Below are 141,940 nucleotides of genomic sequence, written 5' to 3' on the forward strand. Positions count from 1 at the left end.
AGAATTATAGCCCATACCAAACTCTGAAATCTGTTCTACAACTAATTGTTGCAATGTGCTTTGAAATTTATTGCTTTTTTGTATATATGTTATTTTTCATATCGATTGTGATGATAAAAAAATACATATATTCCTTCTAGCCTCCTGTGTTCTGGAGCAGCTAGAAGGAAAAATCTGAGATGATGGAATGGTAGCCCATGACAAACTCTGGGATCTATCCTGTAACTACTTGTTAAAGAGTGCTTTGAAAATTATTGCTTTTTTTCTTTCTTTGCTTCGTATATATGTTATATTATACAAGTAAATTTTTTAAAAAACAAACAAAAAAGATCAGACCAACAATCCACATTATTTTATCAGAGAGAAAACCAAACTCCAGTTTTGTATGAATACACGATTTGACACAGAATCCCTTTTTAAAAAAAAATATTACAAAAGGGGTATCGAATTTTTGGTCAGCATTGACTATGACAGACAGAATCCAGTTTCAAAAACCTACAATTTTCCATATCCATTCAGGACTTGTCTTACATATTTAAAGTAGCCATTTTACTTTAGGACAAACCATACTCTTAGCAAGCTTAACAAATTTTAGTCAGCATTGACTACAACAAACAAAATTCACTTTAATTCGAAAACATTATCATCTTAGTATGGAGAATTATAAAATCACTATCCATGTACTAATATATATATAATTTATCTTTTTTTTTTTTTTTTTTTTTTTTTTTTTTTTTTTAAAGGAAAGACAGAGAGAAGGAAGGAAGGATAGAAGGAAGGAAGGAAGGAAGAAAGGGAAACATTTTTAAACATTTTCTTGTTTTATTGTATTCTGTTTCTCCGTTTTTGTTACATGGGCTGGGGCCGGGAATCGAACCGAGGTCCTCCGGCATAGCAGGCAAGCACTTTGCCCGCTGAGCCACCGCGGCCCGCCCTATAATTTATCTTTAAGCAATGAAAATAGAGCTGTTTAGGAATCTTTTGGTTAACTTGCTCTTCCCCTCCGGAGGTATAAAAATATACATTGAACAAGCAGAAAGTCACACAAGAAACAAAAACAAAAACAGAAATACATTTTTTTTTCCTTTTTCTCACAGAAATACTTCTGAGAGGGACAAATAAAGGATTCAATATACATAATCTCATCCCAGTTCTGCTCTTTTGCAGAACAATTCCAGCTGCAATCCAGGGTTCTTGTCTATGGAGCCGTTCTCAGGTCATTTCTCTTCTGATTCAAAATCATACTGAGGCCAGATTGTGGTATAGAAATAAACGGGTCATTTTTCTCATAGGCTATAACTAAGCTCCCAGTGCCATTGAGGTCTGCCCACCCCTCAGGCCCCCTGAAATCCCATCATCATCCGTTGACCCCTTGCCTCCTCCAGGGTTCAGGGAGGTGAGCAGAGTCCCTGCTGGGCGCTTTTAGAGGCAGAGGAAAGGGAGGGGGGCAGCTGGACTTAGGTGGTCAGATCAAGGAGCCTCGGGTCAGGTCCTCCTCGGAAGTCTAGCTCCTGCTGACCTGTCCAAAGTTTCGTAGACTTCTCAGTCACTAAAGTGGTCACTTTGGGATATGCAGAATGGCCAAGCCGAGGCTAGAAGGCAGAGTGCGCCTAGGGTAGAAGTGAGGATGGAAGAGGGCTTGTCTAGGGCTGGGCCAGGGGTTGAGGGGGTGAGGAAGAAGGGCAGGACAGGAGAACAGCAGGGCCAGGCACCGGGGTGGCATCTAAGTGTTGTGCAGGTTGAAATAAGAGCAAGGTTAGGTTGGCAAATACCAGTAGCCTGAGCAGTGATTCTAACTCTATCCCCAACCTCAGTAACCAAAGGTGAACCTAAATGTCATAACCCTAATCCTAACATCAGGCCTCCCCTGAACTTTAGCTCTGTCCCAGCTCATCCTTACCCCAGCTTTTCCTAATGTTAACTCTAACCCTCACCTCAGTTCTACTGATTATCCAGTATTTTCCAAAATTAGGTCATTCATGTCCACAGTCACAAGCTCTGCTATATCTGCATCCCTTCTGAATTTTTACTTACAATAATATTTGTCTTTATACTGATCTGCAAAGAATTGCACTTTTGCATCATTCTGTGCAACTATATCCCCCAAATCAGTTTTGATATGCTAGTGATATTTTTTCTAATAGGTGTTAAATGAAAAACTGTTACCATTTAAAAAAGTGTTTGTCCATGCATCACTTACCTCAAGTTGTCTCCCATATATTGGAAGCCTGCACCCCACTTCAGAAAAGATGGAACTTCCTAAACTCCTATCACTACTCCTTCCTGGTTTGCAGAGCAGCTGCCTCAACACCAGGCCCAGTGGAGCTGCCGCACCCTCTGCTGGCCGAGTCTAGGAGCAGCTCTAACTCAGCTCTTCTTCCCCCAGGGCAGCCCTCTCTGGACAGTTAATGCATCACAGCCTGGGTCCTGTGCCCACTAGCCATGGAATTCCCTTAATTGTGAGGGATGTAAGAAGGCGAGGGAGGATGCCCTTACTCTGGGTGTAGGGGCTGGAGGAAGAGATAGTTGGAAGAGAGGGGCAGGACTTGCAGAGAGGTGATGGGCAAAGGTAGAATGTAGAATGGTTAGTTAAGGCTACGAGTCAGAGTGAGACTAGGGTAGGAGTGAGGATGGAAGTGGGCAGCCTAGGGCTGGGCCAGTGGGGAAATAAGAAGGGCAGGACAGGAGTACAGCAGGGCCAGGCACCAGGGTAGCATCTAGGTGTTTGCAGGTTGAAACAAGAGTGAGGTTAGGGTTGGAGTTAAAGGGGAGTTTTGAGTGATCTTCCCTGGATTTTGAGTAAGTCCATGGGTCTTGAGGGAGGCACTCAGGCAGGGGAAGTCAGGGCTGGGCAGGGTTGGGCAGAGCTGGGCTGGTCAGGCCTGGGCTGGGCTGGGCAGGGCTGGGCAGGGCAGGGCAGGGCAGGGCAGGGCAAGGCAGGGCAAGGCAGGGCAGGACAGGGCAAGGCAAGGCAGGGGAGGGCAGAACAGGGCAAGGCAAGGCAAGGCAGGGCAGGGCAGGGCTGGGCTGGGCTGGGCAGGGCAGGGCAGGGGAGGGCAGGACAGAGCAAGGCAGGGGAGGGCAAGACAGGGCAAGGCAAGGCAGGGCAGGGCAGGGCAGGGCTAGCTGGCTAGGGCTGCCACGGAAAGGCAGCTCTCTGCTCCAGGTCTGTGTGACTGAAGTCTCCATCGGGACGTGCAGGGAACACAGAACTGCCTACTGCTTAGTAACTCGAAGGCGAACCCCCTGTTCTCTTTCTTGGTCCCCTCAGACCCCAGGACTCCCACCTGCTCTGCTCGCTCCAGGGATTTCTCCCAGTCTCCCAGTTCTTGTTCTTTATCCCCCCTCAAGGCATGCCCGTGTACCTTTTTTCCCTAAGATCTAATATCTGTTATTTTTCTATAATTTATAAAGCAATAACACTGTCATCTTGCTTGTGAAATAATCTCTTACATTCGCGTGGTTATCGATATAATAAAAAGGTATTTCATGAACATTTTCTCATTGGTTCCCACAAAGATCCTGTGAGGTAAGAACGCTCCCTCATTGCCTCATTCTGCAGAGGTGCCGGGGGTCAGCTGGGCTCACCAGCCAGCCCGAGTGAGGCTGAAACACAGGCGCCCTACGTTTCTCTAGCTCCTGGGTCACTGGCATATATAAACCTAAGATATAATTCAGAGATGAAGCACACATGCCATGGTTAGATTTCTTCTTTTTGGTCAAAGGGCTGAGCTGACCGTCTGGGATGGATAGATGGGGCCAAGGTGGCAGCACTGGTCGGATCACTTTGCAGGCTGCTCACCCAGGCCAGGGGAGGGCTGGTTATTACCCCACTCGTGCCACGGCAATCCCTGCAGGTACAAATGAGTCCCATCTGTGCAGACATGCCACCGGGTATCTGTGACATCCAGGACAGCGATGCATAAATTACATGCTGCTTGTTTCCTGCACCTCACTGCCCCCCGCCCCCCACCGCATAGGTTTACCACCTGTGACTCTAGAGACCCTGAGAGAGCAGGGGTGAAGTTCCTATAGACCCTGGGCTCTGGCTCCTGACTCCCTCGAGGAGGTAATTCTTTTATTTTTTTTTGAATTAAATTTATTTAAAATTTCCAAACTCCATATCCACCAAGCAACAACCTCCTTTGCTCCCCCATGCCCTGGTGACTTCTGGTCTCCCTTCTGTCTCCAAATAGGAGGAGTTCTTAAGATTGGGGCTGCCTTCCTTCCACGGGGCCCATGCTTTTGGAGAGGACTCCGACGTAGGCCCACCCTGGGTCTCCAGTTGGGAGTGGGGGCTCCACTCCCCAAGCACATCATCCTTGAGGTGCTGGGAACTAAACCATGAGGGGCTCTGCCAGGTCCCACAAGATCCCACAAGGAACAGCCTTGCTGGGCAATTAGCCCCTCACTCATGCCCAGGTGCAGAGAAGCTGCCTCCTGCTCAGCAGGCGAGGGCCTTCTCAGTGGCTCCTCTGGGTGAGCTGAACAGTTTGTGATAGGAGCATCAGGTTTTTAAGATTCACATTTTTATTAAATGCTGCGACAGTAGAGACAGGGCAGTTTTTTTTTTTTTTTTCTTTTTAACTGTAATGTACTTTATCTGAGAATATCAGGCATTGTGGGCAGTGGTTGGAGATAGATCAGTGGGGGCTGCCCAGCGCAGGGCTAGGATGAGTGAGGAGGGGCCCAGGGGCTGCCTGCCAGCACCTAGACGGTCCTAGCTATCTCTCCTCCCCTCACCTATCAGCCTGTTTCCAGAGGAGATTTAGAGCCAGGACATCTGGCGTCAGAACCCTATCTTCAATGCACTGTTCACTGTTAGGGTAGTAAGTGCCTACACAATTCCTTCAGGCAACCACTGGATGGGGTTTGGGGGTGGTTACTCAGATTTCACAGGCCTGGGCTGAGTCTGCAAAACATTCCAGTAGCAGGACGCCCCCAGTAACAGGGATTGGGGAGTGGGGTGGGAGTGGGAGTGAGAGAAGGGGGGCGGTGGTCCTATCCACTGCTCTGCTGCTGACCTCTGGTGTGGCGCAGGCCGGGGGTGGGGGTGGGGGGCGGCCAACAGCCTAGGGACGCGCGCTAGGGCTCAAGCACGTGAAAGCCTCTTGCCCGTGACGTCGGAGGCCTGCGTGCATTCCTGAAAACCCAGGACGGCAGAGCCAGATGGCACCTCTGAGGCCACGGGGCCAAGCAGCCCATTCTAGAGGCGGACACCGGGGTTCAGGGATGGGCCTCTTCCTGAGTCACACTCAGTGCGCATGGCCAGGGGCCGGGACTCTCTCGGCTGTCTCTGCTTGGAGGTCTCTTGGGGCTGAGAGTGCCTCCAAATCTGTTACAACACAGACTGCCGGGCCCATCCCTGAAGTTCCGAATCAGCAGGTCTGAGGCAGCCCCGCACCTGCAGTTCTCACCCGCTCTCAGGGGATGCCAGTCCTGCCGGTCCCTAGACTGCGCCCTGGGTGGCACTGCGTCGAAGGACATCTCCAGGAGGTCTGAGAGAAGGGGCAGTGCTGGGGGAGGGGCGGGCCATGAGGAGAGAAGCCTAGTGGCCTGGAGCAAAGGGCAAGGCCTTGGAAAAGGGGAGATGCTTGTTTAGCCCTGAGGAAGGAAGCAAGCTTTGAAGGGCCTGACCGGGGAAGCAGGGGCGTGTATTTGTGGCTTGGTACAACACAGGGGAGCGGCTTCTGTCTCTGTGGATGCAAGTCCCCACGGGGTGAAGATGCTCCAAAAGGGAGGCTGACACAGAACTGGGCCTCTGGACAGACAGAGGCCAGGAGAAGCCCATGCTCGTGGGGGTCTGTTGAGTGTGAAAGGCACTTTGGTATTGCTGGGGCCACTGGCATCAGAGGCAGCATTGTCCCAGACAGCTGTCCCTGGGAGCTGTCAGCAGGTCCCCTGGGGCAGTGGCCGGGCATCAGGGAGGAATTGCAAGGACACCCATGGAAGTGGCAGGGGGTGGGGGAGGCTGGGGCCAGGCAGAGGCGCCCAGAGTGATGCCTGTGCATAGGGCCTCCCTGCATCTGGCTCCAGTTGACAGCCTTGAGTGGTGGGGGGTCAGGTGAGCAAACCACTGGCAATCCTGGGACCCCCAGGGGGTCCTAGAGACCCCTGGGGAGCAGATGCATGGTCGTGGAACCTTCTCTGTGGGAGTTTCAGAGAAAGGGTGCTTGGTCCCAGAGAAGAGAAACTGGTTTTGGATCAAATGACAACTGAGTAAAGGGCCCAGGACATAAGAAGGCTGTGATGGGAGGGGCCTGGCTCAGGGACCCCATTCCCTTCATCCCCCAGAGGCCCCAAGCCAGCTATCCCCTCCTCTCAGCTCTGCTGGGCTGCCCTTTCTGCCAAGCTGTGGCCAGAGTGAGGGGCAGAGATGCCCTCTCCTTGTGCGGAGGCTGGCCTCTCCAACAGGCCCTGGAAGTAGATGCTCAGACCCCGCAGGTCTGGGGCAGGCTGGCTGGGGGGCGTGGGGGTGGCCTGCAGGCTCAGGTAGCGGCTGTACTTCTTCAGACCCCTCTGCGGGTCACGGCGGTAGGCGGTCAGCAGCTCCACGAAGCTCACGTTGTGCAGGGCGAGGAGGCGGGCCTCGGCCCAGGACAGGACAGCCGCCCGCACCAGGGGCTGCAGGGACGCGAAGCACTGCAGGCTGCTGAAGGGGTAGACGTGCTGCGCCAGCTGGGGGCCCGGGGACACCTCGAGCAGGCGGCACAGGTCACGCATGGCGAGCACGGCGGCCAGGGCACTGCGCTCGCTCATGTTCCTGGCCAGGTAGGTCTTAGCCAGGCTCTTGAGCTTGAAGCTGCTGGCGCTGGGCACGCGCTCCCGGATCAGGGGCAGGGCGGCCAGGAAGCCGGAGATGGCCTCCTGGAATTCCCAAAGCCTGTTCATGTCCTCCAGGGCCCGGAAGAAGTCAGAGAGGCCAGGCCCCCACAGCTTGTAGCAGGCCAGGATGGGACGGGGCATGGAGCGCAGAAAGCACAGGAAGTGACGCAGCCCCTCCTCCAGGGAGACCGCCTTGGTGTAGACGCTGAAGGCGGACTTGGGCTGGATGAGCACGCGGAACTTGCATTCCCGGTTCACAGCTGCCAGCTGGCTAATCTTCTGGGCTGGGCGGGAGAAAAGGGTAGGGTGAGGACCCCGGGGTACAGGAGGCACCGGGGTAGCCAACCTCAATGGACCCACCTTGGCAGGGACTGAAAACCAGCCTCCAAGTAGCCCTGACCCCGGGCTCCGAGGGGCCACAGGGGTCCAAAGGGAGGAAGGCAGACAGCCCCTATTCACCTGGGGATCCAGCTCCCACCACACCCCTGCATGCCCAGGAATTCACCAAACCTTCCTGTCTGCCAGCCTCTTCCCACTGATGTCCCCTGATGTTTCTCTGTAGTCCTCCCTCCCTGCCCCCCTCATTTCCAACCCCGGCTCAAGCTCCCAGCCCTTTTGAAACCCTGGGGTGCAGGTAGCAGGCCCACCAGTCTCCTCTATGCATGGCTGAGCCGGCAGCCTGCCCCTGGGGTCCACATATTTGCCCTGTGAAGACTCCTGCCACTCCTGCCCGGCTGGGTTAGCCCCATATTGAGTCTGAGCCACTGGACAGGGGCTGGGGCTTCTGGCTCGGGGCAGGGGTGGAGGGAGCATTGCAGGGGCAGGGCAAGCCCTGTAGGGGAGCTTCTGGGTGAAGGGGTCATATCTACGACTTTGGCTCTGCTGGCCCCCTCTGGAGCGATCTGTGGAATGGGCTCTGTACTCAGAAATGTGCAGTTACAGCCAAACGGCTTGCTTGGATTACTGGTCTCAGAGCAGTGAGTTCACACACGGTGTCTCTGTGTAGAAGTGTGTTCCCAAGGCTCCCTGAGAAGTACTGTCGGAAGTTAACTCATGGAGGCGTCGCCCCCTGAGGTGGGCACACTACCAGCCCTAGTTAAGGCAGATATCCCTTCTCAAACAACCAAGTGACACACCTGGGAGCCCCATGCAAGGCCGGGAGCTCTGCCTGCCCCTCTGGGCAGATAGCTTTGCCTTCCCTTATTGTGGGAACTCAGAGGCTAAGCTAGAAAGGGGGGGAGGGATGGCCACTGGAGAACCCACTTTCATTGTCAATCTTGAGGTCAAAGAAAACCAGGGGCCTGTCTTCGGCTTGGGGGTCAGCAAGGTTCTCGTCCAGGACCCTGAGGGAGCTGGGGCCCTCCAGCTGCAGGTCACTGGACTCACTGCTGCTGTCATCCAGCTCTCGGGAGGACTGCAACACAGAAGAAACCAACAGGTCAGGGATTCAGAGGGCAAGACTTATCAAATCAGCAATGGGAGCATGTACCCGTGAACAAGCGTGGGTAGTGTGTGTGAACACAAGCAAGTTAGTATGGCTGGGGACATTTGTGTACATGTGAGGGAGGATGTATTATTGGGAAAGGGAACGTGCATGTGCAAGTGAGTGTATGCACACAAGAGAATGTGTGCACACATGCATGAACGGATGGGGGAACATGCACCTGCATGTGTTAGGGTCGAGTATGTGAACTGGTGTGTCTGCATTAGTGAGTGGGTATGAGGATGTGATGAAACTAGCACACATGTGCATGAAAGCATGAGTGTGGAAATGAATGTGAGTGGTCAAATATGTGTATCTGTGTGCATAAAGGAGTATGGATATGTGAATCAGTGTTGACACAAGTGTGTAAAAGTGTGAGAGAATATGTGAGCATGCATGGGTGAGCAGGTTGGCTGCAGAGGCTCAGGGAAGGAGCCAGCTGCTATGATGGGTAGGCCTGAGGGTTCTGCTCCTTATTTAGCTCCCTGAGCAAACTCAAGAATCACCATGAACTTGGGACAGAACGAAGGAGCCTCATCTGGTACCCCAGATGCTTCTCTGGAAGGTGCCAGGAGCCTGGCTTTTCCTGTCCCCAAAGCCAGCAGAGAACAACATGGTCAACAAGGGGGAGGAAGAACACTGTTCAGTCTCCAGAATGTCACACCCCTGCAGCGAGGGAGAAGTGGAGCGAGAAACCTCCAAGCCTGGAGACTGCCCAGGCCCTCCCCTTATCCACCATCGAATGCCCAGTCTGCTCAGGATTCCCACAGTCTGGGGCACTAGAGGTTTTGTTCTCTCTAACACCAAGGATCTGGTAGAAACTCTGAAAGTTTTGGAGATGGGGGTGTGGGGAAGAGAAAAGTCTTCAGATCTGAGATCCTCCCACGGAGCTGGGGCTATGGAGGGAAGTAGAGCCTCTGATGTTAATACAGAGGTAACTTCTCAATATTTGAAAGCTGCCAAGTCCAGATGTTCAGTTTTGGGTGGCCACTCGGAACCATTCTGGGAATCCCACCTATGGACATTAGCCAGAGAGCAGAGAGAAAGGAGACATGGTCAATGTCAGAGGCCCAAATGGTGGCACTGCTGGGACAGAGCCCAGAGCAGGCCTCTGGTCTTTGCTCTTTATGGGTTGCCTCTGGCTTCTTGTTGATAGGGCTGGTATCGCATGGGGTATCTGAGGCCTCTGGCTAATGTCCTGGGCCTGGGAGATAATTAGCACATTCCCCATGGCACTTTTCCCGTCCAGGTGAAACATCTGTTTTCAATATGCCAAATGGAAAGTCATTACTGCCCACCAGTAAATTCAAGTGTGCTTGGGTTTTCCAAGGAGTGGCTGATTTTTATTTTATTTATATTTCATAACCCTGCCCAAGCCTCACCAACTGCCTCCCAGTCATTAATAGAAACCCTCACTATAAATCCATCTGCAGTTGGTTTTTGCTCTTTACACATAAGAGATCTTGTCAAAGGCCTTGTATCTACATATACCAGATTCAGCCACACTGCTAACAGTATGTGCTTGGCTCTGGATGATCCCACACTTCTGCTTACCATTGCCACTCCCTTTCCGCCTTAGAAGCTTCTACAAAGAATCATCATCAAAACTGCTGGCTGGTAGACTGTAGACTCTGTCTTCTTCTCCTTTGAAAGAATCATGTCCTGTTCTATCTCCAGGCTTCCAGTGCCTATTCTGTTCACAAAGCAGTGGTTCTCTCATACTTGGGCTGATGGAAGGAGCTGGTCTCCTCTTGCTAGATCCTCCCTGGGCCTGAGCATCCTCTTGCCAATGGCTGAAGAGAGGTTCCCTGAATGAGTCCTCTCTGCCAGCCACTGACATGGTGCACTGGGTCTTCTCTTCTTCGTTCTTCTTTTTGCTTCAAACACAATTGCAAACACCCCCTTGTGGCTTTGAGTCTTTCCGTTTGGAACTGGGGCTCTTCTGGCAATGTTCTTCAGGCCTTAGAGTCCAGCCTAGAGCCACAGTTTCCTCCCTTGCATATCTTCCCTTCCAGGGGTAGAGCTCCCCAGAGAGCTGAACCTTTAGGTTATCACCACGACCACCATCTTCAAACTAGTGTCATTTATGGTGGCTTTAGAATCTCATTTTTAGAGTATCCTTTTGTTCTGGGGCCATTCTCCCTTTTATAGTCATGGAAATGTCCTTTGTCCTGAAAGTACTGAAGCTGCCTTCTCTAAGAAAACCCTGCTGGCTCCCTTAATAAAATTTGATAAGAGAGATGAATATATACAAATCCAAGGATCTCAACAAACTCCAAACAGGATAAATTGAAAGAGATCCACACTGAAACACATTAACAGCTGATTTCTCATCTGAAATCATGGAGGCCAATAGGCAATGAGATGACATATTTAAAGACCTGAAAGAAAAAAAAACGGAACCAGGAACTCTATATTTGGGGAAACTGCCCTTCAAGAATGATGGAGAAATTAAGACTTTTCAGATTAAAAAAACTAAGGGAGTTTGTAGACCTGCCCTATAAGAAATGCGAAAAGTAGTTTACCAGGCTGAAATGAAAGCCATATGAAGAAATAAGGAACACTGATAAAGGTAACTACGCAGGTAAATATAAACCCCAGTATTATTACACTTTTGGTTTGTAACTACCCTTTTGTTCATGCATGTTTAAAAAGGTAAATACATAAAACAATAATTACAAATCTATATTAATTGTTAATGGACACGCAAGGTATAAGATGTAATCTGTGAAATAAAAATATAAAGAGAAAGGATGGAGATGTATAGGGGCAGAGTGTTAGCATATTATTGATACTAAGTTAGTATTCTTCAAACTTCATTGTTATAAGTTTAAGATGTCAATTGTAATCCCCAAGATAACCACTAAGAAAATAACTTAAAAATAGCAAGAGAAAAGAAAAAGAAAAAGGGAATCAAAATGGTACCCTGCAAAAAAAATCAGCTAAATACCCAAAAAGGCAGTAATTAAAGAATTGAGGAACAAAAATTTATGACATATAGAAAAACAATAGCAAAATAACAGAAATCCTTCATACCAGTAGTTACTTTAAAATAAATGGACTAAACCTATCAATTAAAAGTGACAGAATATGGTGGTGCAAGGGTTGCTCAGTGGCAGAATTCTTGCCCGCCATGCAGGAGACCCAGGTTTGATTCCCAGACCCTGCACTTCCCCCCCTCAAAAAAAAAAAAGTCAGAGAATAAAAACATATGTCATCTGTACGCTGCCTACAAGAGATTCACTTTAGATACAAAGACACAAAGGGATTGAAAGTAAAAGGACGGGAAAAATATTCCATGCAAATATAAACCAAAAGAGATTTAGATGGCTATATTATTATCAGGCAAACTAGACTTTAAGGAAAAAAAAATATATATATATATAAAGTCAAAAACGGACATTATACATATTGATAAAAGATTCAATCCACCAAGAAGATATGACAATTATAAACATATACACACCTAACAACAGAGCTGCAAAATATATGAAGCAAAAATTGATAGAACTGAAGAGAGAAATGGAAACCTCAAGAAGAGTTGCAGACTTCAACACCCCACCAGAAGATTAATAGAGTACTGAAACACTATAAACTAATCAGACCTAACAGACATATAAAGAACACTCCACACAACAATATCAGAATATACATTCTTCTCAGGTGCACATAGAACATTCTCTAGGATAGATCATGTGTTAGGCCAGAAAACCAATCTTACTAAATATATAAAGACTGCAATCATACAAAGTATTTTTTTCCAAATGCAATGGAAGGAAACTAGAAATCAACAGAAGGAAAAGTGAAAAATTCACCAATATGTGGAAATTAAACAATAGACTTTGAACAACCAATGGGTCAAAGAAGAAATCACAAGGGAAAACAGAAAATACCTTAAGACAAATGAAAATGAAAACACAACATACCAAAATGTATGGGATGCACAAAAGCAGTGACAGGAAAATTTATAGCTGTAAATGCCTACAATTGAAAAAGAAAGCTCTCAAGCCAATAACCTAATTATACACCTTAATGAACTAGGGAAAAAACAGCAAACTAAACCCAAAGTGAACAGAAAGAAGGGTATAATCAATATTACAGAAGAGGTACATGAAACAGAGACTAGAAAAACAATGAAACCAAAAGTTGGTTCTTTGGGAAGAGTAATAAAATTGAGAAAAGAAAAGAAGACTCAAATTACTAAAATCAGAAATGAAAGTGGGGACATTATTTATAGAAATAAAAAGGATTATAAGGTAACACTATGAAAAATTGTGCAGCAACAAACTGGATAACCTAGAGGATATGGACAAATTCTTAGAAACACACAAACTACTAAAACTGGCTCAAGAAGAAATAGAAAATCTGTTTCTCCCCCATATTTGTTACCATAAAAATAAGAAGTTTGAATCAGTAATCAAACATCTCCTAACAAAGAAAAGCCTAGGACCAAATGGCTTCCCTGGTGAATTCTACCAAACATTCAAAGAAGAATTAACATCAATCATTCTCAAACTCTTTCACACAATGGATGAGGAGGGAACATCTCTTAACTCATTCTATGAGGTCAGCATTATACTGCTATCAAACCAGAGACATCACAAGAAAAGTGATATGGGCCAATATCTCTTATGACTATAGATGTCAAAGTCCTCAGGAAAATACTAGCAGACCAGATTCAACAGCCTAATAAAAGGATTATACACCATGACCAAATGGGATTTATCCCAGGAATACAAGGATGGTTCAATAATTACTCACATAATCATCTCAATTAATGCAGAAAGAGCATTTGACAAAATCCAACACCCTTTCATGGTGAAAAAAACTCAATAAATTTGGAATAGAAGGTATTATAGGTCGAACTGTGTTCTCCAAAATGATATAAGTCCTAACCTTTAGTACCTCAGAATGTGACCTTATTTGGAAATAGGGTCAGTGCAGATGTAATTAGTTAAGGTGAGATCATAATGAGTAGAATGGGTCCTTTTTGGAGTCTAGGCATGTTTATGTTCCACCCTCTGGTCCTGTGGGTCCTGTGGGTGTGAAAATGTCATCAGTTACGGTGTGCCCAAATTGAATGAGGGTGGGTGTTAATCCAATATGGCTGAAGTCTTTGTAAACAAAGACACAGAAAGAGAAGCCATAGGAAAAGTAAGAAGATGGAAGTCAATGGAACACAGAAGAGAAAGGAGAAGATGCCACCATATGCACTGTCATGTGATGGAAAAGCCAAGGAACCCCGGAGATTGCCAGGCAGCCAAGAGATACAGATCCCAGGAGGAAGTAAGACCTCAAGCCTTTGAAATCATGAGCCAAGGAATTCCTGTTAAGCCAACCCATTGTATGGTATATTTTTAGCAGCTAGGAAATAAAAATATTCCCTAATCTAATAAGACTGGTGTCCTTATAAGAAGGCAAAAAGAGACACACATGTAAAGGCACATGGGGGAGAAGGCCTTGTGAGGATGGAGGAAGAGACTGGAGTTCTGCAGCGACAAGCCATGGAATGCCAAGGGTTGCTGGCCACTACCAGAAGCTAGGAAGATGCAAGGAAGGATTCTTCCCTACAACCACCAGAAAGCACAGCACACTAACACCTTGATTTCAGGCATCTAGACTCCAGAACTACAAGTGAATAAATCTCTGTTCCTCTAAGTCACCTGTTTGTGCTAATTTGTTATGGAAGCCCTAGGAAACTGTGCTCGTTTGAAACTGTTATGTACCTAGAAAAGCCATGTTCTATTAATCCTAATCCAATCTTGTGGGGGCAGACCGATTGTTTGGGTAGGACCTTTTGATTAGGTTGTGTCCATGCAGAGGCGACCCACCCAATTGTGGGTGGGACCTTTTGACAGATGGAGATGTGACCCTGTCCATTCAAGCTAGGTCTTAATTCATTTACTGGAGTTCTTGAAAGAGCAGATGGAGAGCACAGAGCAGGAGATGCTTGGAGAGCCGACAAAGAGAGCAGAGAGTTCAGATGCTTGGAAAAAGACAGAAGCTCAGACAGGAAGCCACTGGTACAAAGGCTGAAAGCAATGAAACCCAGGAGCAAAGGGCCAGCAGATATTGCCATATGCCTCCCCACGTGACAGAGAAACCCCAGAAGTGATTGGCCTTTCTTGAGTAAAGGTATCCTCTTGTTGGTGCCTTAATATGGACATTTTCATGTCTTAGAGCTGTAAACTTATAACTTAATAAATCTTCTTTGCAAAAGCTAATCCATTTCTGGAATATTGCATTTCGGCAGCTTTAGCAAACCAAAACAGAAACTAATACAGAAGAGAAATTCTTCAACATGATAATGGCCATATATGAAAAGCAACAACAACAAACACAGTTAACATTATTTTCAATGGTGAAAGCCTGAAAGCTTTTTTTCTAAAAAAAGAGCAAGATAAGGATACCCTCTTTCACCACTTCTATTCAACAAAGCACTAGAAATTCTAGCCAGGAAATTAGGCAAGAATACAAAATAAAAGGCATCCAAATTGGAAAGGAAGTAAAATTATCTCCATTCACAAATGCCATAGTCTTATATGTAGAAAACCAAAAGGGATCCACCAGAAGAATATTAGAGTTAATAAATGAATTTAGCAAAGGTACAGGACACAAAAATCAACATGCAAAAAACAGTTGTATTTCTATCACTAGCAATGAACAACCCAAGAAGGAAATTAAGAAAACAATTCCATTTACTATAGTGTCAAGAAGAATGAAATACTTAGGAATAAATATAACCATGGGGGCATAAGACTTTTACACTGAAAACTATAAAACAATGCTTAGAGAAATTAAGAAAACCTAAATAAATGGATTAGAAGACAATATTAAGATGACGATATTAGCCAAAGCAATCTAAAGAGTAAATGCAATCATCAAAATGTCAATGGTATTTTCTGCAAAAATAGAAAAACTCATCCTAGAATCTATATGGAATTCCAAGGGACCTAGAATAGCCAAAACATTCTTGAACAAGAACTTGAAGACTCACTTCCCAATTTCAAAATGTACCAAAAATCTATTTAAGCAGAATAATGTGGTACTGGCATAAGGATAGACATACAGATCAAAAGAACAGGATTGAATAAAGAAGTAAAGCCCCACATATAAGGTCAATTATTTTCAACAAGGGTTTCAAGACCATTCAATGGGGAAAGAACAGTCTCTTCAAGAAATAGTGTTGGGAAAACTTGATATACACTTACAAAAGAATGATGTTGGATACTTACCTTATACTATATACAAAAATTAACTCAAAATGGATTAAAGACCTAAATTTAAGAGCTAAAATTATAAAACTCTTAGAGGAAAATATAGGGAAAAACTACGTGCCTTTGGATTTTGCAATGTTTCTTAAATATGACACCAAAAGCACAGCAACAAAACAAAAAATAGATAAACAGGACTTCATAAAAATTTAAAACTTTTATGCATTGTGCATCAAAAAACACTATCAAAAGAGTGAAAAGACAATCTACCAGAGAAAATATTTGCAAATCACATATCTATAAAGGGTTTAATAGTCAAAATATACAAAGAACTCCTACAATTCAACATGATAATTCAATTTAAAACTTGGCAAAGGACTTGAATAGACATTTCTCCAAAGAAGATACATAAATGGCCAGTAAGTACATGAAAAGATGCGCAACATCATTAATCATTAGGGAAATGCAAATCAAAACCACCATGAGACACCACTTCCTACCTGTGAGGATGTCTATTATTAAAAAAAAACAAGTGTTGGCAAACATGGGGAAAAATTGGAACTATTGGGTGTTGCTGGTGGGAATGTGAAATGGTGCAGCTGCTATGGAAAATAGTTTGGCAGTTTCTCAAAAAGTTAAATATAGAGTTACCTTTGATCCAGCAATTCCACCTCTACACCGCAAAGAACTGAAAAGCAGGCACTTAAACAGATATTGTACATAATGTTCATAAGCAGCATTATTCACAGTAGCCAAAAGGTGGAAACAAAACAAGTGCTCATTAACTAACGAATGGATAAACAAAACGTGGTATATACATACAACAGAGTATTACTTAGGCATAAAAAGGGTTGAAGTTCTCATACATGTGACAGCATAAGCGAACCTTGAAGACATAATGCTAAGTGAAAGAAGTCAGACACAAAAGGACAAAATTGCATGATTACACTTATAAGAAATATCTAGAATAGGCAAATTCATACTAACAAAAAGCAGATTTAGAGGGTATCAGGACCGGAGGAGAGAGAATTAAGGTGGTACTGCTTAATGGGTAGAGAGTTTCTATTTGGGGTGATGAAAAAGTTCTGGAAATAATGGTGATAGTTAAAGAACACTGTGAATGTACGTAATGCCATTGAACTGTAAACTCAAAAAAGATTAAAACTGTAAATATTGTGTTAGGTATATTTTACCACAATAAAAAAATCCTAAAATCTATTGATATTGATAAATTAGATTATGTGCTTGGTTTTTACAGTATAGCAGGCTCAAAGATCAATTTACTCAATGATTTACTTGAGTAAATGAACTAACACAGAAGAAAAATGCTGCTGTAGGTTATGAATATTTAATATTTTTTGAAAGATGCCATTAAATACTGTATTTTCTTTACTATGTGATTAATGGACCATTTAAACAAACATGAAACTGTTCAGACTGGGCCAAATGGAAGCCAGGATTTTTTCTACATACGTATGCTGAAAGGATACATAGGCAATTTGGTTCGCAGGCTATATGTCACCTCAGCTGTATCCTCATATCAGCTCTTCTGGGCTCAGCAGTTCAACTGCATTCCAAGTCAACTCAGCAGTCTAGCAGTCCTACTAAGGACATCCATAGGAAGCAGCTGGGTTGACAGTTTAACCCCATTCTAGATAAACCCAGATAAACCAACATCTAAGGCTGATGGTAAGGTTTCTTCTCTCACGGGCTTTGTCAAATCCCAGTATGTAAATACCACCTCCACTCAAGGTTGATCTGCAGACAAACGAGCTGCAATCCTCCAACACATGTGCAATTGTTCTCTACTTCAGCTGTGCCATTAGCAGCTTTAAAAACTCTTGATGCCCAGGCTGGGCTGCATCCCAGACCAACTTAATTAGAATCTCTGCGGGTGTGACCTGGGAATCTGTAGGGTTACAACTCCCCAACTGATTCCAGGGTGCAGCCAGGGTTGAGAACCATAGTCCCAATTACAGATTCATTCCATGTTTGGTTATTAGCCAATTAGACTGAGCCAAATTCTTGGATACACAGTCACCTGAAAATACCCAGTATCTGACATCAACCCTTATCAAGAGCCCCCAAGCTCCTAAGGACCTTCCTTAGTCACCCAACCTTGGAATCAGTTTGGTAAGATACATGCGGTGCTGTTTTTGCAGACCCCAGCTCTTGCAAAGTCTGGAAGGCCTTGGACATACCCCATCTGGATCTGTGAACTGGGCCATCCTTTCAACCAGCTTGTGGCCCCTACTGCCCTTCTGTCTATCATCTGGCCCTTGGTAGATGGCTGAGGCCCCCCAGGACACATGGCTCCCACCTGCTCAGCTAAGCACCTCAGTTTCTTTTACTGATATGCACTCTCACCAGCCCCTTCCCGGGATCTGCTGCTCCCCAAGGGCCACCCTTATTCTGCTGGTCACCGCTGTCACTTCTCCCAGCTGCTGCCACCTCAGCTGGGCCCCCCTCGGCTTCCACTCGGTCCAGCTGCTGCCAAGGACAAAAGTGGTCATGCATGGTAAAAGTGGGTGAGAACCCCTATATTCTTCTGCTTTGGACCCTACAACTGGGGCGCATGGCGGAGGCATTATAGACCCACTCTAGCAGTTTTTATTCACGGTCCTAACCTAGCTACTCCACATTCGGGCCTGGGACTGGCCTCTCCACCCCAAGACAACAGCTCCACCTGAGGCCCACCCTTCAGCCCCACTATCTCTTCCAGGAAGGGTGACATCTCTTACAGAAAGCTCCTTCTCACACAAGCAGAATCTCCCACAGACCACACCCAGGGGCCGATGTCAGAGCCCCCAAATATGTCTACATTCCGCAGTGGACACAGCTGGAGCCCAAGCAGGGGTGGGGTGGGGTGAGGGTGGGGGGTGGCTGCGTGCCCTAACATACTTGCAAACCGTGATATTCTATGCAAGCCAGTATCTCACAACTTTGAATCACTGGAAGATTAGGCAAAAGTCATGCAGGGGGAGAGGGAGTGAGTCTGTGGGTGCCTGGAGGACCCCAAGAATATCGCCCTGCCCTTCTAAGCTGGGGAGTAGGAATTTGCAGTGGGGGTATTGCAGGTGTTCTAGGGCCCTAGGGATCTGGCAGGGGGTGGGCTGTGGAAGGTAGGTGAGAAATACATAAGCGAGAACCTAATTTGCTTTCTTTGTAAAGATTTGATTTTAAAAGTTTGAGACTCCTACAATGGTTAATTTTTTAAAAATGTGTATCTAAAGAACACATGCACAAGAGCAGTTGGTCTTCTTGCTCTCTCTCTTTATCTCCAGATCTGTTCTCCAAAGGTAAACAACTGCTTCTGATTTTTTAACCAAAATATGCTTATAGCCCCTTCCTTGAATAACTACAGACATCAACTATTGATTCCTTACTGGGAGCGGAGGATTAGAATGACCCCCCCCTCACCTCATCCACAACCTGCCCCTCCTCAAATACTGCTGGTTTCAGTTCCTCCATGAGACTCTCAGCATTCCAACCCCTTTCTCCATCTCTCCGTTCCCTGCTTCCACCCCTATCCAGGGTCAGTAGTAGTTTCAATTATCAAGATTATGGGCTGGAAAGAGCCCAGATTTTACAGCAATTTAGAAGAAAGAAAGACAAGACTCAAGAATGGCTTGATTATGCAGAATAACCATAAAAAGGAAGGTGTCCCTAAGGCAGACGGCGAGTCAGAGAGGAGAGGAAGAGGAAGGGAAAATGAGTGGGAGGTATCTACGGGGCTCCAAGGGGAAATGTTGGAAGGCCACTGGCCATGCTGGCCAGGCAGGCGGCCTGGGCAGGAAGTGACATCACAGGCATGGCTGGATCACCTCAGCCAAAGACCAGCCCCAAAGCCTACAGAGCACCAACATTTAATAGAGACACTGAAGGAGAGGGAGGAGTGTCCGGGCCTACAGGAGGAGAGCCTCAAAGGCAAGTGTGGTGTCTGAATCCCTGAGAGGCCAAGCCTTTTGAGAAAGAGGGAGAGGTCAACAGTGTCCAATGTTGGTCAAGAATATGGATGAAATGTGACTACTGGGCTCTGTGGCATGCAGGCCGAGGTGGCACTGCTGGGGAAGAGCAGGGCTGTGGGGAGAAGGAGCAACGAGGGGAGAGAGCTGATGTGCAAACAAGGGGAGGAGAGGCAGGCAGGGTGGAGTTTTCCATGCTGGGAAAGACTTTATTCAGGGGTTCGGTTGTGATTCAGAAATGGGAGCATATGAAGATGCAGGAGAGATAAGGATGAGCTGATGGAGCAAGGGTCCCAGGGAGACTAGGTCAGGACAGAGTTGCATCGTGTCCTAGAGAGAGCCGGACATCTCCACTACAAGAGAAGGGATAGAGGTAAGAATGCAAGGGATAGGGGTAAGGATGCAACAGAGGTAGGTAAATCTGTCATTAAGCAGGATTAACCATTCCCATCCAACCTGAGGGCTCCTGTCCTCTCTGAAGCAGGAGGTGTCATCACCTGCCTAGGGATGAGGGACCAGAGTGAGGGAAGTGGAAGTATGGACAAGGTACTGTGGCGAGCAGGCCAGCGTGCTGAGGCAGGAAACTGGAGATTGTATGGCAGCACCAAAGAGCCCTTAGAAGTCAGAGTCAATAATGTGACATTTTCTTAGCAACACGACTCCTTCAAGAGTTCAGCCTCCAGATGGCAGTGCAGAGGAGGTAAGCTACAGAATCGTTAGATGGTTGTTTTGCCCTGCAGGACCAACGAATGGGAAGGCCTGGGAGAGAGCCAAGATCCTCATGGAAGACTGTCAGAAAAGGTGGACTGTGCTGGCTAGAGAGAAGTACAGACAGGAGGAGCTTGGAGGGAGAGAGAAGGGAGGCTGGAGTATCCAAGACGGTCAATGAACCAAGGTCCTGATGGAGAGCTCAAGGATTAGGAGATCTGAGTGGGACATTTTAGAGGCAGTTTTCAGTGATGGTGAGATCCAGGGTTTGAACATGAAATTGGCCACTGACTTGGAATGGGGTGAAGAGCCCTGAGAGATCAAGGGGCTGAGAGACTGGGAGATGGATGCTGAATCATGCAGGAAAAAGTCAGGGCTTGGATGGGGAGAGGAAACCTAGGGGGCAGGAGCCCAAGTCTTCCCTAGATGAAGATGTCTGAGATGAAGTGGGTACAGTGTGGTACACACACTAGTGGAGCCTCAAGGGCACAGGGGGTCTCAATAGAATGGGGGGAAATGAGTCCATGAGGCAAGTCCATGAGGCAAGAGGGCCTTGGCCCCACCTCTCACCTCTGATGCTCACAGGGCATGGGAGAAAGAGGCTGCACAGCATCCTCAGGGGAGAATCAAGTTTCAGTGAGGGAGGGGACAAAAACAACCTGCAGGGATGTGATAAAGTCCATCAGGGTCTTTGATGGTCATGGAATAAGGGTTCGCAAGGGTGATCTTTCAACAAATATTTATTGAGCAGCCACATCTGCCAGGTCCTGGACTAGGCACAGTCCCTACGCTCATGGACTCAGCCTGGCAGCGGCCAACCAGAAAGGCTTCAGGGTTGGGGGCGGGGGGAGGTGTTGGGGGCAAAGGGAGGCTATACTATTGGGGCTCAGAATTCAGGGGGGTACAAAGGGTAAAAGAAGCATCCTTCTTGGGCAAAGAGACCCAGGAATGAGGGACAGTAGTCTGGGTCTCAGCCACACTCTTGGCCCCAGAGGGCCCAAGTCACCCCACCCAGAGGCGCATTCCTCAGTTCACACATGAAGCAGTTTATTGAATGACCACTACCTGCAGGACTTTTAGGTGACATGGGTGAAGCTTGGCAGACGGGATGAAGGAGATGCAGGGACCAGGGCAGGGGTGTCTGGCCACCAGGTGGACAAGAGGATGGCTTCTAGCAGCTTTAAAGGATGGAGGGCTCTCAGGGGGGCTTGTCTGAGGGTTCTCTAGGCTTGGGTGGGGCGCCTCTTGAGAGGGAACGGGCGGGACAGCCTTTGGAGAGACTTCCAGTGAGAATCAGACTTGGGGATCCTCCACAGGGGCTCTGCCAGAATCCCTGGAGGGAAGTACTACCCTAAGAGTCTGGGGCGCTTCTCCTGGCCCCTCAGCCCTTCTGGAAAAGGTGCCTATCTGGGAAGTTACTGAGGAAAGAGGGCGGGCCAAAAAGTTGTTGAGCCACTGGGATACTTGGGAGCCCCGGAGGGAGCTGCCACGGGAACGCACTGCCCCGCGCCTTTGGCGGGGTCGGAAGCTGGCTCTGTGGAAGAGGGCAGGCTGCTCCTGGGAACCGGCAGGGTGGTCGGGAGGCCCTGTGGTGGCAGGGGTAGTGGCTTGGGGTGCAGGGAGAGCATGAGTCCACTTGGGGGAAACAAAAACACCAAAGGGCAAGCAGAAGATTCGGTGAAGGCAGCTGGCTCTTGCTCCCCTGTGCGCCGGGAACCATCTTCCACGGTGGACGACGACATGCTCCTGGGGATCGGAGGGCTGGCTGGGACACCCGGCATCAGGGACGGCGGCTGGCTTGGCGGGATGGTGGGGAGGCCCGGCTGGGGGGCGGCATGTGGCAGGGGCCAGACGGAAGGCCCAACGGAGGTGGGAGGCTCCTCGTGCTCTCAGCAGGGGGTGGGCTGTCGAGGAGTGTGGCTCAGCGGTCTCCATGGGCTCCATGGGCTTTCCAATACAGAACCTCAGACTGAGGGCTGGAAGGGAGCCCAGGGGCCACCCAGTCCAACCTTTCACTCATTCCAGATCCTGCTTCCCCTGGACAGGTGAAAGCCCAGCCTAGTAACAAACCTCTGGGGACAGAAGGGTCAGTGCCACTAAGGCCACATGTTTCATTGAGGAATGGCTTTAAAGGTCACGTGCCACCAAAGCTTGTTTGGCCCTGCATAGTGCTACCCCGAGACCTCATGCCTCTACATGGCCCTCAGTGCCTGGGATCAACGAGGGAAGGGATTCTTGTCCCTTTAGCGCTTGCTAAAAACTGAGAGGACAGAAAATATGTAAGGAGGGTCCAGACAAAGGTATTGGATATTCCAGAAAAGAGACAGGGCTCTGGAAAGAAACACTCTACCAGCATTTCAGAAGAGTACCTACGGCTACTGAGGGCTCCACCCAGGTGTGGAGGAAGGGCTGGGGCGCTCCAGGTACCAGCTGGTGTCTGATTGTCCCCAGGACAACTCAAGACTCACTGCCTCGCTGGGAAAGTCCCCAGGCACAGGGTGAGTCTGAGGGTCACCCATTGTGGTTGTGCCCCTTGGGACCTGGAATGAGGGGAGGCAGGAGTCCTGGGTCAAACTGCTGGGCCACTCACCGAGTTTTCAGCATCTGAGTCTTCTGAGCTGCTGATCACCACGACGCGCTCCTCTGAAACAGGGCAGGGGAGACGCCGTCAGGCCCTGCCTGGGATGGGCACTGGGTGAGGCAGGTTATTCTCCCTCGGGCACCCCTGCAGGCAAGTGGGCCACAGGGGCCATGGGGGCCCAGCCAGGGGCAGTGTGAGCGCTGTGTGAGCGCGACTTTGTGTGTGCAGAGGGTTCTTCACCAATGGGTTGCCAGCATTTCTTGCTGTGCCTTGTCTGTAAATATTTAATTCAGCTATTGGTCCTGAGTGCAGAATTTGCTCCCTGTACAGGAGGCCTGACAAGTACCACCTAAAAAAAGGTATGGAACTTTTTGCAACTCTAAAGCAGCACAATGGTTTGTTCCAGTTCTTAGCACCATGAGCTGTGATGTCTCGAGTCAAAAGATGCTTCAACTAGTTCATCAAAACTCTTTGAGAATCGTATCATTACTGAGAAAGGAATATGGGTTGGGGCTCAGCGTGTGACCAGGATCGGGACTTAGCGTATAACCTCGGACTGGGCTTGGTGTGTAACCAGGGTCAAGGCTCAGGGGGTGTGATTCAGGTCAGGGCTCAGCACATGACCAGGGCGGGGACCAGGGCTGGGACCTACAATGAAGAACAAAGCTGACTCTGGGGTAAAGCAGATCCAGAAAGGACAACTCTCTTATTCCAGGGCTGTCTGGGGTGACCTCAACTCCTGCTCAAGGGCTGCCTGCTTGGTAGGGAAATGCAGAAAAATCTGGGGAGATGATGGTATAGACTTTACCCAAGCCTTCTCTGGGAGTGTGCTGGGTACCCACAAGCAAACATTTCTTGGGGAGACCCGTGATGTGCAGAGCACGGTCTAGACAATGGAAGAGTGTGTCAGGGGAAGGAATTATGAAACTATGGGCTTTAGACCCTCATGCTCCCCATACTTGAGTCGCAGAAAAGCAGAGTGAACTATATTGATTCTTACCCCCAGGCAAATCATATGCTATCCTGCCCTGTTTCTTGACAGCACACAGCAGGGTACACAGGGGCATCTGTTGGTTTGGGGTTTCCGGGGTAGGAGTAAGAAGGCAGAAGAGGAGCCCTACCCAGACCCTGAGGATAGCGTCCCTACCTGCCTTCCTACCTGCCTCCCCAGGTTCGTCGGCCACGTGGTTGCTGTTGGGTGGGAAGCCCTCATTTCCTACGACGGAGCTCCCAGGGCTGGGGGGCCCATCCTGGTGGGGTGGTGAGACTGCCTTGGACGTGCTAGGCCTGGGCTGCTCGGGGGAGCTCTGGGCCAACCTGGCTTCCTTCTCCTCTTCCGACTCCACCTTGATGTTCTTCCTGGGGCCCTCTGTCTGGCAGGACTTCCTCTTCCGTGATGTTGTCGTGATGGAGCCCTCCTGTGCAGTGGGGGAGTCACAGGGTTGGGTCAGGCAGAGGCAGTGGCATGGCCTGGGGTTGGTGGGGCAGAGACCATGACTGTGTTAGGGGCCAGTGGCTATTCCTTTGCTTCTGCTGTCGCCTCTGTCCAGCATGCCCTTTCCCTGCTCTCTGTCTATATGGATCATGTCTCTCATCAAACAGAAAGCCCTCTGAGGCTGCCACACATCTGGCTCTGGCTGTTTGCCACCATCCTCTGCTGCCCTGGGTGTCTGGGCTCCTGGGCTGGGCTGGAAGTGGCTCATGCTTAGATGTGAGCTTCTTAACATGCAGCCAAGAGCAAGGGAGAGCACATAGCAGGTGTCTGACCAACACCTCCTCACTGATAAGCTGATTAAGGCCTCAGGTCTCACCCCAGCTCCACCACTCACTGCCTTGGTGGGATCTAGGCCTTCTGGAAGGTGGCCAGGGGCTAGGCAGAATCTTACCTCTCCGCAGGAGTGGGCTTTGATGGAGAAGGCGTACACAGGCACAGGGTGAGCTCCAGGCACTGGCTGGACCACAGGCACGGACTGGACTTCATCCAGCCCTGGGGTCTGCACCTGAGCCCTCTGTGCCTCCTCTGGCTGCAAAGTTGGGAAACATGAGAGTGAGAAGTGACCAGGCAGCAGGCCTGGGGTTAGGGAGCCCAGGCCTGGTCAATCCCCAGGTGAATGACATCCCTAGGGCCTCTCCCAGCCACAGGTGCAGGCAACCTGGTCCAAAGCCAGGAGCTCACTGGGGATGAGGAGTCCTCCCCCAATCCCCTATGATTCCACCTCCTTCTGCCCCTGAGTTGCTGGCAGCCAGGCACCACTTCAATGCCTGTGGTGGAAGATGGAAGATGGCCTATCTCCTCCTATTCATACTCAGTTACTAGCTTCAGCTTACACAGCTCCAAGGACAAAGTGCTCACGACTGACGGAAGCAACTCCTCCTACAGCTGCAAAGTTCTAACATGAGGAAGTTCTTTCACTGAGCTGAAATTGGCTTCCCTGGGATTGCTCCTTGTCTTGAATTCTGCCTGGATCATAACAGGTGTTACACAAATTAGATAAATTCCTTAAAACTCACTGGGTCTCTGTGTCCATACGTACAATGGAAATAAAAATATCTACTGCATAGAAGCATGTGGATTAAATGTGTTAATATAAGTAAAATGCTTAGGACAGTACCTGGTACTTTGTGCCATATAATAATAATGTAATCACAATAGATTCTGCTTTCATTGCTACCTCTGCCAGGCACAGAGCTAAGTGCTTCAATTACCTATCTCACAACAAAACAGGCACCACACCATGATTATTGCCAACTTACAGAGAAGGAAACTGAGGCACGAGAGGTGAAGTAACTTCCTCAGTCTGTACCCCTAGTAAGGGCCTAGACCAGGGTTTTAACCCTGAGTCTCCTAAACAGAAGTTCCCTTCCTGCCCCTGTGTGCTCTCCATTTCCTTTAGTCACTGTCTCCCTTATGTCCCTCCCCATCATCTTTATGTGACACCAGAGCATACACTGGACAGTTTGCTGGAAACAAGTGAGTTGCCATCTCCAAAGGGGAGACCTAGATTTCAGGGACTTGGCTCCGGCAGCCCTGGCCAGCCACTCCGCCCTTCAATCCCAATTCCTGTGGGTCGCAGTGCCCTGAGCTCTGTGGGGGCCAAAGGGTGACCATCAATCAGGAGATGGAGGAAAAGGATTCCCACCCAGCCAGAGTGTGCTCTTCCCAAGCTGAGCTGACCCCAGAAAAACCAGGCACCCGACTGTAAGATTATGAGGACCACGCATACGCTTTTTCCAGGAATATGTTCCTGGGTGGTAGATGAAAGGGTCCAGTCCACTCCCCAGATTACCTGGCCATGCCCAGGCTGAGGTGAGGAGCTTGCAGCAGGGGTTGTCTGGCAAGTGAGTAAAGGCAGGGAAGGCCCCAGCACAGCAGCTGGCAGGGAAATGTGATGGGAACTGGGTGTCCATGGCTGGGTTCTCCCTCATATTTGATGGGAGAGGTGGGCTTCCATACCCTTTGCTGTAAGGAAGCCCCTCCCTCCTTCTCGGCCTTCCTTAGTTTCTTTTTCTCAACATCTTTACAAAACTAGGGGAAATGAGATTATACAAAGGTTCCATGCACTATGATTACTTTCCAGAAACCAACAACTTCCAGATGGGTTCCTAGGTCAGGTAAGTCCTGAAACCCAGAAGGGCCAGCTTCTCCAGAACATCAACTAGTTCCATCCCTCTATCCTATATTATCAACTGCCCCTTCCAACATGAAAAAGTTAGAATGGGAAGATCCAAATACCCCTAAAGAGTGGGAGAAAGATCAAAGGAGAAGGCAGAGTTATAACACAGAAGACAGGATTTAGCAAATGAGTATAACTGCTGATTTATTATATTGATATTTCTTTTAGTCTCCAGTGTCTTGGAGCAGCTAAAAGGAAAAACCAAAAATTGTGGCACTGTAACCCATACCAAACTCTGAAATCTGCTCTATAATTAATTGTTGCAATATGCTTTGAAATGTATTGCCTTTTTGTATACATGATATTTTTCACAATAAACAAACAAACAAAAAAAAACCCGGGGAACAAAACAAAACAGAACAGGAGAGGAGTTATTCCCCAAGAGCAGAGAGCACAAGTCTGTCTGAGGAAGAGGAGAGAACAGGGGCCTTCCCAGACTCCCAGGTCTCCACTGAGTTCTCTATGCCATTATTTTTCAAACTTCAACTACAGTTTGTGACCCAATAGATCATGAAAGTGATTTAGTGGGTCAGGATCAACATTTTAAAAACTAAAACAGAATAGCATAGAACAGAAAATACTGGCGTATATCTCATGTCATAATGATTGTTTTGTGAAACTTCTGTTTTTGCTCTCTGAGACAGTTTTTATTTCTGAACATGTGATTGTATTACTTATCCAAAAATGAAAAAAAAAGAAGTCCTCTTTAACTTTGAAGTCTCAGACTGCCTAAAACCCTCAGTCCTGCCCCCTCCAGGAAGCCTTCCTTGATTGCCTCAGCCAACAGCAATCTCTCTTTCCTATGGGTCATGTCTTGGCAAAGCAAGGGAAGCTCACTAGTCTCTCCTCTCCCACCACCAGAAGAGCACTTTCCATAGAGGACCGATCAGTTCTAGGCCCAGAGCAATGAGAGGCTGGCACACAGAAACCTAGATCACCAGAACAGGAAGGAGACCAGGGCCAGGTCCTGAAAAGAACTGAAGAAGTGTTATCCTGGTGGAGAGGAGCTGTGCTTACGAGTGCCAAAGACAGCAAGTCAAAGGGATGCCATTTCATCTCTGCCCAGGGAAGCACTAGTCAGAGAAGTCCAGAGACAGCAGCAGCTGCCTCAAGAATGAGTGAGTCTCCTGTCCCTAGAGGTGTGTACATGAAGGCTGGACACCACGGGTCAGGGCTGCCGCAGAGGGAACACCAACATTAGAGGGTGCATGGGTGCCTTCCAACCCTAACAAACTACGGTTATCAGATAATATGCTGGTTCTGGAATCACCAGGGTGGAAAGCAGGGTGCTGGGGTCAAGATCTGGCTCCTGGCCCCATTCTCCCTTCCTCTCCAAGAATGACATGTCTTGGGGAAGCGGAGGGGAAGGTCCACATACATTGGGCCCTGGAAAAGCCCTCATATTGGTGTGAGGCATAGTGAGGAGATAGGCCACCTGTCAGTGATCACCTACTTCATGTCACCCCTGGGTCTAGGCCACCCCTCCCAAACCTGGCTTATGTCCCACCAAGAAGTACTTTGGCATTTAGGAACCCAGAGCCAGCCAGTCAGCCAGCCCTTCCTTGCTATCTTCCTTTACTCCCCCCACCGGAAAGCTCCAATCATGCCACTTGCTATCCCTCTCTCAGACATGCTCCTCCCCTGTGCCCTGCAGGGACAGCAAGGACTCAGGTACCTTTCTGACACAAGGGAGCTCTCACCCCTCTGGGCCTGCTGGGCCATACCACCTCGCCTTCAGACCTCAAACTCATCTTACCAAGTCAACATCAAAAGGGTCGCTGGGAGTGCTGGGAGCCTCTGGGCCGGCTCTCTTGGATAGAGCTGCATCTGGAGAACACAGAGAAGGTCACAGGCAGGTCAGGGGCATCCTGGCCTGGGGCAATGACTGAGACTGATGTCCCTGTTGCTTTGCCCAGAGACCCATCCTCCAGGGTTTCATGCAGCACTGAGACAGCTCCATGGAGGGGCTGGCAGTTGGAAGGAAAGCTCTCTCGATGGTGATGGGCATGAGTCTAGTGTGAAGGGAGTGTAGGTAACATTAGAGAGTACTTGCCTTTAACTACACACCCTAAGGGTACCTTCTCCATCTCTGTACTACCAGCAAGACAGTGTGGGAAATCCTAGAGCCATTACTGCTCTGACTTCTCTGCATACAGTAAGAACTCCATGGTACCCTTCTGACCTACGGCCTGGTTTTTATTAGAGCTAATCCAAATCTCTCATGCTTCTGAACAAAACACTTCCTTGCTCTGCCACTGTCCAGTTACAACACCTAAGGCAAGTTGTTTCAGCTCTGCGGGGTCATTTCCTATACTGCCTGGGTGGAGAAGGCATAAGTGCCATGCCCACTTTAGGACTATACCTTTTGAGTCCCTGGCCCTCAGCTCCAGGAACAGTGAGCAATCCCTCCATCGCTGGCACCTGCCTAGAGACCTCGAGATTCTGGAGCCTTCTTCTCCTTTCCTAGTATGAGCATCCCCACACGAGCTGCCCAGAGCTCAGATTCCAGCTTAGAGATTTAGTCCTAGAGCCATTAAAGCTTTTTCACCCTGGAGGCCCTTTTGTGCTCCCATGCTTCTCTGAAAGCCTCCCGAAGTCTCCAGTTCAAAAGGTGCTGCTACCACTGCAGGATCTGCACGATGAACCAAGCACTGTCCCATTCTTCAGCTCTGTGATATTCCCTTGGCTTGTTACCCACTTAAACTGAACACCGCTTGACTCGCCACCCCACAATTGCCCAGTAACACACAGGGCCCAGATGGCAGGGGGGACATCATGGGGACAAAGGAGCTCCTCTACTGACCACTGTGTGGTTTGGGGAAAGCACCTAAGCACTCCAGATTTCCTGAGCCTCCTTCCACCCTAAACTTCATGTCCCAGATCAATTCTCGGTTCCCAAACTCAGGGAGCTAAGAGTATCTCCCAGAGCGTTTGGTCTCTGCGGAGCCAAAATTATACCAGCACTCCTCAACTTTGCAATTTCACAACTTCCACCTGTTCCCCAAGGGTCACAGCTAATCTAGGGCATCTTTGTATAAATTAGTAACAGGCACCCTCTCTGGGTGGCTACAACCCCACGTCAGAGCCTTCTCTCCCCCATATTCTGCACCCTAGAACCCAACACCAGACCAAGTCCGAGCTTGAATAAAAATCCAATTTCCTTTTCTGTCAAATGGAGATGATTTTTTCTATTCCGCCTTCCCCTAGAGAGCAGTGTGAGGTCCAAGCCCTTAAATGGTAAACAGACCGCCCATGGGGCATGGCTTGGGGTGCTTACCTGTCCTCTGGGTGATGCAAGAGACGAGGTCTTGCACGCGCACTTTGAACTCGTCAAAGCCTTCGGTGTTCACAGCTGCTTGCAAGCTCTGGGGCTCCTCCTGGCGCAGACGCTGGAGCGCCTCGCGAAGGAAGCAATGCATGTCCAGCACCTCCTGATCTGAGGCGTAGCTCTTCATCCTCTGCACCAGCGCGTCGCCCGTGCGGATGCGCTGCAGCACTGCGTCCAGGCGGCCCAGGCGGCTGGCCATCTCTTCGTAGTCGCGCTGGTACCGGGCATTCACCTCCTGGAGCAACTCGCGCTCCTGAGCCAGCACGTGCGCCACCAACTGGCGCACGCGGGAGCGAATGAACTCCTCAGTATCTGCGCGTGCGCGGCCCAGCTGCCCAATGGCTGAGCGCAACTGCGCTTGCGCGACGCCGAAAGCCCCTTCCTGCTCCTGCAGCGAAAGCGTCATGGCGTTCAGTTCCTCCTGCCTTTGCTGGATCTCAGCGCTGATGTCGCACTTGAGCTCGCTGTGGCCGCTGTCCAGGAGTGCGCACGTGCAGCAGAGCGGCTTGGAGCAGCCTCGGCAGTAGATGCTGTGGACACACGGGGCCAGCCTGGCTTAGGGCTCTCCCGCCTCCCACCCCCACCTCCTTAAATTCCTCTTCAAAAATTACAAAACTTTGAATCACGGTCGATTTCTAGGCTCGTGCTTTTCTCAAGTCAGTGTTTGTGGTTATTGGTAGTATCCAAACTACCAATAAAACAAAGTACCAAAAAAAGCTACTAAAGTAACAATAGCTAGTCTCCGATTTGTGAAACATTGCAGAAATGTACAAAGAGAAAGTTAACAATGTCTTTCCACCATCCCTGAATTTCCCTTCCCCATCTCTGAAGTAACCTGGGGATGTCCATCTCCACTCAAATTACCACACACAAATAACCTAGACTATCCGGACGCTTCCAGGATTCTAAGGACTGGACACATAAAACCGCACTTGATCCTCACAAGAACCTGTTAGGTAAGAATTTTTGTTGTTTCATTTTTTGGATGAAGAAACCAAGACTTACTGAGGGGTTAAATAATTGACCCAGATATCTGAAACATTTTCTGTGGGGATGGGGTGGGGAAAGAGGGTTGATTATTGTTCTTAAAAAAATGAGATCATGCGATACCATTTCTTTGTAACTTTCTTCTCTACTTTAACTTTCATCAGGGACATTCCTCCAGGTCTATAGATAAAGTTCTAATTTAGTCACTTTAATAGCTCCATTATTCCAGATGCAGATCACAGTTTATTCAGCCATTCTCCTATTGGTGAACATTCAGATGATTTCCTGTTCATGATTTTTTTTCCCCATTTGAACATGCTGTAATAATATCCATGCTGCATAGGCTAACCCATGTATGCTTTTGTTTCTACGAGCCAGATTACAAATAATAGGATTGCTAGACCAAAGTGTGTTATGCTTTTATTTTAGAATTTTTATTTAATATATTTTATTTAGAAGATACTTCTATAGCACTTACTTTGTGTTAGGCATTATGATAAGTACTTGACAGGTAGTAGCCCATTTAATCCTGCCAACAACCCTATGGAGTAGGTCCTATTATTAGTCTCATTTTCAGGATTGGGAAACTGAGGCAAGAGGTAAAATGAATTCCCTGAGGTAAAAAAACTAGGAAGTGGCAAAGTCCAAATGTAAACTGCAGTAGGCAGAGTAATGACTCCACCCCACAGATGCCCACATCCTAACACATCCTAATTCCTGGAATCTGTATATATGCTATCTTACATGGCAAAAGGGACTTTGCACATAGTTAAGGATCTTGAAATGGAAATATTACCTTGGATTATCTGGGTGGGCCCAAGTTAATAAAAAGGGTCCTTAAAAAGGAAAGAGGGAGAGGCAAGAATCAGAGAAAGGGATGTGATGATGGGTATAGAGGTCAGAGTGATGGAACTGCTGAAGATGCAGGGGACCACAAGTCAAGGAATGCAGGCAGCCTCTAGAACCTGAGAGGACAAGAAAATGGATTCTCTAGGAGAAAAGGACAACCTGATTTTAGTCCGATAAGACCCATTTTGAACTTCTGACCTCCAGAACTGCAAAATAACAGATTTGTGGTAGTTTGTTACAGCAGCAACAGGAAACTAATACAAAAACTCTGGCAATCTGGGTTTTACTCTTGCTGGTAAAGGTAATAATAAGTCAGTCCATCTGAAGCCAGGAGAAAGGGTCTCAGCCGAGGCCACTTTGGCCTTGATTACTGAGATCCAGTTGTCTGTTAGCTGTGACAGCCTGATTCTGATGACACGGCACCAGGCACCAGTCCTCAGCTTTGCCAGGGCTCAGTCAACCCAGGACAGCCAAGGTGGTGAGGCCTGATACCCCTGATCAAACATGGGAGACTTACTAAAAAGCCAGGTGCATGGGCAGACCATTTTGGAAGACCAAATCCAGGCCAGTAAAGTTTCTTCTTCTGTGAAAGAGATACAATAATTCCCACCCCACATGTGGTTCTGTAGAGAGACAAATGAGCAAAGTCCTAATCAACTGTTCTTAACAAAGACTACAGTTACTACCAGTGATTTCAATTGAATGCTCACTAATAAAACTGTTAATTAGAAATTCTAACCAATGATGAAAAGTACCAATAATTTTATGAAGGCAAATTGGTAATACCTACCAAAATTACAAGTCCATTTATCCTTTGACCCAGCAATCCCCCTTCTAGATATCTACCCTGCAGCTCTATCCCCACACATACAGAATGACGTCTGTACAATGTTCTTCAGGGCAGCACAGTCTATCATAGCAAAGAATCAGAAACAATCCAAGTGTTCATCACTAGGCAATTTGTTACATAAACCATGGTGCCCGCAACCATTGGAATGCTATGCAGCTGTAAAAAAGTTGAGGAGGTTCTTTATGTACTTATGTGGAAGAATCTCCAAGGTGAAATGGGGATCATAAAAGGAGTGTTGGGGGGAAGACGGGTCCAAGGGTAGTTCAGGGGTTGAACTCTCACCTACCATGCAGGAAATCTGGGTTCAATTCCCAGTCCATGCATTTCCCAAAAAACAAATGAACAAACAAAAATTCAACATAGTTCTGCAATAATGGGATACGTACATGGAAAAATAATGAAATGTGACCCTACCATACAGCATACAAAAAATAAATAAATAAATAAGGAGTGTTGGGAAGACTAAATGAGTTAGTATATGTAAAAAGGTTAGAATGGTATTATATAGTGAGTGTTCAATAAATGCTTGCCATTTTGTGTTATTATATTGTGTTATAATAATTATTATTATAAGCAGAAAAATCAAGGTGCAGAAGGGTGTGATAGGATGCTATCTGTTTGTATGAGAATGGAGAAAATAACATATTCATACTTTATATTTGAATAAAGAAATTTTAGAAGGACATACAAAATAGTAAAAGTGGTTAAGGGATTGGATAGGGCAGGGGTGATAGGAGACATTATGCTGAACACCTTTCAAAATTGCTTTTATGCTTGAACCTTGGGAATGTCTTATCTATTTTTTAATTTAAACATGGAATACTAATAAATATGTACACCCACATGGAGTCTAAAGGGAGGAAGAAAATGAGAGCTAGTTGTCATTTTCCCATTTTGGACTCATGGGCGAGAAGCTGAGTCTGATGATACTGGATCCGCTTCTTTACAAAGTGCTCCAGGCCTGGGAGGGATATACCATGGGCAGCCAGGCTGGATGGAAAGCAAAACCTTCTGGGATGACCACAAGCCTCTGCCTGGGTCCTATTTCCAAGCACCCACTGCCCTAAATGGGATCTCTCTCCAGAAACCGGTCACCGCTTCCCCTCTGGGTGGAAATGGACTCCTGGCAGCAGGTCTTTGTGAGTTGGTGGGCCTAAATTAGGTCCCTGATCCCAAAACCCCCAGCATCTGAAAAAGATAGAGGTGCAGGCCCTGAATTTGGGTGACCCATTGAGGGGCTATCACCCACGGCCAGGAATGACCCAAAGCTTTAGCCTAGTGTTCCTTCACTCTAGTTCAAGGTGTACTCATGAGCACCTACTGTGTAACTTGGTGCTTTGGGGGAGGCAAAGTGAGGGGGACACCTGTCCGTAAGGAGCTCAGCGATAAGAACCTAGACTTAATACAAACATAAAGAGGCATATTTCTTGAAAGGCATGTGCAAAATCATGGTTATTTGCTCCTAGACTACTCAAAAGAATGAACTAAAACACCATAGAACTAATAAGAAATTGCTCAGCAAAACAGTTGGATTCTATCAGATTTAAAAGAGAAGAAAATAGATTGATTCTTTCCCAGTGCAGTAGTTAGGTTCAGGTGTCAACTTGGCCACGTGATGGCCCAGTTTTGTTGCTGTGGCTTTGACTCATTAGCACTTGAAACTCATCTATGGTGGATCACATCGGCAGTCGGCTAAGGGGAGTGCCTTCTGCAATAGTAATGTTTAATTTAATTGCCAGAGGCTTAAAAGAGAGGTCAGAAGAGAACTCAAGGCAGCCTAAGCAGCTCAGCATACCTCATCTCAGCACACACAGCTCAGCCCAGATGTTTGGAGATGCAGAAAGGAATCACCCTGGGAAAAGCTGTTGGAACCCAGAAGCCAGGAGAGAAGGCCAGCAGAGATCACTCTGTGCCTTCTTGTGTAAGAGAGAACCTCAGATGAAAGTTAGCTGGCTTTCCTCTGAAGAACTATAAGTTTTCAACTAAATAAATCCTCTTTTATTAAAAGCCAATCCATCTCTGGTGTATTGCAATCTGGAAGCTTTAGCAGACTAAAACACCCAGCAAAGCACATGAATGAAAGATGGAAAAAATAAACGTCCAGGCTCCCATTCACAATGGCAATTTTGAAAATGCTAAAAAAATAAAAAAGTCTAAACATAATCTAACAAGAAATCTGTAGAACTTATATGAAGAAAATGATAAAACCCACTGCGAGAAAGAGAAGTTCTGAAAAATAAAAGTGCAGCAAGTTCCCAATAGGAGAGACTAAATATTATAAGAATATTAATTCTTCCTCGAGCTAGTACAAAGGCTTAAAGCAATTTTAGTCAAATTACAAATGGGGTTTTGAAATATGACCAAATGATTCTAAATTTCATATGAAAGAATAATAGCTAAAATTTTTTTGAAAAATCAGTGTAATGAGCAGGAATTTGCGCCACCAGATAATAACATTATAGAGCTACCACTGTATATATATATAAAAAAAAGAGTATGGTACTAGCCTAAGAGAAAGATCAGCAGTCCAGACCAGACAATCCTGAAATAGGCCCTGGCATCTGTAAGAATTTAATATTTTATGTAATAAAGAATGTGTCCCAAACTAATGAAGTAAAAGGAGTTTTCAACAATTAGTATTAGGAAAAAAACAAAGGTAGGGGGAGGGGGTGGGGCTCAAGCAGAGCCTTGCTTTACCCTCCACCAAAATACATTTCTGAGAGGTCACTGAGTCAAATGTGAAAAACACCACCACAAAGGAAAACGATAGCTGAGTACTTACTCTCTTGATGGTAAAGACCTTATAATCACTGAAGTAATGGAAGAAATCATACAATAGAAAAATGTGACTGCCTAAAAATTCAAAACTGCATTTATTTGGAAAGACATTCATGACTTTTGTGTTAAAGAAAAGCAAGTTATAGACTACCAAACAGTGTTCATTTTGTTTGAGATGATTACAGAGATAGTGAGAAGGAAAGGAAACAAAATTTATATCCATAGCAGTTACCTCTTTCTCCCCCTCTACCTTCTTCCCCTATTTAGATTTTCTAAAAGTTCCTATAACAAATTTTAAGCAAAGAGTATGGACTTTAAATAGGAGGTGACAAGAAACCCTCAAAGGAATATTCCATTTAGAAAATTACAACAAAGCTCTTTTTTTTCTTCCCTATGACATGTTATTTGCTTATCCTTTATGATAAAAATTCTGTTTCCTCCTATCACCCAGGAGGTGGTAGGAAACCTGATTAAATGCATTCATACTATTGTGTAAATGACAGATGAACACCTTAATTGCCATGTAGCTATGTGAAGTTCCAAAAGAGGCTGCTCCTTTACTACTTTACCGAAGTGGCCAGAGCAGCATGCCACTTCTGCTGTTCTGGGAAACAGGTGGCTCAGAAGTGGAGGAAGCTAAAGTGCTGTGACGATACAACTTGTGGAGGACTAGTGATTCCTGTTCAGTAAATTGAGTATGTTGATATTTTCATAGAAGCCCCAGCATGTTTCCTGGGTTCTCAGTTCTCTCCATCCTAAAGCTGCCTGTCTACACTGTCACACAGAGGCTGCATGACAGTGGAAAGGGTATGGATTCTGGAGGTAGACAGACCTGGATTTGAGTCCAAGTGTTACTAGTTCCTAGCTATGAGGTATCAGCAAATAATCACCTTCCCTCTCTGGATCTAATTTTTGTAAGATGAAGATAATAGTGCTTCTCTCGAAAACAAAGACAGAATGCTGTATGTGACACATCAAGCATGATGCCAGGCACACATGAAACTTTCTGAGATCTTGAAAGGAGAGAGCATTAAACTAACACATGGCAGGAAATAGCTCTGCTGATGGCAGGAGACCCTCTCAATCTCAGACAATGGTGAAAATCACCACTGGAGGTGATCTCTGGGCTGCCCCACTCCCAGTTTAGACAGGCTACCCCTGTCTAGCCACACTTCCTGCTGGGCTAGAGCAGCCTACCACTTCTGCTGTTCTTGGAAACAGTGGGCTCAGAAGTGGAGGATGCAAAAATGCTATGAAGTTTGAACTAGCGGAGGAGAGCTGACCCTGGAGCAGGGCCACAGGGCAGGGCTGGTCTTGCCTAAGTGACAAGCCCAAACCCCCCTCCTAACACCTCCACGATGCAATGTGGAGCTTACACTTTGGTAAAGTAGTAAAGGAGCAGCCTCTTTGGGAACTGCAAATGACTACATGGCAATTAAGATGTCCATCAGTCATTTACACTGTAGTATGAATGCATGTAATCAGACTGGTTTCCTGCCACCTCCTGGTGACACTGCTGAGGACCCAAGATATTTGAAGCCAAGAGAGGAGATAGGTAATTCCAGTGCCTGGGATACTTAGAGTGAAAGCATTATTCTTATTTACCTTCCCTCATCCAAATATTAATCAACTGAGAAGGTGGTGACAGAGAAGAGGAGAACCTGAGGTCACGGAGAAGAAGAGACCAGAAATTAGAGAAGAAGCAAGCAAAGAGGTGTGAAGAAGAAGTGTTGTCCTTTTCACATGATTGTCTTTTGCTCACCCCATACCCAAGAAAGAGGAAGAGACTCTGTGCTCTTTCACACCCACTTTCTTCCTGCATAGGTCCCTGCTTGCAGGACATCTGGCCGGCATATCCATGGTGGGCAGTGTTCTATTGGGCCCCATCACTCACTCAGTAGGTAGCAGGTGCATTACAGCAGGAGTTCCCTGCTCCTCCTGCCCTCTTAAAGAGGTGAATGGCACCACCTTTCATGGCACCCAAGCCAGAAACCAAGGGACATCCCTGATTCCTTCCCCTCCTCTATACTTTCAATAATAATTCCTCATTAAGTCTTGTCGATTCTTCTTTCATTTACTTAAAAAAATATTACTGAGTACCCACTATGTGTAAACAGAAGGCTTGGTACTTCTGATATAAAGATGACTAAGACAGCTTCCTGGCTCCTAAATATGTTATCTCAGCTTCCACAGCTATTGCTGTTGTTCTCACCCCAAGTATTGCTTATCTGTCCTTTGGCATATCCCCTCATAGGCCTCCCTGCCCCTAATCTCTCCACCTTCATTCAACCCACCCCCATATGGCCAACACGGTGTTTCAATTTTTGGAACAAAGTTAGATCATCTGGGGAAATATGAATTTTCTAATAATGAACTACAATGATATATAGCACTGAATATTGGTGACTATTAATATAATTTGGATTTAGATGCCAATGAATTTTGTAAGACAATACAAAAAAGTTTATCACAGAGATAGTATAGTGATTATCAAGTTATTTTATTTCTGTCCTATCAAATTTAAGCAAATGAAATGGCAAAAGAGATGGAAAAGACAAAAACAATCAGTTAATTAGAGCCATGAATAAGAAAAGCAATATTTAATGATTAAGGTGACAGTAGCATAACATTATAATAATTAAATAGCATATGGTATTCTATTTAATCATAGCTACCTTGATATATATCTTCAACTCTAATAGATTTGTCAGAATATATCCAAATTGTCAGATAGGCTAAAGCAGGGATTTGTTACAAAATTCAATAACTAAATGTTAACAGATTCTGGTGACATAGAAAACGGGCAGGAGCTCCTGATGTGACACAAACCATTGAGATATTCAACACTTTTATGAAAATATGTACAAAATGACTTTTAGATAGCTTTGAATGTATATCGTGGTTCTGTTTTTGGTTTTTCATTCAATAGTCCTAAAACAAACAAATTCCTCCCAAACTGTAGTAATACTATTAGATTACTAATCTGTAAAAACCCAAAAATAATAAATTAAAAATTGTAATACTAGTGGTAATAGAGAAAGAAGAGAAAAATAAGGAGGAAAAGAGGAAGGAAGAGGAGGAGGAATATTGTAAAAATATTTCATTGAAATGAATGGAGAGAATTTTTAGACTGAAGGAGTAGCCCAGGTTCCAGAATAATTTGGTACAGAATGTTCAACATCAAGACAGCTGGTGTAAATTAATAAACTTCAAGAATGAAAAATAGGGTAAGGGGTATGGTATATATGTGTTTTGCTTTTAATTTCCTTTACTGGAGTGATGCAAATGTTTTTAAAAATGATCATGGTGAGGAATACACAGCTATGTGATGATATTGTGAGCCATTGATTGTACACCATGTATGGAATGTTTGTATGCTAAGAATATTTGTGTTTGAATGTTGTTTTATCAATAAACATATTTTTTTTTAAAAAGGATGAACAATAGCCTTAGTCATCAAGGCAGAAAAGGTCAGTCACTTTGGTCTCAGGTCTCTCCTCATGAACATTCAATGCTGGAAAACAATGTGGCAGTGTCTATAAAGTTCTGAAGGAAAGAAAGCACAACACCCTGGAATATCAGACCCAGCCAAGATGTCATCAAGTACAAGAGCACCCAATAGGCATTCTCAACACCAAGAGACTCAAGGAATTCAGAATACAGAAGTCCTTAGAAAAAACTGCTTGTTGACAAAACCCATCCTATCAAAAGCCTAATCAAAATAGGGCCTTGGGAGTGGGCGATGTTGGCTCAGTGCAGAGTTCTTCTCACCTGCCCTGCCGGAGACCCAGGTTCGACTCCTGGAGCCTGCCCGCAACAACAACAAAATAGAGCACTGGGAACAGAATTGTGAAAATAAAGGGACCAGCGCTGAGGATAATGGTGATTCTGATAAGAAACCAAGTCTAGGAGGATGAGGATGGGCTGTCTTCACCTCAGAGGGATCTTTTAGGAAAATATTTTAGGATGACTGAAGTACATCTCTCTAATTTTACTTCAGCTTCTTTCTCTACTGTTAAAGGCAAAGAAAATTAAATGTTAACAGTGCTTACATGGCATGATTACTTTTAATAATATGATTATAAGGGAAAAGTCACTCTGAGTTCTAGGCAAACGACCTGCAGAAAGAACCCTTGTTGCAGCTCAGCCCAGCTGTTAGTTGAGAACTGCTTGAATGTAGTTCCAGCAGCTTCCAGGAAGGGCACCCAGTCCGCAGTAGGGAAACCCTGCATTCTATTCTGGCCTCAGCCCTGACAAGCTCTCCCAGTTGAGAGAGCTCCCATGAACTCTCTTGCCTCATTCGCACAACAGGGAATAGTTCTTTTTTTCCTCAATAGCAATGAAGGGAGATGTGGGGATTAAGATCGTGGCACAGGAAAACATCTTAAAAAGCAGAAAGTGCTTGTTAAAGTAGAAGTTTTAACAAGAGGTTGACTCAAGTCTGTTCCTTGATCATATTGGAGAATGGAAGGCCTCCTGGTGGAAAGGGCTACCCAGGTACTGAAGGGTCAGAGTGCTTCCTCGAGGCTGGCTGCAGCCTCCCTTCCACTCCAGCTCACACTCCTGCCATATTTTCTCTTGTTTGCTTTCACTTGGAGTAGTTGCTGGACATTTTTGAAGATGTATCAGGGGCACATTTTCTTCTTGTACCATTGAGGAACTGGGCTTTTCCTTTGAGGAGTCACACACTCCCTGTTCTCAGCCATGAGCAGTCCCTGGCCTAAGCAACCCTTTCATGGAGAGGAACCTGATCCATGTGAGCCTACGAGAGCGTCTCTCTCACTGCATGTGAGGCTGAGGGTGGATAACTCTGAAGTCACTGCAACTGCTTGGCCACCATGAGAGGGAAACCCTTCTGGGAAAAGAGCTGACTTGGAGGAAAGCTAGGGTAAAGGAAATACAGAGAAAGTAGGTCCTGATGACCCATCCTGAATATCTAAACAAGCCAGGTCAGAAGTCTAGGACCTATTCATTCACAGATGCCATTAATCCGTTTTTTTGGTTTAAGGCACTAATTTATACAATTTATTTCAGTTGAAATTCACACCACCAAACCTCGTCAAGGTGCAGCTCAAATGTCAACTCTTTTACCAAGGCTTCCCTGAGCCTCCCAATTAAATACAACGTTTCCCTGCTTAAAATGGCCACAGCACTTTGTTTCAGCCTGTCTTCCTGGTACCCCTGGGTCCCTGCCATGGAGCACAGATCTTATCTGTAGACTGAAACTCTCTGTAGATTCAGGCTCCAAAGACAGGAATTCTTACATGTCTGGCAACACCTATCACAATGCCAGGCATGAAATAAATGCTCACTAAATGATTATTCAAGTGGCTAGATGGACAAATGGGTGGATCTGACTCCTAAGGAGAAAACCCTGTTAATTTTGGTTTTTGCTAAAAATTCTTCTGAAATGTCAGAGACCTCCATCCTGCCTCAGGCATCCACCAGAACCAGCAAAGCCCACTCCCTGCAGCTAGAGAAAGTAAAGGAAAATCAAGCCTGGAACACTAACCCTAACCTTGATTTGGGTTTGGGTTACATTAAATTCCTTACTTCTTTCTCCAAAAAAATCAAAGAGCCCAAAAGGAGGGAAATCCCCTTTGTGCAACATATTACTCATCCAAAATTCCCCCAGGAAAAGAAAAACCATTGCTCCTGGTTCTGAAACCAAGGCCCCTGGGTGAGCTCATAGACCTGAAAACTTGTCATTTGCCTACATCCCTGCAGGCATGTTGCCCTAACTCCTGAACATGATCTTTTTGGGGGGGCATGCATTGCTCCTCACAGGTCAGAAATCAATCCCCAGTAAGATGCAATTTACTGACAGCCTCATGGAGGGCAATAGGCACCCTCAGTTGGAGTAAGTGTGGGTGGTAGGTGAGCACTTCCTTCAAGCTTGCACCCTGGGCGCCTAGCTCACCCCTGCAGCCAGCAGCCTTTCCCTGCCTTACCACCAGCTTTACCACACAATACCACCTCTGCCCTGAACCTCTCTTGGGCAGCCTAGCAGGCTTATCCCTCACCTGTCACCATTCATTCCAGTTTCTGGTCTTGGGAACTATTTCCCAAGTTTACAATCTCATTGTGCCTCTTAAATTTCATTAATAGGCCTTTTGTTTTCCCCACTCAAATAAAACTCGGTCTCTTTCTGGCTACTGGCTTTCATGGATTATTAATTCCCCCACTTCATCTGGCCAAGCCAAGACCTGGTATCTCAGCTCCACGTGCAACCCCAGACCCATGTCACCCTTGGGGGTTAAGAGATGCCCCAGTAGGGGTGGAAGGGCTGGTGGCACCTCTACCTCCATCCAGGTCGGGCAGGCCCCGGCAGTGTGAGGTTCCGGCCTGCTTCCCATCCCACCACCTCTGGGCTCTTGCAGTCCTCACCCCCTAATGGACCTTGGCCTCAGTCTCCTAATGGGGTTCCTCCCTCCCAATCCAGATTCTTTGCTTCAAATTCTGTCAGGTTCATACCTAGCAGCATGATGGCAAATCCCCTCAAATCTTTTAAGAATGAAGTAAAATATAAGTAGGGATGTGGCCAAAGAAACAAATCCTGGTCTCCCTTTTCCCAAACTTTTCCACTTGGGTCAAAGTACAACAGAGCAGAGAAAGGATCTGATCATCTCACTCACATCCACGGGCCCCCACAGAGCCCTCCACAGGGTCTCACTCACACTGTACCCTACAAGATTTCCAGTGGGGAAACAAGAGGAAGCTTGTTCTGGAAATGGCGGGATAAAGCCCTGACTCTGCCCAACCCCAGCTCACCCTTCCAGGCCCTGCACTCACATTCATCCTTCACTGGCAGTTCCTGAAACACAGCAGACTCACCTGGGCCTGCCTGCTTTTGCACACGTGGCCCTCCTCCCACCCTCTCCTCCCACCCCCACTCCAATGCCCTTCCTTTTCCCTTATCTGGCAGGCCAAGTGTGACACCCTCGTGGAAGCTGCCTTCTTCAGCCACTGCAGGCTAGGCAGGTGGCCTTTGCTGGGATCACCTCTCTCCATGCCTGCCTGCCTTATTCCTTCTGCCCTTCCACACTGGATGCTATTATACTGATATCCCTTTTTACTTTATGGTGTATGTGACTGGCTGGAGGGAAGTACCTGAAACTGTTGGGCTGTGTTCCAGTAGCCTAGATTCTTGAAGATAATTGTATAAAGATACAATTGTTTACAATATGACTGTGTAATTGTGAAAACTTTGTGTCCGACGCTCCTTATATCCAGGGTATGGACAGATGAGTTAAAAAAAATACGGATAATAACTAACTAAATAAATAACGGGGAGACAAAGGGTAAAATAAATTGGGTAGATGGAAACACTAGTGGTCAATGAAAGGGAGGGGCAAGGTGTATGGCATGTGTGAGTTTTCTCTTTTTTCCTTTTTATTTCTTTTTCTGGAGAAATGCAAATGTTCTAAAAAAAAGATCAAGGTAATGAATACACAACTATGTGATGATATTGCAAGCCATCGATTGTATACCATGTATAGAATGCATGTATGTGAAGATTTCTCAATAAAAAAATAAAGTGAAGCCAAGGCTATGAACCACAAAAAACAAAAAACAAAAACACCGGATGCCAGGCCTGAGCCTGATGGGCGACACTGGCAAGGGACAATATAAAGCAGAAAACTGCAACAATCAAACACAGGCGGACACGCTACGGAGCACGGGGGTGGGAGGCCACAGGCTTTCTCAGAACACTGGGGCCTCAACTGTCCATTGCTGATCCAACTCCGGCATCAGGCTGAGAGCTCGCAGAGGGCCGGAGCTTTATCTGTTCATGTCTGAACTGCAGCTGCTAACAGAGGGCCTGCCATGGGGTAGGTGTGCCAGGAGCCTAGGCTGAAAGAATGGACTCCACAGGTGGGTGGATCGAGTGGCAGTGGCCCCAGGGTGGACACTTTCTGTTTCCAGGTTTAAGCTACCTGTGGTGGGGTGGGCCACAGTGGCTCTAGCAGGCAAGAATGCTTGCCTGCCATGCCAGAGGACCCGGGTTTGATTCCCGGTGCCTGCCCATGTGGAAAAAAAATAAAATAAAATAAGCTACCTGTGGTGCTGTTTCCCATGGAGTTCTAAGTCAGCTCAATGTCAACGGACAGAGTGGTTTATATTGACTTGCGACCAGCAGGATGCTGGGGGTTATTTACGGCCCTTTTCTTTTTTGGGAGGTGGAGGAGATAGGGCATTGGGTTTTTCTCGTAACGATGGTAAATTGTGAGATAATGTATCACGTTTCCCTATGTGTGTGAGATGTTCAACTAACACGGTCAGGTTTCTAAAGCCACCCACCATGTCCAAGGGAGAGGAAGCCTACTGGCTTGTTTTACTTTGTACCCTACAAAAAATAGGCATTTTTTAAAGTCCAGGGAATATTTACAGTAACTGATGGTGTTCTAGGCTCCAAAGAAAATCTCAATATAACAGAGCTGCAGAATGCTTGGAGGCTGTATTAGCTAGCCATACTGCAGAAATGAACACCAAACATCACAAACCACTTGAAAACTTTAGAAAAAGTCAACTCTTCCATCAAAGAGCTAATCAAAACTGAAATTATAAACAGTTAAGAAATGATTGACTATGAGAATACTATTCATCATACTTATGGGATGCAGCCAAAGCCATCCTCAGAGGAGAAATTTTAATTTTTTATTACTAAATAATAAAAATGGCAAATAAATTAATTAAATGTTCAATTCAAGAACACAGATAATAATGACAAAACAAGTTGAAAAAAGCAATAATGATGATATAAGCAAAATGATTAATTAGAAAGAAGAAAAAATTAATTATCAGTAAGCCAATTTAAGGAAAAACCAAGAAATGGTTCTTTTAAAGACCACTGAAATAAACACAAATATACAACATTAGAAATAAGAAAAGGGCTAGAATTACAGGTATAGAGGAGATTTTAAAATACGAATGATAACTCTGAATGAACTAGAAAATTTTCCAGGAAATCTGACTCAAGATCCAAAACAGACCCATACCATAGAAAAAACAATAAAAAGGTTCTCCAAAATTTACTTTTCAAAAAACGGCACCAGTCCCATAAACCTTAATAGGACAGAAATTCTTATGTTCTTTGAACTGTTTTAGAGCAGAGAAATTATGACAGAATTTTAACATGTATTGAATACTTAAAAAGTGCCAGGAACTATGCTAAGTAATATATATAATATGATGTTCAAAAATGAAAGAAAGCTTACAAGTTCATAAAGATCAGCATAAAATGGATAAGAAATTGCATGCATTAATATAAAATTGATCACATTTATGAATATAGATAATAGCCTAGTAAAATGCCAATAAACGGAATCTAGCTGTGAATCAGTATAATAGTAAATCATGCAATATACAAAAATTAACTAAAAATGGATCAATAACCTAAATATAAGAACTAAAACTATAAAACACTTAGAAAACAGGGGAAAGTCTACATGATCTTGGATTTGACAATGGATTTTTAGATCTGACACCAAAAGCACAAACAACAAAAGAGAAAAAATAGATCAACTGGACTTCAATGAAATTAAAAAACTTCTGTACATCAAAGAACACTATCAAGAGAGGGAAAAGACAATGCACAAAATGGGAGAAAGCATTTACAAACCATATATCTGAGGAGGGTTTAACACCCGGATGAAATAAAGAACTCCCACAACCCAACAACAAAAAAGACGAACAACTCAATTTTTAAAATGGGCAAAGAACTTGAATAGACATTTTTCCAAAGAAGATATACAAAGAGCCAATAAGTGTACAGGAAAACAGGATGAATATCATCAGTTATTAGGGAAATGTAAATCAAAACCACCATAAGACACTACTTCACATTCCCAAAGATGGCTATTATTAAAAACAAAAACAAAGAAACAAAACAGAAAGATAGGTGTTAGCGAGGATGTGGAGAAATTGGAGCCCTTGTGCATCGCTGGTAGGTATGTAAAATGGTACATCAGCTGTGGAAAACAGTTTGGTAGTTCTTTAAAAAGTTAAATATAGAATATAGGTACATGCCCCAAAGTACTGGAAAGAGGGACTCAAACAGGTACTGTACACCAATGTCTATAGCAGCATTTTCACAATAGCCAAAAAGTGAAAACAGCCGAAGCATCCATCAACAGATGAATGAACAAAATATGGTATAATCACACAATTGAATATTATTCGGCCATTAAAAGAAGTGAAGTGTTGGGCGGGCCACGGTGGCTCAGCAGGTAAGAGTGCTTGTCTGCCATGTCCAAGGACCCGGGTTCGATTCCCGGTGCCTGCCCATGTTAAAAAAAAAAAAAAAGAAAAAAAAAAGTGAAGTGTTGATACTTGCTACACTCTTGAAAACATTATGCTGAGTAAGGGAAGCCAGACACAAAGGACAAATATAGTGTGATTTCGCTTGTATGAGATATCCAGAATAGGCAAACTCATAAAGACAGAAAGTAGATTTAGAGGTTACCAGGGCTGGGGTGGGGGGAGAGAGGAATGGAGAAAATCTTTCCTAGGATGCATAAACGCCAGCCACCATAAAGTAAGAGATGCATAGATTTGACCACATAAAACTGAAAGCTTATTTTAAACATGACACCACGTACCATGTGAAATGACCAAGATCAACATGGGGAAAACATGTGTACCATAGCATAGTTTTATAAATTAAAGAGACTAATTCCTCCAAAGAAAAATGGGCAAAGGACTTAGACAACTCATAAATGAAGAAACACAAAAGCTAATAAGCAGATGAAAAGCTATTTGACGTTATTAATGCACAAAGAAACGCAAGTAAAACAGTAATATCTGATAGTGAGGAACCTAGGGAAAACCAGACTGCCTCATTGACTCAAGAGTGCGGGTGGCATATGTTGAAACTGAAAGCAAGACATGCTCAGTTTAGCATGCACGTAGCTCTGACTGTGTCCACCAAAGCCAGGGTATACCGTCTCAAAGAATTAGTAAACACAGGCATCTTATGCGAGCAATGCATTCCTGGGGTCAAAGGTTCACATAGGTATGCGACCTGTTTGCCAAAAAGGCGGGGAAATGAGACTTTATAAGGTTATATACTCCTTTGTGCTTACATATTCACAAAGCAACTCTGCAAAGAAATACATTAAACTAATAATGGTTACCTATGGGTGGGGCAGTGATGAAAATTAGGCAGCTGGGGAATGGGAGTGGAATGGAGACCGCACTTTCTACATAAATTTTGTCTGTAACTTTTTTGGAACCGCTTAAGTGTACTGTCTACTAAAAAACTAAATTAAAAATTCTGTTCCAGAAAAACAGTTATAGCTGGGTCTGATTTTTTTTTTCTTCATACGTTCTTAGATAATACTGCCCTGTTATGCTTCTGATTTTGACTTTTCAAACAGAATCTAACCATCTGCATCTCACCCAAGAATTCAGCTATATTGAGATTCATGTGAGTTCTTATTTGTATGTGAGTTGAATGCAGAGCAGAGGGGAAATCCTACTATAATACTTTCTAAAGGGCACTGCCCTTGGTAAAGTGTATCAAAATGTAAAATTCTCATAATCCTTTAGCCAGTAATGGCACTTCTAAAAATGTACCTTAAATTACTGGATAAGAGTGCAAACATGATTTCTGCGGTACTATTTACAATAAGGGGAAATCAGAAACTGTTAGTATGCACCAACTTGGGGATAGGTAGAGTAAATTATGGTCATCTCTACAAATCCTGCTGGTACATGGATATCACTGGGTCGCAAATTCAACCCAGAAGCTTCCTATCCCCAGCTGTGTGACGTCTTTGGGTCTCAGCTCCCCCCACGGCCGGCTCTAGGAGGCCCCGCCCCCTTGCCCTGGGGCCACTGGCTCACCTAGTCAGCTCAGGGGAGCGATGGTTGGGGTTGGAGCAGAAGATGTTGGACTTGCGCGTGCCGTCCAGGAACTCCCGCACCGACTGGCTACGGAGCTCGGCCAGGGGCCGGGCCTCGTGTTTGAGGAACCACTGATGCGCCTGGAAGCAGTTGGTGCAGAGGAGCTGCTCGCACTCGAAGCACCAGGAGTCGGCGGCTTCTTTGCAGCGGGTGCAAACCGCCTGGGCGTCCACGATCTGCCGGTACACCATCAGGCGCCGCTGCAGACTTTCGAAGAAGATATTATCCAGGGCGGGCGTGTCCTGATCTGTAGGCCGGGGCGCCCCGCAGATGGGGCATTGCATGCAAGGCGCCTCCAAGCATCCAGAGCACAACGTGTGGAGGCAAGGCAGCAGCTTGGGGCACTTGGCTTCCTCCCGGCAGCTCTGGCAACGCAGGAACTGGAACTCCTCCTCCGTGGCTTGCTGGGGGCCCAGAGAGGGGTGTTAGGTCTGAAGAAGTTCCAGGCTTCCCCACCCACCAGCCGCTTGCCCCTCGGGGCTGGAGGCTCCCTCCATCCTGAGCTCCTGGACCCCCATATTCCAAACCAGCCAATTTATTGGATCACACAAAACCTTAATCATACAAAACCCTGGCTTGTTAGCCCACCCATCCCCCTTCCAGCCCTCACTTCATAATTCCTGTCAGACACAGTCCTAGACCCTGGCATACAAGGACAATAGGACACATCCCTGCCTTCAAGGAACTCAGTTTAGATGGTAGGCACACTTAATTAAGTAGCAACATCATATAAAGTTCTTAAGGCAGTCCCTGGCACTTGAGGAGCTCCCAGTAAATGTTAACTAGTATCATCAAATAATATTATTATCTGTTAGAATAGTGCAAATAATAAATGTTACTAAAATACTGTGCCATTTGTACTTTCATGAAGGGGAGCAGAGGGGGCTGAGAGAACACAGAGCAGGGAGGGGCCCTCTAGTCTGAGGGTGGTCCAGGAGAAGGCTAAATAAGGCAAAGCTTCCTGGAGGACCACCTAACATATCCCCTTTTCTCGAGGGTGGGAGTGGGGGTATTCCAAGGGAAGAATCCAGAGGCTTCCTGAAGGAGAGACCACATGAGCTGTGAGGCCTTAGTCAAGGTACTTCTGTCCGGGCCACACTTTCTGGTCTCAGATCTGAGCACTTTCTTTCTCCGTTTCTATTTTCATGGCCCGGACACATGCCCTGGCTCCAGGCTGGGACCTTAGGGTTTCCTCCTGCACGGCCCTCGACCTGAAGCAGGAACAAACCGAAAGAAAGGCGCCAGGCGTGGGCAGTAAAGTCCACTGCTGGCTGCCACTGACTCTGAGTATCTCCCCCCAGGGCCCGCCGGGAGTGGCTCCTCTGTCATATCCTGGCCCCCTTTCCTCCTCGGCCCCGTTTCCTCTCCCACCTCCCCCACTTCAGTCAAGGGGCTCGGGACCATGTCACTCATCGAGGTACTTAACCAGACCACGCATTACATCCCCCTCCCCACGCTACCCCTCCACCAGAGCAAACCCACAAAGCCCAAGCCCCACCATCCCCAAACCCAACGGTACCTCTGCGGGGCTGGAGCTGTGGCTGGGCTGGGGGCCTTCGGAGGGGGACTCGGGGGGCGGCATGGTGGGCACGTGGGGCAGGACAGGGTCCCGCCGGGGCCCCGGAGATCCGGCAGGTGCGGGTTCCCACTGCGTGGATCCCAGTGCAGTTTCGATTCTCGATTTTGATGTCGGAGGACGCAAGGAAGGAACTGAACGGAAGGCGAGCGCCAGAAGGCTAAGGACCTCCCCCTTTGCCCCCGAAGAGCGGTTTGAAAGGGAGGTGCGGGCTCCCGGCCCGCCTCCCGAGAGGAAATGAGACAGGAGCCGGGGGCGGTTCTAGGGGCGGAGAGGTAGTCCGGGAGCGCCGAGAGTAGGGGACCGGGAGGGGGGAGGGGGGAGGGGACGGGGAGCGGGGGAGGGGGGAGGGGCGCCCCCGCCGCCCCGCTGGCCTAGTGCAAAGGGGCAGAGGAGTAAAGAGGTCCCATCGGAACCGAGGCAGCCGCTTCCCTGCAGCCGGTCACTCGGCACACACTGGCACAGCTTCGTGCCAGCCCTCAGCGGGGAGCTGGGGGCCCAAAGGTGAGCCACGGCTGCCTCTGCTAAGGAACCCTAGCTCGAATGGGAAAGCAGGCCTGTACTGAGACTTACACAGTGTTGGAACTGATTGCGAAGGAGACCCCTCAGCTGGCTCTTGAAGGATCCGCAGGAATTTACCAGGGATTCCGGGACTGGGAGGACACTTGAAGCAGGGGGAACTGCACCTGCAAAGGCGTGACGATGTGCCGCAGGAGAGCCTGTGTGCAAACTAGCTTTGCTTACTTTCAGATTTAGGAGGGGAATCGTGAGAAATGAGGCTCGGGGAGAGGGCTGAGGCATTTATCGCATTTGAGGAGGTCGGACCAGTTCTGTGGGGGAAAGAAAGCCTGCGAAGGGTTTAGAACCAGGGCACAAGCATGTGGGATAGACTGGCTAGGGCCAGGTGGCTAGGGGGATGTCATGGCCGGGGCCTGAGTCAGAGATGGAAGGGGAGGAGGGCAGGAGAAAGCTGTCGAGTCTTGGCCAGGGGAGAAGCGTGCCAGCTCCCCCGCTGCTGAGGGAAGAGGAGAACAGCCTCAGGTGGTCTCACTAGGTAGGGCATTGCCCCTGACTTCAGATCAGCCCAACCAATGTGCTGACCCCTCAGTACCCATATATTTTTTTCACTTTTTTTTCTTAAATGCAATTTTATTGAGTTATATTCACATACCATACAAACTATGTAAAGTATACAATCATTGCCTCACAATATCATCACATAGTTGTGCATACATCACCATGATCAATTTTAGAACATTTTCAGTACTCCAGAAAAGAAAGAAAAAGAAAACCCAAATCCTACCATACCTCCTATCCCCCTTCCCTATTACTGACCCATAGTACTGGTGTGGTACATTTGTTACTGTTGAGGAAAATATATTAAGATAATACTATTAACTGTAGTCCATAGTTTGCAATAAGTACATTTTTCCTTACACCCCTGTATTATTAACTCTTTGCAATTGTCACAATTTGTTCTAGTTCATGAAAGAGATTTTTTTAAAATATATATATTTGTACAGTCACTCACAGTTATCTTGGAACAGACTAGAAGGGATGACATCTTAGTTTTGTAGGCTACCATACAAAGTACCTACCACAAGATTCACTGTGTTATACATTATCATGTTTTAACCTCCAACTTTCTTTCTGTTGACATACATGACTCTAAATTTCCCATTTTCACCGCATTCACACGCAGTTCAGCACCATTAATTATTTGGACAATAATGTGTTACTGTCACCTCTATAAATTTCCAAATGTTTAAGTTCACCCTAGTTAAATATTCTGCATGTATTAAGCAACCGCTCCCCATTCTTCAGCCTCACTCTATTTCCTGGCAACCAATATTCCATATTTTATGTCTATGAGTTTACATATTATAATTAGCTCATGTCAATAACATCATACAATATTTGTCCTTTTGTGTCTGACTTAATTCACTTAATGCCCTCAATCCATATTGTTGCATACTTCAGGACTGCATTCCTTCTTACAGCTCAATACTATTCTATCATATGTAGATACCACATTTAGTTTGATGGACTCTTGAGTTGTTTCCATCTTTTGGCAATTGTGAATAATGCTGTTGTGAACATCGGTGCGCGGATGTCTGAATATCTGTGTGGAGATATCTGTTTGTGTCCTTGCTTCCAGAAGTGGGTATATCCTGAGTAGCAGAATTGCCCAACTATAAGGCAACTCTATGCTTAGCTTCCTGAGGAACCTCCAAACTGTCCTCCACAGCAGCCGTACCGTTTTACATTCCCCTTAGCCATGAATAAGAGTTCCTGTTTGTCCACATCCTCTCCAACACTTGCAGTTTTCTGTTTGTTTGATAACAGCCATTCTAGTAGGTATAAGATGATATGTAATTGTGATTTTCATTTGCATTTCCCTGATAGCTATGAGGCTGGTCATTTTTTTTAATGCGCTTTTTAGCTATTTGGAGCAGTACCCATTTTTCTGCTCAGTTCCAACTTGTAACAGACTAGAAGGGATGACATCTTAGTTTTGTAGGCCTACCATAACAAAGCACCTACCACAAACTAGGTGGTTTAAAACAACAGAAATTTATTGTATCACAGTTTTGGAGGCTAGAAGACCAAAAGCAAGGGGTCAGCAGTGCCAAGCTCCCTCTGAACCTGTAGGGGAAAATACTTTCTTGCCTCTTCCACCTCCTGGTATTTGCCAGCAGTCCTTGACTTGCAGCTGCAGCATTTCAATCTATGCTTCGGTTGTCACATGGCATTCCCCCCTCTTGTGTCTGCCCATCTCTACCCAAATTTCCTTCTCTTATAAGGACAGCACTCATAGTGAATTAGAGCCCACCCTAATTCACTTTGGCCGCATCTTAACTATTTATATCTTCAAAGATTCGCTTTCCAAATAAGGTCACATTCACGGGACTAGAAATTAGCCCTTCAACATATTTTGGGGGGGGGGGAAACAATTCAGCCTATAATATATGATGTCAGGGCCTTGCTCTTGTGAAGTTTATAATCTGGGGGTAATTTATAATCCATTTCCCAGGGACTGGGAGGCCTGTGGTGGCCCAGGGCCTGGGCCCCTTCCTAAACAGCGTGCAACAAGCCTGCTTTAGCTAAAAAAGTAAACAATTTCTCTGGAGGTGGAAGATTGTAATCAGATGTAAAATCGCCATTGATGGTATCAAACACTAATCTCATAAAGTACCAATGCTTAAGTCCCTTTAATGATTCTATCAGAAGCCTGATGTTCTCATACTATACGGAATATCTTTGTTCTGAAATCATATTGCCCCTTGTTCCCTCAGTCCTGCATGGAGCACTATTCCTCCAGACCGGCTGCCACCCGAGAATCTCTCCTGTTTGTAAGTCCCAATAACTCTCCTGCGCCTGGCATGTTTTTTCGGTCTCACAGCAGCACCAGCCCATGCTGTCCACGAATAGGTCTGCACCAGAACAAGGCCTCAAAATAGCCTTAGCCTCCAGCCAGGATAGCAGCCTGCTGTACCCTCCAGTCTCGTCAGAACCCCCAGGGTTTAGAATCAGGCTGCTCTCTGAGAACCCAACTAAGAAAAGCTAGAGAAGGTGGGCAGCCCTGGAAGTGGACTATGGCAAAGGGCTGAGGGGCCTGGGAGCCAGGACTAGCCTGTGGCTGAGACAAGGAAAGGAAAGTTTTATTCTTTTCTTTGCTTCCTTTGAAAGACAGCCTGCTCTGAACCTGACCAACACCCAGTTGGGCGCGGTTGCTTCTCAGAGTAAATTCCTCATTTGCATTTGGGTTTTCTCAAGCCTTGGAGAGGCAAGTTACCTCTGGGTAACTGGATCAAGGGCCATGGTGTTTCCCAACAGGCAGGACTGAGGAGCTCTCCTCTGTGATGCTCTGAAGGACCTGCCCTCTGGATAGCTCCAGGCTACCCGCCTTCCTTACTCTGTCTTTCTCCTTGAAGTCTACACATGGAATTTTCTCTTTTGGAGCCAAAGTTCAGGCATCCCCCGCCCCCGCCTTGACCACAGTGACCTGGTAAGGACTTCATTCAACAAGTAAGTACTGAGCATCTGCCATCTCCTAGTTGCTGGAGAAACATTAAGCCTAGATAAGGAAAACTAGTCACCCCTCCTACCCATCCCCTGGGTCCCGCCCCAGTGGAAGAGAGTTTACAGACGGAATGCTGTGAAAGCTGATAACAGCATATCCCTGATTCGAGAGAAGATTCGGCCCTGAAAACCACCTTACAAAGCCCAACTTTCTTCCTGCTCCTTTTCTAAGGCCGCGGAGGAGACAAGAGGAGCAGGCGCGGACCCCTGTCTGCTCCCAGGAAAGCCGACCCCCGCCCGGTAGCCGCAGTTCGGTCCTCCAAGGGCAGGGGGCGCAGTGCAACGCTGGGAGCGGGGCCTGCCTGCCTCTCCCTCCTGTGCACCGGCAGCGACGGGTGGCCGCGCAGGTGAAGCCGGAAGCGGCGGCCCGAGCGCAAGCGCGGCGGGGGCGGGGCAGTAGGGCCCGCCGTTCAGCCGGGCTCTGCCTGGGGCGTGGGGCGTGTCACCTGGCAAGCGCCATGCTCGGCAGGTCTGGCTACCGGGCGCTGCCCTTGGGGGACTTTGACCGCTTCCAGCAGTCGAGCTTTGGTTTCCTGGGCTCGCAGAAGGGCTGCTTGTCCCCGGAGCCGGGCGGCGTCGGGCCGGGGGCGGGTGAGTGGCCGCCCAGCACGGCGGGCCTCGGGGTGGGGTTCGGTACTGGCCGGCGCACGCAGGCCCCAGCCCCTGTACCTGTTGGGAGTCGGCGGACCTGGCGTCCTGGAGCTCCAAGAGGATGGATGGAGAGGGGTCCTGGACCTGGTATTAGGGTGCCGGCGTTGTTGCATCCTACCTGGTGGGACCACTGGGCTGCGGCCCCGGAGCCAGCGCTGCTTCCATCTTACAAAGCCTTACCCCACCACATGTCTCCTCTGCCTTTATCTGCCTTCTACGCCTGGACAGAGAGTTCAAGACCTTATTTTGCAGTGTAGGCAGAGGAGGTCACCAGCACCTTAAGGATACTTGACTGCAGAGAAGTGAAAAAATCTTCACCCCAGAGGTCACCTCTGGAAGCCCTGGGACCAGGCGTCTCCCTGTTTCCCTATTTCCTGGTGCTGCTGGGACCTCAGAGCCCTACACTGTCTCTTATGTAGTTTCCTTGGCTTGCAGGCTTGATGCTCCACTTCTCAGCATGACAACCAAATTCTGGCCTTACTCTACTGTGCTTATCCCAGGGTTTCTGTTTCTTCTGCAGGGATCATGTAGATCACAGCCAAGCAGGGAATGAGACTTAGATCCCCCGTTGCTTGGAGAGCCATGGCATTCCTGGAAAGATGGAGCAGAGACATGCCTGTTTCTTATCCAGGGTTGGGAAAGGAGAAAGCAGAGTAATTTTATCCCATAGTCTGGGCCTGTCTGGGCTGCACTCCCATCATGGGATCCTGCCTGGTTCTCCTCCAGGGATCAGGATCTCTGCTCAGATGAGCCTCATTTTCTGAGGGCCTCCCGCCACCTCCCACCTGAAGCTGCTTGAAAGTAAATTGTGTATGTGATAGTCCTTAGGAATAGTGAACTAGAAAAGAACACTCTTTCTGTTCATGAGCCATTAATGTTTTATCCCTTTTAGGCCAAGATGTTCTCTCCAAACCCTAGGAGTGATGGTAGAGGAAGAGTATGTTATGTTTGCAGCATTCAGTTCAACCCAGCATGCAGTTACAGAGGCCCATGTGCTCTTGGCTGTGTGCCAGGTATAAGTAGGCAACGTGAGTTAGACAGGGGATTGACACCTTCTCTTCCCAGTGAGGTGAGCATCTTGTGAATTGGATTGCCAGATTCAATGGCTGTTGCATAGCAGAAAATAGAGCCTTGTGGGCCTGGGACTTGGGACTAGTTTTTTGTTTTGTTTTGTTTTTTGGCTTTTAAAAGGGGGAATTTAAGAAGTTACAAGTTTGCAATTCTAAGGAAGTGAAAGTGTCCAAACTAAGGTGCCAACAAGAGGTTGCCCTTACTCAAGAAAGGCTGATGGGTCAGAAACACATCTGTCAGCTGGGTAGTCATGTGGCTGGCATCTGCTGGGCCCTTTGCTCCTGAGCTCTGTTGCTTTCAGCCTATGTCCCTGTGGGCGTTCCTCACTTTACTTCTCTGGGGCTGGCCTTCATTTCTTGGCTTCCCTTGGCTCTCTCCAGGTTCTGGCTTGCTTAACATCTCATGGCAGTGTCTGTGGGCTCCAAGCATCTCTAAACATCGCGTCTCCTTTCTCCACTTGGGGCAAGTTAGTTTTAATGCATGGAAAGAGAGAACAGTTCCTACCTAGGGCCATTAGACCAGGAGGCTAATTGAAAGCCTTGAGAAAGAAGGCACCTCTGAAGCAGGAGGTAGGCAACTTGACTACCTTCCCTCAGCCTGTGGCTGTCCTGCCTTGGCATTCTATGACTCACTTTGCTCTCTCCCCCAGAGGTGCCCCAGAGCTGGTCCTCCTGCCTCTGCCACAGCCTCATCAGTTTCCTGGGGTTCTTGCTGCTGCTACTGACCTTCCCCATTTCTGGCTGGTTTGCCCTGAAGGTAAGGCTGGGCCTCCTTGACCGCTTTGGCATCCATGAATGAATCCCTCTTCCTCTGCCCCCTCCTCCTAAATATTCCACTGTCTCACCTTTGTGAAATGAGCTGGGCAAAGCTTGTTCATTCCATTTTCCAGATGAGGAAACTGAGGCTCAGACTTGTCCAAACTCCTCCCGGGCACTAGTAAGTGTTAGAAACAAGTCTCCCCAAACCCCCAAGTCCTGGGCACTGCTTTAATTTATGGTTCACTTGGATATGTTTGCCAAATCTTCCTCCCTTTGAGTCGGGTCAAATTAGAAATGAAAAAGAAATCAACTTGGCCTAGGAGGTAATGAGTAATAAGGAATTCAGGCACTGCTTTCAGCAAGATGTGGTGTAGATGGGAAAAGGATGATTAATAGGGTTGTCAGTGAAGATTATGCCTGAAAGCAGCAGTAAAGTTGAAAGTCTGCCCTTTGGGTGTCCCTAAGCCTCTGGGTTTAGTGTGGCCTAGAAGAGAGTCATTAGAAGGTTCTAGAGCCTGGTTCTAAAACCACCACTGAAGCAAACGCTTTATGACCTTGGCCCAAGGTCCTTTTGGGCCTTCATTTTTCAATTTGGACAAATCTCCTTCCCTGAGGGCTCCAGGCATCAAAAGTTGGCAAAGGCAGATGGTTTCTTGGCATGAGCTTCAGACAGCAGTGGTGAGAAGTTTCCCTGAGGATCAAGTCAGTACAGTGTGGTGGATAGAGCATGGCCTTTGGAATCATTCGGAACTGAATTCACACCTTGCCTATTTTACTTAGTGGCTGTGTGTTTTTGAGCAAGTCACTTGATGTCTCTGAGCCTTGGTTTTCTCATCTAAGAACAGAACTAAGGATACACTCTGACCAGGTGAGGGAGAGAGAGGTGCCAGAGGGACCTGGGTAGAAGTCATTGGCTGGCCTGAACTCACCACTCTAAATCCTCTCCCTTGCCGTTGTGGACAGATCGTGCCCACCTACGAGCGGATGATTGTGTTCCGACTGGGCCGTATCCGCACCCCCCAGGGCCCTGGTATGGTCTTGCTTCTGCCTTTCATTGACTCCTTCCAGAGGGTGGATCTGAGGACACGCGCCTTCAGTGTCCCTCCCTGCAAGGTGAGAGACGAAGGGAGTAGGGGCTTGTGCAGAGTGTAGTGTGGGTACCAGGGCCTTGGCCTGTGAGTAGCCAACTGGGGAGGGAGGGAAGATGAGACCAGAGGATTGAAGACAGACACTGGAAGGACATCCTCGTGCCACATACCTAGCCCCACGTACCTGAGGGCCAGCTGCCGGGTGGCTGGGTCAGGCCGGGTGCTGCCAGCAGGCCCGGTCTCCCTGCACCTCCCAGCCTCTTGGCCTGGTCCTCTCGTGTGTCCTCCCTCGTGGCTTCCCCTAACAGCTGGCCTCTAAGGACGGGGCAGTGCTGTCTGTGGGGGCTGACGTCCAGTTCCGCATCTGGGACCCGGTGCTGTCGGTGATGACTGTGAAGGACCTCAACACAGCCACGCGCATGACAGCCCAGAATGCCATGACCAAGGCCCTGCTCAAGCGGCCGCTGCGGGAGATCCAGATGGAGAAGCTCAAAATCAGCGACCAGCTCCTGGTAAGCAGCCCAGCTGCCCCGCCTCGAGGAGCAGAGCTGGCCCCCGGCCCCTATGTGTGGCTCTGCCTGCTGGGTCACTTTGAGCAGAGCACAGGTTCCTCTGGGCCTCAGTGTTCCGTATATCATATGAGTGGACTAGCCTTTGAAGATCCGGTGAGACTGTGCTTTGAGGAACGGCAGGTGGGTCCAGAGCCCAGCCAGCTTGGGCAAACATGTTGCTAAGGAGTGAAGTGGCCCTAAGAAGAGGAAGTAACTTGGGTGGAAATTCCTGGCACCCTGGCCCTTTCTGCTGTTATTTTACCCTTCACTGCTCTGCTGGGCCCGGTGGTTGCTGTGACAACAGTGGGCCTCAGGGAACCTCTGTACCCCTTGGGCCCCAGGTCTGACTCATCTCGTGGGACAGGCCGATGGGTGAAGAGCACGTTCCTTTCCATGGCCCAGTCACCTCCTGGGCATGTGCACTTTTGTGCTTTTGCTTTCTTTGTTCTGAATAGAAGAAAGTAATGTGCAAATATTTGGACCCTTTTCCTGTCTCTCCTCCATATATATGAGAATTTATTTACCCTGGAATAGCCATCTTGAGCCCTTGCTGCAGAAAGATAGAGTAGAAGTAAATGCACACTCCTGAAAAAATAATATTCATAATAGTAATAATGCTCTAAGGTACACAGCATTTTATAAAGTCCTTTTGCCTGCCCCTATGTATCTCAGCTTCACATTTTTGCTGCAAGAAGCTAGGTGGTATTGTTTTATTTTGGAGGGAGGAAACTTGAGGTTCAGAGAAATTACTTGACTGGCCTTTAAGGCGTGGTCAAGGGCAGAGCTGGGCCAGAGTGCCAGACCACGTGACACCCACCCCCCCACCTCAATCCAGTGCTGATTTGAACACAACTCATTAACAGGTTGATAGCAATTTTTAGTTGTAAACATGCACACCTTTAAAACACCCTTAAGAAGGGAAAATTGACCTCAGCATTGTAGCACACTGCCTTGCTGTAAGAGAGGTAGTTTGGGGAAAATCAGTCCCACACTGGGATGTTAGACTTGTTTAGTGCCCATTGCCCAGATGGAGTTGGTTGGCACCTGGTAGTGTAAGGTCAGTGTCTCTGGCTAAAACTGAATCTTAGGAACTATTTTCAGGTGTATGGATCTAATTCTCCCTCTTTTGGCTACCTTCCATTTCACCTGGGTCCCTCCTTAGGGGCTTACCCATTCCTGTAGGGCTGACAGCTTCCACCTTTGATGCCTCCTCCACCTCCACCCCCACCCCGACCCCAGCTCCCACTCTGCAGCAGGCCTTGCCTCTTGATCCTCGGGAGGAAAAACTTTAGACCAGAGCTCTTTCACCCTCTTCCCAGCTTCCTCCCTCAACCTCATCTACATCTGGGCTCTTTCTCCTGCTGTATTTGAAGTATCTTAGAACCCCAGGTCTCAGGTTCATCCCCGCACCAGACAGTGCTCTGGCAGGACAGCTCCCTCCCTTGCTTGTGGTCCTCTCCTTCCTTGTCTTGTCTTCATCATTATCATCTTCTTCTTCCTCTACCTCTTCCTTTTCTTCCTCTTCCTCCTCTCTCTCTCTCTCTCCCCCCCCACCCCCTTTCTGAATAGAGAAATATGCTTTCCTTTGGCCCCTGTTCCTTCAAGCTGTCATCTCCTCTCTGCCCTTTCCCTCTGGAAGGCCTCCGTGCCTCCCCTCCCATGCTTAGCCTCAGCTGCCTCCAGGACCCTGAGACAGCTCTGGCTGACCTCACGGTGCCCTCCCTCTTGCTGGCCCCGGAGGCACTTCTCACCCTTCCTTACTTCACCTTGGGGCAGCATTTGATTCTTTGGACCCACCCCTTTCTCTTCAGATCCCCTGCTTCCCTTGTCTTCTGTTCCACACTCTAGCTTTTCTGCCTTCCTCCTTGGTTGTCCCTGGTTAGTCTTCAGTCTCCTGCCCATCAGTTTCTAGGCTTCCGTCCTTGGCTTCTTCTCATCCGTGACCTTCCTGGGAGAGACCGTCCACCCTGGAGCTTTTTGCTACCCCTGGTCACTAATTATTCGCAACACTCTGCTCCAGCCCCAGCTCTCTTCTGTGGCCTGGACAGTTGACTGGCCACAGATGCCTCAAGCTTAATATGTTAAAGTCATCATTCCTCCCCTACCCACCAACCTCAAATCTCTGTCTCCCCCCTCGGGTCCTGTGTACATGCCCACTCGCAGGATCCATTCAGAAACTCACGCAGTAGACTGGCCAGGCCCCTGGCCTCCCCCATGTCCAGTCAGCCCACAAGCTGGGTACTTCTGCTTCTCTGGTATCATGCAGTAGCTTTATCTAATTCATAGTCTTGCCATCCCCTAGTGTAGCTGCGCTTCACTGTCCCCTGCCTTATACCAGAGCCTTATTATTCCTTGCTTGCAGTGTGAAACATACCTTACCTGGTCTTCCTGTCTCCAACCTCAGCCTCCTCCAATCCAGTGTCCACACAGCAGCCAGGAGGATCTTTCCAGAGAGCGTCTGCTTTGTTACCTTCTCCTTAAATTGTCTCTGGGGCTTCTTGTGCCCTCAAAAAACACAAATTAGTACGAGTGTTGCTTCCTATGAAACGGAGCTTGGAGGATATTAAGGAATGACAAGAAAGAAAGGAAGGAAGGGAGGGAGGGAGGGAAAGGGAAAGGGAAAGGAAAGAAGAGACAGACGGGTTCAGGGGGTCTGAAGTTTGACTTTAACAAACAGACAACTTTATTCTTATCCAGATCCTGCTTAAGTACTGCAGGGTGACAAAAGGCGTGCATGCATTTCTTGAAAGAACAGAGAGCTCATTTTTCAGTGCTCTTTTCCTTCATACTTAACCTTTTGGGGTAAACATTCTCTTCCTCCCAGACTGCTCTGCATAACAATCTCCACAGATTACTGCCACCATCCTGAGGCCAGCTGCTTCCAACAAATCCTGCAGGTCTTGTTTTAACCCTTGGCTCCTACATACAAGCATCCCTGCTTCTTACCCCTCAGTTGTCTCCAGTCTCCCACCTACATTTTAGGGGACAGCTGAATGGAACCATAGACTAAAAGCTCTCAGAGCATGCCAGCTGCTCCCGTCTTCACTCTTACACGTGCCCTTCCCCCCGCTTTGGCCCCTTCACCTGAGTGTTCCTCCTTCTCCTGCTGTCACTCCTGCTCCCTGCCCTGGCTGCCTCCCTCCAGGCAGGCCAGGCCCTTCTCCTGCTGCTCATAATCTCCTCCTGTCTTAGCACTTACTGTGGCTGGGTTGAAATTACCCCTGCCAGGACAGATGGGGTGCCTCACCCTGCTTGACCATCCCAGCCTGCCTAGAGTGGGTGCTCAGGAAAGGTTTGTTGAATGAATTCCTTTTCTCCCATGCTTTCCTCCAGCTGGAGATTAATGACGTGACCAGGGCCTGGGGATTGGAGGTGGATCGTGTGGAGCTGGCAGTGGAGGCCGTGCTCCAGCCACCCCAGGAAGGCCCGGCTGGGCACAGCCTGGACAGCACTCTTCAGCAACTGGCCTTCCACTTCCTGGGGGGAGGCATGTCCTCAGTGGCAGGAGGTGCCCCATCCCTGGGACCAGGTGAGGAGCCTCTGGGAGGCGGAGGGAGGAGGGGAAGCTTTTCTCCAAATATGTGGACTGAGAATGGAAATGAAATTTGGGGGTGTGGGGGGCCAGGGAGGTTGGGAGGGTGATGCTCATCAGGGCCTCTCTAGCCCATAGAGCACCTTTCTGCAGCCTTGCACCAAGGCTCTCAGCTGTGAGCAGAACACAGCGTAGGCCAGACTTGGCCACTTGTTCCCTTAACCAAGTGCTTTTGGTCAGTGCACAACTTGCACAGCTGTTCAGGCAGCCCTGATGCTAGAGATTTGACCAGGGCTAAGGCAGTGAGGGGAGCCCAGGTGTCTGGGAGTGTGTGGAGGCCTTTGTGACTCCCTGTGGGAGGAAGCAACAGGGCCAAGAAGGTTAGGGGGAGTAACTCAGAAACAGGGCGAGGGGATCGGGGCTAAAAACTCAAGGGAAGTTTCTCCAAGGAAGAGGAAGTTGAATGAGTTGAACAAGGCTTGAAAGGAATAAAGGGGGACCCACCACACAAAGGTGTGGTGGCCGCAGTGATCCTGACCTTGGCTCCCTCCTCTCTGCCTCCCTCCTCCACCCTGTTGGCCACCCCCAGCAGACACTTTGGAGATGGTGAACGAAGTTGAGCAAGCTGCCCCGCACGTCAGTGCTGGGCCCAACCCGAAGCCGCCTGTAGCCGAGGGGCTGCTGACTGCTCTGCAGCCCTTCCTGTCTGAGGCCCTGGTCAGCCAGGTCGGGGCCTGCTACCAGTTCAACGTTGCCCTGCCCAGTGGTGCCCAGAACACCTACTTCCTGGACCTGACCACAGGTGTGCCTGCCCTCCCTGCCCTCCACGTCCCACCCGGGTTGCTTGGAGGTTTGCCCCATCTCGCCCCCAGCCCCCCAAAGGAAAATACCTAAAGCTCCTGCCAGCACTGTGGAGTGAACGTTCAGCGCTCTGGGGCTCCGAACCCAGTGTGATCATCCGGGTCTTGGGCTCCCACCATCAGCAGGACAACTGAGTTGGCCGGGCTTCTGACGCCAAGAGCTCTGCTTATGTCGCAGCTCTGCCGTGTCCCAGGTTCCGTGCTAAGCACTTTTTGTGCATTGTCTCACTTCATCTCACCATGATCCTATAATTTAGGTATTATCGTCATCCCAATTTCACAGGTTGAGAAACTGAGGCTCTGAACTGCTGCATAACCAATAGAACTTGAGCACAGGGTATCAAAACCTGAACTTTTTTTTTTTATTAGAGGAGTTGTGGGTTTACAGAAGAATCATACATAAAGACAAGGCTGTTATATACTGTATTTTTAACTTCTTATGTTGGTGTGGTGCATTTGTTAGAATTGGTGAAAGTACTTTTTTTTTTATCATTGTACTAACTATAGTCCATGGTTTAATTTAGGGTTCACTGTTTTTGTTAAGCAGTTCCTTGGGGCTTTTTTTTTTTTTTTAATGTTTTTATTCTAGTAGCAGATAGACAACCTAACATTTCCCCTTTTAACTTCATCCAAATATGTAATTCAGTGCTATTAATTGTATGCATAATGTAGTGCTACCATCACCATCAAATACCAAACTATTTCTATCATCCCAAATAGAAACTTTATATATATTTTAAACCTTAACTACCTATTTCCTACCCCCACCCCATCCTGGTAACCTTTATTCTAGATGCTGGCTTTTTGAGTTTCCTTATTTGAATTATTTCATAGCAGTGACAAATACAAATTTGTCCTTTTGAATCTGCTGACTTATTTCACTCAACATGATATCGTTAAGGCTCATCCATGAGGTTGCATGTATCAGAACTTCATTCCTTTTTTTTTTAATTTATTTTTTTATTATTATTATTTTTTACATGGGCAGGCACCGGGAATCGAACCCGGGTCCTCTGGCATGGCAGGCAAGCATTCTTGCCTGCTGAGCCACCATGGCCTGCCCACTTCATTCCTTTTTAATGCTAAATAATATTCCATGGCATGTATATACCTCATTGTGTTTATCCATTCATCGATTGGTAGACATTTGGGTTGCTTCTATCTTTCGGTAATTGTGAATAATGCTGCTGTGAACATGAGTGTGCAAATGTGTGTTCAAGTCCTGCTTTCAATTCTTTTGGGTATTTATTAGTAGTGAGATTGCCAGATCGTATGGTAATCCTATGTTTAGCTTCCTGAGGAACTGTCTTCCACAGTGGCAGCTCCCTTTGCTGTCATTAGCAATGAATGAGAGTTCCTATTTCTCCGTATCCTCTCCAGAGCCTGAACTCTTAACCACTGCACTGCGTGATAATGTTACAGCCTCAGAAATTCTGAAATGGTGGAAGGGTTTTTTTTTCCTTTGGTACGTGGTCTGGGAATGGAACCCAGGTCTCCTGCAGGGAAGGCGAGCATTCTACCACTTAACCACCCATGCACCCAGAGGGAGGATTTTATGTAGTTAGATAAGATTCATTTTACAGGGTAGGAAAACCGAGGACCTAAGAGACCAAAATAACGCTGCTCCGGGTCAGCAGAGGAATACCACCCCCACTCCCCACAGCGCCCCTAATGCTTGGTTTTCCTTCCCTGCACAGGGCGAGGGAAGGTTGGACACGGGGTGCCTGACAGCACCCCCGACGTGGTGGTGGAGATGGCTGAGGCAGACCTGCGGGCTCTGCTGTGCAGGGAGCTGCGGCCCCTGGGCGCCTACATGAGTGGGCGGCTGAAGGTGAAGGGAGACCTGGCTGTGGCCATGAAGCTGGAGGCGGTCCTCAGAGCCCTGAAGTAGCGGCCTTGGCTGGCGGCCCACAGCCCAGCTCAGAGCCTCGCACCAAGCCGTCAGGGCCTCTTGGAGGACGAGGCGTTGGCACTGCGCCTTGGAGAGTTGGGGCCCCGAGGCGTTTCAGGCCCGGCCAGGAGCCAGTGGATGGAGGCTGGTAGACATCAGGGGTTGAGAGAGACTGAGTCAGGCGACCTGCCCTTCTCACCTACAGGTTCTCTGGACAAGCCTCTGCCCATCCCCACCTCCTGCCAAGTGCCCAGCCCTGAGCCGGGTAGACAGTGTGGGAGACAGAAGGGGAGGGTTGGGCCCGCTCTGCTCTGCAGGCTGTCTGGCTAGAGAGGCAGAACCACAGAAAAGGCCTGATATCAGCTGCCTCCATTCCTGTGTGAGGGTCCAAAGCATGTGACTTGGGCTCTGAATCCTGGGAGAGCTTTGAAGGGAGGAAGCAGAGGGGGGGGGGGAGGGGGGGTGCCACGGCAGTGGGATCAGGCAAGGCTGGGCCTGCCTTCTGCTTTCTGGGTTGCTGTCTAGGACTAGGCTGATGGGGGTGGGTGGGTAAGACCGGGGCCTGCTAATCCCTGGCACTGCTCCTAAGCATGTCCTGACTGTCTGCCAGCTCTGTTTTGCATGCTTGATGGGCTGGGGCCCAGGGTAGCATGAAGTGGCGCCCTACTGTCCCTGTGCTTCTCACCAGAGGTTTGAAAATCTCAAAAAGAAATAAATATGGTATTTACAAAATGTGGTACAGTAATAGGAGGGAAGGAGCAGGGACTGGGGGAGGGTTGGGAGCAGGGTGGGCTAGGAAGATCCACGAGGCAGCGCCCCTAGTGCCGGCCCAGGCAGTGCCCCGGGCCCAGAAGTCTGCCCAGACCCTCACAGTGCTCTTAAACCCCCTGCCATGCCCCTTCCTTCTGTGTTGTCCCAAAGCCCTTCGAGGCAGAACAGGGCGTCCCAGTAGAGTGGGGGTAGAGGTTTACCAGGAAAGGCGCATAGGGGGATGGTCAGAGCTGGGCCCCCAAACACATGAACCTAGTTAAGGGCAGGGTGGGGAGTTGGGGCTGTGCTCAGCCTCCTGTCCCACTGAAGGGGAGGACACGGGCCATCACGCTCGGCCCAGGCGGCTTTCTGCTCCAGTGCGCCAGGCCAAACTCTGAGGACCCCAGGGAAGGGGGCGCTGTCTTTTCCAGTCCTAAGAAATGACACTCATTTCTTGGAGAGGCTTGTGGGGGGAACAGTCTGAGCTAAATGAACCTCCCCTCTGAGGAACGGGCTCGGCTTGTCCTCTGGCACGAGGCCCGACTCCCTCAGGGTCCTCTCCCTATCTGTTGGGGCTAGGCTCAGTCCAGTTTGTCCTTCTGTCCTCACCAGTGCCCAGCACAGCCTGGTCCCTCCTCCTGTATTCCTCCAGGCCACCTGGAGCAGCTTGCTAACATCCAGCACAGACCCTTACCACGTGGGCTTCAGGTTTCAGCCAGGGTGAACCCCACCCCGGAGTCACCTGCTGTACCTGCTGCTGCCCCTCTCTCTCCCTGGGACTATCTGTTGAGAAACCTTCCCTCCAGTTACCAGCGGTCACACTCCCACCACTCCTCAAGGCCCAGTGGGACCAGGCAGCACATTCATTCCCCAGTGTCCTTTGCTGTTCCTCGTAGATGTGCATCTTTCCTGCTCGACTGGAGGCTTCTTGAGAGAGGGATTCAACCATGCATTCCCTCCGCTGCTACTATTGCAGCACTCAGAATTAATGGGAAAACCCAGGCATCAGTCATCAGGAGGCTGCATCTTTGTCCTTTGCCAATTGCCAGCACTGCCCTGGAGGTGGGGTGGGGCCGAAGCAGCAGGATCAGCCCGATAACAATTCAGGAGAAAGCACCATTACATTGAGAATGTAACTTAAGGGAAACTGAAACTTCTGGATCTCTGTGTGGGTGGAGAGCAGGGCCTACCTGTCAGCCGTTAACTCCCCGCCCTACGCAGGGGAGCACAGTCCTTGGTGAAGCCAGCTCTCCAGGAAAGGGGGCTCACAGTCTCCAGGGCCCCGAGCTACAGACAACTAAGCAGACCCTGCAGTCCACCGAGGGCTGCTATGGAGAAGGTGCAGGAAGGAAACCGGTGCTAACAAGGTGGGGATGGGGAAGTGGTGTGTCCTGAGAAGGTGACGCCTGGGACTTGCAGCTAAGAGGACCGTGAGAGGAGAAAGGTGGGCAGAGAGCAAAGGTGGCCAGAGCGGTTGCGAAGGCTCCATGCTCACATCTGGGCCGTGGGGGCGCCCCAATCACTGTGCCTGCCACAGCGGTGAAAACAAAGCCATGTGGGTTACCCTGGAGGAGGGGGTCTGAGTCACCTCAGAGGAAGAGGAGAAGCCCAGGGAGGGCACCCAGGGGCCCCTCTGTTCAATCCCATTCCTGTTTCCTGCCGGGTGCCCGCAGAGACTCAGGCACGAGCCTGCACCACCATCTGGTGGCCATGTGCGGGATAGCTGCTTTCCTCTCAGGTTAGCCTTGAGGGGTCAGCAGGGGCCCTAGGGGATGAGAGGGGAGGGCCAGAGCCTGAGCCCCGGCCCCGGGAATGCCCACCTTGCCAGATCATTCCCGTATACACTCACGCGCACGCAAACATTCCTGTGTGGGCCCAGCCCGGGGTGGGCCTGCTGGGAGGAGGTGGGAGGAGGGGGGAGGCGGAGGGGCTGACAAGAGAAGTTGGGGGTGGTCAAGTAGTATGACCAGGAAACTGCGCACCAGGGGGTGATTTAAATTCCGAGGCCATTTTAAGACCTTCCTAGGACGAGGTGTCTTTACTTTTGGAGTCTCCTTTCCATATCTTATTAAATATTGAAAAGAATTCCTAAATTTTACTGTAAAATAACATGGAGTTTTTTGTTGTGGGGTTGTTGTTTTGGTTTGGTTTTTTTTCAAATTGCCTTGGAAATTATTTGGCTGTGGAGTAACTCATTTGATATAATTATCCATGATTTCTCAGCAATTCTTGGGCACTCATTTGCATTCTAGAAGTGTTCTCAGAGTTTTTTTAAAAAAACTAAACTACAAATTATTTTCAGATATAATGAAATTCCTATGAACACTACATTTAATAATTGAAGACGCTGACATAAAATTAATGACATAAATTAAAAATCAGTGACATTTTGTTGACATTTGATTAAACATTTATTAATTTGAGTTATTTTGTATCTTGGAGCCAAGACATTTTTATTGGTTTAAAACGTTTATGAAGGTCCTGAAAAGTTTGAAGACTCTGGGCACTGTGCTCCTTGGGCCTACATTTATCTGAAAGATGAGAGGCCCTGATAACCCCTACCCCTTAGGAGGGCTTGAAAGAGTAAAAACGGGATAACATAAAAGCATTTAGCACAGTACCTAGTAAATTCCAAGCGTTCAATAGGAGGAAGTAGTTGTTATTAAAAATATCTGCACACACATACTCACATATTCATTCATTAGTTCATTCAAAAAAATGTCCCTGGCCACCCACCATGCACTAGGCAAAGCTAGGCACTGAGGGTATAGCAGCAAACACAACCAAGCAAGACCACAGTCCTCCTGGAATTTACCTTCTAGCTGGGAGGGCCAGACATAAATAATAAACACTAAACATAGGAAAGCTGTGCAGTGGGTTAAAAGGCGCCAAGTGCCTTGGGAGAGGGCCTGCCAAGTTCCAGAGCAGCAAGGAGATGCCCGTGGCTGGAGCAGAGTGAGGGGAGAAGGGGAGGAAATGAGGCCAGAGGGGAAATGGCTCGTGAGGACTCTGTATGAGACTGGGGCCACTGGAAAATTCTAGTAGAGGGATGACAGGATCTGTCTTCCATTTCCAGAAGATGTTCTCCTGAGAAGAGACTGCTTGTAAAAGTCGGGAGTCCCACCAGGAGAATGCTGCAATATCCAGGCAAGGGATGCTTGGCCCGGACCAGTCTGGAAGCAGGGCAGGTGATTAGAAGGGATTGAATTCTGGCTCTTTGTATTTTAAAATTTTTGTTTTTGAAATAATTATAGATTCCCAGGCACTTGCAAAGAAATGTACAGATAAATCCTGGGCACCTCTCTCCTGGCCACCCCTCAGTACAATATTAAAACCAAGAAATTGGCATTAGCACAATCCAAAGAATTTTTTAAGATTCCTCCACTTTACATGCAGTTGTGTGCGTGTGTATGGCTCTACACAATTTTGCCACACGTGCAACCTCATATAAACACCACCACAATCAAGACACTCAAGTGTGCCATCACCACAGGACTCCCTTATGCTTTCCTTGTGTAGCTACACACAACACCCTCCCGACCCCCCCCCCCCCTTTTTTTTTTTGCATGGGCAGCACCAGAAATCGAACCCGGGTCTCCAGCATGGCAGGTGAGAACTCTGCCTGCTAAGGGACTGTGGCCCACTCTCCCTCCTATTTTTAACCCCCGGACAACCACTAATCTGTTCTCATTTCTAGAATCCTGCTATTTCATGATTGTTACATAAATGGAATCATGTAGCATGTATCCTTTTGAAACGGCTTTTTTCACTCAGCACCGGTGGCGATTTCCTTGAAGTTTATCCAAGTGCTTGTATGCACCACAACGGTTTGTTCCTTTGTATTGCGGAGCAGTTTTTCACGGTGAGGACGTGCCACAGCTTGTTTGAGCATTCACCCGATGAGAGGCATTTGGATAGTTCAGAGTTTGGGGCTATTACAAACGAAGCTACTATGAATATTTGTGTTCTCCGTGAAAATAAATCTTCATTATTCTGGGATATAAATTCCCAGGAGCGTAATTGCCAGGTTGTTTGGTGAGTCCAGCTTTAGGTAAAGGAACGTATTATCTTTGAAAGTAGGGCCAACAGGATTACCTGACAGATTGGATGTGGGGTGAGAGAGAAAAGAGAGGAGTCGAGGGTGTCCCCCCGGTTTTAAATGAGCAAATACACTTAGAGCCGCGCCGGAATATAGTAAGGGCGCTTTCGATGGCAGCGACACAATTGATAGCTAATATAACACAAACTATGGGGAACTGAGGAAATCCACGAGACACCGTGCAAACCACAGACCTTCCCTAGAAGGTGTAGGGTCTTTCAGAGGGCGCTGTATTTGCAAATGCTGAAGGTGAAACAGAGTTCCTCTTCCTTTTAGGCCAGTGGAGAACCCGGCTCCCGCTGTAACAAGGAGAAAGAGCAAAACCCGTCGGAGAGCTCAAGTCAGAAGGCCACCAGGAGAACTGGCTTCCCAGTGCCCAGCCCCTCCGGGGAAAGGCAGGACTTCCTGTGGCAGAGCGCCGAGGACGAGGGAGTCTGCTGTCCGTGCCCCTGTCCCTAGGTCTTCGCGGGGTCTGCAGGACCGACCTGGAGACAGAGCAGCCGCGGGAGGGAGCCCCCTGGCGGCGCGGGCCTGCAAGGGGCGGCGAGGCTGGAGGAGGACCGGCGGGGAACACCGCCCGCGCCGCGGAGGGCTGCTGTGTCAAACAAAGCACAAGCCTCAGACCGCAGGGGTGGGCAGCGAAGTCTCCGGTCCCAGCGCTGCGGGGGGAGAGGTACAAACAAAGACCCACTGCTTCTGGGGAAGGATAAAAGGCAAAGTCGCTTTTCCCTGTGGGAGGAAAAGCTCTCCAGTCCAAGACCCACCGCAGAGCCAGGGCACGGGGCGCTCCTTGAGTCCTAGGGACGCAGGCTCTGCGGGGGCAGGGCCAGCACACACACACACACTAACACACTCACTCTCTCTCTCTCTCTCTCTCTCTCAGTCTGCCCCCACCACAAGCCTAGTACCGGGTCACAAGCAACAGCAGTCTACCGCTAAGGAGGGGCGAAAGCCTGGAAGGAGACCCGCTCTGTGGTGCAGCAGGCAGGGTCTGCAGAAAGCTGAGGTGGGGCAGGGCCAGTGAGCAAAGCCCTCGGCAACCCCTGGCTCCCTGCAAGAAACCCACTCCAAATATAAAGACCCATATAGGCTAAAAGAAAAAGAAGGAGCAAAGACATACTATGCAAACACTATTTGAAAGAAGACTCGTGTCTATGTTAACATCAAACAAAGAGGACTTCAGAACAGGGAATATCTCCAGGATTAAAGAGAGATAAGACATAACGATGAAAGGGTCAACTCATCCAGAGAACATGACTCAAAATATGCATGTGCTGGGAAACAGAACCTCAGGATGCAAAATACTGAAAGGATAGGACTGAACGGAGAAGTAGACAGATCCACTCTGCTCTCAATAATTGATAGAACAAGTGGACACAAAATCAGTAAGGATACGGATAACAGGAATAACACTATTAACCAACTTAGCCTGATTGACATTTCTAGGACACCCCATCCAGTGACAGCAGAATTCACACTCTTTTCACATGCACGTGAAACATTCATCAAGATAGACCATACGCCAGGCCGTAAAACAAATATAAAAATTTTTAAAGAATTAAAATCACGCAAAACATGTTTTCTGATCCTAATGAAATTAGACTATAAATCAGAAGCAGAATGATATCTAGAAAATTCCCAAAGACTTTAAAACTCAGCAACATAGTTTTAAATACCTCATAGTTCAAAGAAGCAATCACAAGAGTAACTAGAAATATTTTAATTAAGTGAAAATAAAAATACAACATATTAAAATATATGAACACAGTTAAAAATAGTGCTGAGAGAAATTTAAAACATCAAATTTTTATGTTAGACATATAGGAGAAAATCTTTGTGGTCTTGGTTACGTAAACATTTCTTAGATTAAAAAAAAAGCACATACATAAAAAAACAAAAACAAATAATTTGGCTTTCACCAAAATTAAATACATCTGCTCTTCAAAAGGTCCTAGTAAGAACATACAAAGAGAAACCAGAGTTGGAGAAAATGTGTTTGTGAAACACATATCTAATAAGGAGCTTGTACCTAAAATAGATAAAGAACTCTTCTAATTCAATAAGAAGATAAAGAAACCAATTAAAAATGGGCAAAGAATTTGAACAGAAACTTCATCAAAGAGATGTGATGGCAAATAAGCACATGAACAGCTGTTCAATATTATTATTAGTCTTTAGGGAAATGAAAATTAAAATCAGTGAAAATCACCACATACCTACTAGAATGGCTTCAAAGAATAACAGACAGTACAAGGCGCTGGTGAGGAAGCGAAGGAAGAGTCTCTTTGGAAAATGGTTTGGCTGTTTGTTAAAAGTTAAACATACACTCATCACATGACTCAGCAATCCTATTCCTAGATAGCTATGCAAGAAAAATGAAAATATATGTCCACAAAAAGACACATGAATGCTTAAAGCAGTTTTATTTATATTGGCTCCAAATCTGGAAAACTCAACATTCATCTACAGGTAAATGGGAAAACAAATTGTGGTACAGCTATGTCATGGAATACTACTCAGCAATAAAAAGGAACAAGCTACTGATACATGTAACAACATGGATAGATTTCAAAAGCAATATGTCAAGTAAAAGAAGTCAGATACAAAAGCTATGTACTGTTGATTCTGTTTATCTGACAATCAGGAAAGGCAAAACTACAAGGACAGAAAGTGGATCAGTGATTGCCAGGGGCTGGGGGTGAGGCGTATGGAAATGGACCACAAATGGGCACGAGGGAGCTTTTCAGCTGATGGAATTATTCTATATCTTGATTGTGGGAGTAGTTATGTGACTGGATGTATTTGTCAAGGCTCATCAAACTGCGTGGTGAATTTCACTGAAGGCAAATTATTCCTTTAAAGTCTATACTGTATCAAAAAAGTAGAAGAGACAATGGCTGTGAATAAAAAATGAGATGTCTTTTATTGTACAGAGTTCTTATTTCAGTGATGGAAAAATTTTGGTAATGGATGGTGGTGATGGTAGCATGACATTGTGAATATAATTAACACCCCTGAATTATACAATTGAATGAGGTTAAGAGGGGATATTTTAGACTATATATAAGTCACTAGAATAAATTTTAAAAAATCGTAGGACTGTAAAGCATAAACAGGGAGCACTAGTGTAAATCATGGACTATATTTAATAGTACAATTATAATAATGTTTTTTATCACTTACAACAAATGTACCACAGTAACACAAGGTGCTAATAATAGGGAAAGCATATGGGAACCATATTTATGGCATGATTTTCCTGTAAACGTACAACTGCTCTAATAATAAAAAAAATGAAATGGCATTGATGTCACATAACCTGGAAGTCCTGGAGAAATAGTCCTCCCTGTGGGTGGCTCCCAAGTACAACGACAGTCTTTATCAGATTTTGGTGCACAGGTTGAGAAGCTTCTGGGGTGCTCGGACCTCGAGTCAGGGGCCAAGTCTCCCTTCTCTTTTCTGTCCTGGGTGCACTGCCAGCTGGAACAAGTCATTTGGCTCCAGCCTCGGTAGCCAGAGCATCACAGACACTGTCCCTAAGTCTTTTGAGGTATGGGTACTGATGCAGCAAAGAGGATTTTATCAGGAGTTGATTATTTAATAAGATGCAACCTAGCCCTGCCTGGAGGTGACAAAACATGTGAATCACTTAAAAAAAACACTCAAGAATTTCTCAAGAAGGAAAAGGCATTACATATTATCAATCTAACAGGATGTTCTAGGTAACCACAAGTTTCCAGCAAGCAACGGCAGCAAGCAACGGTAATTCCAGCTGTAGCTTACTGCATTTTTAGGAGCTTTGCACTATGCCCCATTTTATTCTCTTTACCCCCTGAGAGGGGCAAGAGCACAGATCTGGGGTACACACTGGGTAATAACATGGGATTCCATTTGCTGATATGTTACCCAGGGTTTTTGTATTGAAAGCCAAGAGTAAAATTGGTCTGTGGTTATCATTGTGAGGGCAGGTGGCGTAGGGTGGCTATCTTTATCAGATTTTGGTGTCAGAATTTTTTGCATTTCCCTCATGTGCTCTGGAAGAGTTTAAATAACATAGAAATTTCCTGTTCCTCCAGTTTGAAATAATCGTGCTAGAGTTCTCCAGGTCTGGCATCTCTTTTAGAGAAGACAGCTTTTAAAATATTTTCTGTTGTCATTGGTCTTTTTGTGTTTTCTACAGATTGAGCCAATTTTGCCGATTCATAAATATGTTTGTGCGGGTTTAAAACTGTTATGTATTCCCAGAAAAGCCATGTTCTTTCAATCTTATTCCAACCTTGTGGGGAGCAGACCTATTGTTTAGGGTGGGACCTTTTGATTAGGTTGTTTCCATGGAGATGTATCTCCACCCATTCAAAGTGGGTCTTAATCCACTTACTGGATTCCTTTAAGAGGGAACCATTTTGGAAAAGGTTTCAGAGCTGACACAGACAGAGACCTTTGAAGATACAGAAAGAAAACGCTCCAGGGGAAGCCGTTTGAAACCTGAGGCCAAAGGACCAGCAGATGCCAGCTACATCTTTCCAGCTGACAGAGGTATTCCAGATGCCGTCAGCCTTTTTTGAGTCAACAAATCTTTCTCAGGATGCCTTACTTTGGACATTTTTATGGCCTTAGAACTGTAAACCTTTAACTTAATAAATTCCCTTTATAAAAGGCAACCCAAGGGAGCCGGGTGGTTCAGCGGTAGAATGTTCACCTTTCATGCAGGAGACCCAGGTTCGATTCCTGGACCATGCACCCCCGACCCCCCCCAAGAAAAAGCCAACCCATTTCTGGTATATTGCATTCTGGCAGTATTAGCAAATTAAAACAATATTCCTAGGAAATTATTATTTAATGTTGAAACATATCAATTAAAATTTTTTTTTATTGTATAGTATAACATATACACAAAGCAAAGAAATAAGCAAGCAATCATTTTCTAAGCAGTCTTCAACATGTAGTTACAAGACAGATCCCAGAGTTTGTCATGGGCTACCATACAATCCTCTCAGATTTTCCTTGTAACTGCTCCAGAATATAGGAGGCTAAAACGCTTAAATATTTGAAACACACCAATTTATAAATGTGTTAATACTCTTTTTAAAATAATATATTTTGTATAATTATCTCCCTTGAGTAGACTAGCTGAGGGTTTATTTTAATTTGCCCCTACCCCTCCTGCGTACCTAAGAGAACAAGCTAAGTAGGAATCACATGACTCCGGGGAAGAATTACACTTCTCACCTAGACACTGTTTGAGCTGCAGGAGAGCTGGAAAAGGAATGAGATGAAGGTTTAAACAGTGCTCTGTCCACATGTCAAAGCACAGACTTTTTTTTTTGCAAGGCCCAGTTGCCTTTGAGGATCTGCTAGAAGCCATGTCCCTTTCTCCAGAAGCATGCCTGCATTTGAATCCTGGGAAAGTTCCTTAACCTCTCTGTGCCTCAGTTTCCCCATCTGTGGGAATCATAATGGTGCCTCCCTCATAGGGTCATTGTAAGGATAAGGTGCTAACAGATGTACAGCACATAGAGCAGAAACTAAGACGTGGTGAAGTGTTCAGGAGGTTAACTATTAGTATGATTATTGTTGAATGGACTCCCCTGCTAGGGTTTTTCTCTTCCCTGTCCCTAGGCGACACCTGTGCTGCCACTCCCCAAGGGCCAGGATCCGGAGGTTACTTCTGTGAACAAAGATGCACTGAAGGGAGGATGCAAGATTGCCCTGAAGGGGAAGAGAGTAGGGGCAAGTAGTCAGGGAGGAGATGGTAGGAGCAGGTGGAGGAAGGAAGGTTAGGAGAATGCTCCCAGCCTGGGGTGATGGGCCCTTGTGACTCTGCTAGTGGCAAGGACAGTGTCCTGTCCCGGCAGGGTGCGGGGCAGGTGCTGAACCTCAAGGGACATGGCTGTGTGCTGGTCCTTGTGGCCAAGCTTTGCAGGAAGCAAAGACATCCGCCCTTGGGGGTTTCAGGTGACTGGTGGGGACAAAGACCGCAGGGCCCTTCTTGGATGTTCTGGGTCTTTTAAGACCTTGTGGGTGGGAGTAAGACAGAGAATACTGTATGGGAATTGGGGGTGATGGTGGTGCTCAAAGCAGATTCAATCTGTTTTAAGAAACTTGAACAAGAAAAAAAGCTATTTCATATAACCAGGGTCAATGGGGACCAAAGCCCTTATAGCTTTCCATATTTTGAGTTTCATCGTTAAAGCTTTTTCAGGACTTCCCCATTCTGTCTTCTCAGAAAGTTCTGCTGGTATTCCCAGGGCGACCTGTCAGTCGCATGCTTGGGCCATGTTCTGGCCGCTCCCCTGACCCTCATCTATGAGGTTCCCGAGGTGCGGGCAGCATGCCTGGGGCTCCACCTGCAGGCTCAGTCTGGGGGCTGCCAGGGAGGTTTGGGGTGTGTGTGGGGGGGCTCTTCCAGACGAATGCTGCGGGTATAGTTGGTGCACCCAGATGCAGGCGTGGGGAGCAGAGGCCCGGGAGGCCTGTCCCTGAGTGATCAGCAGGCAGCTCTTGTCTTGACCACCAAGGAGAGGAGTCGCCAGGTGGGAGCTGGGCAGTGGGGTGTCGGGGCCAGGCGGTAGGGTGAATGTTGGCACCCTCATTCCGTCCTGGAGGCACTGAGGGAGCCCAGCGAGGCCCTGCTGGCCGGAGGGGCGGGCATCAAGAGGTGAGCGTGTCCCGTGAGCCAGCAGTTGGTGGTATGGACTCAGCTGAGAGTCCTCCAGAGCAGAGGGGAGACTGGGCTAAGGAGTCGGGGCCGCGGGCTTCCTCTGCCCCCCAGGGTGACATTTTGGACACTTCATTTTCATGAAATCTGTAAATATCCCTACAGGCCACCCACCTGGCTAAGAGGTCTGTTGAAATGCTCTCTTAAGCATGGTTTCTATGGATTAAGAAGCTCCTCATCTAAAAGGCGGACCAGACATTGGGCCAGCTCTGTCCGTCACATCTGAATTGGGCGCTTTCTTCACGCGGGCCTAAGTGTGCGTCTCAAAAACGAAGGGAGACAGGAGGGGCGATATTTTAGCCCAGGGCCTCAGAAGGGTGCTGCTGCCCTGTGAGGGGGGCACAGCGTGGAGCTGTCGGCATTGGAGCCCGGGGAAGGGGCCCTGATGGAGGTTGGGGCCAGAACAGCCGCGCTGGTGGGATGTGGGTCTGAGCTGGTCCCCACATGCCGGTTTCACCGGAGGCCCTGCCCCATCCCGCTCGGGCCCCCCAGCACCACTCAGCGTGGCTGAGCCTACCCCTCCTACCCTGCCCCTCTCCCTTCCTGCCCAGCCCCACGCAGCCCAGGGCAGCTGGGCGACCTGGGTGGGCCACTATCTGTAAGCCTTCCTCGGGGTTCCAGGCCAGCCCTTGGCTGGGGGTCTTGTACCCCTGCTTCAGGACTCTGTCCCTGCACACACACACACCCCCAAGATGGACGATGCCCCAAGCCCACCGGGGGCGCAGCCTCCAGCACTCTCTCTCGAGGGAGGCTGGACGGGTGCCCCTGAGGTTTTTCCAGCCCAGTTTGATTCAGATGTGTCGGCACAGATCCTCTCGGTCCGTGAGCCCTGGAGGGAGGTTGAGTCAGGAATGGAGTTGGATGGCCCATCATGCCTGTCCCAGGACAGGGCAGAGGACGGCATTTCAGCGCTTGCCCCCTTGTCCTTGGGGTAAGCGCAGGCTGCTCCCCAAGAGGCCCTGACTGGTGCCACGTGCCAAGTTCCTGTGGGGACACACAGCATGGCCAGGGGCCAAGTGGGTCCCCGGGGCAGCCCTGAGGCCTTAACCATCAGGCAAACCTGCTTCTGTTTCATCTAAGGAGAACCCTTGCTTCCAGGTGGCCTGCCCCTCCTGGCTTTCTCCTCCAGCTGTGGGGTCCCGCACCCCACCCTCTCTAGCCCCCTCCAGTGCTGGGCAGCCTGACCCATCCCTAGGAGTCCTGGGGCAGCCTTCACAGTGACACCATGAAGAGGCCTTGGGGCCTCCTTCCCACCCACAGGCTTCCCTGTGGCAGGCGTGGGGGTGAGGGAGCCCCAGGTGGGGCCACATGTCAAACCCATGTTTAAGGGGAGGTGGGTATATAGGAAAGGGGGGGATTAAGGAAGGCGTCCAGGAATCCAAGATCTAAGCTGGCCCCTGATGGGACAGACAGGAAGGGGCAGGGGCTGGGGGTGAGGGGGTGCTCATGTTTCCCTCCCCCCCATGCCCTCTTCCCAGTTTCTAATAAATTTCTTTTTGGAGAAGCAACCCCTTCTCTCCTCTTCCATCCAGTCTTCCCTTCCTTCCTGGCCAGAGGCCCTTCCTACCTGGAAGCTCTACCACTCCCCGACCTGTAGAGCCCCACCCGGCTTTGCTTTGAGCCCTCACAGGGCCTGTGTTGCTCGCTGTGGCCTTCGCTCTGGCAGGGGGCTTCCTCCTTCCCCGCTGGGTCGCGAGCTCCCCAAGAAGAGACAGAGAACTATGTCGATGCTCCTGCGTGAACTCAGCTTCAGCACCGGGACTGGCATTCAGTAGGTGCTCAATGTATGAGTAAGGGAATGAGGTGACAATGGATGGTGGAGTGACTGAATGAGAGCACAAACGGGGAGGTGCATGAGCCTGTGGGAGTGTGAGGTTCAGGTAGGTTCAAGAAGGAAGGAGGGGGCTGGGGTCACCCATCCCACCCCGAATCGGGGACCACCCCGCCCCCCACTCCCCACAGTGGGATTTGGGCCTCTTCCCATGCAGGGGCCACCGGGTTTCCACCCTGGGCCCGATGCCTCATGGTCAGGCTGTGGTTCTGGTCAGGGGTAGTGGGTGTCTTTTCCACATTTTTCCGGGGGAAGCCAAAGGACATTCCCAGAGTCCAGCCTAGCTCCGGCCAGCCCAGCTGCAGGTCACATGCAGATCCGCAGAGTAGAAAAACCTTGTTTTATTCAGCCCAACCCTGGGCAATCTTGCTCTGTGGTATGGCCAAAATATAAAAAATAAAAACCAACAACCAACAAAAACTATGCTTTAGAGAAAAGTTAAGTACAAAGAAAGGCCTGGCATCTGGAATCCCTGTGGTTTGGGTCCACATCCGCTCCCTGAGGTCGGCAGGGAGGGATGTCCCTGGCGTCCAGCTTCCCCTGCCCGTGGGTTTGGGGGGCCGGGCTCTTTGGACTGGGTTTGTCCTGGCAGGAGGCTGCTTGGGAAGCAGGGCCTGCTTTGTGAAAGAGAGATTGGCCGCCTGTCCACCCGCTCGGAGATCAGGATCTAAGGAAAGAAAGACAGCAGGTTAAGTGCAGGCGGCAGTGTGGGCACCCCTCTCTCACTGAGCTGCCAGCAGAAGCCCACTGCAGGGCGGGGGGCCCTTCCACAGCCCAGATCCCACGTGGGCAGGTAGGTGCATGCTTCCATTTCCCTGGGTCATTTGGGCTCAAGGGAAAGGGGCTGACCCCTCAGCTCCAGCTCCAGGGAGAGGGAAACCCTGGGGAGCCCCGGAGGGGCGTTTGATGGACCCTCACCCTCCATGGCGCAGTCTCAGCATGCCCCTCCCCATGCCGTGAGCCCCAGACTGTTTTCTGTGCCATTAGCAGAACTGCTACTGTCTGGAAATACTCTTTCATGTTATTTTCTAATTCAGAGCTTTTTTTCTTTTTTAAAAAAAGAGCTTCCTTTTTCCTCTTCAGAAACATGATCGAAACCCGCAGGCGTCAGTCCCGTGGCCTTTCTGGGAAAGCTCCGTCTGCTTCCTGTGTGCACTGGCCCGGCAGCCCGCCTGCGGTCAGGGTCACGGAGACGCTCTAATAAACCCGCCTCGCTCACTCACGAGCCCTTTCCAAGCACTTATGTAAAGGGCTCAGAAGAGAGGGCCGCTGCCCACCCCTGCTGCCCGCAGGCCCCAGGGGAGCCGAGAGGTGCAGGGCAGTTTCTCCTGTCTGCTCTGTTCAGGGGCCTCCTGGGAAACTGGATGCTGTCTCCAGCCACCTTTCCTAACAGCAGGCGGAGGCAAGGTTGAAGGGGGCTCCCCTTAATCCCTCTTTCATGGCCAACTGTCCTCCCTCCCTCCCTTCATTCCTTCTTCTCCCTCCCTGGAAGTCCTTTCCTGGAAGCCTCTTGTATGGACTAGAGGCTTTTTTCCTATTTTTCCCTGGGGGATGTGGACAGTTAGGCTAGCGGTAGCTGATTCTAAATGGGTCCAGACCCTTGTCTCAGCCTGAACCTCGCAGACCTGCCAACCATTCGAAAAATACAGACTTTGGGGGAAAGATGCCTCTCTGGTGCTCAGAATCTGCCATTTACCTCAAGTTGATGGACTAAGGCTCTGTGAGGACTTTATATTTATTTTTATAGAAAAGAATTACTTTCACCTGCTCAAAATTTCCTAATTCATACTGTATGGAGTTGAGTTTCTTTGGCCACTTGTTAGGAAGGAGTCGCTTTGCATAGTGCTTCACATCGAGAACTGGAGAGAGCCTGAGCACAGCCAGCCTGGGCCAGCTGCGGCCGAGAACTCTGCTCAGTAGCCAAAGGCTTGGGCCCAGAGTTTATCAATTTCATTTGCAAAGGGGGGCCCAGGGACTGATGGTTACTTATCACAACTCATATCACTTCCAGTTGAGGACTGCTCACGCCCCTTGGCAAGGACACCAGTGATCACAGCTGCTAAGCTCTAGGACGTACAGTTATCTGGCCTTCAAAGCCTCCTGCCATGCCTATGTGGGAAGGACCTATGTTAGAGTTGACAAGAGTAGTGCAGAGAGGTTGCCAATTACCCAGTGTTACAGAGAAGAAAGTCAGAACTTGGACATTGGAAGCCTTGCATTTCCACTGTATTATGATGGTTTCCACCTGAGAGACCTTAGGGAGCCACACAAATGGGCCCCCGATCAACACTCTGCAGACTGAGCCCCTCCATGTGTGCTCCCCTTGGATTTAGCATGGACAAGGCTCTCTCTGCAGAATCACTACACCGTGCTCAGCTGCGGCTGCACGTGGCCATCCAGGTGACCCAGAATTCAAGTGCCTTTTGTAGTTCCTGGGGCTCTGGCTGCCCCTCGGGTAAGGGGATGGGACATGGACAAGCACTTACTGGACAATTCTGCAGTTTGTGGTAGACACGTAGCGGCCTGTGTAGTGGATGTTGCATCTCACCACGTTGTTGGTGAAGTCAGATTCCAAAACAGAGTACTTCGGGTTCACGTGCACCTGCGGGAAGGAGGGAACCAGAGAGAAAAGGAATCTAGTCAGGGGTTGCACTTTATCTGGTCACCAGGGGATGTGGTGGGAGAAGCAAATGGACAGACACAGAGGAGGGACAGAGAGAGAAAGGGAGATGGAGAGAGACCACATGAGGCCGAGAGACACCGAGGCAGAGATACACAGAGAGAGAAACCTGGCGAGAGGCAGAAAGACAGGAGAAAGAAGAGATGCATGTGGTCAAAGAAAGCACCCTCAGGTCACCCTGGTCGGAAGATCTGAGCCTTCCCCAGAGCCTGTGCCAGGGGGGCCTGTGCAGGGGCTTGAGGTCTGAGGTCGGGGATCTGCTCCATGGAGCAGCAGCGAGTGACGGGCTGGGCAGAGGTTTCGTGCCTGGTCTGCCTGCCTCCAAGGCCCACATCCTTTGCCCCATGTGCTGCCCAGATGGCCACAGAGGGGGTGTCCGAGCCAGGTGGCATCCCCTGCTCTGGGACACTCACTGAGATGAAGGGCCCCAGAATTGGGGCTTTTCGTCTGAAATGGAACCATTGGGGCACAAGGACACCTTTTAAGTGTTGGACTAATTGGTGGGGCTGCTTTATTGGCACAACATTTAAGAACACGATGCAATTATATTACCTTAAAATCCTAGTTTACTCCTTGAGGGTAGAAACTGTGTATTACTTAAGTGGTTCATGTCTTCAGCGCCCAGAACTCAACATGAACTTTGCTCATGTTGGATGTATAGATGAAAGGAAGGAAGGACAAGAATACAGCAGACAAGCCTAGTCCCTGGGTGGGTTGAGCAGAAACTGAGGTCACAGGAGCCTGCTGAAAGGAGCTCGGGGATGGGGATGCAACACAGTTTCCTCATTAGCGTATTTCGCAGGCACCCTGACCAGCACAGCCTGTTTTGTGTGTGTAGGTTAAGGATACCTCCTGCAAACCCATCTTTACTGGTCCTTCGTTGCTGAACTTTCAGGTGGAGCAGGTTAAGGTGAACTCGTACAGTGATCATCACCCTCAATTCACATGCGATCTGGCTTCCCCAGGTGAGGTCATGACAATCTGGAGTCTGCACAGATGTACAGGGTGGGCTATGGGTCTTAACATACTTTTCTACTTGCTCCTCCAATAAGAGGAGGGAGTATAACAAGCAGAGACTGGAGTAGGAGCAATTCATGCTCTAACAGACTCTTGGCCACAGAAGCCCTCAGCTTGCAAGGATCACCGCAAGGAGCTGAAAACCCCTCTCAGAGAAGGGCACTGTCTTCTCCTAGATGGCACACAGCCTGCCTTGCCTGCAGACGGGGGGATGGACCACACGGACGCTCCAGCTCCCCCCTTGCTCCCTGTGCTTCTGTGGTGTGAGGAAGACAGTGTCACACCTCCTCGAGCATCACTGCACCTGGGTCTCTTTATGGCACACGAGCTGTATCTCAGGCTAAAACCTTCAGATGGGAAGTGATGCCCTAGGACGATGCATCTGCTCAGCAGCCGCAAACTAGGAAAATGGTCCAGAGGCTGAAGTCTGTTCTGGAAGTGGGGGGTGAGGTATGGGGAGACTTGAGCGTGACCCTCAGGGGGAGGGGGCGCTGCAGATGAGGGGCCCACCTTGAGGATGTAGTTCCCAGCCTGGACATCAGTGATGTCGATCCACTGGCAGTCAATGTCCGCATTGTAAGTGTCATAGCAGCCTGGGCTCAGGCCCTGGGGAAAGGGACAGGAGGTGAGGCTGGGGTGCTGCTCGTTCCACAGAACCACCCCCTGCCTACCTGCACCAGCGTAGGGCCTCCTTCCTCTGTGCTCCTCCCCTGATCCTGGGCCAGGGTAGCTGCTCAGAGTGGATTCTGTCCCCTTCCTAGGTCCATTGGATGGATGGATGGATGGATGGATGGATGGATGGATGGATGGATGGATAGATGGACAAGAGAGAAGATAAAGAGCTATAAGAGTCAGATTGAGGGGTGGGGAGATGAAATGAAGGAGGGAAGGATGCTTGGGAGAGATGGAGGAATGGATAAACAGGATAGATAGATAGCTTATGGATATTTGTAAGAACTGATGGATTTGGGTGGATAAATGGGAAAATGGACCACTGTGCCATCCAGACATAGATGGAATACTCCTTTCTCTCCATGAGCAGACACCTCTGTGAACAATGCACAGGATGGGGTCTGAGCTGGGAGGGGCAGTTCCAGAAGGCCCTGTGGTGCCCTGAGGACCTGTGCGGTGACCCTCACTCTGCCCTGAGCTGAGCAGCCAGGAGCCTTGGCAGCAGCCCGTCTTCAGCTCGGCTCAGCCAGGACGGCGCTCTCCTCCTCCCATCCTCCCTCCACCCTGTGCTGCTCCGCCCCCTGCCCCGCCTCTGTAGCCCGACCTGCGTGTGAGAGGTGCAGGCATAGCGCTTGAGGTTGCCGAAGTCACAGGTGCTGTCCTCCAGGCAGAAGCTGGCCTTGTGACCTTCAGCCACCTTCTTGCCAGTGGCTGCGTCTAGCAGGTCGTAGTGGCTGAACTCGTCCATGCTATGGTAATGTCTGGGGGCAGAAGAAAGGGCAAGGAGAGAGAAGAGGGCACAGTTGCCCATGGGCCTCCCAGCCTGCCCCATCCTGAGATGGGTCCAGGTGACCTAATGGCCAGTCTGGTCTTCTGTCCCCCGTGTCTCCTAGGGCGGCATCTCTGGTGCTCATCTGCCCAACTGGGCCACCTTAGGAGAGCACCTCTCCAGACGCTTCACTTTCTTTGTAGGCTCCCCACCTGGACTGGCCTTCTTGGGCAAAGCCCTGTATTTCCAGATTATTTCCAGCCCCTATAAATGTCAATCCATCCATGTCCCACCTTCCAGCCTGCCTTTCTATTAAGGGTCCTCCAAGGAACTCTTACCCCAGTGGCCTGTCCTCGGCAGAACACATCTCACGGGGCCCTCTGACAAGCACCCGCCTTTCCCGGTGCACTGGGTGGGGAGGGGAGCCCAGGCACCAAGACTGCCCAGAGGTGCAAATAAGTGGTAAGTGGATGTGGACAGAGATGGCCGAGTCCCCAGCCCCGCCCCACTCACTGGTGGCAGCTGTGCCACTCCCAGGCATGCCGTGGCCGGTTGGGGAGGAAGTCCGCGGAGCCCTGGTTCTTCACACGCTGGGGGAAGCGCAGCAGCACCCGCACATCGTAGTCGGTGGCCTCGGGGGCATAGGCCGTGCTGCGGGGACAGGTGGGGAGACGGGGGTGAGTGGGGCGCAGGTACAGGGACACCCACATCCCGAGCAGGCCACATCAGCCCCACGCCAGGCGGCTGGTGGCTGGTCCTGCCCCTTCCTCTCATCTGACCACCTCCACTGCCGCGGAGGCTCTTCCCCTCTGGCCTCCACCGTACACTCAGCAGCTGCCATGGAGTCGTCCTGCGGCAGGTGCCATCAGGCCCATGGTGACCCTCTCAGGGCTCGTGGGGCAGGTGGCTCCCAGCTGGGGGAAACCCCTAGTTGTGGAGGTAGATGTCAAAGTCTTTGAAATAGTCCGGCCCAGTGGATTCTGGGGATATTCCCCTCCAGCTAACTGCTCATCAAAGTATGTCACATCTTCAGTGTGAGTGTGAAAACCAGACATGAACTCCGTGGTATCACAGCCTCTCCACACCCCTGATCCTGTCTGCCCTTCCACCTCCCCATACACTCTGGGTTCCAGCTTTGAAACCTTCGTCCACGCTATTCACTAGACTTGAGACTCCAAAGCACACCCAGACTCCTTGACCCAACTCAGGCTCCTCTTCTCCAGGAAGTCTCCCCTGACTGCCCCACGTGGAAGGATCTCACTTGCCTGCGAGCTCTAATCGTGCTGTGGGCAGCACACCCTGATGCCACATGCACCCCACACTGAGTCGGGTGTGGCGAGGCTGCTCTCCCTGACTGCTTCAGGCCAGCAACCTGTGCTTTTCCATTCTGGGAGCCGCGCTCTGGTGCAGGGGGCCTGCTCGGCGTTCACCTGCCGGCCTCCGATTCCCCACTGAGACATGCCTTGTGAGACGAGAAGGGGAGAGAGGAATGTGGGTGGCAGCTACACACACACACACACACACACACACACACGCGCGCGCACACACACGCACGGTGTGTAGGAACAGGAGGGCTGGCTGAAGGCTCCACCCCTCCTCGCTGACTGCGGACAGCTGCCATGGTCTGGCTCGGGGGCACTTCCTTGGCACTCATTAAGGTCTGGCTCCTAGGCCCAGGGGAAGGGGGTGGCCAGTCCTGGGGATTAACTTGCTCTCTGAGAGGATGTTTGGACAACAGGCAGCTCAGCCTCCTGCCTGCCAGGACATAAAGCCCTCAGTTCGTCTGGAGGAGGCCTGGAATCCGTCTGTGTCTGGTTGGAACAAAATATCCTCCTTCCCCTCTGTACACTTAAATCCTGCCCTTCTGTTCGGCTCAGCGTATCGTGGGAAACCATCAGGGTCTAGGTTCTAGGCCCAGTTTGGCCACAAATTCGTGGTGAGACTTGGAGAAAGTCCTTTCCCTTCTCTGGGTTTTGCAATATGGGAGCTGGCGCTGGTCCATGGGCCCTGGGAGGGGCCTCCTGCTCCGGGGCTCCAGCTCGGCGGGGTTCTCTCGGCCTGCCGGCCCGTGCCCGGCCTCCTCTGATGCCGCAGGCCTTGCTGAGCCCTCCCTCCTGTGACCCTGCCCAGGCGCTCTTCCAGCTCTCACCCCACTCTGCATTCCTTGGTTCTGTTACCAGGACTCTCTCTCCAGCCAGACCAGGAGATTTCCCCAAGCCAGAGCCCAGACCTCCCCACCCACCCAGGAGCTCAGGTCCAGGCACTCAAGATGTTCCATGAAGGTGGAGCGATGGTTTGGCTTTGCCTCAAACTCCTCAAAATGGCCATTGAGGCTGTAAGTTCCTCATGACTGGAGGAGTTATGGCGGGAACGTTAAGCTCTCTCCCTAAGGTTAACTGAGATGAGAAAAGACCTGTATGGCAGGCAGGCTACATGGTATTCAAGGTGTGGTCCTGGACCAGTGTCAGTTTGTCCACTGCTTGCTGACAGTCTGCAGTGAGGTAGGAAACTTGCACCAGAATGTAAATCAACTGCATCTCTGATCACACTGCTTAATTCAGCTGGCTTTTTTTTTTCAAAGTAAGATTTTCTTGATGAAGGAAGTAGTGAGCCGAGTTACATTCTGGTGCAAGTTCCTTGTCTTACAGACAAATAAGGAACAGTTTGCCCACCAGCCTCTGAGTGGCTTTGGACCAGAGGGTCTATAGATGAGAAAATGTGGGAGTTCCAAAGGGTTTCCCAGATACTGAAAAGAAAAAGCAAGTAGTGATTTTAGATGTCAAAAAAAAAAAACAAAAAAAAAAACCCAAGTATTAAGAAAATAGGTGCTTCTGACAAAAAGGGATATCAACAAAGGTAAGTAAATGCAATTTTTAACCAGTTCTTTGAGCACAGGGAGATGTCAAATATGTGTGCAGAACATATTTGAGCAGAAGACTGCTAATAAATTTAGAAGCAAGCGCTGCAGGAGGCAGTCACCCACGGAGAGTGGAGTTGGGCTCAACTTCTGGGTTTTGTAAACTGGTCTCCCCTTCTCTCTGGTGCAGCACGTGTAATGAAGGCCTTTTGTCACCCATGCCCACTGCCCCTGCTGTGACCCAGACAAAGATGGTGTGGGACAGCTAAAGCCGTAGCTGTCCTCTGCAGAGATGGTGCCACAGTGCTGCCCTCTCTCCTGAAGGCTCTCCACCCTACAGGACTTCACAGGGTCCTGGTGTGAGCAGTGGAAACCTGGGCTCCCCAAGAGGAATCTGAGGAGAGCTCAGATCTGAAGGGCCTGAAATTCTTTCATTGAGCCTAAGTTTCCACTTCTGTAAAATGGGGGCAGTACATACTTTTAGGACTCGTGTGAAGATTAAATGCCATAGCAAAAGTGCAGTTCCTTGCACGGTGATGTACACAGAACACGGCTGGTCACCACATGTTCCTTTCCTCTCCCAATTGCCTTGGGAAAGGCAAGGCCCATAGATGAAGCCGTCAGGGTTCTAGGGGCTCCGGCGCTTGGCCAAGGTCAAAGAGCTCGTAAGCAGCATGGCTGCCATGAGCACTGGGTCTGGGTGATTCCCAGGGCCTGTTCCAACTCGCTGCACAGCATCCTCGACCCCTTACCTGGCCAGACACTTCTCCTCCGCAGCACAGCGCAGGGAGTACAGATGAGCTCTCTGGACATAAGTGGATGCTTGCACGTAGTTGGGGTCCGGGACCAGGTCAGGGAGGCCTGCAGTGGGGGGAGGGAGGGAGGGAGAGCATGACATCCAGGAGGGTCAGGCTTCCCGATGCTAATGCCTATAGGCCTCTCCCACGCTCCACCCTCCTTTGCCATTCTCCTTCCTTTCCTCAGGCCATCACCTCCTCCAGGAAGCTTCCCCACCTGTCTAGGGGTTCAATGTGAACCATTTCCCCTGGATAGTCAGTTCTGGGCTCAGGTGTTCCTTGGACATCAGGGCTCCATAGTATGGGAGCTGCTGAGACCTCCTGGAAGAGCTGATATGAGCAAGATCTGGGACACAGGGCAGAATGTGGAGAACTAGAGAAGAGAAGGGGGGGTGGTTTGAACCAAGGCCTGGGGGTAGGACTGAGAGGACCAAGTCATTTCCTGACAGCAACACTCCCCTCCCTTCCCTTTATTCCCCAGGCTACCAGACACCAGCCCCTAGATGCCCTCTGCTCCTCTCACCCCTCGCAGGGACATTCTTTCTTTCTTTTAATGTTGAATATTTATTTATTTAGGCTTTTCTATTTAAAAGAAATTAATTTTATTTTCACACACCCCATATCCACACCAAACGTACACTCCCTCGGTGGCATTCTTTGTGAACCACCGAGAGAACCCTCTGGATTCTAGCCTGGGGTGGCTCCCAGAAGGCTCCTGGGCAGTGTCAGGTGAATTTTGGTTGGCAGAAATGGGGGTGGGCAGGAAGGGATGGGCTGGAAGGCAAACACTCCCCCCAGGGCAGGCTGCTGACCAGGCAGGATGCTTGGGCGCCCAGCCCGACTTCTCAGGGCTTGCCTGATTCGGTACAGCCGCTCCTTCCCCGCTTCCTGCCACCAGGCAGCACAGACCTGCCCACGCCCTCCCCTGCCTGCACCCTCCCACTTCTGCAGGGCCCAGGGTCAAGCGCCTCGGGGAAGGCAGGAGACTACTCCAGCCTTTGTGGGTCACTTATTCTCCAGGATGTGCCGGAGCCAGGTTTCTGTCCATCCTGCCACTCTCGTCAGTCCCCCCTGCCATGCAGGTGTTAGTCCAAGAAAGTTACTGGGAAAAAGCAGAACTCAGACCCAGTGTCCCAAACCCATCTGCAATGGAATAAAGAAAGAAGGGTCTTAATTTCGGAGTGACGGGCACACGGAGATGAATGAAAGGGTGGGATGAGATGAGGTTCTAAGGTCTTCTTAGCCTTTTTTAAAGCTAAAGATGGGGCAGGGGAGGGTGAGGTAAGCAAGGCAGTGGGGGACAGGGAGGGGAGGGCTGGAGTCATTCAGTCTTCCAGCCCCCTCCCCTTGCTGCCAAAACCCTCTTATCAGATTTTAGGCTCAGAAGATGAAGCAAACGAGGGAAACTCTAGCTTCTCAGCCTTTGAAGGGGGTGTGTGCATGAACCCCAGACCACCCCCCATACACGCACACCTTGGGTCCCCAGACCCCAGAGCTGCTCTCCCTGGGGCTGGGGCCTCATGCGGGAGCCTGGTCCCGGCAGCCAGTGTGACCTCACCTACTTGGAATGAAGTGGAAGCCGGAGTACAGGGGTGGGTGAGGATGAGGTAGCTCCTGGCTGATGGGGGCCGTCTTGGCAAGCCTAGGCCCTATGATCCAAGCCCCCAGGAATGCCTGCAGTCATTTCCCAAGGGACCCTCAGGCCCACAAAGCAAAGGCCCAACTCAGTGCCAAGCTGGGAGCTGGTGTTCACCCTCAGGTCCCAGGCAGCCTCTGGGAGAGGGCTGAGGAAGAGAGACGCACCCCCCCTTCACCACTGTTGGCGTGCCCTGCCCTCAGCAACATGTGGGGATGGGTCTGCTGGGCCTAAGCCTCAGGGGGCCACGCACTCCGCACCAGACAGCCCACTCCCCTCCCCGCCCAGCCCAGCCCAGGCCTGGTTTCAATAAACACTGCACAGATGGCTCCATAAGGCTTTTCTGGCTCGGCCCTCTTCCTTAGGCCATTCCATGAACTGGCTGTGCAGCTGGAAGAGGCAACCGAGGAGGAAGCCAGGGGTCCTCAGGGCCAGCGAGGGCCAGGCTGTTCTTGGTCTCTGACTGAACCCTGACCCTGGTCACACGCTGAGCCCTGACCCTGGTCACATCTGAACCCTGACCCTGGTCACACACTGAGCCCTGACCCTGGTCACATCTGAACCCTGACCCTGGTCACATCTGAACCCTGACCCTGGCCACACGCTGAGCCCTGACCCTGGTCACACACTGAACCCTGACCCTGGCCACACTCTGAGCCCTGACCCTGGTCACATCTGAACCCTGACCCTGGTCACACGCTGAGCCCTGACCCTGGTCACATCTGAACCCTGACCCTGGTCACATCTGAACCCTGACCCTGGTCACACGCTGAACCCTGACCCTGGTCACATCTGAACCCTGACCCTGGTCACACGCTGATCCCTGACCCTGGTCACACATTGAGCTCTGACCCTGGTCACATCTGAACCCTGACACTGGTCACATGCTGAGCCCTGACCCTGGCCACATGCTGAGCCCTGACCCTGGTCACGCACTGAGCTCTGACCCTGGTCACATCTGAAACCTGACCATGGTCACACACTGAGCCCTGACCCTGGTCACATCTGAACCCTGACCCTGGTCACACGCTGATCCCTGACCCTGGTCACACATTGAGCTCTGACCCTGGTCACATCTGAACCCTGACCCTGGTCACACGCTGATCCCTGACCCTGGTCACACATTGAGCTCTGACCCTGGTCACATCTGAACCCTGACCCTGGTCACATCTGAACCCTGACACTGGTCACACGCTGAGCCCTGACCCTGGCCACACGCTGAGCCCTGACCCTGGTCACACACTGAGCCCTGACCCTGGTCACATCTGAACCTTGACCCTGGCCACACGCTGAGCCCTGACCCTGGCCTCTGACTGGGTTATGACCTGGTTTCGGACTAACCCTGGTCCTGTGACCGGCCATACACTGAGACCTGATCCTTGTCCACGACTCTGAGCCTTAGATTCACTGTAGTTTGTTCTCACATGACGGGCTAAAGCTCTACATTAAAAAAAAAAATCTGTAATGAGTTGCTTTGACATCATCATTCCTTTTTTTTTTTTTTTTTATCAATCCTTTTTATTGTAATTGAATGGGGTGGTTTTTGTAAGCTTCAAGCAATACCCAGGAAGGCGTGTCTATAGAGTCCTCCACACAGGGATTCTGGAGAGAGACTAAGGATGGACAGCTCGGGGCCACTGGTCACAACCTGAAACCTCATCCTGATCATAAATGATTATTTTCCTCCTTTTAGGGAAGAATTTCAGGCTCAGGTGGGTGCCTCCTGCTCCAGGAAGCCTTTCCTGGTTGGCAGTCATCTCAGGCTGCACACACTTCTATCTCACTAGGTATTGATTTTGAAGCATATTTACCTGTGTCTCCTCCCCTCCAGCCCATAAGCAACCTGAGGTCCCACTCACTCCTCAGTGGAGTAACCCAGTGCTCACCAATGTATACTGCAGGGATGACTAACTGGCCTGAGTCCCCTCTGCCTCTGGTAGGCAAGAGTCCTTAAAAATTAGTGGCTCATACATCACTGTTCCAGTTATCCACAAACATGCTCCACACCAGGGCACATGGGGCCTTTGGAGGTACTGGAGGAAACTGAGGCTCAGAGAGTGCTCAGAGAAAGCAGGGAATTTGCCCAAGGTCACACAGCAAGTTGAAACAGTCCCAGAAGGAGATTCCAGGTTCCAACACCCTCCCAGGACTCCTCCTGTTATTCTTTTCATAAGAATCTATTTTTTCTTTTTGAGGCATAATCTATACACAATCAGATGCACAGATTGGGTGATTACTTTTATACATTTGACAAATCCATACATCTGTGTAACTTCTTCCATGATCAAACTATAGATGGTTTCTGTCACCCCAGAAAATTCTCTTCTGCCCTCTGCTCCCACCCCCTCCTCCTTCTCCCTCCACCACTGTGGCAACCACCAATCTGCTTTTTAATTACCACACATCGGCCCTACCTCTTCTAGAACATCATATAAATGGAGCCACTCCTACCATTATTTATTTTCTTTCCTTGCACCATCTCTGACCACCACTGGGGCCTCCTGGGGCTCCCCTGGCCACTCTCCACCCCTGTCATGTCCTCATCTCCCTGAAAGGCAGCAGCCCTGGGAAGCTGCAGGGAAAGTGAGCAACTCTGGGAGCTCAGGCCTCCCTCCATGCCCCTTTAGGACCTCCTGCCGAGGTCCCAGGGAACAGCAGGCCCCTCTCCCTCAGCTGGTATGTTTTTCCAGGAAGGAACAATGCCTCCTGCTCCGGGCCTGCTCTTCCAGGCGTGCTGTCAGCAGCAGGCCGGCAGGCCTGGCATCTTGGTCCCCTCGGTCATTCGGCTTGGGTGAGGACAGGGGGGCGTGTGTGATGTTGGGAAGTAGGATGAGGAAGGGCCTGTGGGGTGGAAGGGCCAGGGGCTTGTGGTGTACAACTAGGCCCACGAGGCAGGCTGGCCAACATTGGGTGAAGTTACAACCAGAGCAGGTGATTGCACCCATCTCAATAAGTGTGTTTTAAAGAAAGAGCCTGGAGCGAGGGCAATGCCGAGGTGGGAGGAGCCCAGATGGAATTTTGAGGAGGGGCTGGGATCTCTTTTCTAGCATATATGGACTCATCTAGCCCTTGGGCCTGGAACTAGAGACTCTATAAAGTGGGCTCCAGTGAAAACTTCTCCCAGCTTCTACCTGTTTTTATAAATGCAAAAAATGGAATTAATCATAATTCTCAGTTCAGAGCAAACTTAACCATCATCACCGGTCTATGCAAGGCCCCTCTCTTGCCTTAGTTAAAATCTGTTTTCACCTTTGTCCCTACCCCTGACCCTCGGACGTGTCTTTGAACACTTGTGTGTCTATAAACTTTGCAATGCATTTGGGGGTGGGTTGTGTTTTCAAGGCATAAAGATGACATCATCTTATAGATGACATTCTGTCTCCTGACTCTTCAGTCAATATAAACATTTAAGATCTCTCTCTCATGGTTTGTCCTTGCTAAATAGGATTCCACAGTGTGTATCCACCGCGTCCAATTTGTCCAGTCTCCTGGTGATGGACTCCCCTGCCACCTCCAAGTGCCAGGTCACGGACAAGTGAACAGCTTATACTTGTCGCCTCACCTGGGGGAGGGTACACATCTAGCTCCCTTTCTAATCTTGGTCAGCTTTCTCCCAAGTCTCTAGCTCCAGTGGTGGGTGATGAGATGGGGATGGGTCTGACCAGCCAGTAGCTGGGGGGAGGGTCTTGAGGCTCCCCAAGGTCACTATGGGCATCCTGCCTTCTGACCCAGGAGCCTGGGTTCTTACCCTACTCTGTCATAGACCTTCTTTACGATTGACAAGCCCGGGCCTCAGTACCCCCGATGACCCAGTTCTAATTGCCCTCCACCCCACTCGTGGCCAGAGGAACATGCTGACCATGGCATGCATATAGAGATTCAGGCTGCTGAGAGCAGGGGTCAGGGTCAGGGGATGGGGAGAACACTGAGTCAGAGGGCTGAAACCAGGCTGCTCTGCTGGGGAAGAGCTGGGTGTCAGTGAACTGGGGTCTCAAGGCCATTCTGCAGGGAGCCCCTGCTCCCAAGGAAGCCCCTTCAGCCTTGGCTGGCCACTTCAGACCCTCCAGGGTACTGAAGACATAGACCTGAGGGAAAAGGAGGAGAGTCCCTCACTCCTGCTCTGTCCCTGGAGCTTGCTCTGCAGGGGATCTGGGGTCCCAGGGGGAGAAACCCTTCCCACTGACTCTAGGGGGCCACTGTGCTCTGGACAAGCCTACCATGTCCTCCCACCTCATGAGCCTGGAGCTGCTGGACCACTCACGTGCCAGAATGCAGGACCTAAGGTCAGGAGTCTTCCCATTTCCTGGTGTGAGCCAGCTGGGTCTTTCTCATGGGTAAGACTTCAGCAGGCGAGCCTGCCAACTTATCCAATTCCCTGCATCATACAGACCCCTTCCCCTTTCTGAGCCTCAGTTTCTCCACCTGGATGATGGGGGAGATTGGAGTAACTGGCCCCTGAGCACAGATGTGATAGACCAATAAACATCTGGAGATTAAAATACTTTTTAGGAGCTAATCACTCCACGCCCCAGCCTTTTGCAAGAGCTGGAGACCTCTCACAACCTCTACAGATAACGCTTTCACAGTCAGGAAATTCCCCCACTGTCTGACCTAAATCCTTCCTGCTTTGTTGGAAGCTCCCCCCTGCTCAGCGGTTCCTGGAGACTGCACAGTCTGGAGGTCCCGCGGCCCCATTCACACCCCACCGTCACCTGTTTCCCTCTTGGCATCCCCTTTTCTGTGGCTACAATAAACCTGCTCTCCTTCAAAACCTTTTCTCCCTGAGCGGCCTGCTCGCAAGAAGCCGATGATGGAAAATGGAATGCAAAATACCCCTAATCTCTTGAGCTGGAGAATAAACAAAGTCCAGAAGGAACCAGTCAGTCGGTTGTGAAATATGTGCTGAGCGGGATGTTTTGGCTAGCGCAGCCAGACTCCCGAGGAGCCCTTAGGTGGGGAGAAAGCAGAAAGCTCTTCAGACCACTGCCTTGAATAAAGATGAGCCAGAGAGGACCCCAAGGCTCAACTGGCAAGCTCCTAACCCTATGCAACTATTACCTAATAATCAGGACATTAAATTGTCAGTGCCAGCCCTAGTGGTCCCACACCTGACAGGCGAGCAGGCAGACAAGGTGGCTGCAGAATCCGTCTTGTCCCGGCATGAAGGGGCCATACCAGCCCAGACAGATAAGCAAGGGGGACATAAAACTGGGCCTAGAACCTTCAATGACCCTCTGTTGCCGACAGAATCAAGCCCAGACCTCTCCTTTCAGATGTCTCAACCCTAAGGATCAGCAATCCTGCCCTTTACTATCCCCACCCCCACGATGACCCCATGATGCCTTGTCCTGGAATTCCCTGCTACACACACACACACACACACACACACACACACACACACACACACACACACCCCCCAGCTTCTCAGCCTGGGCCCTTGTACAGCACATGTCTGCCACCACCAGCAACTGGGAGAGATGGTCTAGTGTCAGCCACTGCGCCACTCATGCCTGTGCCACAGGGTCCAGCCCAGAGAAGGGGTCTCTGAGTGTTTGTTCATTGATCACGCTGCCTGGGGAAGCAGGCCGGGGCTGAGCTAGAGGAAGAAAGATGCGGACCTCTGGGGAAGTCACTGCCATCTCCTCTCGCCACACCTTCTGCTGCCTCTTTGCACACCCTGCTCACACTTCTTCCCGGTGTGCAGACAGCTCCTGCCCCTCTTGCCTTGATGGAACCCTCCTCACCCTTGCAGGCCCTGCTTAATGCTCCTTCTACCCGCACCCTGCCCCAGAAGCCCTCCCTGATGCCCCAGCACCCCTGGGTTCCATCTTGTTCCCCTCAGATCCTCCACAGTGGAATGTCAATTTTGCTCACACAACCCACTCTCCCCACAAGCTTCCCAACTTAGCTGACGGCGATTTCATCCTTCCAGCTCCCCAGGTCATAAACCTGTGTGCTGACCCTTCTCTTTCTTTCACACCCCACCTCCAATCCATCAGGAAATCCCATCAGCTCTATCTCTGAAATGTATCCTGGCTCTGACTTCTTACCACCTGCCTAGTTAGCCCCTGCCCAGCCACCATCCTCTCTGCCTGTACCTCTGGGGCTCCCTGCCCGCCTCCCCACAGCCCACTCCCACCACAGAAGTGGGGGACCCTGCATAAATGTCAGTGCTTGCTCAGCTCAAACCCTGCAGTGGCCCCCGAGCATAGGGAGAATAAAAGCTCAAGTCCTCACGGTGCTCACAAGGCCTCCAGCTCTGCACCCTGTCACCTCTCTGACCTTGTCTCCTATTACTCACACCCCCCCCCCCCCACCGGTTCCAACCACAGTGGACACAACTTGAAAACACCAGGCACAGCCTGTCTCGGTTCCTTTGCACTGGCCATTCTCTGCTTGGAATGTTCTTCCCACAGACGGCTCATGCGTTTGCTCCCTCCAAGGCTTTGCTGCAATATCACCTTTACAAGGCGTCTGCTGACCACCTTTTAGAAATCTATAACTTGCCCATCCCCCTGCACCCCTGAGCCCCCTCACTTATTTCTGATTTTTTTCCACAAAACTACCTACCTTCCAATATGCCTTATCTACCTATTTATTATGTTTATTACTTTCACATTAAAATCTAAGATCCACAAGGGTAAGGATTTGTGTCTCTCTTTTCACTAATGAACACTCAGCTCTAGAACAAGACCCGGCACACAGCAAGGGCTCAGTAAGTGTCTGCTGGATGGATGAGATGGCATCTTCTCTCTTCAGCCAGACAGCCTGCAGACGGGGTGGGTAGAATTTCCTTTGCCCGCCGCACAGCTCTTGACCCGGGTCTGGGTGCCCAGCAGGTGCTGGTAGCTGGAGACATGGGAGAGATGGAAATAGGCTGGGACTCCTCTGCATTCCAGGCACCTGGCTTCTGGCTGCCAGGGTGAAAGTTCAGTGAGGGCCAGGACCAGTCTGGGGCACCCTGAACTCCAGGGCCTGGCACCTCTACTTTCCTGGTGAGGGCATGTACAAATGCTCGCCCCACCAGGATCTGGTGGCATCTGCCTGTGGGAATACAGGCTTCGCTGTCAGGGAGAGGCTGGAATTGATCCCCAAAGTTCTTTCTTTGGAAAAAGGATTTATTTGGGGTTGGAAAACCCAGGGATCCCAAACACATCCTTTTTCAAATCACCAGCAGAGGGATGGGTGGTCGTCTCCTGCAGCTTTGGTGGCAACGGCCTGAATTCCTTCCGGCTCTGGTGCTCTAATCCTTGCTGCCCATTTCTGGGTGCTATAGGAATGCCTGCAGGCTGGAGGGCCCATCGACAAGGGAGAGAGGGATGCAGGCCCAACCCTCATCCTGTAATCCTGAATCTAGGCCAAAAGGCCCTGTGGGTCCAGCTGCCTGTGGCTAGAGGGCGGTTAGGTCAGAGTCTTTCCTTCCAGCCTTCAAATCCTGAGTGCTCCCCCGCAGGAATGCCCGGCCCAGGAATTGGAAGCAGGTGTGGGCCGCTTGGACAGGCCACCCGCCTTCTCTCCCCTGCTCTTCCTTCCTCTCCTACCCCTTTCAGCTGCTGCCCTGGGGAGTTTTCCATTAGTTCTTGGCTTGGATAGGAAGTGAAGTGGACCCTGGCTGACAGCTAATGGGTAGGGGTGCCTCTTCTGAGACTGGAAGATCTGGACATGGGTGTCTCAGGGGTAGGAGAGTGGGGCAAGGGGACCAGAAAGCCCACACTCACAAGCCCAGGTCTGGCAGTGGCCTGGTGCCAGGAGAGCCCCAAGGACTCTCTACCCCTTACCCCCCAACTCAGGGCAAAAATCCTAAGTTTGTGTTTTCAGGGGGTTTAGACTTTAAAACACCCCTCCTCAAGGGACAGGAGCAAGGTGAGGCTGAGGTGGAGCAGAAATCTGCCTAAGTCCATGAGTGGCCATTTATGAACTCTATGACCTTTGGTATGTCACTTAACTTTTATGAGCCACAGCTTCTTCATCTGTAAAGTGGGGAAGATAGTACTATCTGCCTCTTTTTGCAGGGATGGTCCAGTTTGAGAACAGGGGAGAGAGAAAATGGCCATGCAATTGGGTGATAAGAGGGGAGACGGGAAGTCTGCCTGGGGTGAGGCTGCTGCAGGCACCATTTGCTCAGACACCAGAGACCCCTGACTGACAGAGACACAGGAAAAGGAGCCAGGTCCCTCCACCTCTTCGCTTGTCTGACCCTCTACTGCCACTTCTTCAGCCTAAAGACACATGTGTTGTTGAAGGAGCCACCTGAGAAAGCTTGAGGGAAGGGAGGAGAAATGCTGAGCCAGGGTCCCTGGGATCAAACTGTGGCTCCACCAGTTACCGTTATGTGACCTTGGGCAAGTTACTTAACCTCTCAGGTTGCCTCAGTTTACCCATCTGCAAAATGGGGATAATAATAGTTCCCCCTCACTGGGTTGTTAGGAGGATTAAATGACTCTGATTGTAAAGGTCCAAGTACAGCACCAGGCACAGAGTAAGCATGATATAATCGTTTGTTAAATAAGCATTATGAGGTCTGGAGTGAGAATGACAAGACTTCCCACCTTAAAAATCACACTGGGGAGGGACTCTGTTCCCAAAGCCCTTCACACCCATGACCCTATTTTATGCTGTCACAACCAGTGCCTGGAATATAGTAGTCTGCAGATATCTATTGAATGAATGATCAAATGAATGAGTGAATGAATGAGGTAGGCAAAGTAAACAATAATGCATAAAAATAATGCATGGTGGTTAAGAACTCACGATGAAGAGCCACACAAACTCAAATCTTGCTTTCACCATTAAGAGGATGTGTTGCAGTCCGTAAGTGGGCCTGTCCTCTCATCTGTTAAGGGGAACTGATAATAGTACCTAGCTTCTGGGGGTCGCTGTGGGAATTAAGGAAGACAATGTGCGAAGTGTACAATAAATGCTAGGTAATTATGGCTCCTGGTTGCAAATTGGGGAACTGAGGCCCCGTTTGGCTCACTGGTCTTTTCAGAACACCACAGTCCTTTGAGCATCATCCTGGGTCATCTTACTGCGAGACAAAGAACAGAGGTTCAGTTTGAATTCCGGCTCAGCCTCAACCTACTGTGAGACCACTCTGGACCTCAGTTTTCTCATCTATAGGAGGAGGCTCTTCACCTCACTGGGAGGTCCTGAGGATGAATGAAATTGCACACTTAAGTCACTAAACTCAGCAGGTGCTCTTTAGCAAATGGCCGAATTGGTATCACTATCCCACCTTAGAGCTCTGACTCGGGAAGCGTGCGTGGTGGAGGCCTACTTCTGCCTACTCCAAGGCAGGCAGGGAACCGGGGCGGGCAGCTGGCCTGGGGCAGCAGGAGGCCCGAGGTCAGGCCCAGGTGAGCGTCCCCTCTGTTTGGGCCCAGGAGGCTCGACAGAGAGAGAGGCCAGAAATAGCACAGTCCCCATGGGAACCGTGGAGGCCTGAGAGAAGCGATGAGAAGGTAAGGAGGAGGAAGGACATGCCTCAGGTTCTGAAGAGGTAGGCTAAGTGTTTAGGTTTTGTCCTAAAGGTCTTAGGGAGCTACAGAAACTTCTTGAGCAGGGGAGTAACATGGTTAGCACTGTCAGGGTTTATCTAACACGTAGGATGGACAGAAAGGGAGAGACTGGTGACAGGTGTCTCTCCTGGTCTCCACTGGCCATGCAAGGACAGCGATGGAGGACAAATGCTGAGCGACACTGACTCAGCCCCTGAGGATGGCCAGGGCATCCCACTCCATTTTACATTCACAGGACGGCCAGAGCTGGTAAATCAGGCCAGGTAGGAGGGAGGCGTGAGGGGAGGCCAGGGAGGAGAGCTGCGGTCTTCGGGAGCTTGGGGAGATCTTGGCCGACTATGAGACCACCAAGGGTCTGAGGCTGTAGGGGGGCAGCAGCAGGCGCAAGGAGGACTGGAGAGGAGGGCCAGGCAGCGGTTGAGGGGGAGGCCACGTGGGGCCTGCAGAGCCCAGGGGGCCGGCTGGGCCTGGGAATCAGCTGACCACCCTTTGGGCCTCTCTGCACTGACGTATTGCAAGAACCAGGGAAACACCCGGCCCTGTCTGGGTCTCCATTTCCTCCTCTCATTCTTTCCAGTCACACGATTCAAAGCTCAGGGCAATGGTGTTGCAGGACGCCTTGGGCAGCCCCCGTGCCCCGTGTGGGAGGGAAGAGGGTGCAGGTGCCGGAGGAAGGAACGGGGCTCAGGACAGGCACTGGGAAACCACCGAAACCTGGAAGGACGTGGGCGGCACGCACATGTGTTTGGTGTTGTGAGGACACGTCCCCGCCCACACGCGCGCGCACACAGCCTGCCAGCGCCGGCCTCAGACCCCTTGGCGTGTGGCCAGGAGGAATGAGGTCAGATTTGGAGAATCCGCCCTGGGCTCCCGCACCAGGCCTGGGGGTCTGATCTTAAGGACAAGGCTTGGCCTTCCTCGCGCTGGGATTTTCCATGGTCCTGACCTAGCCGGGTGGGGAGATGGCTTTGCTGGCTTTCTGGCCTCTTCCTGAGCCCCAAACTGGCTTTTCCCCCAGCACTGCCACATAAACGCTCCCACCCCACTCCCAAAACTCAGGGAGGTGCTGAGGAGGTGCTGAGGGACCATTCCTTGCTGTAACTCTCAAGCACCTTCTCCTTTGGGAGGTAAGCCCTGAGCCTCCAACCCAGACTGGGGAGACCCCTCCTCTGGCTCCCATAGCTCCACACCCCCTTCACTTGTCCAATGGAAGTGCGCCCCACCATGTGCTCCCCCAGGGAAAGGCCTCGGTTTGATGCACACCAGCACACAAGGCTTGGTACTGACTGTACTCCATGCAGGGGAGAAATGACTTTGACCCACAGTGCACTCAGGGGCTGTGGCCAGAAGCCCTCCTAAGCACCAAGCACCCCCACTTCAGACTCAGCCTTGTCCTGGCCCATCCCATTCTGAATCCAATGGCTCCCCTTAAGTACTAATGAGCCAAAGAGGAGCCCTAGAAAGCCCACTGGCTAGGAGCCAGGAGGTCAAGGTCCAGGCCTGGCTCTGCCAGCACTGGGCTGTGCCATTTGAGGCCTTGGTTGTCTCCTCTGCCCAGAGGTGGAGCTCTGCTGGCCGAGACCCACTCTGAGGTCTTGCATTCTAAGAAAAGCTGCCACAAAAGCTTAGCACCCTTTAGAAAATGAGCTCCAGGAATCCCGGAGGCCCAGCTGTAAGATACCCTGTTGTAGGGATGCCATAAGTGTCCAGTGAGGACCAGAGAGGGGTGGGTCACAGTGGGCAGGAGAAAGCATCCGTCACACCACAGAAGGACCCTCATCTGGTTCCTGTCCTGAGCTCCCACAGGTTCTCAAAGTGGCGTTCAGCACCCGGCTCGAGTGCTAGGACTTAGATGTGAAGGAACAAGTGCCACCAGTGGGAACACTTCTGTCCCTGAGCCCTGGGCTCCCCCAGCAGCCCCCAAGGAGGCAAGAGGCCCTCCAGCAGCAGCTCTTGCCCAGGGTCAGTATGGCTGGAGACAAGGCAGCGGTTACTGCTGCTGGCAGAGGCAGAGGAGCCAAGGCTGTGGATTTGGTACCCGGGTCCCTGGGCCCACAAGGCTCCACTCTTCCCTAGTGAGCCTGACAGGGTGGAGCAGACAATAGTGGGTAAAAGGCACCCTTCGTAGCCCAAAAGAGGTGGGACGGGGCGGAGAACATATTCAGGGAGTGCTGAGTGGAAAACCCTGACCATAGCTGACCACCCTGCAAGGAGAGAAGCAAGAAGGGGACTTCTAGAACAGCAGGGGATGGGCAGATAGCCTTCCACCCTGGCCAGTCCAGCAGTTGGCTCTTACCACGGAAGTCCCACCAGCACAAGTGGAGGGCACCCATCTAAGGGTCCAAGGCTGCTGTTCTACTGCCTCCTCGTGTGCAGAGCAGTTGGGCCTTCCCAAGGCTGGGTCATATCATCACCCACCATGAAAAGCCAGCCAGGTCCTGTGCACCTAGGGGCGAGGTGAGTGAGAAGAGTGGGCCACTGGCCTGGGATGATCAGGCCATCAACGATCAAGATGAGTAATATTTTGATGCAAGTTTTTTTTTAAAAATCAAAATGAATGCAAAAAGTACATGATGAATAAAATATCAAAAGTTCAAATAAAGACAGGATTGGTCTTACTGATTTTTCCTTTTTCCTCAGGCTCCAATATAGCTCTAATCAAAATATTGCATTAAAATATTAGTAATCTTCATTACTAAGCCTTTGGGTGCCCCCTTAAATTCTGTGCCCCAGGCCAGCACCTCACCTGGCCCTTTTTGGTCCTGCTCTTGCAGTCTCCCCCCTTCAGGGAGCTCTAGGTCAGCTAGCCTGGGCCCCAGCCTGGGCCAGTTGTGTCCCCTGTAACCTCTTGCTCATCCAGACCAAACTCCCATGTGCCCAGTGATGGGGAACTTGCCACACTTTCAGAATCATCCCCTAAGGCCTTTTGGCCCCCGAGTTTTTGTTGCTCCTTGCTTGTGCCTCACCCTGTGGAGCTGGCATAGGGCACTCCACGGACGGAGGACTTGCCAGGAATGGAATGAGGGAGAGGCAGTGAGCAGGGTGCCTTCCTTTGTCCCCAGATGACCCAAGCCGGGTCAGAAAGGTGCCTCTTCCAGAAGCTCAACTCGTCCCTCTCTGCATTCCCCCCTCCGGCCCCCTCCCCCAAGCCAGGGTGGGAATCTAGACCTGCCCGGCCAAATCCTGGCACTGGTGATGCCTGGATGTGGGAAGGCTGGGAGGTGGGATATCACTGAGGCTGCTGGCAGCCCAGGGGTGGCCTTGGTAAAGGATGGAGGGGAGGTCTGGGCGCAAAGAACAGTTCACCAAAGACCAGGGGGGCGGACGGAGGGACCTGTGGCCCCGGTGCGTCGGGGACGGGTACTCACCACGCCCATTCTGGTTGGGTCTGTACACGCTGCCCACGCTGAGGCGGCCCTGGTGCGCGCCGTTCCGCTCCCCACCGGGCGGGGGCGCGTCGGAGCTGCGCACCGGCAGGTAGGGCGGCTCCAGCACGCGGAAGGGGGGCTGCGGCTCCACGGCCCGCGGCGGGACATAGGCCTCTGAAGGCACGTTGGCGTAGGGCGGGTACCAGCCGAGGCGGGGGTCGCCGGCGTAGGCGCCGCCGTTGGCCTGCGCCGCGTCCGGGCTCGGGTCCGGGTAGGCCTGCTCAAAGCCCGCGGTGCCCTCGTGGTACAGGCTGTGCGAGTAGCGGCGGTCCAGGCCGTCGGGGGCCTGCGGCTGCGGCTGCGGCTGCGGCGCGTAGGGTCTTTCCGGGACCGGGGCCGGGGCGGGGTAGAAGCCCTGGGGCGAGTACTCGGGCTGCTCCTCGCCGCCGCCGTACTCCTCATAGCGCCCCCGGGGCTGGAAGGGGTAGATGACCCCCGCCGAGGCCACGGCCGCCGCCCCTGCGCTCATGCCGCCGCCCGCGCCGCCGCGGTAGTACACGTAGCCCTGGTCGTAGGTCCGCGCCACCGGGTCGTAGTTCTCGTACTGGCTGACGAAGGGCGCCTGCGGGTAGGGGAACTGCTGCGGGAAGGAGAGCGGCTGGCGGTAGGTGGTGGCGAAGGCCGAGGCCGAGACCGAGGAGGAGGCGGAGCCCCCATGCCGTTGCTGGGAGACTGAGGTCCGGGCCCGGGCCATCCCTGTGCTGTCCCCGACGGCCACTTCGCGCCAGTTGTCGGGCACCTGGCCGAAACCGAACGGGTGCCGCGCCTGGCCGCGCACAGTGTCCGAGCCAACGCGTCCGGGCAGGGGCAGGGACGGGGCCTGCCGTCGCCGGAGGCCTCCGTGGCTGCGCCGCTGCGAGGCCTGGGGGCTGCCCGCCAGTAGCACCCGGGAGCTACTCTCGGAGCCCTGAGGCCTGGCCGGCACGTACTCTGAGCCCGAGTTGAGCAGGCTGTACACCTGTCCGTTGTTCTCCCACTGGATCAGCTGCCGCCAGCGCCCTGGGTCTGAGCCCTGCTCCGGCTGTGCCTGCTGTCCGTGCACCAGGACGCAGAGACAGGCACCCCACATCAGGACCCCCAGCTGCCAGCCGGCTGGGGCCAGAGCCATGGTGGCCCCTCTGCAGAGGCGTGGTGGACAGAAAAGCTCTCAGAAGTGGCCCCCTGTGTGTGCTTCTCTTCCCACGGCCTCGAGGACAGGACGGCTTCTTGCCTGCCCCAGCTCTAGCTTTGTCCATCCTGGCCTTGTCCCGAGCGGGACGGCTCCTCCGATGACAGCATTTCGAGGCCAAGGAGTCAGGGCAGGGCAGGGGTGGTGCCCAGGGCTGCACGAGGCTCTCTGCAGGGCACAGGGTGGGCAGGACCGCCTGGGGGCCTTACATGGCCAGCCCAACACTGGCTGGCCGCTGGGCTGGCGCTTTCCCACTCTGAATGAATAAGCAACAGCCTGGGAGCCCTGGGAGGTTTCGGGCAGCTTGGTCCGCCTGCTGGGGCCTCCTCCGCGGGGCCCTATGGCCCGCCGGGTTTTAGCTATTTGGCCTGTCCCACAGCTGCTGTGCTCAGTCCCTGGCACTCCCAGCCAAGCCACAGACCTGCCTCTGAGAGAAGGAAAGAAATAGGGAGTAGGAGGGGGCCTCTGGGGACTCAGTTTTAGTAAGTGGGGCCCTGGCAGGCAGAACAGGGCTGGGGAATCAGCACCATCAAGTCCATTCCTCTCTTCTTCGGAAGAGGAAAGAACCCAAAGTTCTTTGGTGGTCTCCTCCTTTCTTACTAGGCTTCTTGTTTGGGGCCTTGAATGTCCCTGACTCCTGTCCACTCCAGTTTCTCCTTAGGATCCTTGGGTTGTCTTTCCCCTTGCTCCCTGAAGCCAGCTCTAAGAGACATTCCCTTATTGATGAGCCTCAAGGGGGCTAGAGCTTCAGCTTTCTCCCTTCTTGGCACACCTCTAGCCTGACTGTCCCAGTGTGTGGAATGGTGGTGTACTGCTGAGTCGAAATTGTGAAATGATGGGAGAGAGGAACTTCTCAAACTTCACATGTGGTTTCTGTCCTTCATCTCTTGATTCCACATGGCCTGGGAATAACCTGAGTGTACATATGAATAAAATGAAACCCAGGGGCTGCCTTTGATATGGGATGGGGGTCATTTTTTTTTTTTTAACATGGGCAGGCACCAGGAATCGGACCTGGGTCCTCTGGCATGGCAGGCGAGCATTCTTGCCTGCCGAGCCACCATGGCCTGCCCTGGGATGGGGGTCACTTGAGAAGCCTTTAATCTAAGCATGGTACAAAAATATGGAGCATTCAGGAGAACTGGGACCTTGTCCTACTTCAGTGATTAATTTGTTGGATGATCTTGGGCAAGTCATTTCCCCTCTCTGATCCAATTGTCACATCTGATTAATGAAAGATTAGACCAGGTACACTGTTAGGAGATGCTCCATTCCTTCTGGGATGGTGAAAATAGGAGGGGTCCCAGAGGTTTGACCACTGTGGCATCTGAGAAATCACACTCTGAATTTTGTTATTGAGGCTTCATATGAACTGTATTCTCTACTCTTGCACCCAGGAACTGGAGAACAGAAATTCCCCTCTTGTAAGAAGACACTGCAGACTCCTTCTCTACTTTGGAAACATCTTGGGAGGAGACAAGTGGTGCAGGCTTTCCTTGGAATCTGCAGACCTCCTCTTTGTCCCCCTCTCCCCTCCCAGTCTAGTACCTGTTCACCCATTGCATTGACCTTCAGGTAACTCAGGGTATGCATCTACCCTTTAAATATTCAAAATCCAGACTGGGGATGGGGCAAGGGTGGCAGTTCAGCAACCATTCAGCATAGACCCCAGGCAGGAGGGTCTAGAGCAATTGGTGTGGCTTAGGGCACTAAACAAGGTGCCCTGGATGGGCTCACTGAGGGCCGGTACCTGGAGGGTTAAGCCTTCCCTCCCTCCTGCCTGCCCCCTGCAGTGCTGGCCTCAGCTGCTTGGAATCCCTGGGGTCCTGTGCAGCTCTCATGCCAGATGGGCAGCAGCGCCAGGAGAGGAGGAGGAGAAGTGGAAACAGGCCTCAGGATACCCCCAGGCAGGGAGGGGAAGGGAAGAGGAGGAATGGAGGGAGGACGGAGGATGGTGTTGAAGTAGGGGGAGCCCCATTGGTCTGGAGTTGAGAAGGCACAATCCCTTTCCTCCAGCCAAGCAGGGGACAGGGGCTACCCCAGGGCATGGATACTATGGGGAGATGTCTAGATGAACAGGGCACTGGCCATCCTGCTCAGCCGGCCTTAGCCTCAGAGCCAGCTCTTGGCGTGAAACCCTAGCCGATGCTGGCTCCTGCTCCCTTTTCTTTTTTCTTAATAAGGTCGAATCAGAGTGAGTCAGAGGAGCCAAGTTTCCTGTTAGGCTCTCTGTTTGAGTAAACTCCACTCTGAACATAGCTTGGGCCTCCAAACAGCCTCCCCAGGCCAGGGCTGTGGCCCTGCCAGCCGTCCCTGCTGAAACCGGAGGCCCCGGGGTCCTGGCCTGGCTCCTGACCACTCCCCAAGGAAGCCTGTTAAGCTGTTAGAGCTTCAGGCTCTTCGTCTGTGACCTGGGAGTAATAATACGTCTCGTGGCATATTTGGGAGGATGAAATGAGAGGATCATGGACCTGCGTGAACAATGGTGGCATGCAGCTGCTGTTTTCTTTCTCTCCTCTTGACTCGAGAGAGAAGGGAGGCGTTTGTCTCCCTAGGACCCCCCACCTCTCATTTTCTCTGTCCCTTTTCTTGTTTTTATCTGTCTTCAAATTCTTTCCTTGCCAAGGAATAGTCTTGTACAGGGCAGGGTCTGAGATGGCATCTCCTCCAGGGCTTGTCCTCTTTCCTCCACTCTCCTCCCTCCCTCTGACCTCCTTCTCCCTGCCAGACTGTGTCCCCTGCAGTGGCTGATAGGCCCAGCTGGGCTAGGGTCAGGGCCAGCAGCTCTGTGCCCCAGGAACCCAGCCTGGTTCTCCTCGCTATACTGGGGGCAAGGCCTTGCCTCAATAGCTGGAGGTATCCTGGCATCCTTAGGTTGAAACCTGCAGAGTGAGGACCTGAAAGAGACCAAGGCAAGCTGTGAAGGGGGGAGGTCAAAGTAGGGCTTGGGCTTCCTCACACCAGGCTGGCTGGGCTGAGCTGCTGGAAGGGAGGGATAGGAGTTTCAAGGCTGGTTCCTACAGGCTGGAATGCATACCCAGGGAGGTATGTGATTGAGGCTAGCTGCCCATCCCTGCCAATCGGAGCACCCATGACATAGGGCTGAAAGAGCCTGTTGACAGTGTGCAATTAAGCCCCTACTGTGTGCCCAGCTCTGGCCAAGTTGCCTTATTTCTGGGGCTCCCATGGAGCAGCCATGTCCTGTGACACTGTGATGGAATTGCAGGCTGGGGAGAATCAGTGCGGGAAGCAAAGAGGCAAGAGGTCTGAAAAGCAAAAGGTCTGGAGAGCAGAGAAGGGAGCAGAGCCATGGAATGTCTCATGGCTTTGCAGACAAAAGGACCCAGAGGCCCACTATGGGTTAGAAGGTTTCCGTTGTTAGGGATGAGGGATGAGGGCAGACCCTGGAGTGCCCTTGCTCTTCGCCTCCCAGACTGGGCAGTCCTGTGTCTCTGCCTCCTCCCCATGATCCCTGATTGCCTGGGCACCTGGGCAGGCGGCTCAGGAAAGGCTGTTGATGGGATTTATGCTGAATTGGAAACGTAAGTCCCACCCAGACCAGCAGAGCGCTGTGCGGGCCCAGCTGCTGCCTCTGGAAAGTGGGGCTGGAGGAAGTGCTGAGTGAGGAGGCAGGCGAGCTGGCATACGAAGCGCTGACTCTGCAGGGACAGGACCACCGAGTGACCACCGCCAGCTGGGCCCCAGGCCCACCCCACCCCACTGCCGCATCTGGCATCGGAGCAGGGAGGCAGAGGGGACTTTGGTCCCCAGAGCCAAGGCAGCTGTGGTGGGGGGCCCCGCGGAGGGGCCAGGGCCCTTTGTTTTGGAAGTATCTCTCTTGAAGGCTGGAACTCAGGGGCAGCCCGGAAGTGGGGGGAGGGGAGGTCAGAGCCTTTGGGAGGGACATCTGGGGAAAGGGAAGGGAAAGAACCCACCCTTTTCCAGGACCCAGAGGAATTCGGGGGCTCCGGCCACTTCCCATTTTATTTTCCCTCCCGGCCCTCTGGACTCCCTCCCTCACAGTTCCCTGGGGAATTGGAAATACCAAGGCTGATATAATTGTCTGGGCATTGAGGTCAGGCTCCAAGAGGCAGTAGGGCCTCTCCAGCCCCCTCGGTCACCAGCCGGCCAGCTTCTGGTACAGACCTGACTCTGTGGCCTGCTGAATGGGAATGTGCCCTGTGCCCCACTCCCACCTCAACTCAGCCCTGCCCAGGGCTGGTGGAGGAAGCAGGGGGGCCGTTGATAGAGGATTTGACCAGGCCAGGGGAGGAGGTCTCACCCCAGGGACCTTCCCTGGTAAAGGGATTTTGCTGTCGCTGTTGGGAATGAGGTGGAGCATGCTTAGCTCAGGTACGGGCTGCTGGGTGGGAGGGCCTGTTCCGTCAAACAGCTCTTAGGGTTTTGGTTCAGGCATGGGGTGGGATAGACCTCAGTCAGCATGGGGTAAAGGGGAGGAGTTAAAAGAGTTCCCTTGGATTACATCCTGACCAGGTCTAGAGAATTAGCAGGAATCTAGTGGTTCCGATTAATAAATAGCCTGCTAAGGCTAAGGGAAGACTGCAGTCCTATTATCTCTCTCTCTCTCTGTCTCAGCCTTTGTTTTTCTGCCTCTGTATCTTTAACTTTCGCTTGCGTCTCTCTGGATTTCTCTTGTGTTTACTGTTTGTTTGCTTATTTCTTTTTTTCAATACCCCCTCCCATCTTCTCCCATCTTCTCATTTATTTTTCTCTGTCTCCCTCAGTCTGTCTTTGCCTCCATTCTCTGCCTCGCAGACTCCATCTGTCTCTATTTCTGTTTCTGTTCTCATCTCACCTCGTTTCATTCATGTGTTCATTCTCGAACTCTATGTCCCTCAGTCTGTTTTTGTCTCTGTCACTGTATCTTGTGTTCTCCATCTGTCTCTATCTGTTTCTGTTCTTTCACATCTCTCTCACTCATTCACTCTGTCTGTATCCCTGCGGATGTTTCTTCCAGTTATTCATTCATTAATCCACTCACTCCATCCGTCAACCTGTTTCCCCGGTGCCTACCGAATGCCAGGTCTGGTACTGGCCACGGGAGTTACAGGGAAACCAGACCGTTTCGGGGGCCACAGAGCCCACAGTCTAGTGAGGTGGCAAATGTGTGAGTAGACAAGCACAGATGGGTCCTGGGTGTTGGTGAAGACCCTGTGCTGGCTTGCTGTGACCTCTGAGAGGCATTTCTCTCTCCTTCAATCTCGATGTCTGTCTGTCCATCCTTTCATCCTTCTGTCTCTGTCCATCTATGACTACCCCTGTTCATCTTCATGAGGAACTTTCTTTCTGCTCTCCGGTGCTTATTTCCCTCTGGGGGTGGGGAAGGCCATGGAACTGAAGAGGGACAGGGGGTTGGGATGAGAGTGGAGGAGGCCAGTGGACAGGGCAGTGCCCTTGGGGGCAGCCCTGCCAGCCGCACCTGCCCAAGCGCTGGGGCCTTGTTCACCAGGACACAGCTCTGCCCCAAGACACTGCTTCAGGGAACTTCAGGTCACAGCGATTTCCCAAGTTCCACCCAAGCCATCTGACACTTGGGATTCTCTTCAAAAAGTGTATCCTTGAAGGCAGTTCTTGGGTGAAATAAGGTTTGTGGTCATGGTGAGGATTAAGCTGCTACTGTTTTTACAGGGTTGGACAAAATATGGCTCTTTACTGATAGCATTTCCTTTCCTTTAGTGCATGTGACTCCCTGACCTCCAGAAGGCTGGAGTTTGGGGGAAGAAGGGGCTATAGGGTGATGAAAAAGGAACGAAGGCAAAATATCAGCAATCTTCTTAATTTTTAAGATGACTTCTTACTTCAGATAGCAAAAGAAGTGTATCAATTACAGGAAATTTGGAAAATATAGACTAAAGAGGAAAAATAACTTATCCTATAACCTTGAGAAAACCACTATTCCAGGTTTTATTTCCTTACTTAAAACAATCGGGGTCACGTTGCCAATTTTGTTTCATAACCTTCTTCATTGGTTTAATGATATCTGATGAACATTTTCCGATGTCAGGGCAGCTACCACGACCCACTTCTTTAATAGTCACGTTGATCACAGGGGCTCCCACCTGCCCAGGTGAGGAGGTGCTCCAGCCTCTGCTCTCTGGGCTGGGTGGGGGACCTGCTCAGGCTGAGCTGCACACTCAATAAGCATCAGCCTTTATTCGTCCTTTAGCTTAAATTTTTTGGAAGTTGAATGGCGAAAAGGTCTGAATGTTTCTAAGGCTTTGGCACAAATTGTCCAGCTGCCTCCAGAAAAGTTGCCCCCATTTACTTGACCCAAGTGCTCCTGCCCTCATCGATACCGAGTACTGCCTTTTTAAATGCGCATCAAACATTGGATAGGTTGAAAACAAGGTAACTCATTTTTTTGGTGGCCGTTCTTTGATTACTTGTGAGAATGAACATTTTGTCCCATTTTTGACCTACCAACTGGTCTTCCACCCCTACCCTTGTGTCCCAGAAGTCTATTCTCGACATAGCAGCCAGAAGGATGTTTTTAAGACATAAGTCAGATTTTTAACTCTTCTGCTTAAAACCCTACAGTGTTTCCCCTTTTCACTTGGAGTAAAATAATTCTCTTGATGGCATTTGGCACCTTGTTTCCTCATGGTTTTCCACCGCTTTCCCCTCTTACCCTCTCTGCACCCGCCGAGCTGGTGTCCGCACTGTCCCCTCAGTACACACATGACGCACAGGCTCCACTCACTGTATCCTCTGCCGTCCCTGCAGCCAGTGGTCTCCACTTGTTCAGGACTTTGCTTGAAAGTCACCTTCTCAGGGAGGCCTCGCCTGACCCTTGTGCTCTCCACCCCCCCACTCCGTATCTTCTGATCTTACTCTGCCTTTCTTTTACCGCAAGTACTTATCACCCTCTAAAATACTCCATCATTTATGTGTTTATTGTCTGCTTCCCCCACTAGAATGTAAGTGCTATGAGTACAGCGACCCCTGTCTTGTTCACTGCTGTGTCCCAAGTACCTAAAACCGTGCCTGGCACGTCGAAGGTGTTCAATAAATATTTGTTGAACAAATGAATGATGAATTTCCTGTTCAAAGATTCTTTGACTCTTTTCTATTGGTATATTCATCTTTTTTGGTATTGATTTATAAGGTTTAGTATATTTAGCATCTTTTTCATATATCACTCATTGTCACACAGCGTGCAGCTAATTTTTAGAGCTTGTCATTTGCCTCGGCATTTTTTTGCAGTTTATTGATGTGCCTCATTTTTAAGCTGTCAAATTATTAAGCTCTCCTTCATGGTCTCAGACTTTATTGTTGTATTTGGAGTGAGTTTTGCCTTCATCAAGAATCTATACATTTTTGTATGGGTGCTCTTAACACCATGTGTGCCAGTGCAGGGTTGCCCGCCTTTTCTCCCTGTTTCCGGCGTCCTGAACTCTGGCTGGGTGCTTTGTCATCGCTGCTTTCAACTTCCCTGCAGTACCTTGCACTGCAGCCTGGCCAACTCTGGGCACACACTGCAACAACTGCCTGAGCAAAGGTAAAAAGAAAGAATGCTTGATTTTTAAAGTTCATTGTTGCATGCTTTTACTTTTTTTTTTTTTTTGCACGGGCAGGCACTGGGAAGCAAAGCTGGGTCTCCAGCATGGCAGGCGAGAGCTCAGCTTGCTGAGCCACCGTGACCCATGCTTTTACTTTTAAAAACATGTGTCCCTCCTGGGGGATTGTGGAAAGATGACAGAGTAGAAAGTGCCAGGAATCAGTCCTTCCATCAAAACAGCAGAACTGGCAGAAACTGTCTGAACCAAGTATTTTGGAGCTCTGTAGTCCAGTGGAACACTGTGCAACACTCCGGAGGAAGAAACTGGTAAATTTCAGTAAGTATCAACAAATTTCACCCTCTGTGTGGAAGCTACAGCCACCCATGTGGCGGGCAGCATGGGGACTGCAGTCAGTGCTTGGTCCAACTTGCTGCTGCCAGGGTGGCCTAGTTCTCTAAATTCTGTGGGTTTGTGATCTGGTCACTGATCACTGCATTGGATCATCTACTAAAGACCTCTGGGGGCTGGCTGGCTGTGAGCGTGGCCATTTTTCCAACTGCCTTCAGGCAGAAGTGGCAGAAACATCTTAAAGAAGCAGTACCTATTTTTTTTCTCTGTTTCATCTTTCTGTTTCCCATTTGGGAGCAAAGTAGTCTGAAAAAGTCACAGATTGATGGCCCCAGCGTTCAACAACACCAAGACCAACAACAAAATAAACTAGTAATCCCAGAGGAGTAGGGGACTAGATTTCCAGAGTAATGAATACATAATAATCAGAAAATCCAGCTCTCAACAAAAAATTAGAAGCACACACAGACGCAGGAAAGTATGGGTGAAAAAAGAATTTGCCAGAAAACATTCCTAAAGAAGCTCATACATTGGAACTATTAGTCAAAGATGTTAAGTGAACTGTCGTAAATATGTTCATTGAGCTAAAGGAATTCATATACAAAGAACTGAAAGAAATTAGGAAAACATTGTCTGAATAAAATGGTTCAAAATTATGGAAAAGAGCCAAACAAAATTTTGGAGCTGCAAAATACGATAATTAAAATGAAAAACTCATCGAATGTATGCATATTTGAACAGGCAGAAGAAAAGATCAGTGAACTTAAAGACATGATGATTGAAATTATCCAACGTGAGAAGCAGAAAGAAAAAAAAAGAAAAATGAACAGAATCTAAGGGATGTTTGAGACACCGTCAAATCTATTGTCATACCTATTATTGAAGGTCCAGAAGAATAAGAGAGAAAGGGACAGAAAAAGTATTTGAAGAAATAATGCATGAAATTTTCCTCAATCTATGAAAGACATGAATATACATATCCAAGAAAATCACTGAACTGCAAGCAAGACAGACACTAAAGAGATCTATATCGAGACATGTTGTAGATCTTGAAAGACAGATTTTGAAGGCAAGAAAGAAGCGATTTGTCACATACAAGAGATCCTCAGTAGGATTAATAGGGGATTTTCCATCAGAACCAATGGAGGCCAGAAGACATGAGATGGCATATTTAAAGTCCTAAAAGAAAATAACTGTCAACAAAATTTTATATCTGGCAAAATCATCTTTCAAAAATGAAGGAGAAAGCTAGAGTAATTAAGCCTGGGTATTGACATAGAACAGACATAGAGACCAATGGAATAGAATTGAGAGTCCAGAGTTATGGCTAATTGATTTTCAACAAAGGTACCAAGTCCATTTAATGCAGAAATAATGGTCTCTTTAGCAATTGATGCTGGGACAACTAGAAATCTATATGTAAAGGACCAAATGTGACTCTCGTGATATATGAACTTAATTTCACAGCCAAGGATTTGAATGGCCATTTCTTCAAAGGAGATATTCAAATGAACAATGAGTATAAGAAAAAATGCTCTATATCATTAACCATTAGAGAAATGCAAATGAAAACTACAATGAGATGCGAATTCACATTCACTAGGATGGGTATTATTTTAAAAAGAGAAAATAACAAGTTGTCTGTAAAAATGTGGAGAAATAGGAATCCTTGTACATTTTGGTGTAAATGTAAAATGGAACAGCTACTGAGGAGCCCAGTTTGGCACTTCCTCAGGAAATTAAACATAGAATTACCATATGAACTGGCAGTTCCACTTCTAGGTATATAAGGAAAAGAATTGAAAGCAGGGACTTGGACAGATATTTGTACAACAGTGTTCATAGTGGCATTATTCACAATAGACAAGAGGTGGAAGCAACTCAAATGTCCATGGAAAGATGAAAGGATAAACAAAATGTAGTATATCCATACAATGGAATGCTATTTAGCCAATAAAAAAGGGGAAGTGCTCTATAAAATGGTAGAGCCTTGAAGACATCATGTCAAGTGAAATGAGCCAGACTCAAAGAGACAACTATTGTATGAGTTCTTTTATATGAAATACTCGTCATAAGCAAATTCATAGAGACAGAAAGCAGAATAGCAGTTATCAGAGGTGCTGGGAGAGGGGATGGGGAGTTATTGCTAAAGGAATATGAGTTTTGGTTTGGGATGATGAAAATAATCTGGAAATAGGTAATGTACTTAATGTCAGTGCACTTACTGTCAAAGAATTGCCCACTTAAAATGGTTAAAATGATTTTTATGTTATGTCTATTTTACCACAACTAAAAATAAATTATTTTTTAAAGTGAATAAAAATAATGTATAAACTTTCAGTTAAATTTTCTTCTAATTTAATTCTTTAATCGAATTTATCTACATGCATGATGAGAGTTTAGAACCTAACTTAAAAAAAATGATTATCCAAACATGAATCATCAATGAATTCATCATTTCTCAGTGATCTGAAAATCTGAAAGGCCACCTGTACCATACCCTGAATATTTTTATGTGTTTGACTCAGCTTTCTGTCCTGTTCCATAATCTATTCCGTCAGTTATCAGATCATTCTTATATCAGGGTTGCCCAATTTTAATAATTGTGATTTTTTAACGAAGTTTAATAACTGAGAGTGCAAGTCCCCTTTAGTCTTTTGATAAAAATTGTTCTTGGTTATTGTTCCATAAATTATTCAAGATGAACACTAGTTTTTATTTTCCCTAAGATAAACATACAAAAAAAAATCCCTCTGGGATTTGGAAATGAAATATATTTATAGATTAACTTAGTGATGATCAGCTTCTTTCCAACATTGAGTGTTTCCATCAGGAACATGGAATATCTATTATTAAAGTCTTTTTAAATGTTTTTTCTTCAGTGAAGTTTTGTTTTGTAGATGAATATATGCATTTGGTGCTTATTTTTATGAAATAGAGCAATAGTATTTGTGGCCAGAGGCTTCTGATATGGCTCCGGGTGACCTTCACCTCGTGTAAATGTGGGTTGGACCCAGTGACTTGCTTCTAATGAATAGAATATGGCAAAAAGGGATGGAATGCGAGTTCTGGAATTAGGGTATAAAAGACTATAACTTCTGTCTTGCTAGCACTCTCTCCCTGGTCCTCTCCCTTGCTTATTCCAATGAAGCTGGCTGCCCTGTGGTGAGCTATTGATAGGTCCATGTGAGAAGGAACTGAGGGTGGTTTCAGGTGACAGCCAGCGAGGAGCCAAGGCCCCCAGCCCCGCCACCCCCAAGTGAGCCCAACCACTCCTGCCAGCAATTGCTTGAACCTTCTTGGAGGCAGCTCCTCCCCCAGCTGAGCCTTCAGATGAGACCATGCCCTAGCCGACACCTTGACTGTGAGGAAGGTGAAACCGAGGACCCAGCTAACCCAAACCCGATCCCTGATCTACAGACACTGTAAGATAATAAAAAATAATAAATTATTATTTTTAAGCCACTCAATTTTGGCATAATTTGATGTGCAGCGATAGATAACTAAAAAAGGCATCTTTTTGCATTGTGTGTCCTGACAGGTTTTTAGGAAATGGAAAAGCTAAAAATTTTTATACTTATTTTATAACCAGTCACTTTATGAAGTTTTTCTATTCTGATATTATATTTATTATCTTGTTTTTTCCAGGAAGACAATCCTAATTGCAAATAACTATAATTTGTTCTCTTTTCTATAATTTTTCTGTCTAATTGCATTAACTAGGATCTTTAGACCAATGGTAACTAATAGGATGGTAGAAAGCTTTGTGTGTTTCCAGAATTAATAGGAATGTTTTTTGCATTTCACTCTTTTTGGCCTTGGTTTGGATTTAATATTTTTTGTCATGTGAAATAAGTGTAGTTTGATTTCCAGTTTGCTAGAGCTTTAAAAAAAATTCAAGAATGGATGTTGAAATTTAACAAGCATCTGTTCGGCATGTAAAATGATCTTTTTCTCCTTTGACCTATTGCTGTGGTAAATCAGTTAGTTCACTGCAGTTCTAAGGGAAGATCGTCCATGCATTCCAGGAATGTTTGCTCGTACTGAATTCTTTTAATATATTGTTGGACTCACAACAATAAACAATAAAATTTAATCAGAATAAATTAAACTTATTCTGATTAAATTTGTATTGGGATTTTATGTCTGTATAAATGGGATTGGTGGTACGAGCCACTCATTCATTCTGTCTCTCTCTTTCTCTTTCTTTTGTGCCATTTGTGAGGTTTTAGTATCAAGGTTACTCTGGTCCTACAAAAGGAACTGGGAGTGTGTGAGCCAAGAAACATAATTCACCCAAGATGGTTTAACGAAAAGAGACTTTCGTGAAATGACTTCTTATGGAAGGGAACAAACAGGGGGTAGTGGGACGCTATAGAGTTGGGGTCGGAAATGTGCCCAGAGCTCAAAAAGAACTCCAGCTTGGGAGAAGAGGTCGAGACAGAAGTTGAGGTTGTGGAGGGACATGGCTATTGTCCCTAAAGTGGGGAGAGAGCAGAGAGGATACACAGACCCTTCTCTCCTGCCACACTCTAGCCTCCTGCTGGTGCCCCCGGCTGTCAGAACTCAACCAGAAGCTGCATGTCAGGGAGCCTGCGTGCAAATGCAGTTTGCAGGGGGCGGCCTTCTGGGGCACAGGGCAAGGCGGGGAAGGACAGAGATAGGACTGGGGGTGAGGATGGCTAGAGGGGTGCATCACCAGTCTGGGCAGTTGTGGATCTTTTTCTATGTTCTGGAATCATTCAAATAGCAACCATGCCAAGTAGACTTCCTTGTGAAATTATTTAGACCTAGCAGCTTTCTTTGTCGAGGTAATTCTCGACAACCTTAAAATATGTGTTTTTTAAAAAAGCGATTATTCAGATATTCGATTTTCTATTTATCCTTGAGGCAGTTTTGATCACTTATATTTTCCTAGCAAACCGTCTATTTCACTGAGAGTTTTCAAATTTAATAAATAGAAGTAGGCCTGGTATTCACTTGTATCCTTTTTGACCCAGTTGTTATTTGAAAGAGCATGCCAACCAACAGAATATGGCCTGTACATTTGCTGTGTTCTGAAATATGTTTAACTTTTCTAGGTTGCTTAATAGGTAATAGACATGTACTTTTAAAGGGCTTTACTTGAAAAGATATATTCTGTATTTTTAGGATATTGAAGTTTATACTGTGTATATCAAATCAACCACATTCATTATTATTTTTCACCTTATCAATTTGAATGGGTTTCACACTTTAAGATGTAAAAGAATCACCCATGGAATTCATAAACATGGAAATTCCTTAGACATACTCTTAGATGTTTGGATTCACGGTTCTGCATCCCAGATGACTCTGATAGGGCCACACTTTCACTTACGCTGTCCTATGTCCTTGTTAGGAAATAAGGTTCTCCTATTTCCTGTTAAGAAATGAAAATAAATGTGCTAAGATGTTGAACTGCTTTTGTTTTCCTGTAAATTTCCTATGCTGCTAAATCTTTTTTATTTTACATTCCGGCCTACATTATTTAGTATAAAATCTTACTACTTCCGAATGACCCAGGAATTCCCCTCCTAAGTATATGCTCAAAAGAATTGAAAGCAGTTGTCTGAACAAATCCTTGAACATGAATGTTCATAGCAGCACTAGGCACGATAGCCAAAAAGTGGAAACAACCCAAATGTCCACCCATGGATGAGTGGTTAAACAAAATATGGTGTATCCATACAACAAAATATTACCCAGCCATAATAAGGGATGAAGTCCTGACACATGCTACAATCTTGAAACATTGTGCTAAATGAAAGAAGCCATATACCAAAAGGCCACATATTGCATGATTTCAATTATATGAAATGTCCAGAATGGATAAATTTGTAGAGACAGGAAGCAGATTGGTGGTGGCTAGGAGTTTGCATGAGAAGGCAGTAGGAAGAGCTAGCTTAATGAGTATGAAGTTTATTTTTGGCGCAAAGAAAATGTTTTGGAGTAAGGCAGAAGTGTTGGTTGCAAAAACATTGAAAAAGTTCTACTACCACTGAACTGTGCACTTTAAAATGGTGAATTATATGTTATGTGAGTAAAGAAAATGTTAAAAAGAGGTGTGTAAGGCAAAAACAAAACAAAACAAACAAACCCACAAATAAAATGCATGAACGCATTCTCTACTATTATAGAGATTTTTCCATTTCATGATTTTTGCCTTAAATTCCACTCTATCTCAAATTAATCTTAAAACCACTCTTTTTGGAAATGGCTTTATTGAGGTATGATTCACATACCATACAATTCAACTATTTTAAGTGTGCATTTGAATGAATTTTAGTGTATTTATGGAGTTCTACAACCATCATCATAATCTAATTTTAGAACATTTTCATCATCCTGAAAAGAAACCTCATGCCCATCTATGGTTTCTCCCCGCTTCCCTCTTCCCTGAACCCCAGACATCCACCAGTCTACTTTCTGTCTCTATAGATTTTTCTTTCCTAAACAGTTCATGCAAATGAAATTATATAATATGTGATCTTTTGTGTATGGCTTCTTTCACTGAGCAAATGTTTTTGAAGTTCATCCATATTGTAGCATCCTTTTCATTGCTGAATAGTATTTTATTGTATGGCTATACCACATTTTGTTTATCCTTTCACCAGTTAATGAACATTTGGGCTGTTTCCTTTTGGTGAATACTGTTGTGATGAACATTCTGTACAAGTCTTTGAGTTGATATGACTTTGTTTCTCTTGGGTAGGTATTCAGGAGTGGGATTTCTGGATCATGTGTTAAGTTTATGTTTAACTTTCTAAGAAACTGCCAAATTGTTTTCCAAAGTGCTGTATAACTTTACACCCCCACCAGCAATGTGTGAGGAGGGTTCCAATTTCTCTACCTCTTCAGCAACACTTGATTGCGTCTCTTTTATTATAGCCCTCTTACTGATGAAAGATAGTAGATCATTGTGACTTTGATTTGCATTTTTGTAAGGACTAGTGATGCTGAGCATATTTTCATATGCTTATTGGCCATCTATATGTCTTTTTTTTGGAAAATGTCTAATCAAATCCTTTGCCCATTTTTAAAATTGGGTAATTTTTATTTCTATTTTGAGATGTAAATGTCCTTTATATATTCTGGATTCAAGTCCCTTATTGAATATATGATTGGCAAATATTTTCTCCCATCCTGTGGATTGTCTTTTCATTTTCTTGATAGTGTCTTTTGTAAGAAGCCCGTTTTAAAATTTGTACTTGCCTGGTAAATCTGTGCTCTCCTCTTTCTCTGACACTCTCAGGTGCTTTGTTTTAAGTGGGTCTCTTAGAAAACATATGGTTTCTTGTTGCTTTTTAAGTCAATCTGAGAAATTTTGCACTTTTAGTAGCAAAGTTTAGTCCATTTACATTTATTTTATAGCAGATATGTCTGGGTTTGCTTCTGTTTGATTATATTCCTCTGTCTGTATGTGTGTGTTTAAATTTCCTTGTGTGAATGTGTCGTTATTGGTTTTGTGCAATTGTTTGTTTTGCTTATTTCAATATGGGCTATGTCTTGTTTCTTTTTCCCTTTTTTTTCCTCTAGTGACATGGGATGTCAAGTTTAAAAAATGTAATAGTGATTATAAATCATTATAGCAAAAATTATAGGACTTGAATATACTGCTCTGCCTTTATATATCAAGAAATAAGCATAGCTTTTACAACCTCCCATTCCTCTGTCCCCATTTTTCAACTTTTTACTGGAGTAATCTGGGATATTATTTTTGATACTATGTAATTATACTGGAGTAATATATATTTTTTACATTGCATGTCTTCTGAGAATTATTTCCAAAATTAACTTTCTATTTATTTAAACATTGTGTTAATGCTTAATATCTTGCCTTTCTGTCTCCAACCTACACTTCCATCCTCTGCTTTGTGATATGGGGCTGGGACTGTGCCACTTGTATTGCAATATTTCCACTCTCTCAGGACCAGCCTCATTCCATCCCTTCTGCTTCCTCAGGGGCCCTCTCCTCTAAACATTTAACCTTCACTAATACCATCTTCTTTCTGTTGTTCCCCCAGCCCAAGGGGTAGAGGCTTCTTCCTGAAGTTACTATCTCTGTGATACCTCGATGCCCACCCCCTTTCCCTCATCACAGATCTCAAATTCCTGGCTAATAATTATTCATAATAAATTCTCTCTGTTAAAACAACTGGTAAGGGTTCTGTCTCCAGGCTGGACCCTGACTGACATATACATAAACATGTGTTTAATAAGTTTTAATATGCATTTCCGGGTCTTTCATAGAACTTCTCCCAATTAATTTTTTTTGGCTTACTTTAATTTTGCTTATTTTGAGTCTTGCTTGCTAAGAGTACTTCTCTGAGTATTTTTGTCTCTGTGAAATGTAGCAGCTTGCAAGGTCTGACATGGATGAAGGTCTTTTTCTTTTGGGTTCATGCATAAATGCACCTAGAAGACTGTTGAAATCTTAGGTAACAACTGTGAACCCCCAAATCTGTAGAACGCTGGTACCCAAAGTGTACTCCATTGAGCTCTATGAGAAAGGGTTTCACAAGCTAATAAGCTTGGGAAGCTGTGCTTATTAAGATTACTGATTGAACAACATGCATGGACACTTTAAAAGCCCTGAGAAATCTCCAGTATAGGATTTTGTCTTGTTTTGCTCAATTTAGCATTTCCCAAGTTTAGTTTATGACAGAAACTTTATATTTTCAGTGTAAGTATGGGATCTCTCTTCTAATGATATGTTTTAAGAAATGTTGCTCTAGATGTTGTTCCCATTTTTTCCTCTTGATGGGTGTTATAGAATTATTTCTTTACCCTTAAAATTAAAAAATCTGCATGGTATTTTTAAGTGTTCATTTCTTTTCATTAATGTGACTTAGAAAAAGAGGAACCTTTTACGTTTATAGGCCTAGGCTTTTTGCCATCTCATAAATACTGTTTTCTCCTTGGATTCTTAATTTCATTTCATGTGTTCCATCTATGCTTAGGGTCCCAATATCTAACATGTTCTCTCTCTCCGTTTTCTATCCCTTTGGCCTTTTCCTTGGCATTCTTAAAGTGTTTCTCATATTTGTTCTCCACATATACAGCTTCAATTTTCTGAAGTTTCAGTTTTGTTCTCTACCATTTTAATGCAATTTAAAATTTTACTGCTGCGGTTTTAGTTTTGTTAAAGCATTTTTTTTTCTCTTACATGGTTTGCTCTTCATTTCCACCTGCCACTCAGCCAACAGCTTTCTCATTTCATTCTTTTCATCTTGCTTTTCAACGCTTGTTTCTCAGAGTTCGTGTTTTAATTAAATCAAGTGAGTAAAAAACATGTGGTCTGAGAGTTATATTTCTGTGATAAATCTTTTTCCAAGAATTTTATCTCTCTGCCCTTTGAGTGCCACATGCTCTTCTTTTTATGATGCAGAAGCTTTTCAAAGACTCTGTGCATTTTTTAAGTGGGTATGTGTGTATGTGTGTTTGCTTTTTCCTTAAAGAAAAAAAGTTTTATAAAATCTTATGATTTCCCATAAAACGAGGGGGAAGGAAGTGGGTTCTCTTTAGCTCACTGTCCACCTGGATGATTTTCCAATCATCTTGTCATAATTAGGCTGAAATTATGCAAATGCAAATTCACATCATCTGTTGGTTACAAACACGAACTGCCTGTGACACATGTCCCTCCATTCATCATCTGCATTGATCTGTGGGTCTAGCTGGCTGGTGGGGGCTGTGAGTGTATATATTCTGTTTTTCTTTCCCACTTCAAGTAGAGCCCCACTCAAGGATCTAGTTGGGGAACAAAAGTGGAAGTCAGCTGTGATCAGGCCCAGTGGAGCATCTTGCCTCCTGATTTAGGGAGATCAATGCTCCAGGGCCCAGTTGTATGTGTCCAGTGTTTTAGATTGCCAGGATGTCCCTCCAGAAAAAAAGAAATAAAAAGTATAAAGAAAAAACTCATGCATACCATGCCCCTTACCCTTCCCTCTCATTGATTGCATCCATCTACCCAATATATTTTAGCTTTTATTTCCCCTACTTTTTTTTCTGTACTCCTTATCACTTCCTTTCATTGATCACTAGCATTTCAATCTGAGTTTATTTTAATGTTTGTTCCCCCTATTATTTATTTATTTTCAATCCACATGTTTTACTCATCTGTCCATACTGTAGATAAAAGAATCAGACACAAGGTTTTCACAATCACACAGTCACACTGTGAAAGCTATATCATTATACAGTCATCTTCAAGAAACATGTTACTGGAGCACAGCTCTATATTTTCAGGGAGAGAGCCTCTTTTGAACAGCTATCACTCAGGGCAGCATGGAAGGGTTGGAATAAGCCACAGAGGTAGATCCACCCGGGAACAGTCATGTGGGGAGGAGATTTGCTTCCACATCCTTTCCTGCCCCTCCCCCCATCTCAGGGATGCCTAACGAGGAAGGGGTAGGAAGGGTCTAGAACGGAATAGACCCCCTCCCTCTGAGCCAAGCAACTGGAGGTAGGATGTGAGCAGGGGCAGAGATAGGGGAAGGAGATGAACAGGAACAATCTTGATCACCGAAATGAGTGTCCTAATAGTAGAATGTGCCAGGGGAGTTAAGGGATGCAGCCAAGAAATCATTCAGATCCCCATTGCCCAACAGGAAAGGGGATTTCAACACAGCACAGTTGGGGGACAGCTATTAGGGAAAAAATTGCATGTTTATACCCTAACAAGTTGAGCTTCTACGATAAACCTGACACATTTAAAAAACCTAAAAGTAAACGAATAAAACAGCTTTGGAAAATTTTTGGTGATAGGAGAGGGACAAAAGCATGGGATGGGAGCATCTGTGAGTAAAGACAGATGGAGGAGGCTGTCAGCAGGGGCACTCAAGGGGCTAGAGGAGCAAGCACCAGTAGTCCAACTCAAACTAGCTAAGCAAAAATGGGGCTTCGTTAGAGGGATCCTGGAGCATCTCTCAGAATCTAAGAATCAAATAATTGAACCCAGGGAAAGTCAGTGATGTAGGTGGGCACCAGCGACAGCTGAAACTAAGGATGGAACCTCTCCAAGCCCTCAAGTTTGCTTCCTGCTGCAGGTCAGCTTTATTCTTTCTTCTCACTGCAGACTGGTTTTGTGCACAAGGCAGAGAACATGGCCACTGACGGCTTCCAAGTTTTGTAGCTTGGAGGTTCTGTCACAGGATAGAACTGATTTTGAATGGTCTCAAGTCTAAAAGCACCAGAGGAGGGACTCCTTAGCCAAGCTCAGGCCACATGCACAGCCCTGGTCCCATCAGCCTGGGCTAGGGAGGGGTGGAAGCATCTCAGAAGGAGGTGGGAGGGAAGCCACACAGATAAGCGGGAAGAGAGAGGGTTAGTGCTGGTCAGGGAATTGCCACTGATCCACTAGAGTGTCTGGCTGTTGGACATTGTGGCCCAGGCTGGCCTTCTGCAAGGATGTGACTCTGATGACCCACCACTCCTCTCCCTCCCAGGGTGCTGTGCCAGCTGCAGAGTCTCGATGGAAGTGTGCCCTCACCCCTGTGGAGCCCGTGGCAAGCGTGACAGGTAGCCACAGTAATAAGAGCAAACATTTGTTGTGTGCTTATTATGGGTCAGCCCCTGGGGCTGTGCTTGTATGAGTTTTTGCATCGAATCCTCCTAGCCATCGTATTATTTCCCCCATTTTGCAGAAGAGGATGCAGACTTGGAGAGGTTAAGAATCCAGGCCCCACAGCTGGGGAGCCGCAGTGCTGGCACGCTGCCCAGGTCCGTCCAGCTCCGAAGTCCACGTTTCCAGCATCAGGCTCTGCTGCCTCCAAGACTGCAGGTCTGGGGCTTGGTATTTGCAGAGAAAGGTCTTCTGGGCCTGGGTATATTTTGTCACAGTGGACTTACAGGCATCACTGCCAAAGCCTGAGAATCTCCCCGGAATTGTGCCCTTCATGCCACCTGGCCACGTGACCACGAGGGCTCCAGACCACCAGCAGAGGGGCTGACTTTCCCGTGAGCAGCTGCTGTGGGCAGGGCCGGATGCTCTGTCCCAGGGGCTTTGGGCACAGAATGGGCCCGGTTCTCCTCTTCTCCCTCGGTCTCTCATCTCCTTTCCTCCCTCCCCTCTCTCCTAGTGTTTTTCTCTCCCCCTACACCTGGGGTGGGGTGGCATGGGAATCCCCAGGCATCCAGAGACTGCTCCACTGGTGCCAGCCGGGTCCAAGGCGGGCTGGAGGCAGCGCTGTGGTCAGCAGAGGGCGCCAGAGCCTCTTCACACACCCAGGCCCAGGCCAGGCCAGGCTGGGAGAGCAGAGAGCAGGGCGGTACCCCCGTGTCAGTCAGCTGGGGGGCTGTGCACCCATGTTCCCAGCCAACAAATGTCACGCGCTCTCACATGTGTGTATGGTTGTGTGAGAATCTGTGTGTCCTTGTGAATTTGCATGGCAAGGTGTGTCTGCGTCTCTGTGAGTGTGCCTCTGCGATGGTGAATACCTGGGAATGCTTGTGTGTTTGTGTGAGTTGGTATGCCTTTGTGGGTATTGCAGTGTGTGTGTGTGCATGTGTGTGTGTGTGTCTACTTCACCCAGGCAGCACATCCGACAGCACCCTAGTGTCAAGGAGGAAGGCCGGGGTCAGGGGTGTATGGTCAGCTTCTGTGTCCAAACAAGCCACTGGATTTTTACATATCTCAATAAAATCATTTTCTGGGAAGGCATTAGAATTCTAGCTTCTCTTCTGCGGGATAGGCAAAGGATGACTTTCTGTGAAGAGAGGGGAACACAATTATCAAACCCTCCCTCTGTGCCAGGCCCAGGCTGGAAGCATCACACCTGTCGTCCTGGCGGCCCGGTGGTCCTGAGAGGCAGGCAACACTGACCCGCCATGGATGAGGACCACGAGGCTCAGGGAGGATAAGCAACTTCCCTGAGGACACACAGGTAGGAAGTGGTGAAGCTAAGATTTGAACACTCACCTCTTTGATTCCACAGTCCATGATGGTTTCACACCTTTTAAACCTGCCCTCTCAATCCTGTGTTTTCCTTGCATGCAGCTGCCACCAAAGACAGGCTTGACAGCAGCCCAGTGGAGGTCCCCGGAGCAGCAGCTGGCTCCTGGTTGGAATGACCGAGCTGAGAAGCTAATGTCAGGGGACAATTTGTGGCTGATTTCTAGGACTCAAGGAAGAAAAGACTATACTGAGCTGTTTGCTGTGGGCTAGTTAGCTGGTGGGGAGTGAGGGCTCAGACTGAGGGGAGGAAAGGGAAGGAGGAGCCACACTGGCTGGCTGGCATCTTCCCCTCGGAACCGGGTCCCAGCAGTCAGCCTTGCATGGGTGCCTGGAACCGTGATTGATGAGGGTGTCTTTGTGAAGGAAGGATCTAGTCATCTCACCAGGCTGGTGGGACAGAAAACAACTTTCCAGGGGAGAGTCTTCCAGACCTGAGGCTCTCCTCTCTATATAAATGAGGTTGGTCCATGATTTGTCCCATGCTTGGATGTGCTGGGGCTCTGTAGACCATCACTTGGCATACAGTAGATCCAAAGGATGGTTTCTCAGCACTGCAGATACGTCTTTGATGAGGCTTGGAGTCATGTTGGTCCCGTCGATTTACCTGACCTCAGCTGCCTCTCTCTCTCTTCATGACCCAGGCCCTTGCACATTCCTCTTCTCCCTCACAAGGGTAAATTGAGGCACTTGCTCTGGGTGGATTTGGGCTTGTTGTTTCCAAAACAAACTATTTTCCAGAAGGGCCAAGAGGCAAGGACTTCCTTCTCCTCACTCGGAGGCCTGTGGCCCGGCCTGCCTTCCTCCACAGCGTTCTTTGTCTCTTTCACGTGTGACTGGTGGGACTGGGCTCTCATCCTTGTCTTCAAACTGCCACCATCCTCCCCACCAAATTTCCCTCACGACGCAACGTTGCACCGTCACATTTCCCACCGCGGAAGGAAGGAGGACAACCGTCTCATACCCCATGTGACACTTGAAGTCCTTCTCTGACATTTCTCTCAGGCCTCTCCCTCCCCTTCCCCGACGTGTCTCCCCTCCTGGGCTCCTCCCCCCCAGTTTTGCCCCCCCAAGTCCTTCCAGTGAGTGGCTGAGGGACTCTGGTCATCAAGACCCAGCTTCCGGAGGGTCAGTGGAGAGTTAGAAACCACAACAGCGCCTAGGGGCTCCGAGGCAGAGTTGCTTAGATGAGCCCAAAGACCAGTGTGCCCACCGGTGTGGGATGTCAGAGCCCGGGAGACCTGCCTAGGCCACCCCGCCTCTTGAGGGCGGATCTCAGGAGCCTGTCCCTTCCCTTCCCGAGCCTCCGTTTCCCTACCCGGTCCTCAGAGATGGCTGCGTTCTCCCAACGTTCAGGTTGGCGTGCTGCCCTCTAGACCACAATGCCCTGAGGGTGGGGTTGGGGGACCAGGAGAGGCCAGGGGAGAGCCCTGGGGAATCCGTCTTGGTTCCACGCCGCCCCGTGACCCCCGTCCCAAGCTGAGTCTGTTCTGCAGCTTGAGGGAGGCTCAGAGCCAGCACCTGGGGCGAGCGCTGTGACCCACAGAGGTGCTCAGGGCTTCGTCACCCTGGAGCCATGGGCTGGCTGATGGGGAGAGGTGAGCGGAGGCAGTGGTGGCTCTCTGAAGGTTGAAATATAAAACAAAAAACCCCGCTGATTTCTAGCATTGCTGATTTCCATGGTGTAAACACCCCCACCATAGCCAGTTTCATGCTACCAACGTGAGGGTAGGAAGAGATGCACAAGTTTGGCTCTTCCAGTGAGTGCAAGCTGACCTCGGCACCCCCCTGCGTACGGGGAAGGACCCCAACCCAGGGACCCTAACCTCAAGGATGCGCTGAAGTCATCCTGGTAGAGCCTGCCTGCAGACCCCTCAATCTGCATTTCCCTTTTGCTGGATGATTTAAACAGGGAGAATAAAAACTCAAGGGAATGTTAGGAGAGAATTTCTTTCAGAAACAATCAAATCACTTAGCAGTTTAATTGCCCTACATATTTTTTTACCTGATTTAAAATTGCTGGTCATGTGAGTAATTGGGCAATGCATTATTGAATTACTGAGGATTTAGTGCCTTAATTGAAGAACCAATCAAACATTTGCCCCTTTGATGCAAGCACTTGATTGACACATCAGGAGGCATTCACATGGTGGCTGGGGGTGGGGGGCTGCGGAGACCTTGTCCCCCATGCCCGTGAGCCAGCCCGGAGCAGAAGCAGGGGTGGCTGGCAGCTGGGGTGCCTGCTCACTATCTTGGACTGCTCTTTGCTCTGCAGTTCTCACTTCTGTCTGTCCCTCCCTTTCTCAGACTGCCTTTCAGTTTCTGCCTGTGTGTTTGTCACTATTTGCCTCGTCTGTGTGTTTGTCACTATTTGCCTCGTCTCACGCCATCTTCTTCCCGTGCTCTGTGATTTTCTTGTGTTTTGTCCGAGTCTGCTGTCTTTCCATCTTTCTCTCCCTTTCCCTCTCCACCTCCTCCCTGGTGTCTGTGGCAGACTGAATTCCATACCCCAGCCTGGATGTGGCCTTGGTCCGCATTTTGGTGGGTTGGAGATGAGATCTCTTCAAGATGTCACTAAGAGTGAGGATGTGGGCTCACCGAATCAGGTTGGGATTTAATATGGATTACTGGAGTGCTTTATAAGCGAGTGAAAGTCAGATGGAGAGAGAAGCCATGGGAGCAGCCACAAGCTGGAGTCAACGGAATTGAAGGAGAAAGGAGACACTGCCACGTGCATTGCCGTGTGATGGAGCAGCCAGGGAATCCCAAAGTTTACAGCCAGCCAGAAGACACCAACCCTGGAAAGAAGCAAACTTTCTAGACTCAGAGACCCAGAGACCGAAAATCCCTGTTTTTTAAACCAGCCCGTTGTGTGGTCTTTGTTTTAGCTGCTGGTCTCTCTGTTCATTTTTGGATTCTCTCTTTTCTATACACACACACACACACACACACACACACACACACACACACACACACACACACACACACACACACACACACACACACCACACACACACACACACACACACACACACACACACACCTGGACTTTATCCTCCATTTCTAAGGGCTCCTTCCTGCTCTGATTTGCAGTTCCCTCAGCTACACTCTGGCCCCGGGTAGCCACCCACATCCATCTTGGCACCATGTGCCTAATTGACACTTCTCCCCACTCAAGCTAGGGAGGCTCAGAGCCAGAACTTGAAACAAATGCTGTAGATCCAGAGACAGTGTTCGGGGTTTCATCGTGTAACTGGGAACCACAGGCTGGGGGTGGGGTGGACAAGGCAATAGTGGCTCCCTGAAGAAGAAGGAAAGCCCTGATTTGTATCAGTTGCCAATCCCGTGGTGTTGGAACCCCACCGTGGTCAACTGCAGGCTACCAGTGTGACCTCACTGAATGCTAAATTGGGAAGAGATGCACAAATTTGGTGCTTGTGAGTCACTGCAAGATGATTTCAGCACCACACTGGGCAAGGAACTGGGCCTGCCTTTCTGCTCTCAAGGCCTTGGGAAGGTTACCCCCAGAGCCGGCCATGGGGCAGTTGCTGCTGTCTCTGTAGGGTGAGGTCTCCCTGCATCTCACAGGACTGGCTCTGGGCTAACACCCCACTTCATCTGGTTTGCTTATTGTTTATATTTTATTTTTAATTTTTATTCTAGTAACATTATGCAATCTAAATTTCCTCCCTTTTAACCACATCCAAATATATATGTCAGTGCTGTTAGTTACATTCAAATATCGTGCTTCCATCATCACCACCATTACCAAAAGTTTTCCATCATCCCAAATGGAAACTGTACAACTTCAGCATTAATTCCCCAACCCCAGTCCCTGATAACCTGTATCCAAGCTTGTGAACGTAAGAATTTGCTTCTTATAATTATTTCATATCAGTGAAATCATACACTATTTGTCCTTTTGTGTCAGGATTGTTTCACCCAACATAATGTCTTTGAAGTTCATCCACGTTGTCACATGTATCTGACTTCATTCTTTTTACAGCTGAATAATATTCCACGGTGTATATATACCACCATACTATATTTGTTTATTCTTTCATTGGTTGATGGACATTTGGGTTGTGTGGTAGTTTGAAGCTGTTATGTACCCCAGAAAAGGCGATCTTCTTTTAATCCATTCTTGGGGTACAGACCTACTGTGGGTGGGACCTTTTCATCAGGTTATTTCAATTAGGAGGTGACCCCGCCCTCACAAGGTGGGTCTTAATCCTTTCCTGGAGGATATTTGTGAGAGGATAAAAGAGAGGAAGCAGAGAGCAAACCAGAACCCAGGAGAGAGGGACAGCAGATGTCACCATATGTGCTTCCCATGTGACAGAGGAACCCTGGATGCCAGCAACCTTTCCTGAGAGAAGGTACCTTCCTCTTAATGCCTTACTTTGGACATTTTCATGGTCTTAGAACTGTAAATTTATAAGCTAATAAATCCCCATTGAAAAAGCCAACCCACTTCCGGAGAAGATGGCGGCTTAGTAAGACGCGCGGGTCTTAGTTCCTCCTCCAGAACAGCAACTAAAGAAACAGAAACAATACGAAACAGCTCCCGGAGCCACGACAGAGACCAAAAAGACAGCGTACCCCATTCTGGAACGGCTGAACGGGCAGGGAGAATCCGCTGCGCTGAGATACCCGAGGGGCGCGTGTTTTCTCGGCCGGGGCGGCTGGCGACCGGGGTCCCTTCCACACACGTGGCTTCCCGGTCTGACTGGGAATGTTGGATAGCGGGGCCCTCCCGCCACGCTTGGCGTCTCGGGCCAGCTGGGCAATTTGGACCAGTACTCCCCCAAGCTGCGGTGGCTGGTGACCCCCCCCCACACGTGGTTTCCCGGGCCGACTGCGAGATTCGGATTGGCAAGTTAAAGGAGCCACAGCATCTTTTACTGGTGGGACCCGCAGACAGACGAGCGCCACGAGCGCCACCTACTGGGCAGGAAAAGAAATACAGAGCCCAGAGATTTCACAGAAAAACCTTTCAACCAGCCGGGTCCCACACCCAGGGAAATCTGATCAAAAGCCCAGACACCAGCAGAAAATAACGGATCACGCTCGGAAAATTGAAGATATGGCCCAGTCAAAAGAACAAATCAGTAGTTCAAATGAGATACAGGAGCTGAGACAACTAATGCTGAATATACAAACAGAAATGGAAAACCTCTTCAAAAACCAAATCAATAAATTGAGGGGGGACATGAAGAAGACATGGGCTGAACAAAAAGAAGAAATAGAAAATCTAAAAAAACAAATCACAGAACTTATGGGAGTGAAGGACAAAGTAGAAAAGATGGAAAAAACAATGGATACCTACAATGGTAGATTTAAAGAGACAGAAGCTACAATTAGTGAACTGGAGGATGGAACATCTGAATTCCAAAAAGAAACAGAAACTATAGGGAAAAGAATGGAAAAACTTGAGCAGGGGATCAGGGAACTGAATGACAATATGAAGCGCACAAATATACGTGTTGTGGGTGTCCCAGAAGGAGAAGAGACGGGAAAAGGAGGAGAAAAACTAATGGAAGAAATTATCACTGAAAATTTCCCAACTCTTATGAAAGACCTAAATTTACAGATCCAAGAAGTGCAGCACACCCCAAAGAGAATAGACCCAAATAGGCGTTCTCCAAGACACTTACTAGTTAGAATGTCAGAGGTCAAAGAGAAAGAGAGGATCTTGAAAGCAGCAAGAGAAAAACAATCCATCACATACAAGGGAAACCCAATAAGACTATGTGTAGATTTCTCAGCAGAAACCATGGAAGCTAGAAGACAGTGGGATGATATATTTAAATTACTAAAAGAGAAAAACTGCCAACCAAGACTTCTATATCCAGCAAAATTGTCCTTCAAAAATGAAGGAGAAATTAAAACATTTATAGACAAAAAGTCACTGAGAGAATTTGTGACCAAGAGACCAGCTCTGCAAGAAATACTAAAGGGAGCACTAGAGTCAGATATGAAAAGACAGAAGAGAGAGGTATGGAGTAAAGTGTAGAAAGAAGGAAAATCAGATATGATATATATAATACAAAAGCCAAAATGGTAGAGGAAAATATTATCCAAACAGTAATAACACTAAATGTTAATGGACTGAATTCCCCAATCAAAAGACATAGACTGGCAGAATGGATTACGACCCAGCAATACCACTGCTAGGTATCTACTCAAAGGACTTAAGGGCAAAGACACAGATGGACATTTGCACACCAGTGTTTATAGCAGCATTATTTACAATTGCAAAGAGATAGAAACAGCCAAAATGTCCATCAACAGACGAGTGGCTAAACAAACTGTGGCGTATACCTACGATGGAATATGCAGCTTTAAGACAGACTAAACTTATGAAGCATGTAATAACATAGATGGACCTAGAGAACATTATGCTGAGTGAGTCTAGCTAAAAACTAAAGGACAAATACTGTATGGTCCCACTGATGTGAACCGACATTCGAGAATCAACTTGGAATATATCATTGGTAACAGAGACCAGCAGGAGTTAGAAACAGGGTAAGATAATGGGTAATTGGAGCTGAAGGGATACAGACTGTGCAACAGGGACTAGATACAAAAACTCAAAAATGGACAGCACAATAATACCTAATTGTAATGTAACTATGTTAAAACACTGAATGAAGCTGCACCTGAACTATAGTTTTTTGTTTGTTTGTTTGTTTGTTTGTAACTTTTGTGTTGTTTTTTTTTTTTCCTTTTTTATATATATATTTTTTATTATTATTATTTTAATTCTCTTCTCTATATTAACATTCTATATCTTTTTCTGCTGTTTTGCTAGTTCTTTTCCTAAATCGATGCAAATGTACTAAGAAATGATGATCATACATCTATGTGATGATACTAAGAATTACTGAGTGCATGTGTAGAATGGAATGATTTCTAAATGTTGTGTTAATTTCTCTTCTTTTTTTTTAATTAATAAAAAAAAAAAGAATAACCTTCAGGATAACCTCTCAACTCTGTTTGGAATCTCTCAGCCACTGATACTTTGTCTCTTGTTGCTCTTCCCCCTTTTGGTTGAGAAGGTTTTCTCAATCCCTGATGCTGAGTCCCAGCTCATTCTAGGATTTCTGTCCTATGTTGCCAGGAAGGTTTATACCACTGGGAGTCATGTCCCATGTAGAGAAGGGGAGGGCAGTGAGTTTGCTTGTTGAGTTGGCTGAAAGAGAGAGGCCACATCTGAGCAACAAAAAAGGCTCTCTGGGGGTGACTCTTAGGCCTAATTTTAAGTAGGCTTAGCCTATCCTTTGCAGGGATAAGTTTCATATGAACAAATCCCAAGATTGAGGGCCCAGCCTGTTGCTTTGGTTGTTTCCACTGCTTGTGAGAATATCAGGAATTCTCCACATGGGGAAGTTGAATTTCCCCCCTTTCTCACCATTCCCCCAAGGGGACTTTGCAAATACTTGTTTATTCACTGTTCAAATCACTCTGGGATTTATCAGGCTATCACTCTGGCAAACCTACAAACTCTCATGCCCTACTCAAGCTTCCATGTACTTACGGTATTCAATTAAACTGTCCACATGAGTTATATTTGGAAATGCACTAGTCAAATTATAAATTTTGTACCAAATAAACATTTTTTGCTTTAGTCTTACACATGTTAAAATTTTAAAATATGAATTACCATCTATTTTCAACACCCTGCAATATCGACATTCCTTTGTTCTTCCTCATGCAAAAACATTTTTTAATTTGTACATTTGGTCACTATTATTGTACACTCTAGGCATTCCTAGATTATACCATCTCAGTCTTTATTGTCTATCTTTCCTTCTGATTTCGTTTGACTCTCAGTTTTTTCAACTACATATTCTTATTTATCTGGCATATGTAGTTTTTACTATATTGATGAAAGGAAATTTTTCTAGATTTTGATTTATTATTGGTTGGAATACTTTGAAATCCTTTTTACAGAGGCTCTTAAAAGTTTCAATGCTTACTGAAGGCTGCTTAGCTAGATACAAAGTAGATGTCTAGTTCTAACAGTAACCGGGGTTGTTTCTGTTATACTGAAAAGGAGCCAGGCTGTCTTATGTCACACAAGGACTTTTTTCCATAATTTGAAAAGAGGGATGTACTTCTTAGAATCTCAGTTCTATTCCTGGACTGAACAGTTTTAAGATACTGAGACTTCAGCATTTAAAACTTTTCTTATTTCTTAAGAATGACTTTTTTCTTGATCATAAAAGCAAAACATGATTGTTCAATATTTGTAATATGAACAAAGTGCAAATCTCTCATAACCCTACTGCCCAGAATGGCCATGATATATTTACTTTGTGCCTTTATTTATAAAGCATAGGTATTTTAGAGTTGAAACCCTACTGCATGTACTTCTTTGTAATAAGAATATATGCTGTCAGCTAATTGGATTGCTTTGCAAGTAGCACTGCCACTCCCAATTTGCAAATAAATTGGCTGATTTTCCATCGTCTTTCTAGAGTAAAATTTAAAAAGAAAAACACCTCAGGAAGCCATAAATAAACTTTATTGTAAACATTTTGTTAATTACTTTGAATATTTTAGAATAATGTTTTGATTTTTCCAAAAAAAAAAAAAAAAACACCTGCTATGGTTTTTCCTATTGTTTCCCCCCTCAGGATGTTCCCTTTGGAGTAGTTTAGTAACATGGGAATAATTTTCTAAGATGATGTACTTGGTATTAATGTATTGGAGGTGTTATGTCACCATCATGAGCATAAATGTAAACTTTTGTTCCCTGAATAAAAATGTCACAGGAAGCAAAAAAAAAAAAAAAAAAAAAAAAAAAAAGAAACAATTTTGTCGGGTGGCCTGGGGCAAAGGTTTATCTGCTTTAGGTCCTGTCAGGAGCACCAAGGAGAGGGAGAAAGTTTATTTCCTAGGGAATAGAGGGGGTGTTCAAATTCATGTAAATGGGGGAACCCCTAAGGCCACTACCAAGTACAAGCCCAGGACAAAGACTGGCCTAGACAGGACAGGGAGGACCCTGCACTTTGCATTCACCTTGGGCTGACCTTCTGGATAGGAGGGCTGATGCTGAAGGAGACCACACAAATCAACTCCAAACAGCTAAATAATATAAGAACCAGAACTGTAAAACTCCTAGGAGAAAACAAAGGGAATCATCTTCAGGACCCTGTTTTAGGCAATGATTTCTTAGATTTTCTACACCCAAAGCACAAGCAACAACAAAAAATAGATAAATGGGGCTCCATCAAAATAAAAAATGTTTGCACATCAAAGGACTTTATCATAAAAGTAAAATGACAACCCAAAAAATGGGAGAAAATATTTGTAAACCACATATCTGACAAAGGTTTAATATCCAGAATATATAAAGAAATCCTACAACACAACAACAAAAAGACAAACAACCCAGTTTTAAAATGGGAAAAAGACTTGAATAGACACTTCTCCAAAGAAGATATATGAACAACCAAAAAGCACATGAAAAGATGCTCAACATCATTAGCCATTAGGGAAATGCAAATCAAGATCATGATGAGATACCATTTAACACCCACTAGAATGGCTACTATTTTAAAAAAGAAAAAGGAAAATTACAAGTGCTGGAGAGGATGTGGAGTAATAGGAACACTCATTCATTGTTGGAGATGTACAATAGTGCAGCCACTGTGGAAGACAGTTTGGCGGTTCTGCAGAAAGTTAAATATAGATCTACCATATGACTGAACAATCCCATTTCTGGATATATATCCAAAAGAATTGAAAGCAGGAACTCAGATATTTGTACACCGATGTTTCCACCAGCATTATCCACAATTGCCAAAATGTGGAAGCAACCTGTTTTGGTTTCCTAAGCTTCCAGAATACAATATACCAGAAATGGGTTGGCTTTTTCTTTTTCTTTTTTTTTTTAATTTTTTTTTTTAATCAAAAAAAAGAAAAGAAATTAACACAACATTTAGAAATCATTCCATTCTACATATGCACTCAGTAATTCTTAGTATCATCACATAGATGTATGATCATCATTTCTTAGTACATTTGCATCGATTTAGGAAAAGAACTAGCAAAACAGCAGAAAAAGATATAGAATGTTAATATAGAGAAGAGAATTAAAATAATAATAATAAAAAATATATATATAAAAAAGGAAAAAGAAAAAACAACAACAAAAGTTACAAACAAACAAACAAACAAACAAAAAACTATAGTTCAGGTGCAGCTTCATTCAGTGTTTTAACATAGTTACATTACAATTAGGTATTATTGTGCTGTCCATTTTTGAGTTTTTGTATCTAGTCCCTGTTGCACAGTCTGTATCCCTTCAGCTCCAATTACCCATTATCTTACCCTGTTTCTAACTCCTGCTGGTCTCTGTTACCAATGATATATTCCAAGTTGATTCTCGAATGTCGGTTCACATCAGTGGGACCATACAGTATTTGTCCTTTAGTTTTTGGCTAGACTCACTCAGCATAATGTTCTCTAGGTCCATCTATGTTATTACATGCTTCATAAGTTTAGTCTGTCTTAAAGCTGCATAATATTCCATCGTAGGTATACGCCACAGTTTGTTTAGCCACTCGTCTGTTGATGGACATTTTGGCTGTTTCTATCTCTTTGCAATTGTAAATAATGCTGCTATAAACACTGGTGTGCAAATGTCCATCTGTGTCTTTGCCCTTAAGTCCTTTGAGTAGATACCTAGCAGTGGTATTGCTGGGTCGTAATCCATTCTGCCAGTCTATGTCTTTTGATTGGGGAATTCAGTCCATTAACATTTAGTGTTATTACTGTTTGGATAATATTTTCCTCTACCATTTTGGCTTTTGTATTATATATATCGTATCTGATTTTCCTTCTTTCTACACTTTACTCCATACCTCTCTCTTCTGTCTTTTCGTATCTGACTCTAGTGCTCCCTTTAGTATTTCTTGCAGAGCTGGTCTCTTGGTCACAAATTCTCTCAGTGACTTTTTGTCTATAAATGTTTTAATTTCTCCTTCATTTTTGAAGGACAATTTTGCTGGATATAGAAGTCTTGGTTGGCAGTTTTTCTCTTTTAGTAATTTAAATATATCATCCCACTGTCTTCTAGCTTCCATGGTTTCTGCTGAGAAATCTACACATAGTCTTATTGGGTTTCCCTTGTATGTGATGGATTGTTTTTCTCTTGCTGCTTTCAAGATCCTCTCTTTCTCTTTGACCTCTGACATTCTAACTAGTAAGTGTCTTGGAGAACGCCTATTTGGGTCTATTCTCTTTGGGGTGCGCTGCACTTCTTGGATCTGTAAATTTAGGTCTTTCATAAGAGTTGGGAAATTTTCAGTGATAATTTCTTCCATTAGTTTTTCTCCTCCTTTTCCCATCTCTTCTCCTTCTGGGACACCCACAACACGTATATTTGTGCGCTTCATATTGTCATTCAGTTCCCTGATCCCCTGCTCAAGTTTTTCCATTCTTTTCCCTATAGTTTCTGTTTCTTTTTGGAATTCGGATGTTCCATCCTCCAGTTCACTAATTGTAGCTTCTGTCTCTTTAAATCTACCATTGTAGGTATCCATTGTTTTTTCCATCTTTTCTACTTTGTCCTTCACTCCCATAAGTTCTGTGATTTGTTTTTTTAGATTTTCTATTTCTTCTTTTTGTTCAGCCCATGTCTTCTTCATGTCCCCCCTCAATTTATTGATTTGGTTTTTGAAGAGGTTTTCCATTTCTGTTTGTATATTCAGCATTAGTTGTCTCAGCTCCTGTATGTCATTTGAACTATTGGTTTGTTCCTTTGACTGGGCCATATCTTCAATTTTCCGAGCGTGATCCGTTATTTTCTGCTGGTGTCTGGGCATTTGATCAGATTTCCCTGGGTGTGGGACCCGGCTGGTTGAAAGGTTTTTCTGTGAAATCTCTGGGCTCTGTATTTCTTTTCCTGCCCAGTAGGTGGCGCTCGTGGCGCTCGTCTGTCTGCGGGTCCCACCAGTAAAAGATGCTGTGGCTCCTTTAACTTGCCAATCCGAATCTCGCAGTCGGCCCGGGAAACTGCGCGTGGAAGGGGGGTCGCTGGCCACCGCGGCTTGGGGGAGTGCCGGTCCAAATTGCCCAGCTGGCCCAAGACGCCAAGTGTGGCACGAGGGCCCCGCTATCCAACGTTCCCAGTCAGACCGGGAAGCCACGTGTGTGGAAGGGACCCCGGTCGCCAGCCGCCCCGGCCCGGGAAAGCGCATACCCCTCGGGTATCTCACCGCAGCGGATTCTCCCTGCCCGTTCAGCCGTTCCAGAATGGGGTACACTGTCTTTTTGGTGTCTGTCATGGCTCCGGGAGCTGTTTCGTATTGTTTCTGTTTCTTTAGTTGCTGTTCTGGAGGAGGAACTAAGACCCGCGCGTCTTACTAAGCCGCCATCTTCTCCCCTCCAAAATTGTTTCTTACACCATTTTTTTTTTTTCTGTCTCAAGCTGCTTTTGCCTGGAGGGCAATTTTGGGGAGAGGGGGAGCAAGCCCTAAGGAGTTTCCCGGTTCAGTTTTTGCTCAGCTGGAGGGAAGTTAGGAACCCACAAAAGGAACACCCTGGCTTGCCCGCTGCACACTGCACTGGGGAGGGGTGAGGGAGGGGCCAGCAAAGTGCCAGAAGCTTCTCCTGTGGCTCTCTGAAGATTTGTTTTCTTGATTCATCACTTGCCCAGTAAATGCAGCCCTTCAACTCTTTACTGTAGTTTTGAAGAAGGGCCTTCAAGGCTACTTTGGCTGGGGTTGGTTGGAACAGTGGCCACCCTCAGAGCTGGGCATCCCAGCAATCTAAAGTATCTAATCAATAGCAGGGATTGGCTATTGCGTTGCACATCCCCAGATCTTGGGGAACCAGATGTCCTTCTCCCACCCTGGCACTAGCAGGCTGAACCAGGGGCTGGAATTGAGGACCTCACAGCTGCCTACTGGGAGCCTGGAGGGTGGGGGATGGTAGCCACTGCATGGAGGGTGCAGGCACCAGTATTTACTTTGGTTTACCAGCCTCTCCCTCCCACTCCTCCCTGGATGCTGCACAGTGTTCCACCAGACCCCGGAATTTCAAAATAGTTTGTTCAGACAGTCTGTGCCTGTTTAATAGTTGTCCTGGTGGAGAGGCAGATTCCTGGAGCTTCAGACTCCACCGTCTTCCCACAGTCCTCCATCCAGGTTAGCTCTCCCATGGAGCTGACTTCACAGCTGTGCTCACCGAAGGAGGGGCAAGGAACCCAAGGATTGACCTCCATACTCAAGAAGAAGCTCCCTAGACAAAAGGCCTGGGCGGAGGCACAAAGCAGAAGCACAGAAGAGGGAGGAAGGACATAAGCGAGAACGTGCATAGTCACTGTGTGAGGAGAAAGGGTGGTGACCACCAGCAGTTCAGCGTTTCTTGAGTATCAGGTATGACCTGGAAAAGGTGGAGAGAAGAGGCAGACAAGGGCCGGGATCATTAAGGGACTTGAAGAGTAATGAAGGAAACTGTTGTTGTGGGTTTTAATAGGCAATGAGGAGAATACTTTTGATAAGGATTGGGTGTAGTCATTTATTTGGGAATTGTTTTGGTTTGCTAAAGCTGCCAAAATGCTATGTATCAGAAATGGGTTGGCTTTTAAGGATGGGGATTTATTTAGTTACAATTCTAAGGCCATGGAAATGTCCAAATTAAGGCATCAACAAGAGGATACCTTCTCTGAAGAAAGGCTCCTGGCATCTGGGGTTCCTCTGTCACATGGGAAGGCATCTGCTGGCTCTTCACTCTTGGGCTCTGCTGCTTTTAGGTTCCATATGTCCTTGCTTGCTTCTCAGCACCTCTCTGGGCATTCTGTGTCCTGCGGGTCATCTCTTGGCATCTCCCGGACATTTCTCTCTCTCTCTGCGTCCTTCATGTGGTTTCATCTCTCTGCTCTCTGTATGTATCTCTGTGTTTTCTGTCTTCATTTGGTTTCATCTCTCTGCTCTCTGTATGTATCTCTGTGTTTTCTGTCTTTATAGTCTTCACAGAGGATTCCAATAAAAGGATTAAGACCCACTTTTAATTGGGCTGGTCACATCTCCATGGTAACAACCTAATCAAAAGGTCCCACACGTAATAGGTCTGTACCCACAAGAATGGATTAAAGAACATGGCTTTTATGGGGTACCTAACAGCTTCAAACCAGCACAGGAGTCATCCTAGGAAGTATGGTGAAGGGGTAGGGAGGAAAGGAAAATCAACAAAGTGGTGCTAATGAGCAAGTTACTGCTGTGGGCAAGTGGGGCTCAGTCCTATGGAGAACCCACTCAGACGGTATAGAATATGCCTCAGAATTGTCTGATCAAGGGGCGAGGAAGCCAGGGTATTTCCCCATCAACTCCCATCCCTCACTGTTGAGGGTTGTTCCTGGATGTCCCAGCCTGACCCACATACAGACCAAGTTTGATCCAAAGCCAGAGAACTCCCTCATGCAGAGAGGCCCAAGAAGCTGCTACACATGTGCTTTAGAAAGGTCACTGGCTGCAGTGAAAGGTGGGTTGGATGAAGGGAGACATTGGGAGACCAGGTGAGGAGGCTCCTGCAGGATGCGTAGTGGGTGACAATGGTGGTCACACCAGGGTTGGGTGGAGAGAAATGCTCAGATTCAAGAGGTATTTAAGAGATTGGTCAATAAGACTTGACAACTAGTTGGCTTTTGAGGAGAAAAAGGACATCCCCAACAGTTCAGTTTCGGATGTTTAAAATTTGAGGCTTGGGAGGTTCAGATCTCAGAGGACAAGTCTGGTCAAGAGAAAGAATTGAGCATCTTTGATGTGGGCTTAGTAACAAGCCATTGGAGGGGATGGGATACTCAGTTGAGAGACTGGCTACACAAATGGCCTCAGTTAAATACCCTTTCAATGTAACTTTTCCATCCCACCTATTAAGAGATGGAGTCAATTCCCCATCCCTTGAATCTTGCTGGTTTGTGACTTGCTTTGGCCACTAGAGTGCAGTGGAGGTGACAGCATGCTGATTCTGAGTCTAGGTCTCAATGGCCTTGTAGACATCCACTCTCTATCTTGGAACCTCACCTCTGCAGCTCTGAGAATGAGACTGGTTTAGCCTGCTGGAGGATGGCTAAGCCAAAGCCATTCTAGGCTCTTTAGCACCCAGCTAACTCACCAGCTGAATACTCATACATGAGTGAGCCTGCCAAGAAAAGAAGATTCACCTAGGTAGCCTGCAAACTCTTGAATAATACTAAATGCTGATTGTTTCAAGCCACTGAATTTTGGGGTAATTTGTTACTTAGTAATAGCTAACTGATACATCCAGAGAGAATGAGAAGAGTACAGGCCAAAGAGGGAATCTAGAGAAACACTGATATTTACAGGGCAGGTGGAGAAGAAAAGCCTAAGAAAAAAGAGAAGCAGCAATCAGAGAGAGGCGAGTAGAGTTGGAGCAGCATGATACCACAGAAGGCAAGGAGTCTAGGAGGATACAGTCATCAGGTAAAGTCAGCAGAGAGGCCTGGTGGGCCAAGAACTAAAGGTTTTTTTGTGACTTGGGGGAAGGAAGTTTCAGTGAGATAAAAGGGTAGAAGTCAGAGATGAGTGAGTTATAGGGAGAATAAGAGATAAGGAAATAGTGATAGAGAGTATAAATTATTCTGAAAAGCATGGAAAATGAGAGAACCATAGAAGTTACTTAGGGAGGGGTGGGAAAATGGTGATCCAGGAGCTGGTTGTGGAGTTGCTCAGAGCCAGAGCAAGGAAGCAGTTCACCCTACCAGCTGCCAGACCAGGACTGGAGGAAAGGCAGGGGGCCGTCCCCAGAGCACCCCCACCTGCACTGATTCATACTGAACAGTAGGGCACTGAGCTCACACATTGAACTTCCATCTTTCTCCTTGGGAATCATGGCAGCTGCAGACCCAGTTCTGCAAGCATTTATTTGATTAATCGGAAGCAGACAAGGTTTCTGCTCTCCAGTGGACCAGAACCCATGCTAGGCATCTAAAGGGACGAGAAAACAAGAAAGATCTTCTCCCTGTCCCTGTAGACTAGGGAGGATGCAGTCATTCAACAAAAGATATGTGCAGCAGCCTGTGGGGCGTGCACCAATGGAGGTGTGTATGGTGGAGGCCAGAAAGCAGCCAGCTGTTCTATCTGGCTGAGGAAGGCTTTTTTGGGGCAGCCAGGCCTTGAAAGATAAAGTATATTTAGAGGGGTAGTGAAAAGAAGGGACAGGCATTCCTGGATCCGAGGCTTCCCAGCCTGCTTCAGCCTTCCTCGAAGCTGGCTATCACAGACCCTCAGGACTAGGGGCTCACGCCCTCCATAGCCAGAGCCCTCGTGCTGCCCTTGGATGAAGTCAGATACTGCCACTGTTGGGGAGGTGTCAAAAAGGATGCTTGGAAAGACATGAGGAGTGCCACACCAGACATCCAGCTTAAGGGGAGAAGGCTGCTTTCTTAGGTTGGCATCCTTGGCATGGTAGGCTGAATAATGCACCACACCCCCCCATCCCCACACCCCGCCAGATATCCACATCCTAATCCCAGAACTTGTGGTGGTTGCCTGGTATGTCAAAAGGGACTTTACAGATGTCATTGTTGAGGATCTTCAGTTGGGAGATTATCCTAAGAGTATTTGGATAAACCCTAAATGTAACTACAAGGGTCCTTATAAGAGGAAGGTAAGGAGGTCAAAAGAAGATGTAGGAGACGTGATGACAGAAAACAGACATTGGAGTGAAGTGAGGAGTGGGTCGCAGCCAAGGAGTGCAGGCAGGCCCCCCAAATCTAGAAAAGGCAAGGGCAGGGGTTCTCCCCTAGAGCCTCTAAAAGGAACTAGCCCTGCCGACACCTTGAATTTAGCCCAGTGAAACTGACTTGAGACTTCTGGCCTCCCGAACGGTGAGACAATAAATGTGTGTTGTTTTAAGCCACCGAGTTTGTAGTAATTTGTTACAGAAGCCCTAGGAAACGAATATACCCCGGAAGTCCCTCTGCGATGATGATTTGCATGTGGGAATTTGAGTGGGGAGTGCTCTTTGATCATTCTGGCAGGGAGTGAAGGAAGCAGAGGTGGGCAGAGCAGGGAGTTGACCTGCAATGCAGGCACAAAGAGACTCTCTGGGGAGCCTGGGGGCTGCAGTGTCCCTGCACACCTGCCCCAAACAGAGGCAAGGGGGCCTGGTATGGGTACCCACGTGAAGCAGTCATTGGAGAGCTGCCCTGGGAAGGGAGAGAGAGGCAGCTCTCCTTGGCCGAGTGGGAGTCTTAGGGCTCAGCTGTGAGCTCTGAGGAGGCTGTTCCGGCAGCTGGGGAGGTGAGTTGTAGTCTTAAAGGAGGGCTGTGGGGCTGGCAATACAGCTGAGCATCCCCCACAGTGGAAAAGGCAAATCTCTGCATGCTTTTACCCTTTGATCTACAGTCCTGGTACTTGGACAACTTTCTTACAACCCCATCTACTGAGGAGCCCCATGATGTGGCCACATCTCCTCCAAACAGGAAATGGGGGTTTTAGTCCCAGTCACTGTAATTGTTCCCATTGTCGCCATTAACAGCTGCTGCCTATTGTGCTGCCACTGAGTTTACTACAGCTTCTCTGACCCTATAGTAGCTCTATGTGGTGGGTATTTGCCCCATTATACAGATGAGCCCACTGCTGCTTAGGAATGTAAAATGACATGCCTAAGGTTGGAGGCAGGACCCTACCTGGGTCTGCCTACTGCCTCTTTGCCCCGTGACACCGTCTCCCATTACCCATTTACTTCCTAGCTGGGCAATCTTGAGCAGGTCACTTAATCTCTTTTGGTCTCCATTTTGTTTGTTTGTTTTTGAGAATGGGACTCAATGCCTTGTCCTACCTTCCTGCTAGGACTGTTGTCACTTGGCTCCAAGGAGAGACAGGGTGTACCTGGGCCTGGGTCCCTCTGCTCTGACTCCAGCAGGGCCCAGCAAGTCCACCACCGCCCCTCATCCAGACCCCTGATAGCTCTGGACCCCCAATCCAGAGAAGAAAAAGGAAGCAGGAGGAGGGGGCTCATCTTAAGCACTCTGGCCACTTGTGGTTTTCAGATTTGATTTGTCCCCTTAGCACAGCTCCCCTCAAAGCTGGGAATCACACTGGACTGTGTGAGATGATTGGCACAGTGCAAACTCGGCCCAGATGAAGTGGGGACGAAATCCAGCCATGTTGGGCCCTTTTGCTTAGCATGAAGGTACCATCTGCCAAGGGGCTGCATCTTGCATGGGCTCCTGGTGGCCAGGAATCATGTGTTGACTTTGCAGGAGTCCAGGGCTCACGGCTCAGCCCTCAGATCCTGGAATCCAGAACCTGCCGTAGCACAGAAGGGTTGGTGATGGGGTGCATGGGGGTAAGAAGCAAAAACCCCACCCAACTCACAGTCCCAACTCCAGCGGCCACTGATGCTGCAAATCCCTCCCCAGGACCCCTGGGTTGCCCAACTCAAAGTCCCTGGCCACCTGCTCTCTGCAAACTCTCAAAACCTGGCAGGATGCCTCTGTTCTCCCTGGGGCAGCCAGGCCTTCAAGCAGAGTCCTGAGCTGTGGAGGTGCGCCCTCTGCAGGATGTAATGTGCAAATGCAGGTTCCACAGGAAGGAGGAGGTGGCTCATCCTTAAGTCTGCACTTTGTGGACCGGCAACCCTAAAGTAAGGCCCAGGGGAAGCCATCTCTCCTGTTTCTTGTGTTGAAGAATAAGTGATAATGGTGCATGTGATTCTTGCACTGTGTGCCTCCCAGCTACCAGTTTTCTTTGAGTGTTGAAGTTTGCGGGGCTAAATATGTTACAGGCATAGCCACATTACAGCAAATGAGGGAGGTATTTTTATTCCTAATTTAAAGTCAAGAAACAAAGGTTCAGAGAGGTTAAGTGTATTGTCCACAGCTATTAGTATCAGGCTGGGATTTGATCTTAGGTCTGTCTGACTCCAGAGCCTGTGAACTAAAGCGGTTCACTCTGCGGCCGGCTTACGGTTTGGCCTCAGGAGGGAAATACAGCTGTGAGGACAGATCAGCCGGGTCAGCTCTGCTGGCCTGCACTGTAGTGTCCAAGATGAGATGAGGGTGATGGAAAAGTAGAGAGGATCTGGGCAATGAAGTAGGAGCCACAGAAGGCCATTTACTATTTCTTCTGAGAAGAATAAATAAACCCTGACCCTCAGTTACCAGGTGCTTTCTATTTCCTGATGTTCACTGCTCTCCACCCCAGACCCACACTGGCAGCTTCAGGGCACTGCACTGCACAGCTGGCCAGCCTCAGGGGTCTCTGCGGACACGGCCCCTGAAGCCCCAGAAAGGACAAGCTCACACATTCACTTGGTTTTCACTCTTCCTCCGGTTTCACAGAGACCAAGGCCCATGGAGACAGTGACCTACCCAACCCCAGCACACTCCCCAGGTTGCTGGCAGACCTCAGGCTTCATAGAGTGGGATGGGGTGCATAGCTGAGTCTTTGCCAAGGAGAGAGGTTGGGTCTGAGCTTTCTTTAGGTCTGTGGTTGGGGGCCTCATCCCTCCTTCCCCAGCTCAGACCTTGCATTTCTTCTTGAAAGTCCTTTCCTCCCTCCCCCTGCCTTTGTTCTGACAGGTCCCCCACCATCCTCCACTATTGAGCGTAAGAGTTTTGGGAACCCACTGTCACCAAGACCTCCCACTTCTTCTTCACATCCGCTGTCACATCTCCATCACCCTCCTCTCATCTTGGACATGACAATGACCTTCGCCCCCCCACAACGTTCTACCAGTGCCTCTGTTCCTTGTACCTTCTCTGTCATCTTCCTTTCTGCCACCATCACCTGCCATTGCCATTATTTATATGCCCTGCATCCCCGTCGTCAACCTCCTCTTCCTCGTGGCTTCCGCCACCCTCGCCTCCACCAGTTGCCCTTTCACCATGAACTGTCATTAGCATTACCTCTGGCACCTCCACCTCCATGCACTGTGTCACCTCCACTGTCCCCCCCACCACAGCT

At 48.3% G+C, this 141,940-nt stretch overlaps 3 protein-coding genes and 1 long non-coding RNA gene across 18 annotated transcripts; 2 read left to right on the plus strand and 2 right to left on the minus strand.

The window, feature by feature from the left end:
* Nucleotides 1-3,073: 3,073 nt before the first annotated feature.
* On the minus strand, nucleotides 3,074-53,268 carry PML (PML nuclear body scaffold). Its single transcript, XM_077122319.1, has 11 exons — nucleotides 53,255-53,268; nucleotides 49,299-49,444; nucleotides 48,669-48,859; nucleotides 47,090-47,553; nucleotides 29,728-30,308; nucleotides 28,207-28,277; nucleotides 24,663-24,800; nucleotides 23,936-24,194; nucleotides 22,786-22,838; nucleotides 8,089-8,239; nucleotides 3,074-7,109 (listed from the first exon to the last, which is right to left on the minus strand). The coding sequence occupies exons 1-11, from the start codon at nucleotides 53,266-53,268 to the stop codon at nucleotides 6,322-6,324; spliced, it is 2,856 nt and encodes a 951-aa protein (XP_076978434.1). The 3' UTR covers nucleotides 3,074-6,321.
* On the plus strand, nucleotides 49,081-63,942 carry STOML1 (stomatin like 1). 12 transcript variants are annotated; one of them, XM_077123829.1, is made up of 11 exons: nucleotides 49,081-49,229; nucleotides 52,022-52,078; nucleotides 52,563-52,754; nucleotides 55,180-55,286; nucleotides 55,420-55,466; nucleotides 56,069-56,156; nucleotides 56,252-56,401; nucleotides 56,685-56,888; nucleotides 60,261-60,456; nucleotides 61,049-61,261; nucleotides 63,017-63,942. In XM_077123829.1, exons 5-11 carry the CDS (start codon nucleotides 55,420-55,422, stop codon nucleotides 63,208-63,210), a joined length of 1,092 nt encoding a protein of 363 aa, XP_076979944.1. In that variant the 5' UTR covers nucleotides 49,081-49,229; nucleotides 52,022-52,078; nucleotides 52,563-52,754; nucleotides 55,180-55,286; the 3' UTR covers nucleotides 63,211-63,942. The 12 variants fall into 12 exon arrangements, with proteins under 12 accessions (XP_076979944.1, XP_076979946.1, XP_076979943.1 ...); XM_077123827.1 differs by lacking the exons at nucleotides 49,081-49,229; nucleotides 52,022-52,078; nucleotides 52,563-52,754 and adding exons at nucleotides 53,189-53,277; nucleotides 54,352-54,528; XM_077123826.1 differs by lacking the exons at nucleotides 49,081-49,229; nucleotides 52,022-52,078; nucleotides 52,563-52,754 and adding exons at nucleotides 53,288-53,399; nucleotides 54,352-54,528.
* A 12,991-nt stretch (nucleotides 63,943-76,933) lies between these two features.
* Nucleotides 76,934-101,455, minus strand: LOXL1 (lysyl oxidase like 1). Its single transcript, XM_077123833.1, has 7 exons — nucleotides 99,923-101,455; nucleotides 85,356-85,464; nucleotides 82,260-82,397; nucleotides 81,582-81,738; nucleotides 80,816-80,911; nucleotides 79,095-79,210; nucleotides 76,934-77,275 (listed from the first exon to the last, which is right to left on the minus strand). The coding sequence occupies exons 1-7, from the start codon at nucleotides 101,088-101,090 to the stop codon at nucleotides 77,269-77,271; spliced, it is 1,791 nt and encodes a 596-aa protein (XP_076979948.1). The 5' UTR covers nucleotides 101,091-101,455; the 3' UTR covers nucleotides 76,934-77,268.
* On the plus strand, nucleotides 100,102-122,180 carry LOC143652312 (uncharacterized). 4 transcript variants are annotated; one of them, XR_013160558.1, is made up of 4 exons: nucleotides 100,102-100,193; nucleotides 102,548-102,725; nucleotides 120,487-120,559; nucleotides 120,685-122,179. It is a non-coding gene; the product is annotated as an uncharacterized LOC143652312 (long non-coding RNA). The 4 variants fall into 4 exon arrangements; XR_013160559.1 differs by lacking the exon at nucleotides 100,102-100,193 and adding an exon at nucleotides 100,222-100,586 and having other exon boundaries at nucleotides 102,548-102,735; nucleotides 120,685-122,180; XR_013160556.1 differs by lacking the exon at nucleotides 100,102-100,193 and adding an exon at nucleotides 100,226-100,586 and having other exon boundaries at nucleotides 120,685-122,178.
* Nucleotides 122,181-141,940: the final 19,760 nt, after the last annotated feature.

Source organism: Tamandua tetradactyla, chromosome 12 (genome assembly GCF_023851605.1).
Source record: "Tamandua tetradactyla isolate mTamTet1 chromosome 12, mTamTet1.pri, whole genome shotgun sequence".
In the NCBI taxonomy this organism is placed as follows: domain Eukaryota; kingdom Metazoa; phylum Chordata; class Mammalia; order Pilosa; family Myrmecophagidae; genus Tamandua; species Tamandua tetradactyla.

Bases quoted from the DNA above. Each gene is read 5' to 3' on its own strand.
- PML (XM_077122319.1), bottom strand. The intron at 48,860-49,298 runs GTAAGTCTCAGT...CCTTCCGTTCAG, and splicing joins GCAATCAGTTCCAACACTGT to TTCCTTCCTTGCGTCCTCCG. The intron at 30,309-47,089 runs GTGAGCCAGTGG...GTGTGTCCACAG, and splicing joins CGCTCCCCTGAGCTGACTAG to CATCTACTGCCGAGGCTGCT.
- STOML1 (XM_077123820.1), top strand. From the start codon at position 53,267: ATGCTCGGCAGGTCTGGCTACCGGGCGCTGCCCTTGGGGGACTTTGAC. The intron at 56,402-56,684 runs GTGAGAGACGAA...TTCCCCTAACAG, and splicing joins TCAGTGTCCCTCCCTGCAAG to CTGGCCTCTAAGGACGGGGC. The intron at 61,262-63,016 runs GTGTGCCTGCCC...TTCCCTGCACAG, and splicing joins CTTCCTGGACCTGACCACAG to GGCGAGGGAAGGTTGGACAC.
- LOXL1 (XM_077123833.1), bottom strand. From the start codon at position 101,090: ATGGCTCTGGCCCCAGCCGGCTGGCAGCTGGGGGTCCTGATGTGGGGT. The intron at 85,465-99,922 runs GTGAGTACCCGT...CCCCCACTGCAG, and splicing joins ACCCAACCAGAATGGGCGTG to GCCTCCCTGACCTGGTCCCG. The intron at 81,739-82,259 runs GTGAGTGGGGCG...TTCTGCCCCCAG, and splicing joins GAGTGGCACAGCTGCCACCA to ACATTACCATAGCATGGACG.